The sequence below is a fragment of the Ascaphus truei genome, chromosome 4 (genome assembly GCF_040206685.1).
Source record: "Ascaphus truei isolate aAscTru1 chromosome 4, aAscTru1.hap1, whole genome shotgun sequence".
Lineage (NCBI taxonomy): Eukaryota > Metazoa > Chordata > Amphibia > Anura > Ascaphidae > Ascaphus > Ascaphus truei.
This window is the reverse complement of record NC_134486.1, coordinates 114,147,621-114,291,799: the sequence shown is the minus strand read 5'-3', so window position 1 is coordinate 114,291,799 and position 144,179 is coordinate 114,147,621. Positions and strand designations below refer to the sequence as shown.

Sequence of the window (144,179 nt, the reverse complement as noted above, 5' to 3'; positions counted from 1 at the left end):
TGTGGGGTTTGTTGCTGTGTGTGACGCCGCTTATGTGAGCGCAGTGGCGGAGGATCAGGGTGTCTTAAGACCGCTTATTGTTCCCTTGCAGGGGACACGGCTGCACCGAGTTTCTATTTCCCCCTTACCACACTCTAGCCCCGTTCCGGAGGTGAGTCACAGGTACACAGAACTACTGTTTTCATTTACTCTATGTACCATACATTGGGAGACTGAACGGGAGTGCATTTACTGAACTGCTTTCATGGATCTACTGTAGATTATTTATATGTGCACAATTTTGGCAGCGCCGGTCATATCTTGGAGTTTCTCTGGGACATTTCTCCCTGTTCACATACGCATGCGCCTACCGTCGATGTGATGACACGCATATGCGTTTCAAGAATGTCCAATGCGCATGCACCCAGCTTTTCACCAATTGTGCAGTATCTACTGTAGAAGCCACTCAGCCAATGATATTGCTTACAGGAGAATCGCTTGACTTTTGAATCGCACTGATATTGATATTTTCAAAATAAAAAAAACAGAATAAGATACGGCAACATTACTCACCATAGACTTTCCCAATCAGCTGGCGCCGAGCCACTGCCAGTCCCGTATTCTTGATCATACACGTCGTTGACAGGTGACAGCGGGACTACTACACCTGTAGTCAGCTGATGAGGCTGGAAATTGGTTAGGTACATGCAAGCTTGCTCGAAACTGTACGCGAAATCCGGCTCAGGCTGCAGGTTTCCACGCGGGGACAGACAGCAAGGGTTGTCACTGACGGTCGGACCGTTATTGGAAGCCGGTGCTGGTGCTGGCGCATTGCTTGCCAGCGACTGACGTTTCTTAGTTGGTTTTAACACGACCTTTCGTCTTTTGCCGTCTGCATGATCATAGATACAGGAAAAACCCGGTGATACACACCAATACCCTCCAATAAAATTGGGATCAATACAAAAAAAATGGATCGCTACATAACTTTTTCCTTATTGCTCGCTTCTACACATGAGGATCTTGCAAAAATTTGTAAAAGTCATAGTTTTCGATAAAATACTGATAAATTTGAACAACTGTTGCCATCTTATCATCTGTTGCATTAATCGCGGCCCATATTAAGTAAGCGTACGTTCTGTCGGGTTTTTGGAACACGGACTGCAATTGTGCACTCATGGCGGGACTCTCAGGACAATAACCAGACCGGAAACGGTGCTTGTCTTTTTTTAATATGAAAAGCCTAAATTGATACATTGTTGTAACTTCTTCCTTCAGTCCCAAGGCCAATTTACAATAGACCACTGTGGTATTAAACGAAACACCTGCAAGTCGACACATTACTGAAGCGCATGCGCATTACAATTCATGAATATCTGCCATCTGGCGGATACGCGAAGATTTGCAACCAATTAAATCCGAACCATTATCAATAAACACATCAACCGCCCATCAACCGCGGCTGTGAATGCAACATGAATGCAGTATGAATGCGGTCAGAATGCGTCATGAACGCGGTGAAGTGCGTGGCATTCGGAAAAAAATCCCGGAAAAATGCAGTGATGTTGGAGAATAAAAAGGGCCACGGCTGTATGTCCAGTCCAGTCAGCAATTGTGCAAGGATACTGTAGGAATGTAGAAAAAAGCACACAGCTTTGAGTTTTATACGTTTTCATTATGAAGCGCCTTCATTGATAACATCTTCAAAGTCAAATCACAATGGACCACTGTGGTAGACTTGTTTTTTACATTATCTGGTTTTACACACCTGCAAATTGACACTGTAGCACAGACAGAACTGTACACATTACAATTCATTAATTTCTGCCACCTGGCGGACACGTGAAGAATTGCACCCAAAGAAATCCGAAACCATTAAATTTAACAGATCAACCGCGGGTGCCTGGCGGCGTGAATGCGGCATGAACGGCAGCAGGAATGCGGAGTTAATACCCCGTGGAATACAGCAGAGCACACGACAACGGCTCCGTGATTTATTCGAATAACGGCTGCTGCAGCTGTACCAACAAATAGTCACTGGACTGAACTGTTTTCTGACTTACTATTCACTATTATCAGCCCCATATCCTGTGCCTTTGATTATTCTTGATTATTCTGAATATACATATTATATGGATCCGGCGCTTGAGCTTGTATACCACCATACTTTTTTCTATTTGGACATTCACTGTAGTTGCTGCCCGTGCTGAATATAGATCACGTTACTCTAAACCTTGAGAGTGGGTTCAATTTCTTCTCCTTGGAGATTTATATGATAACAGGAAACCTATTGTGGTATTTTTTGTGTGTCCACATTTAAATGGAAGACATAGGGAGTTCACAGGAACATGACTCTTATTCGTCAACAGCATATGCTTTCAGATGCGGGGATGATACTGTAAGGAAAAAGAAGGCACTTCAAGTATTTGAAAATATCGTAGATGTGGAAGAAAATTATATTTCTGATCTAAAAATTCATTTCCAAATGTTGGAGAAATTACTGATCCTTAAAACAAGAGTATGGTGAGTTGTAGTGACCCTTGAAAATTATGTAACTCCTGTACCCCAGCCCTCTGGGAGATACTGCTTCACCTACATGGTGTTGTGGTGCACATACCTGTGAGTTTCCAGGAGAGCTGAGCTGTCTGCGATCGGATGGACACCAGGTCAGGCTTCTGGATTATCTAATGTTCTTTTCTCTAGGTGTTCGGCGCCTCCAGCTTCAGTGGACTCCAGGGTTTCTGGAGGCAGTCCCCACTAAAGCAAACTCTCATACATCCCTGCCCATAGACTGGAATTCAGACAGGTGTATAAATGAACAAAGGACTTTATTGCATCACTGCAGCAGGTGGTCTTACAGCAGCTTCAGAGGTCTCAGAGAATCCCAGATCTCTGGAAGGTGCACACTCTGCATTGAGGAGCCTCAGATCTTTCCGGTCCAGCCAGCCCATGAGGGGCTGACTGGCTTCTCACTCCCAGCTGGGAGGAGAAGTCACACACTTCCACTCATTAGGAAGGGTGGAAGCTGACTCCTATCTTTTGATACTGCCTCCCTGAGGAACTAGAAGGGTGGGCTCAAGGTCTGTACCCTGATAGGCTGTACACCGACCATGAATCACCACCTCCTGTCACAGAGAGTAGCATGAGGGGGACAATGGCCCACAGAACTGGCTGTCACAGCCTAGACTGCTAAGGACATATGTGACAGGGGGAAAAGAGAGGCAGGGTGGACTAACCATGTTACGCTTATATTGAAAAAAAGTGGATCCCTAGGGGCCTGAGGGTAAAGAAATCGTCAACCTTTGGTTTCCAAAGCAAAGACTTTGAGGATCAATGGACCATTGTTCTTAACAATTGTTCCTTTAGATTAATGAAACTTATTCAAGAAAAAATGGGGGGGGGGGGGGGAGGGAATGGAACCATTGAAGATTAAAATCAAAGACTTTCAAGATCAATTATTCAAATTTAAGGACTTTGAGGGATTTTAGAACTTTGATCAGATTCTATCTAAAACAGTAGAACAAGTAGAAAAAGAGATCATGGCAAAAAAGCAAAGTGTATTTGACAGTAATCTGTTGGACTATGATAAGAAACAGGTTTACTGCTGGCAAAGGGTTAATCAGAATACAGATTGGCCTTATAGAGGCCCAAGAAGTAATTATTCATTTAGATCTACTCTGCAGAAATCCATTCTGAAAGGGGGATCTTCTGCGTGGAGAATCAGAATGATCCGATGTGGAGGTGTCGTCCCATGCATTCTCCTTTGTGGATACAGATGACAGTCAGTATATCTTTCCAGGGATGCATCAAGACAAAGAAGAGGGGAGAATTTCACATCTGGGGGATACCAGTCCAGGTCTGATTCCAAGATGAATAATCCAAAGTCTCTTCAACTCTATTGTAACACGGGAGTTATCCCTGTTCAGGTAATGTGTCTTTTGAGACAGGAAGGGAGACTCCTTAGCTCACACCTGAGCTGAACTTGGAGACAAAGCAGAGATTGTCCCTTACTCTCACAACTTGTGAGACTAACATGGGGACAGACGTCTTGAGTCTACTGTACCAGAAGAGGCTGCTTGCAAGACACAGAGGAAACTTCTAAACCTGAATGCTGACAAATCCTGAAGAAAAGGTAGCAACCAGGAATAGAGAAGATTTTCCCTCCAAACCACAAGGAACAGATAAGACTTTCATTTATAAGACTTTTTTTTATATCTGTTCATTTCATGCTATATGTTTGGGGCTGGGAGACATGCTTATCTAAAGGGAGTGGTGGATTGCATAGTATTTCACTAGAAATACTCCCAAGTGAATAGAAGCTTTGTTTACCCCTTGTTTTAATGGTTTCCTGATGCTAAGGAAACAGGCGAAATAAAAGCCTTATTTAATTTCACTATAAGCAGACTCCCTTGCATACCTCTGTGAGCGTCCGACCTATAAATGGGGACTCCTTTCCCCAATCCCAAGAGGAGAGAGAGACTGCTGAAGCAGGTAAACCTTATTTGCCTATCATAATAATAAAGTGTAATATGGTCATTGAAATAGGGGGTTTTGCCTTCCAGCCATAGTCAGGGTTCAAGAAGTGAGTTAGCCCTTGAAAGGGATAGGCGTTTGTTGTTTTCAAATGTTTAGCTGAAGCAGTGAATACAGATGGTGACCCATGAACGGTACTGATTCTGCAAGTAAAAGCTGCCACACCGCATAGGACAACCAGTTGTGAATGGAGTATATGCAGAAAAATGTGAAAATTGATGCAAAACTGTGCTGAAGAAGGGGAATTTTCAGTAAACAAGTGCTGAGGGTAAAATTGCCTACTAGAAAAAAAGGAATTGCTGAACTGTGTAAAAGGTATCCCAAAGTGTGAAGAGTGAATGTCATAATACCCAAAATTGAGACTGAACTCAAGCAGAAAATCACATTATTTGGCTGAAGCAGAGAGATTGTACCTAGCAAGTAAATGGTGTAAAGCAAACATAAGTTTTTACCTAGCAACAACACAACCAGCATACCTAATGAGATTAAACCTAGCAAGTAAATGGTGTAAAGCAAATAGATGTTTTACCTAGCAACTGCACATCCTGTATACCTGATGAGAGAAAATGCATGCACAGTACTGCTGATATTGTAAAACTTATCCAAGAAAGAAAAAGTCTACAGAGATGCCTGTGAGAGCTACGACCTCTACAAGCAAAATATGCCCACCTGTAGGACTACCACAGTTGGGGGTTCTAGCAAATACAGTGGCAACAGCTGCAATAGCGCCTCCTGAGGTCAGGAAGAAAACTTCACCTGAGAGCCCAAAATGGAGGACAAGATGCAGCGTTCCTGTAATGAACCCTACCCCACGGAAGAGTGGCCCTTCCAGTCCAATAAGGAGGAAGACATCTCTTATGGGGAACCCGAACCGAGTCACACCCACAAAACACCCCAAGAATGGTGGGGGTGCCTGAACTCGGCACGAACAGAAAAGACCGCTCTCTATGATGACGAATATGGTCGACAAGAGAGAGAGCGGGAGCAGCAGATCACCCAATATTTCTGTCAGCTAAAGCTACTGCAAGAAAAGCCTGGTGTATATAATGAAGCTGTTGAAGTATTTAAGAAAGAAGGAGACCCGAGTATTCCTGATGGGACGGAGTCATCCAAAACAAAAAGGCGGAAAAAGAAAAGCGGTTCTTCACTTACCGTGGAAGGAACAGACACGTCCGCAGACCCTGTGGAAAAAAAGGGGGACCGAGATGCCCTGCAGCCTAGAGAAAATGGAGAACTCGTCCCGTGGATAACCGAATATCCAGAGGGCCCAAGGCAGAAGTCGTGTACCCCAAAGAACTGTCTGTCCATGCCAACAGTGAGGAACCCTCAACCAGTCATCCCAGGGAAGCGGAGCCGGAACCAGTGAGTGTCGATCCCTTGACCAGACCTGAGGATGCCCTGAAAAATGCCAGGCCTGACTGTGATGTACTCCGTGAACAATTGAAACAAAAGAAAGATGATAACGCGGAGCTACTGAAAGATAATGCTGAGTTACAGAAGACGGTGCTCGCAATGTACTCTGCAGCCAGGACAGAATTGGACGATATCAAGACTCAGCTAGATACTGCAAATGCTACTATTTCCGCCATGGATGAAAAGCAGAGCCAATCTGATAAAATGATGGCTACGCTAAAGCGGAAGTATGAGGAGGCACTGAAGCAGATGACAGTCTTCCAGCAAGATGTTCACACTCTTCGAATAGAGCTGAATGCCTCACAACAGGAGGTTAACAGTGTCCAGATAGAGGTGGACGTATCTCAGAAAGAGGTTCAGACACTCCGCAGAGCACTGGATGCCTCACATCATGAGACCAACAGCTGCCGCACAGACCTGGAAGTTTCCAGAAAGGAACAACACAGTCTCACTGAGGAGCTGGACATTTCTAAAGCAACGATTGTCAATCTTAATACAGATCTCCAAGTCTCCCATAAGGAGCTTCCGACCCTCAACCTAGAGAAGGAAGTCTCATGCCAGGAGACTGTCATTCTCAAAGCAGATGTGCGTAAATGGAAGGAGGTCTGCAAGGAGGCCCTGAATAGTACAGAGACTGAAAAAGGAGAAAATTTAAGATTACAAAGAAAAAACTTAAAATTCAAAGAAGAAAATTTTAATTTGACAAACGACGTCAAGGAAAAAAATGAAAAGCTGCACGAGCTTAGAGAAATAAATAGACTTTTGGAAGGTGAGAAGTTTGAAGCAGAGCACCGCATGCAGAACCAACTGCAAAGTCTGCGTACGCACCTCGAGAAGGCCAAGGAGAAGCAGCGAACTCTGCAGGAAGACAATCTGCAGGCTGTTAAAGAAATTCAAGTGCTGCAAGAACGACTGATTACCCAGTATGTCCCCGCAAAGCAGCATGAGCATCACCAAAGCATCGCTAAAGGCCAAGCTTAGAACCCAGGTGACGCGGCACAAAAGGGAGCCCAAGAAGGTCCAGAAACTGAAACAAGTAACTGTGGCCCAAGCAAAGAAGTTCATAGTGCTTCACAATGCAATAAAAATGTGGAAGCAAGCTCAGAGAAAGCAAAGCATGCAGATAAATTCCCTGAGAAGAGACTTGCAAGATGCACTCAAAAAACAGGGATCTCTCGCGGATGAGATGAAAGTTCTACAAGGACAAGTATTGACCCTGACTAAGCGTCAGTATCCCACAGCCACAAAAACTCATGAAGACAAGGGTACAGTGAGAGCTGGGAATACGCTCGTCTGAAAGACAAGGTTGCAAAATGTGAACCACCTAAACAAGCACTAGCAAAACCTTCAGCCACCCAACAGGCAATAAAAGAACGTACACGTGCTGAATCAAAACCAGAGGAATCCTTAGCTGATGAAGCTGAAAAGATGGGACATTCTCTGGAAGTGGGGGTGGAATTACAACTTAATCCCAAAAAGGCTGAACAAGCAACCCCATTGAGTGGAAAAAGGGCAGAGAGAGAGCTTCAAGAGCAGAAAACTCAAAGGGCTGTTTTTAAACGCTCTGCAAATACTGCCATACAGTCTGCCTACAATAAGATGAGCACCCGACGTGAGGGAAATCTCATGACCGCGCACATAGCAAAAAGACTATACTTAGAAAAAGTCCTCCTCGAGCGACTGAGGAGTGCTGATCTCAAGCACCTTCGGGAGGAGACGCGAATAAACTGGAAAAAGGGCTCCAATCCCAGCGGGACTGAGGGTTCTCTTCCTCCATCCACTCTCATTCAAGTCACAGAGATATCTAGAATGAGAGTGGAAGGATGGGCTTTGGCCGTGGCAAGTCCGAGCTTCCCACAAACAGGGGAGGTATGTAACAGGGGAGTTAGCCCTGTTCAGGTAATGTGCCTCTAATCCAGCAGTGTGGTGGTTAACTGCTGGTAGTCAATTAACAAACACCACCTGCCTGATTAGATTGCTTAGAAAAGCCTGTCTTTTGAGACAGGAAGGGAGACTCCTTAGCTCACACCTGAGCTGAACTTGGAGACAAAGCAGAGATTGTCCTTTACTCTCACAACTTGTGAGACTAACATGGGGACAGACGTCTTGAGTCTACTGTACCAGAAGAGGCTGCTTGCAAGACACAGAAGAAACTTCTAAACCTGAATGCTGACAAATCCTGAAGAAAAGGTAGCAACCAGGAACAGAGAAGATTTTCCCTCCAAACCACTAGGAACAGATAAGACTTTCATTTATAAGACTTTTTTTTATATCTGTTCATTTCATGCTATATGTTTGGGGCTGGGAGACATGCTTATCTAAAGGGAGTGGTGGATTGCATAGTATTTCACTAGAAATACTCCCAAGTGAATAGAAGCTTTGTTTACCCCTTGTTTGGATGGTTTCCTGATGCTAAGGAAACAGGCGCAATAAAAGCCTTATTTAATTTCACTATAACCAGACTCCCTTGCATACCTCTGTGAGCGTCCGCCTACATCTATCAACAACCGCAAAAAAACTTTGCACTGTTCCAAAAAAACGCAAAGGAACCAGGAGAGGGAAGAGAAACCGACGGAAGGCGGTAACCTTACAAAAGAAAGAAGAATTCCTAAACAAAATTGATAATGTGATTAATTTGTCAGGAACAGAGTTGTCGGCAGCTGAGACAGCACTTCTCAATAAGGGTCATAAATATGCACCAACTAAGGATCTCGACCTGTTTAGTACGGTAGTTGATGTCCATAAATTCATTCATAAACATACTTTTAAAAAACATTTTCATTTTCATTGTAATAACATCCCTGAGAGTGAGTCTACCCTGCAGGATAACTCTGTTTCTATGCCTCAAGAAATGTCTAATTCTGTAATCTCTTTCTCATTCTCCAGGCCTTTACCATTCTCCAGGTCCTCCTGTGCCTCCCACGGTTCGCCTGTAAACCTTCAGGATACTTGTTCTTTGAGGGATATGGACGATCTTTGGGAGGAACAAGGTGGTGTTCGTGACAATTCTACCACTCTAGCATTTGGTGAGTGAAAATCAAAATTTAAAAAAGTTCTATTTTTGATCCTATACAGTATATGCAAAGGGTCCGTATATCACCATGTTTGAAAATTTAGTAATTCGAGATCTGCGCACATTGGCAAAAGGTTTTTCATTTTTCCATTCATATATCGATAACGATAATCTAAATAGAGAGGAAATGTTAGCGCTCAAAAATATACAGGACAAATCACGATTTAGTGATCAAAAGTGCTGATAAGGGAGGGGCTGTGGTGGTCCAGAGTAGGACGGACATTCTCAGGGAGGCTCACCGCCAACTTCGGGATTGTTCCTTCTACTCTGGCCTACCACAAGACTCCACGAATTTATAGCTTAAATCCTTGTTAGATCTCATAGACTTGGGGACACTCACTAATGTCCTTTCCAAAGAAGAGGTGGGATTCATTGTTAATCTCAACCCGGTTACCCCCATTTTCCACCATCTTCCAAAGGTCCGGCCAATAGTCTCAAGTATTGGATCTTTGGGAGATGGGCTTTCACGTTATGTGGATAGATATTTACAGTCGTTTGTCAGACAATTACCTTCCTTTATTCTAGATTCAGGAGATCTACTTAGACAAATTCAGGAAGTTGAGTGGAAACAGGACTACATTTGGGTAAGTCTAGATGTTATTTCTCTTGACTCTATTATTAGACATGACCAGGGGATAGCAGCTGTATGTCATTTTATTGAGGTCCAGAAAACTCACTGTTTAAAACCACTTTTATTATTGAAGCTATTTCTGTCTTAATAACACACTGTAAATGTGCATATAAGGGGGGACTCCATTTTGATTGCTGGATAACCATTTTTCTATAACTATTCTGTACTAACGTTTAAGTCTCAGGAACTAATCACATGCCATATGCCATATGTAATTGTGCTGTGCAGGCAGGTCTGAGAATGTGACTTGACCTGTCACCTACTTATCTTTAGCTGAACTATGTTTGTTCAGACTCATTCAGACTTATTTTGCCCTGTAGAAAACAGGAACTTGTCTTCAGCCGTACTGGGCATAAGTTACACAACAATGCATTTCACAACATACTGCCATTTCCTTAACGGCCTCCTAACTAGGAAATGTGCCCCTTTCTCAGACCATAAACTGTCTAACTGTCATTTTGCTGAGATAGACAGATTGTGAAGTAAAAGGGGAAGTATGTTCTCATATCTGTGTTTTTCTATGCCCAAGTTTGCTATATAAACTGGCTGTAACCCTTCAATAAATGAGAGAGAACAGTTTTCTGACAAAGCTTCCTTGGTGGTTGTCTGACTCAATTACTGCTTTCTCCCGAGCTCGTCCACCATTTTGTTTTCCCAGGTCATCAGCGCTATAAGAGTGGGGTTAAATCCTCCGGAGGTTGGAGTCGTCCTTGAGTTGGCAGACGGTGTATTTTCACGCTAAGACGTTGGAGAATACAAAGGGCACTTATTTTCATGGTGTCGGAAGTTGGGAAAGAAGCCACATTCGGGGTAAGCGTACAAGATATATATTTTATCTGTATATTATCCGTCTGTGTCTTCTTGCCCAAAGAGCCCATAAGGTTTTAAGGTTTAGAAGTTTTTAGAGTTACCGCTGCACCGGATGATCCAAGGTTAAGGAAAACCATAGAAACACTTGAGTAAAGGCTCGAAGTGAAGTCAGGATTATATGAATCCTTGACAGAAGTATATACACAGGGTTATAGTCCCTGTTGAGAGATAGGAACAAGCGATATAGTTGGGTATCTGCTTGAAAAACTCTTATAGTGTCTGTGGGAAAAGTGTATTTTTTTTAAGGGGGGAGGAGGATTGTAAGGGATTTTTAAGGGATTTTTTCTTTTTTCTGTATTATTGTGCATGGGCATGTCGTCATATATATAAGATAAGATATATAAGACATATAAATTGCTAAGTGTATAAGTGCTAAGTATATAAGTGCTAAGTGTATAAGTGCTAAGTATATAAGTGCATGATATTACGCTGTGTTGCCCATACCTTTTTACAGTGCAAACCGACCTTGATTTTTTGTTTTGTAAATCAAGTACGATTTGCATTGCCTGAATGATGGGAATTTCCAACTCCAAACGTGGCCCTAGGGGAAACAATGATTGTAATAATAGCAATGTATCTGTTGACATAGCTTGCACAACTCCCAGCAGGAAGCCGACTGTTACACTTATCATTAACAGAGAATATAACCCTGACATAGAAACTCCTAAAGATTTTGTCAGTGCATGTACGTCAGATTTTTACACTGTTCCTTTTGTGGATAATATGGCTGGGTGGTCTGAAAGAATGCAGTCTTCCAACCCTTTCCCGAGGGAAGGTAGTTTTGCCGCATATCATATGACAATGATAAAAGGATTATGTTTGGGTGGAGATCCTGAATGGCTATGGTTTCAGCCTGATCCCGAGTGGGACATGCATTATATGGCATTATGTGGCCGCATTTGGGTAAAAGTTGCACCTCACATTGATGAGGCGAGACGAAACAAAGCCCCAAAATGTGATGAGCCAATTTGGCCACCACCGCCCGATAATCTCACTACAATGTATTCCCAAGCCCCTAATGCACCCCCACAGGAGTTATTACCTCCTGATGTTTTGCCCCCACCACCGCCGCCTTGTGTGATGTTACAAGTACCCCCGTATAGTCCTATCACACCTGTGCCACTATTTCCAAGTTTTGATCCTAACATGTTGGCAGTGTTATCACACTATGCTGCAAGCCACCACAAACCTCCTACACCCGTACGAAGGGAGGAGAGTAATGACATTTGCCCACAGCCCTCTCAATCCACCTATGTGGAGTTGAGAAACGATGCAGAATCAGAGGTGGTACACCGCTCTGAATATGAGCATCATAAGTCGTCCTCTAAAAAAAGCCCAAAAAGACAGCTTGCCACTGTCGTAAGCCCCACAAGACTTTCTTCTCATGGTTCACCCCCTGTCTCCGGGGAGAGCGAAGGGGAAGATTCTGGTTCGGATTCATCTCATTCCGACATACCATCACCCACTAGCCGATTGCCTTTAAGTAAACTTAAAGAAAACACTGTTTCAGCAGCTTCTGTGACGTCTGAGTCAGCTGCAGGGGTCAGCAGTGATAGAGTTAAGGAATTCTGTGCTTCTGTAAGGGTACTGACTGAGGAATTCAAGGAATTTAAAGACGTGTTCAATGATTCACGTGCTGCAAAATTAACTCCCGCACATAGTAATGCCAAACCTGTCCTAGCTACACCGCAATCATCTGTTTTCACACCGAGAAATGTTTCTAGGAAAGATTTAATTCGCACCGCTCAGAAGCGCGAATACGAATCATTGTTAGCTGACACTTTAGCTGATTCAATTAAACTCGCTGATGAAATCAGAAGGTATAATACTCCGAGACAGGATTCCCCCATATCACATAGAACACGACAGGCATTACAAACGACACAACAAGCTGACAAACAGGATTGTGCTGAAGCAGGGGTTGAGTTAGCATTGCCGTTTATGACTTTAGGAAATGATATCTTGATTCACTCTGTAGACACCACATTAATGGAATCATGGGCTAAAGGCTGCCCGGATCCTTTTAAAAATCCAAGTGGTGCAATTAAATACCTTAAAAAGAAAAGTCAAGGGTATCAATTTACAGGAGGTGACATTAGATTTTGCCTAGATTGTTTGACAGGACACATTGACATTGATTGGTCTAAGGCTGACATATACTTGAGTAAGAAGTTTGATGCACCCGGTAAGAGGGGTAGCTTCAGTTTATTGAGTTCTGCTGACCGTGCACCAGCAGAAGGTGAATTTGTTTGGGATAATCCAGGTGTTATTGCCAAAATGTGGGAACTATTGGAGAAATACTTTTTTGAGCAAGGCAGATCCAGGAAAAATGTAGGTCTGATTATGACTCTTAAGCAGAAAGATGATGAGTCAGTTACTGATTTTTGCCGCAGATTTAAGAACGAATGGGTTAATACTGCAGGTATGCAATACCCTAAGGCAACAGATGACGAGATGAATATTTTGTATGTACAATCTTTACTTAATGGTTTATGCGACACACATAGACAGATTGTTTACATGACTGTGACTGGTTGGCAGACAATGACGCCCGATAAGATAATGGGTGACCTGGCCATTAAGGATGGTGCAGGAGCTTTCCCAGATCGTACACCGTTGCCCCCACCCCCTCCCCCGCCTGAAACTGTTATGCATGCTCACGATGGCTCAGTGCAGAATGCTAGAGGAAATCATTACAGGGGCAGGGGAGGTCACAATAGAGGAAAAGGTAGGGGAGCCCAAGGGAATAATCAGCGCAGACCAGGCACTTGTTTTAACTGTGGCAAACAGGGACACTGGAGACAGGAATGTTGGGCCCCTTCTCAGGGTAACAACCAACAACAAAATTATCAGCAGCAGGACTATCAAAGTCAGGGAAATCACAGGCAGCATCAAGGCTATGGTCAGCAGGGCCAACCACAATACCAGCAGAATAGCAGCAGAAACATACAGCAAAACACTCAGAGGCCCCAACAAAGTCACAATTATCAGGGCCAAAATGTTTCCAGCCCTCAATATAATGTTGCATGGAACCAAGAGATGCCTTATAGCCAATAGGGATGCCCGAGGACGGAAACCCTCGTCTGCCCACAAGCTTCTGTGTCTAATGGATGGTTAGATATACCATTACTATCATTGTATGTCAATGGCAGATTAACTGATTTTCTTGTAGACACAGGTGCAACGCGTTCTTGTCTTAATAAACACTCTTACAAGGGCCCAATGAAGCAAGCAGACGAGTCCTCTATGGGTATTGAGGGTACTCTCACTAAATGTTACAACACTCCCATTTTGTCAGTTCAATTAAATCCTAGGTCTGACAAACACTGGAAACACCCTTTCAGGGTTATTCCACAATGTCCAGTGAATTTATTAGGACGTGATCTCATGGCCAAAATGCAAATTGACATAAGCATTGATGACAAGGGGGGGATTATTGTAAGTTCTCCACATCTCTCCCCCAATGATTATGATCTTTCTCTTTTTCAGCATGATACTGGCAGACTCAAAGTCCGAGGGTTAACAATGCCAGACAGATTAGTTGAACAACTGACCAAATTGTCAGATTTTGCCATCCATGGTGATATGCCTTACACACGCATGACATTTGCTAATCCTGTTTCATGTATTGTCTATGATCCAGAAGCAGAGATGCATGACCCTGAAGCACACTCAGATGTGTCTGCTCGCATTGAAGGTGTATGGATCACACCAACGACTGTCTACATTGCATCAGACAAAGGAGCCTTCATATGGGCTCAAGGACAGCAGCTTGTATTACAGGACAAGTATTTACCTATTGACGAGATATGGGATATAGAATGGAATCTTTTTTCTACTGACATACCTTTATCATTACAGGACATTGACCCACGGGTATGGGCTACTTCTCACACTGACCCAGGTCTCATCTCATGTACACCATATGAGGCCACACTAAAGCCAGGAGTAAGTCCGGTTTACATCAAACAGTACCCATTATCTGCAGAGAAGGAAGCAGGTATCGAACCGATCATTAAGGAGTTACTCACAAAGGGAGTGATAGAACCAACTGTCTCACCATACAACACACCAGTTAACCCAGTACCGAAACCTAACAGTTCGCAGTGGCGTTTTACACAAGATTTGCGCGCAGTTAATCAATTAGTGCAACCATTAGCGCCTATAGTACCAGATGTTACAGCGATCATTACAGCCATACCTGCAACAGCGATCTATTTCACGGTAATAGACCTGAACTCAGCTTACTTTTCCATTCCGGTACACCCTAACACAAGATCTTTGTTTGCGTTTACCTACAAAGGTGAACAATTTAGGTGGTCTCGTTTACCACAGGGATATTGCGATTCCGCCACGGCTTACAGCCTGATAGTGCGCATGACTCTTGCTGACTGGTGTCCGCCCGGTGACTCTGTTTTGCTGCAGTATGTGGATGATTTACTACTCTGCAGTCAAACTGAGGAAGCGTGCACTCTGGATACGCATAGTCTGATGGAGCATCTCGCTGCTACAGGTCATAAGGTCTCACCACACAAGATACAGTTGGTGCAACAAACTGTCAAATATTTAGGCTTCATACTACAGCCAGGACAGAGACTCCTTTCGCCAGACCGAGTCAAGGTAATTGCCACTCTCCCCAAACCCAAGACGAAAGCTGCTATGTTGTCTTTTCTGGGGATGATTACCTATTGCCGCCAATGGATACCGAACTGTTCCCATTGGGATAACATCTTGAGACAATTGACATTGATGCATATGCCAGACCCACTGCAATGGACGCCAGAGAATATCGCTGCATTCACTGAACTTAAGACTGCATTGTGTTCTAGCCCCGCTCTGGGCTTGCCGAACTATAACCTGCCTTTCCATTTGTTTTGCAGCGAGACAGGTACCGCGGTTGTTGGCGTACTAGCACAAGAACATGGCTCAGGCTATAGACCGGTGGCATTCTATTCTAAGAAACTGCAGGAGATTGTGCAAGGGTTCCCAGCGTGTTTAAGACAAGTAGCTGCATGCGCTATTTTGGTAGAAGCAGTACAAACTATTGTGCTGTCACACAAACTAACCTTGCATACATCACACCAGGTCCTACATGTTCTCAAGAACCTCACTACGCAGCACATGACCGCACAGCGTAGAACAGGGTATGAAACTATCCTCACATCTACCTCAAACCTCACTGTCAAATATCACCCACCACACACTGGTCCTGCTCAAATTCTGTCTAAACTGTTACTACACAACTCTGACATAGGCAATGAAGATCATGACTGCCTACAAAACATACACAACACGACATCAGTAAGGAGCGACTTAGAAAGTACGCCCCTTAAGGAGGGAGATGTATTGTTTGTAGATGGGTCATGCTCTAAGCCCTCAGATGGAGTATATCTGACGGGATTTGCAGTAGTTAGGTTACCAGACACAGTAATCTGTTCTGGAGCGTTACCGTTTGTTTCAGCTCAAGCAGCAGAATTAATAGCATTGACCGAAGCATGTAAAGCATCATCTCAGAATACGGTAACCATTTACACAGACTCTCGCTATGCATACGGAGTCGTACACGATTTTGGAGTAATTTGGAAAAATCGTGGTTTTGTAAGTGCTGATGGTAAGGGAATATCACATGCCACATTGGTAGAGCAGTTACTGGAAGCCATGTTGCTACCCGGTAAACTAGCAATTGTTAAATGTAAAGGACATGCTGGTGGAGAGACAGATGAGGCCAAAGGTAATGAGTTGGCCGATTTTCATGCAAAAGAGGCTGCACGATCACAAATTATGTTTCCTGCATACCACACCACTGTTGACACACAGCTCAATATGGTAATGACATGCCATCTCCCAGACTACGATCTTAAAATGTTACAAGAACTTGCAGAAGAAAAAGATGTAGAGCTATGGGAGGGAAAAGGTTTGAGCAAAGATGAGAATGGGATTTGGACTAAGGACACAGTGATAGGTTTTCCTAAAATAGCCAGCCCTATTCTAATCTCACATTTCCATGGAATTGGGCATAAAGGAAAGAAAGCTACAGGTGATCAGATTAAGGAATTGTTCCTAGTTAGAGACATTGATCAGGTAGTTGAGACACAACTAGCTAGATGTCTACCATGCATCAGAAATAACACACAAGGAACACGACCCGCAAAACATGAACATCTACCGCCACCTAGTGGCCCAATGGAGCAAATACAGATTGATTTCACACAGATGCCAACAGCTGCGGGAAAGCTGAAATACCTACTGGTAATGGTAGATCAATTCAGCAAATGGGTTGAGGCATTTCCTACATCGAACGAAAATGCAAAGACTGTTGTAAAAATACTTTGCAAGGAAATCATCCCCCGATGGGGATGTCCTCTTCAAATAAATAGTGATCGAGGAACACATTTCACATCCCAGGTGACTCAAGGAGTTGCTAAGACTCTCGCTATAGATTGGAAGTTTCACATACCTTACCACCCACAGTCTTCAGGTCAGGTAGAAAGGACCAATCGCACGATCAAGGATAAACTGCGTAAGGGAACAAATGGTACCTTTTCAAGATGGCCAGATGTCCTTCCCGCAGTCCTTGCAGAAATTAGGATGACCCCGAATAGTACTACCAAATTGTCACCTTTTGAAATTTTAATGGGGAGACCGTTTCCAACTCCCTGGGCTCATGGTACGTATTGCCCAAAGGAAGTTGGAGACCTAGAGCAAATTCAAGAGAATTATGTTCATCACTTGATACAGAAATTGAATGGCATCTATGGTGATGTTTCTTCTTCTCTTCCGCTCCCTTCAGATAAGCCGACACATCGTTTCCAGCCCGGAGACAAAGTCGTGGTCAAGCGCCTACCCGCCAAAGGAGGGACAACAGAACCGCCCTACGGTCTTCCAACCACGATCCTCGCAGTTACTCGTACAGCTGTGCTGACTGAAGATTCGTCTACATGGATTCACGCATCACGTATCAAGTCAACGAAGGAGTAGAGCCAGAAGTTGAGATTCGTCAAATACCAGAGACACGATTTCAGAAGAATCGGCGCAGATGCATACGCGTTTGTCTACTCTTGAACGTATTGACAATAATAATATGCGCTTTTTGCGCCCTCTACGGTAATAGACTTAGGGTAACGAGTACCACTATAACCTGCCCTAACCACAGTCCACCTGAAAGTTATGTTTTCTCTGGAGAAGGTGAACTCTCTTCTCTCATCTCCAAAGAACAAGATGAAAGCGAAACCCATGTACCACAGGTCCAGTTTAACTCTCACAATTTGCCAGGAAAACATTACACACGCTCCAAACGCATGGCTTCATTTCTAACGGAAGTCAAAACTAACATTTGGAAGCATTTGGCTGTTGAGGTACTGAATATGTCACATTTCTGTTTAACCGACATGACCAGCACAACTGACATACTCACAAGCTGTTTAATAGCAGTACCCACACCAGTAGAGATTTTGTTAAAAGTGTTTAGCATAAGCAATAACGATAGTTTAGCGGAACATCATGATGTGCGACAGCATTTTTCTGTTTATGAATATTGTCGTGACTGTCCCCAGTGTATTGGTGAGAAATGGCTTAACATGACACAAATTAAGACCCAGAATATAACACAGGGTGACATATGTTATCAAATGACATGTAATCCTGAAAAGATAGGTAAATGTAAGCAAGTAAAATTGACGCCCTCAGTTTCCACCAACATGACCAGAATATTGTGTAGTCGAACTGATGACAAATGCACTAGCGTCAATAACACTATGAGTTGCAATCACACAGTAAGCACACCAAGCCATCTTTATCCTGTTAAACTTCCCGTTGGATGGTTGTTCTCTTGTGGTAATACTACCTATACTTACATACCAGGAAACATCACAGGGGGGCCATGTGCTCTCACCAGGTTAGGGTTAATGATGTTTTCTGTAGAACCTGGCTTACATCAAACCAAAGTTAAGCGATCCACTATTTCACTTACTGAAAATTGCGATCCACATGTAAATTTATTATCAACCACTGAAATTGTAAGTCTAGCAGCTTCCCTTGTTGGAGTTCCTGGATTGGCTGTGTATACAGCAAGAACTCTCGCCAAACTGGCATGCACTGTAGCCAAGGGGTTAAATCACACTTCCCAGGCCCTAGAAGAACTAATGATAGATTTACAAGATACACGCAAAGCAATTTTGGAAAATCGCGCCGCAATAGATTATCTTTTGCTTAAACATGAGCACGGATGTCAAGATTTTCAGGGAATGTGTTGTTTCAATCTCTCTGATCACTCCAAATCATTGCAAAGTCATGTCGCTGACATCAAAACTCTTGTCACAGACATTACTGAGAGAATTGATCAGTTTGATTGGACTTTTGGGTTAGGTGCATGGATTGGAGAATTGGGAAGGAAACTTCTTATGGGACTGATAGTAATCACTAGTATAATCGTAGTATTAGTTATTATTTTTTCATGCTGCAAATTTATGTGCTTATCTTTATGTAAAATGATTATGCCTTTTGGTAAGTCCATTGATCACACATATGCATCACTGGACGTTAATGCCCCCATTCACAGCTTCTCAAATATGATACGTAACTCTGGACCTACTGCCACTAGAGTCCAGATACCTTTGATGGATTATGATAACATTCAAATCCAATACGAGACCCCCATATCCTAGAGGTTAATTGTCATTTTATGATGACAAAAGGGGGGATTGTAAATGTGCATATAAGGGGGGACTCCATTTTGATTGCTGGATAACCATTTTTCTATAACTATTCTGTACTAACGTTTAAGTCTCAGGAACTAATCACATGCCATATGCCATATGTAATTGTGCTGTGCAGGCAGGTCTGAGAATGTGACTTGACCTGTCACCTACTTATCTTTAGCTGAACTATGTTTGTTCAGACTCATTCAGACTTATTTTGCCCTGTAGAAAACAGGAACTTGTCTTCAGCCGTACTGGGCATAAGTTACACAACAATGCATTTCACAACATACTGCCATTTCCTTAACGGCCTCCTAACTAGGAAATGTGCCCCTTTCTCAGACCATAAACTGTCTAACTGTCATTTTGCTGAGATAGACAGATTGTGAAGTAAAAGGGGAAGTATGTTCTCATATCTGTGTTTTTCTATGCCCAAGTTTGCTATATAAACTGGCTGTAACCCTTCAATAAATGAGAGAGAACAGTTTTCTGACAAAGCTTCCTTGGTGGTTGTCTGACTCAATTACTGCTTTCTCCCGAGCTCGTCCACCATTTTGTTTTCCCAGGTCATCAGCGCTATAAGAGTGGGGTTAAATCCTCCGGAGGTTGGAGTCGTCCTTGAGTTGGCAGACGGTGTATTTTCACGCTAAGACGTTGGAGAATACAAAGGGCACTTATTTTCACACACAATTATTTTTTGTTTGATCACAATTTTTATTTACAATTAAAAGGCAAAGCAATGGGGACGAGCTTCACCCCCTCTTATGCGAATTTATTTATGGGGTGGTGGGAAACACATTTCTAAATATAGCAGCACTAATCACTTTAGAAATAATATTATATTTTACAAGCGTTTCATTGACAATTTAATTATAATTTGGAAGTGGGATGGTGAAACACTACGTTCCTTTTTTTATTACATCAATGATAACACTTATGATTTACAACACGTGCACTTTCTGGACCTCCATTTGTACATAGACTTGGACTTGTAAATTCAGATTAACACCTTCAGGAAGGAGAACTCCAGGAATTCATTTCTGAGAGCAGACAGCTGCCACCCAGGCCATTGATCTCAGGAATACCCAAAGGTCAGTTCATCAGATTGAGGAGAAATTGTTCCCCTCTACATGGATTTCTCACTCAATCTGAAGAACTAAAAAAACGTTTTCTAGAAAGGGGATACCAACTCGAAGTCTTAGACAAAGCTTTTGAAGATGTGCTCAATCTTGATAGCGATTCCCTTCTAGATTCCTCTGTGAAATCTGACAAGTCAGGAAAAAGGACGTCTCGAGATTAAAAAGATGGGGAAATACTCTAGTAATCTCAGTTCACCATTGTTTAAATCTCAATATAACAAAAAGAGTAACCAGGTTAAGTCAATTTTGTCTAAACATTGGAATTTATTACACATGGATGCTGGTCTATGTGACTATATGAAATCAGGCCCAAGATGTGTATTTCGCAAAGCCAAAACCATAGCTGCTTATGTTTCACTTAGCAAAGTCGCTACAGTCAACAAACGTGTGGATACCTTCATTATAAAGGGCTCCTTTCAATGTGGAGCCTGCAATGTTTGCAGATACATGAAGCCACCCAGCACTTTATTTACTCACAACCCACGAAAAAAATATAGAGTTAACAATTTCAACTGTACGTTTGTTATATATTTAATCCCATGTGGTTGTGAAAAAAGATATGTAGGAAGGACAACGAGAAATTTGAAAACAAGAATACAAGAACACATTAGATTGATTAAGAAAGAAGATTTATTACACCCTGTTTCAAAACATTTCTGTGAATGTAAGAGTGGGGGAATTAAGAACTTTGCGTTAATGGGAATAGATAAGATCATACGTAAAGAACGTGGAGGTGACATTGTAAAACGTCTTGATCGTAGGGAAGCACAGTGGATTTTTCTATTAAAAACCAAAATCACTGAGGGTCTAAATACAGAATGGAACCTAAGCGACTTTCTTAGATGATCTGTTTTCTCTATAACTTTGCATTTCTTTATTTGGATAATCATATTTATGTGGATGTTCATGAGGACAGATGGGACTTTATGGATACTTTGACATTCTCAATGAGATTAGTTTAAGCATTTAAGAGTCCAGTTTGTGCTGTGTAACATCAAGGACTAGATGTAGATCGTTTGTCCTTTTGTTATAGACCATATTCTGATGGATGTCAACTAACACAGCTATATACTTGGATATTTCACCTAATTATTTGAGTTTCCAATACATAATGGAATTTTCACCTAGAGGAAGATTTAATTTCGTTTTCTTAGATGATGACTAGGACCTATTGCATATATGTAGACCTTTAGGGATTTGGATAGATCCATAAGATGTACTGTAACTATATGATTATGTGAATCTTCATTGTAAATCTAGCAAGGAGCTGTGAGAATCTACTTACATTTTGTAGATTATCTCTCTATATACCCTATGGATACATCCATTTAAAATCTTCTATAATGTAGACTTTTTGAAGTGAAACTTCTTTCGTGGCACCTAGTCCTGATAGAGCAAAACTGGATAGATGGGGGGCGAAATGTGAAACGGAAGTGACGTCACGTAATGGACGCCGCTCCGCTCACACGTCCCCTGTCACATGCGGCGGCGGCGGCGATAGCCGCCGGCGCCGCTCCTAATCGCCACCGCACCCCCACACACACCCCCACACACCCAGCTGTTGACATATGCGGCGGCGATAGCCGCCTCTCCTAACGGCCCGCCTAACTGTTCCACGACCGCTGCCATGTCGCGCATGCGCATTTGTGATGGCGCCGCTGACAGACGCCACACATGCGCAGAAGTTGCTGGCAGCTGCGTCGTTCCACCCCCACGCTCCTAACGCCCTTTGGCAGCGGCGCCATTCAGCCCTCCACTGACGCGGGCGTTCGCAGTGGCACACGATGCAAACCCGGGCGCAACCTGCACGGCACAGGGGCTCGGTCACTCATGCCCGTGCCGGGTGGATGTACCCCGCGGGGGTGTGTGTGTGCAGAATTTGCGTGCGGGGTGTGTGTGTGTGCAGAATTTGTGTGCGGGGGGGGGGGTGTATGCAGAATTTGCGTGCGGGGGTGTGTGTGTGCAGAATTTGCATAAGGGGGGGGGAGAGAGGTGGTGCTCAATGTTACACCCTGCCCCTGGCTGCAGCTTGACACATTCACACTAACTGACCCACCCACACCCCCACACACACTGACTGACCCACCCACACCCCCACACACACTGACTGACCCACCCACACCCCCACACACACTGACTGACCCACCCACACCCCCACATACACTGACTGACCCACCCACACCCCCACACACACTGACTGACCCACCCACACCCTCACACACACTGACTGACCCACCTACACACACTGACTGGCCCGCCCACACCCCCACACACACTGACTGACCCACCCACACCCCCACACACACTGACTGACCCACACACACCCCCAAACACACTGACTGACCCACCCACACCCCTACACACACTGACTGTCCCACCCATACCCCCACACACACTGACTGACCCACCCAAACCCCCACACACACTGACTGACCCACCCACACCCTACACACACTGACTGACCCACCCCCACACACACTGACTGACCCACCCACACCCCCACACACACTGACTGACCCACCCACACCCCCACACACACTGACTGACCCACCCACAGCCCACACACACTGACTGACCACCCAAACCCCCACACACACTGACTGACCCACCCACACCCCCACACACTCTGACTGACCCCCCCACACACACTGACTGACCCACCCACACCCCCACACACATTGACTGACCCACCCACACCCCCACACACACTGACTGACCCACCCACAACCCCACACACACTGACTGACCCACCCACACACACACCCCCACCACAACCCCCCCACACACTCCCCCACACACACCACCCCACACCCCCACACACCCCCTACACCCCCCCCACATCCCCACACCCCCCCACACACCCCCACACACCACCCTCCCCACACACACACCCCCACACACAACCCCCCCCACACACACACTGACTCACATACACACACTGACTGACCCACACTGACTGACCCACATACACACACTGACTGACACACATACACACACTGACTGACACACATACACACACACTGACTGACACACATACACACACACACTGACTGACACACACACACACACACACACACACACTGACTGACACACATACACACACACTGACTGACTGACTGACACACACACTGACTGACATACATACATACATACTCACACACACTGACTGACACACATACACACACACACACACACACACTGACTGACACACATATACACACACACATACACACACACTGACTGACACACATACACACACACCGACACACATACACACACTGACTGACACACATACACACAAGGAATTCACACTTAGTGCAAATAGCTAATACAGGGGATGTGTGCCGAGCGTTTTGTCAATGAAATTGTATTTTGATTTTTAATTAAAACATCACCAATACAAATACAATTTCTGTGACAAAAGTCAAAGAAGTTTCACTTACTATGCGCGTGCACAGCACACACAGCTTTTTTTTCCATTATGAATTTGTAGTCACATTATAGTTTGCATTACATAACAATCATCATTAGGTTCTTAGTTGTGAGATCATAAATTCTAACCTACAGTATAAAAACTAATTTTATAACATCTATTAGGTATTTATCTTTCTTAATTTTTGGAAATAGAATATGGATATGGTTTTTCAAATGGTCTCACAACACCCCTTAGGACCAATGAGATTTTTAATGTTCCATTGGAAATTCTATTACCTATGACTATGGATCTGAATATAATAGAGTCTAATTTATTTATGTGGACATTTATTGTCTATGTGACATTATTTATATACAGCTCAACCCCGTTATAACGCGATCCGTTACAATGCGAATCAGCTTATAACGCGATGCAAGCGGTGGCTCCCAATTTTTGTAATTATAAATACTTTACAACACGATTATTGGTGTCTTAAATACTTTATTGTACAATGCATACAATTGTACATTATTTCTAACGTGATCCGCTTATAACGCAATGGGATTCTTTGGACCCAAAGCACAGCGTTATAAGGGGATTGAGCTGTACTTATATACTTTCTGATATCTAAATTCTCATTTATAAAATGGTCCACAAGAACTTGAATTGATTTCCTATATTAATCTCACATTGATCCTGGTGGGGATGAATTTTGATTGTTACAGCTGCTGTATGGTTATGTGTTTGTGTTCTTATAGTAATATAGTTTATATTCATTTAGTATTATTGTCCTTTATGAATTTGGTCATTCCTGTGTCCAGTGCCTATGTTTTAGGAGGTATAACTTAACTTATAACATTTGTTTTTAAGTAGACAGCACTCAATGAAATAAACAAGGAAAAACATAGCTACACAGGTGGTGCAACGGGAACAAGGGAGGGCCCTCCACCTTCCAAACACCAATAATAAACAAAATAATTCCCAGCACACCAGAACAAAAAAAACAGATATCTGCAATGAATATTTAATGTGAAAGCATATAATATAAAAATGTACAAAATGAAAGATGTGAGAAAAAACCGTACGCCAACTGCTGAATAGCATCTAAGGGAAAGGGGTGTAAAATGGAGGATGTGGCTAGGGGTAGGCGGGGGAGTGAAAACAATGGTAGAGAAATGTAACGCTGTGCTCACCACAAACAAGGCTGGACCCCGGTACTGAGGTGGGAATGGGTATAAATGCCACCCACAGCCACAGGGGCACATCTGGAGAGTGGATGGTCGAGGTAACCGGGTCGGGATTGGAGATGTAAGAATAGTCTTGATACTTGCCGAGGTCAGATGTTGGAGCCAGTGGGATCGTAGTAGTCTGGGTGCCATGGTCAGGGTTGGAGAGATGTGGAAGGTCAGAGGTAAGCCAGGGTCAGTAAGCCAGAGGTGCGGAGTCCAAGGGTCAAGCCGGGTCAGTACACAGAAAGGCAACAAGACAAGACAAGATGAGGCAAGGCAAGACAAGGAACAGGATGTGATGAACACATGGGTACCAGGAACTGTGCTCAGCCAAAGTGTCAGTGGCACAGCTGAGCATATATGGGGAAGAGCGACCAATGAAGCAGGGGGGAGGAACGGAGGTGCGGCCTCTGCGGAGGCAGGGATAGGCAGAAGATGCAGGAGACAGGTGGGTGTGATGAGATGAGTAGGAGGCTTGACACGTAGCTGGGGAACGGTGCACAGGCATCATGTGTGCACATCGCGCAACGCCAACACGCGATGCATCAGGGGGTGGGGCCAGTCCCTGTGACGTCAGATGACGTCCTTTGTGTGCGCACGCATGCTGTGTGATCCGCGGTGCTGCGTGAGCCTGAAGGTAAGGAGGGAGCATGGCGCGAGGGACGCTCTCCCCGATTCCTTACAGGAAATAGGTGAGAAGGGGGGGGAAGAGAGGTAAACAGAAACACTGAGGAGAATAAAACAATAGGTAAGTAGAGGGGGGCGACGTATCGGGCTCACGATATGACAGGAACACTGGAAAACTGCTGTCTGCTGTGTTGAGACTCAACTATCATACTCATTTGAGCTTTACTTCTTATCTAGCAGCTCTGTGATTTGACCGCATGTTGATTGACGCTTTTTTGGGGCTTATCCCTTTATTCAGCTAGTTGAAGTCATTTTCTTGGTGGCTAAGATATAGGGAGAGGGAAGTACCTGTGGTCCTCTAGACTGTAGGGAACGGGCCAGAAGAAGAGGTTCATCCCCGATACGTTGCCCCTCTCTACTTATCTATTGTTTTATTCTCCTCAGTTTTTCTCTTGCAATCGTGTTACATCAAGCAACCTGACTTGTTGATGAAGTATGTGAATCCTTCACTTTTTTGGTGCGGTGTGAGGTCACCTTTAAAGGGAAAGAATTACATAGTACATCACCCAATCAGGCTTCTTCTTGACAATGTGATTGCTAAATTTTTGCCTGAGATGTAAATTTCAGTCAAAAATGTAGGGATCACATGTGACTTCCCAAGATACATATCTCCAATATTTTGGAATCAGATCCCGGATTTTTAACAATTCGCTCTTTTTTTTTTAGCGCCCAATCCATGGTTTTTGGTGGGGTCACGAATTTGACCTAAAATATCCGGGAAATGGATTTGGATTTTTCCACCCATCTCTAGTGACACTATTATTTATTTGATGCCAAGTCAACTTAAATACTTTGTTCCTTGTTTTAAAACGTTTACACAAGGAGAGACAGATATACGGGTTTAATATACACACTTTGCGAACTTTGCATTTTGTTCAGATGTTCTGAAACAAATTTCTGTCTTTAAAAAAAAAACTGGGCTCACTTTTTGGTTTGTAAACAAAAAACTTGCAAGCTTTTGCAAAAAAAAAAAGACATAAAAAATGAAAACATATTTTGGGCTTATTTTGAGGTTTTGTTAATCATTATTTAGAAATGCAAAAATGAAAAACGCTTAGAATCCATACATCAGTGAAAGTGCCCACTCTTAAGCTCAAAAATGCATTTCTATGTATGCTCCTTAATTTTGTCCAACTCCTTTACTACTTTGTCTTCCGTGACACCTGGCTTTTGTTTGTGACATATTAACATGACAACACCCGGATTGAGAATCACTGAGTTACAATATACGCCAAAGATCCTTCGATAGCTAAAAACACACAAAGAAAGGAATGTGACAGATTACTATTGAATCAAAGTCCATTGATTCACCTGACACTTATTTTTGTTAAACTGAAATACTTTTCAGTAAATAATCACAATACTGCTTGAAATGCAAACCTGCAGAAGATTCTGTAATGCAGTTGATCATAATTTTTCTGACATAACAATTTTGGATATCGTAGAGTCCACTGTATATATGTATTATACTTGGAAAGATCAAAGTTAGTAGTGTACCCACTGACTTATATACCTCCCAAAAAAGCTAATCTATATAACACGTGAAGAAGTATTGTACCGGTTAACACAACTGAGACACCTATGGAAATAATCTAATTTGAATAAGCAAAATATTCACTCCTCCTCTCCAGGAAAAAAAACCTTCTTTCGGGGTCTCGAATTCTGAGAAATTTCAATGAAACTAAATAATTTTGCTGACATTTTCACACAAAAAAATAGCAGTTTTGCACGATTTGCGTGGTCAAAATGTTGCACTTCTAGTGCTAAAAATCCCCATAGGTTAAATAAAAGCTGTAATTCAAACCTGACCCTGGCTACCTACAACTGCCAGACTCTCACCAGTGAAGCAGCACTGCAAGAATTGTAAGACAAGCTTAAAAATAAGAAATGGGATATAGTGGAGTATGGAAGTTCATCAAAAAGAGCAGCCACAATTATCAAATCAGTTGACAAAGACATACACGCTTCAAATTGTATCCAAGCACATAGACAATGAAGAGAAAGACTTAAGACAACTAAACAACAAAGGAAATAGCCAACTCGAGATCATTATGGGAGATTTAATTGAAAAAATCGGTACCCAAAAAGAAGTACGAAGCATGAGTTGGTAAGAGTGGTTATAGCAGACAGATTGGTAACATTTTCAGAATATTACAACTTTTACATCCAGAATTAATTCTGCAAGAAAAAATAAACATGGAATGGACCCAGTGGAATCAAGAAAGAAATTGACTATACTGTATCCTTGCTAACAAGAAACATGTCATTGAAGATTGCCCAGTCCTTAGCCGGTTTGCCAAGAGATTATCAGCAATTGGCTCGCTGCAAATTTCATCTTGAAGTGAAGATGGAAAGAAGCAAAAACTGGTACTTGGTCCCTTTGATATCATGCTCAGCAGTTCTTAACTTTTTATTTGTTCTGTTTCCCTATTTACATTAATATATATGAGGTATATGAAACTTAATACAATAGGTTTAAAACAAGGGTTATACAGAAGGTGGTGGCAATGCTTTGGAAGGATACAGTGTAAATCGGTGTAAATCAGTAGATTTTCACAAAAATTAAGGATCATTCAAATCATTGAGCATTACAACTGAGTCAGTACTGGTGCATATTTATGATAGAAAATAAATCCTACTAATACTAGAAGACTGATGAAGTAATTTATTGTGGCACTGTGATTCACTATGTGGGTGTTATTACTGTATAATCTATCAAAAGAAAGCCCAGAACACAAACAGTAGCAAGTTCCAGATATTGTAGAAAAGAAAAATCAAAATGTCACAGTTTGCCATGTACATTTATTAGTCAGAGATCATGGATATATGATTTTACCAAGGCTCAGATCCTTCTTAACTCTGGCATGTCACGAAAGCACAGAATGTCAGCCTGCCTGGCTACTGACCGGTCCAAGCTCCAGAGTACAGGTGTGCACATTTTTTTGCCCAAGACTGAATTCACTGTGAAAACATTTTTTCTCCACATTCTCGAATAGGAGTACCACTTATGTACTACATTTGCTGTGTTGCATCTATAAAAAAAAAGCCTACTTATATATTAAAATAGACTCCCAATCAAAATTGGGCAATTTAATAAAAGGTTTTGGTATAAAAGTTCAATCAAACTTTTTTAGAACATAGAAAAAAAAATACGAAGTAACATCTGTGTTTTCTCATTTCTGCTTTGAACAATGTAAGGCCATGCAGAAAACCCACAGACATTATTAGTTCTTCCATTTGAGGTATTTGTTGTCCAACAGTGCAAAGCATTGCTGCATATATTTGGTTGTATTACTGTGTATAAAAGTAATTTTTAATAGACGGTTCCTGGAATAAACAATATCATATAATTACAATTTATCAACCTTTTAATTGCATAAATATGCTTGTGACATCTAAGACTTAAAGCAGCAAAACATGTAGCACTGCGCAATAAAAAATAATAATATATGTATTACAGGATTGAAGCAGGGGTCTTCAGAGCTGCGTTATTGTCAGTAGTGAGCCAGCAACCATGAAATCATTTGGACACGATCCCAGAAGTCCCTCCTTTGCCGCCAGAGTTTTGACCTCCCGTTTCTGTGTATTGAAAAAAAAATGTTGTTTGTTCTAGCATTTCTCCTTCTCTAAGAATGCATTAATCCGATATCTTATCAATAACCTTGATAAATGCCAGTTTCACCACCTTTCTTCTAGTGTTTAGAAACACCCTGAGTTACATACTGTATGTCACTGCTATTATTTGTGTAATAATTATTATTTTGTACTGTTTTTTCTTTTAAATAACATACTGTGAACACCGATTCCATATCTGATATCACAGGCATTAATTAACTCTATAATTATGTTAATCTATTTAATAACAGATCTGTGCACAAGCAGTGCACTTGAACCTGACTGGACATGAATGAACCCAAGAGATACACACCAGGAAGACAAAAGCCTTGCTGATTTACAACTTTACAGAACAGTGACCTCCACTGGCCATCAGGAGGAGATATTAATTAGCTAACTCCACCAGTTCTACTGTAGCTCTTAAATGGTTTATTGCAATGACAAATAAATATCATTCTCATTAAAATGCAACATTGATTTTTAGAATCTGCCCATGCCAGCATTAATTAAAAAAAAAAAAAGGATCATGAAAGAGAGCAATGTCCATTTCATAATCATCACCTCAATGTTATTTGCCAGCCGCATTTATAATAAGGAATCGCGTGCAAGTGTTACTATAACCCAAGGCTTTACATAAACTAAATGTTCAGGTCATTGGGAAATAACAGGTATTTCCAGTTTTGCCTGTGTACCATTCTGCACGCACGCTAAGGTAACAATAATCTGAACCAGCCTAGAAGGGAGAGGTGAAACTTCCTAAACACTAGTTATAACACACTAGACATGTTCTTAATTAAGCTATTCACACAAATGTGATGGCTATGTGGGTGTTTAGTTGCGTGGATACTGATTAAATTGCTCAGCAAGTGCTGGTCTTCACATACACAAAATCAGTCAAATAGATTTCTACATTTTTTTTTATCAACATCACAGAAATGCTAAGTCCTTTTGTATCATAGACATCTACATCTATATTTGATGGCTCTTTGATGTTCACTTAGTAGGATCAGAGTACGAGACCTACAGCAATGGGCACAAAGAGGGCATAATGTAACAACTCAGCTGTGAAAAGTTTATCATATCGACCGACAGTTCCTACAATAAATAAATATATATATATGAAAAAAGAAGGAAAAAAACAGGCGCACACCTAGTGCATTAACGTAATAAAATATGTATTAAAGGAACATTAAATCAAACAAATGCCCACTCACAAGAGTACTGCAAATTTAAGCATTTATGAGATTGGCTCTCATAAGCCAGCAACACGGTCCTCTCGGTCCGACTCGAGGTAGCAGCGTCCTCCCGTGACCCTCCTTTGTGTATCCGGAAGTGGAAACCCTCCTATTGGGTGCTCGGTAAAAAGTGTCCCTCTGGGAACCAGTGATTGGAAATTCTCTATGCCGGTAGCAGGATCGTAGGAGACTCAGGAACTCACGTATCTCTTCCAGCAGCAGCAATGTTCATAGGCAAATGACGGCCACAATCAGACAACGCACTACGCATTTCGTCATCGATGATTCCCTGATGAAGTCATCCAATCACTGGTTCCCGGAGGGACACCTTTTGCCGAGCACCCAATAGGAGGGTTTACACTTCCGGGTACACGAAGGAGGGTCACGGGAGGACGCTGCTACCTCGAGTCGGACCGAGAGGACCGCGTTACTGGCTTATGAGAGCCAATCTCATAAATGCTTATATTTGCAGTACTCTTGTGAGTGGGTATTTGTTTGATTTAATGTTCCTTTAATACATATTTTATTACGCTAATGCACTAGGTGTGCGCCTGTTTTTTTCCTTCTTTTTTCACAGATTTGTTCAGGGATTGGTGATCCCATTGAAACGGGCTGCAACCACCTGGGAGCATTACATATTGGAACAGGACTCTGTTTTTTCAAAGGTTTTATTCATTTTTTCTGATATTTCATTTTTTATATTTTTTATATTTTTAATTAAAATGTTTTTATATTTTATATTCTTTTGATATATTAATAATTTTTCTTTTTTGAGAATACTAGTTCATATCATAATGTATTAGCTACCATCTTACCGCCCCACTAGGCATATCCACTTATATAGTTTACCTTTGAGTATGGCAACCCTCAGATCGTTCATCTTATGGCCAGAGTAAGAGAAATGTTCGCCAACATGACTGTCTCTTGTTCCGCGTGTGATGCTGTGGCGGTGCAGGGTGTTACTCAAAGGTAATCTTAAAACACCGAAAGAGAGACGGTTGCATGAATACAAATTTATGCAACTGTTCGGGACACTTAGCAGTGGCCTAAACAGAGATTGAAATTTTATGAGTCATTACTGACACAAGTGAACTCTCTTCCCATGAGCGCTATAGGCCATGTCTGTACATACTGTGCTACAGTATATGTATGCACACACAGCTGTCTCTCACACATACTTATACTCCTTGTTTTTCCATCCCTATACACCAATAGGGACCACATAGTATCCACACACACTTTTAGTTATGCTACTAACTCTCACATTTCCACACCCACCCACACCATTTATATCCGCTCCCACTCCACACACACCTTTTGTAAAGCACTGTATATACTGTGGGCTCTCCATTCATGTTAATTCACATTGATACACATACACACTCTTTCATCACTTGCTTTCAGGAACCTTTTGACACCTCCAGCCATAAAACACATCCACACCGGGGGAAGGACCAGCACAGATAACATTCCAATAGACACTGTTTATAGTATAGCTTTTTCTTGCTTCATTCATTGTAACTTTGCCGGTAGAAGAGATCAGTGTATCTCGAAAGCTCGCACAAATAAAAGCATTTCGTTAGCCACAGAACGGTATCATCTATTTATTTTTTGATTATATATATATATATATATATATATATATATATATATATATATATATATATGTATATGTATATGTAGAGGTATCAGTACCGTGTTAGCCGAGCTTCAATAATCAAAAAATGAATAGATGATACCGTTCTGTGGCTAACGAAATGCTTTTATTTGTGCGAGCTTTCGCGATACACTGATCTCTTCTTCCGGCGATGTTACAATGAATGAAGCAAGCAAAAGGTATACTTAAAAACAGTGTCTCTTGGAATGTTATCTGTGCTTGTCCTTCCCCCGAAGAAGAGATCAGTGTATCTCGAAAGCTCGCGCAAATAAAAGCATTTCGTTAGCCACAGAATGGTATCATCTATTTATTTTTTGATTATATATTTATATATACATACAATAAAACAATAGAAAATGTCCACAGCACTCCTAGGTTAGAAAAATATAAAGATACTTTCATTACATTGTAAGATACAAACAATAAATAATAAAGCGACGTTTCAAGTCAAGCAGCCCTTTCTCGAGCTTGACATATTTATTGTACCTTTTGGTGTGCCTACTTTTTTGACACACACACACATATATACATATACAGTTGTGTGAAAAAGAAAGTACACCCTCATTGAATTCTATGGTTTTACATATCAGGACATAATAACAATCATCTGTTCCTTAGCAGGTCTTAAAATTAGGCAAATATAACCTCAGATAAACAACAACACATGACATATTACACCGCGCCATTATTTATTAACAAAAATAAAGCCAACATGGAGAAGCTATGTGTGAAAAACAAAGAACATCCTTACTGCTTCCATAGGAATTAAAATGCTAAATAGCAGACAGGGGCTGCTAATCAAATGCCCTTGAATAATTGATCATCAGCAAGTGTGACCAGCTCTATAAAGCCACAGTTTTAGCAGTTGGGTGTCTGGAGCATTCAGGTATGTGTTAACACAATGCCAAAGAGGAAAGACATCAGCAACGAGCTTAGAGAAGCAATTGTTGCTGCCCATTAATCTGGGAAGGGTTATAAGGCCATATCCATACAATTTATAGTACATCATTCTACAGTGAGAAAGATTATTCAAAAGTGGAAAACATTCAAGACAATTACCAATCTTCCCAGGAGTAGACGTCCCAGCAAATTCACCCCAATGTCAGACCGTGCAATGCTCAGAGAAATTGCAAAAAAAAAAAACAAGATTTACATCTCAGACTCTACAGGCCTCAGTTAGCATGTTAAATGTTAAAGTTCATGACAGTACAATTAGAAAAAGACTGAACAAGTATGGTTTGTTTGGAAGGGTTGCAAGGAGAAAGCCTCTTCTCTCTAAAAAGAACATTGCAGCACAGGTTTGCAAAGTTGCATCTGAACAAACCAAAAGACTTCTGGAACAATGTCCTTTGGACAGACAAGACCAAAATGAGATGTTTGGCCATAATGCACAGCGACATGTTTGGTGAAAACCAAACCCAGCATATCAGCACAAACACCTCATACAGTACCAACTGTCAAGCACGTTGGTGGAGAGGTGATGATTTGGGCTTGTTTTTCAGCCACAGAACCTGGGAAACTTGCAGTCATTGAGTCGACCATGAACTCCTCTGTAAACCAAAGTATTCTAGAGTCAAATGTGAGGCCATCTGTCCGACAGCTAAAGCTTGGCCGAAATTGGGTCATGCAACAGGACAATGATCCCAAGCACAGCAGCAAATCTACACCAGAATGGCTGAAAAAGAAAAGAATCAAGGTGTTGCAATGGCCCAGTGTAACGATGCGCGGAACACGCCCCCTGCGGCGTGTTCCTTCCTTACCTGTTTACTTCTGATCGCCGCTCTCTAGCTGCGAGTCAAGATCCTGTGTCTTTAAGGATTCTGAAGCAAGCAACGCCATCTTGCTTTCTGGAAAACCCTGCCCTCTTCCTCCTGACAGGAAGTAAGCCTCTCTTTGACTTTCTCTCTGCTATTAGTCTTTTGCTACCAGCCCTGGTGCCTGCTAGTACTCATCGCATACTGCTCCTGCCTGGACCTCCTTGGGACCCTTACTTATCTCCTGTGGATTCCGGAAGACTGGGACAGTCACTCTTATACTACTGAGGTTAGTTTACCGTCGGGTAGTGTAGGTACCTGCTTAGTAGGGTTCACCTTGACGTGGTAGCAGGCTTATAATTCCTTGGCCAATGGATTAGACTAAGAACCCTTATGTTATGTTTAGTTTCGCTGCACCTTGCTGTTTCTGTCACTATGCCTTTAAGAAGTCTGGACGTTCTCCAAGAAGCAATCCTTCTCTGGATGTTACCTTGTGCTCTGGACTCCATGCCCATGTTCCATGTTCCATGTTCCTGGTTTCTGTTTCCAGACTCTTGTGCTGAAGCGTTGGCTTCCCGCAACCCCCGCGTTGGTGCCTGAGAACGCGCGCACTCCCGCTCTGCTGTCAGAGCATGCGCGCACATGCAGCTGGATCACTCGTGCCTCTGAGTAGGCATCGCACCTCCGGACGTGTCATGCATTCTCATGCGCGCGGCGTGGTCACGTGACTACGTGCACCGATCCCCAGCTGCGCGACAACTTACTCCCTTCGTATCCCCTGCGGCCTCCCCACCTCGCTAGCGGGTCCTTCCCCTTTTCCCTGCGCTTGTGAGGAGAGCACAAGCGTGACATTATGCTCAGCCCAAACAAACGGACCCACAGAGGTGGCCCCGCCTATCTCCATGTTCCATGCCATGTTCGTGTCCATGTTCCTAGTTCCTGAGGCCTGCTGCTAGCTCCATGCAGAGGCCCGTTCCTGTACCCCTGTAACGTTGGGAGATCCTATAGTCCCCCCAGTCTAGTAAGGATCGTTCGGAATACGATCCTGAAGGGGGGGATACTGTAAGGAATCGGGGAACACGCCCCCTGCGGCGTGCTCCCTCCTTACCTGCCGCATCTCAGTTCCCGCTCTCATTATAGAGCATGCATGCACCCGCGGTTCCCTACTCGTACCACGGAGCCCGGCCACCCCGGTTGCATCACGCATTCTCTCACGCGTGGCGCGTACACGTGATGGCGTGCGCCGCCCTCCAGCTGCGAGTCAACTTCATTCCCCCTTGTGGCGTATTGTCTACCCATGCCTAGTTTCTCTGATGTCTCTCTGTATGGCATGCGCCGTCCTCTAGCTGCGAGTCAAGATTCCCTGTTGATTCTCTGTGTGGCGGGCGCTGCCCTCTTGCCTAGTTTCCCTGATGTCTCCCTGTATGGCGTGCGCCGCCCTCTAGCTGCGAGTCAAGATTCCCTGTTGATTCTCTGTGTGGCGGGCGCTGCCCTCTAGCTGCGAGACTACCTTGCTATGCATCGCTGCCCCTAAGGCTCTTGGATCTCTCGGAGTTCGATCCTTAAGAGGAGGGGTACTGTAACGATGCACGGAACATGCCCCCTGCGGCGTGTTCCTTCCTTACCTGTTTACTTCTGATCGCCGCTCTCTAGCTGCGAGTCAAGATCTTGTGTCTTTAAGGATTCTGAAGCAAGCAACGCCATCTTGCTTTCTGGCAAACCCTGCCCTCTTCCTCCTGACAGGAAGTAAGCCTCTCTTTGACTTTCTCTCTGCTATTAGTCTTTTGCTACCAGCCCTGGTGCCTGCTAGTACTCATCGCATACTGCTCCTAACCTGGACCTCCTTGGGACCTTTACTTATCTCCTGTGGATTCCGGAAGACTGGGACAGTCACTCTTATACTACTGAGGTAAGTTTACTGTCGGGTAGTGTAGGTACCTGCTTAGTAGGGTTCACCTTGACGTGGTAGCAGGCTTATAATTCATTGGCCAATGGATTAGACTAAGAACCCTTATGTTATGTTTAGTTTCGCTGCACCTTGCTGTTTCTGTCACTATGCCTTTAAGAAGTCTGGACGTTCTCCAAGAAGCAATCCTTCTCTGGATGTTACCTTGTGCTCTGGACTCCATGCCCATGTTCCATGTTCCTGGTTTCCGTTTCCAGACTCTTGTGCTGAAGCGTTGGCTTCCCGCAACCCCCGCGTTGGTGCCTGAGAACACGCGCACTCCCGCTCTGCTGTCAGAGCATGCGCGCACATGCAGCTGGATCACTCGTGCCTCTGAGTAGGCATCGCACCTCCGGACGTGTCATGCATTCTCATGCGCGCGGCGCGGTCACGTGACTACGTGCACCAATCCCCAGCTGCGCGGCAACTTACTCCCTTCGTATCCCCTGCGGCCTCCCCACCTCGCTAGCGGGTCCTTCCCCCTTTCCCTGCGCTTGTGAGGAGAGCACAAGCGTGACACCCAGTCAAAGTCCAGACCTCAACCCGATTGAAATGCTGTGTCGGGACCTTAAGAGAGCTGTGCATAAACAAATGCCCACAAACTTTAATGAACTGAAGAAACGTTGTAAAGAAGAGTGGGCCAAAATTCCTCCACAACGATGTGAGAGACTGATAAAGTCATACAGAAAACGATTTCTTCAAGTTATTGCTGCTAAAGGTGGTTCCACAAGCTATTGTATCATAAGGTGTACTTAGTTTTTCACATGTCTTCTCCATTTTGGCTTTATTTTTGTTAAATAAATCATGACACGGTGTAATATGTCATGTGTCGTTGTTCATCTGAAGTTGTATTTACCTAATTTTTAGACCTGCTAAGGAACAGATGATTGTTATTATGTCCTGATATGTAAAACCATAGAATTCAAAGAGGGTGTACTTTCTTTTTCACACAACCTTATATAATGAAGGTTTACTGTACACACATACTATTACAGAAAACATATAATAACTGTACTCGCAGTATGAACCTAGTGCCCCAACACATGGTGGTCCCCCCAAGGTACTGAGGGTGCTGTGGCACCAATACCCCATGTGTCCTGTCCCAGCAATTCCCATCCAAATGTGAGGTAGCTCTATCCCCTGTGGAGGTAGGTGCCCATTGGGTACCTGCCTGGGTACTCCAGTACCCAGGTGTTGCTTAGCGTAGTGAGTTGGAGCGAGTCCCATGCAGCGGGGCCTCCAACACAAACCCCCTCTCTCCTAACAGATCAGACCTCCTCGTGAGGTGAGCTTCAGCCAGAGGGTTTCATCTGAATGTTCTGGGGTTCTGCAGCCTGATCCCAGGTCACAGAGCACAGTGTGGTCGTCTGTTCACCGATGCAGAAATATCAGTAGGGGGAAGAGTCCCTACCTGGGTCCTTCCCAACCAACACTCCTCTATTATGGCTCAGGGCCTAGGGGGGCAAGATCTAGGCCTAGGCCAGGAAGCTTTTCTCCCTGGACACTACTTTCTCTTTTGCCTTCTCCGTCCAGACTTGCGCACATGCTCCCTGCATGCGGAGGATATCCTGTTTTCCCCCTTGCTACAATCCTATTGGCTGGGCAGCCCCATGTGGTACAGTCCCTCCCTCTATGAATTCTGGGACTTGTAGTTCCGCGGCTGCATATGCAGAGCCATCCTAAAATGGCCGCCGCGCTATTCCCGCAAAGCATTCTGAGGATTGTAGTCTCTATGGGCTTTTGAAGCCATTTTAAGATAACCACCGCTCCGGTCGCAACTGCGCATGGGCGGCAGTCTGAAGCGGCCGCCGCCACCTCTCCCCACTCGCGCAGAGCTCCGGCGGGCAACCAAGCAGTTCCCCCTCACCAGAGGTTATTCACACACGATGTACCTACCATTTATTCCTTGTGTCACAACTCTCATTTTTACATTTGTATTAATCTTATACCAATTAATAGCATACTTAATCAATACCACTGAATATAATAACTTGCCGGTTCAGAGTAGAGTTATATGGTAATACCTAAGTTAGTTTTACTGAAAGGAAAAAGCCCCGACACACCTCCAATGAGTCTACAGCGAGATGATGGTAACATTGAGAAATACAGGAGTTTGCTATTCTTTGAAGGAGTGGTTAACAATAGCAAACATATATTTGTATTTTGTATTGTTTTTTTGCTAAATGAAATGAGTGTCTCATATAAAATGTGGTCCATTGTACATATGATGCCACAACTCAGAACATAACAATGTATGTCAGAACAGCCAATGACCCATACATTGTCTTCATACCAACGTGTCTCTATTGTTTTATGCATTGAGTATCGGTGCAAATAGTTTCATGTACTTTAGTTTAGTGTGCATCTGAACTGAATTTGTTTAGATCAGGCAAGATGCAAGCAGTCAATAGATTGTTATCACTGCTGAGATTTACACTGGGGTGATGGCTGATGGCGTCCAGAAGGTTGTTAGTGGCCGTTGGTGTACAAAAGACTGTTGTCTCTATCAAATTGTCCATCCCTCTTGATATTTGCAAATCCAAGAAGCAAATGGAGTTTAGGTTGTATTCCAAAGTGAGACGCAGGTTCAGTTGGTTATGGTTCAGGATCTCAATGAATTCTTTAAGTAGTGTTGGGGTTCCTTGCCACAGCATGAACACGTCATCTATGAAGCGTGTCCATAGTATCATGTGTGACGTGTAGTGTTCCAGTTCTTCTGCAAAAACATATACTCAATTTACTGTGGCACTACATAGAAGGTTACCACTCTCATTCCCTCACCACACTATTCCCTAGATAATTACTTCACACAAGGATTACTAGGGCTAGTGAATTCACAAACACTGGGCATTAATACATACTATATACCCCCACTCCTCTGGAGTATACCTACCCCAAGAGTCTATACAGCGCTTGGTACCTATTTAATTATTGTTTTAAACCCCATTGTTTTAACGAAGTTTTGAATAAATCATGTTTTAATATTTTCATCATCTCACTTAGTAACAGAGTGCTACATAGGGGTTCTGTCCATCTTCGGTTCTATATCAATCTAGCCCCTCAAAGCACCACTACTTATACTACTTAGCTGAAGCGGGGGTATCTGAAAAGTGTAAACATTTACTAGAGTAGTAGAAAAAGAGTGCTCAAAATAAATGAAAGAAAACAGTAAAACCATCTAATAAACAACAGAATGTGACATTAACAGAGAGGGAAACAATTACTAACTTAAATAATAGGGATACAATAATATATATTTTTTAAACTTATAAAGGAGGAACCCTGGTAGTACATAATGTTTTAGATTATGAGAAGGAAGTTTATCCTCACCTAAATTAAGATAAATATTATAAGAAAAGGAATAACAGTTCAACTGAAAGTATAAAGAGATGACTAAAAAAACAATTGCTAATGCTTCTAAAACTAACTTGATTGATAAAAAGACCAGCGACTATCTATTCAATATCAATCCAGTAATTCACACTATCATTGGCTATACCAAATGTGCATAAAAACAGAGAACTCCATGGCCTCGCGATAGTCAGTGGCATTGGGTGGGTCACAGAAAATGTATTCAATTCTGCAACTTATTTCCTTAAACCACATTCTGATACTTCCCTCCCATTTAAAGGATTGCAATGCCATTGTTGGAGTTATAAAAACTAATACTTTGAATGTGTATGTTGACTGCTACAATAGATAAAGTAAATGTATATACTGTACAGTCCACTATATATATTTTTAAAGATACTTTAGGTAAGCTTCCACCTTTCAAATCATTTACTGTTATTGAGATTATCTTTGATTATACTCTTTTCAAATGTAATGTAGAACTGTATATGCAGAGGACGTATAGGGCTATTGAAGCTACTTTTGCATTTTAAATATACATATTTACCTGTTGGTCTGTGGGAAGAAATGTACAGTATATCATTTCTGATTCTAATAATTGTTTTATCTTCCATCAAACTTTACAAAAGGTCCATTGATGATATTTTGATTTTATGGCATAGTGCTGTAGAAAGTGTCCATGTTTTTCAATTATATACTGTACATTGATCACTAATGATCACTTAAAATGTTAACTCATTTTATCCATTGTATCCACCCAAGTTGACTTTCTGGATATTACCACTTAACTACAAAAATTATCATTTACATATGATGTTTAGAAAGGATACACACTGTGACACTATTTTACATTAAGCTATCATGCAAAACAGTTGCTTTTATACCTAAAGAACAATTTACAGTACAAGGGTTGGTTGGGCTTTGTTCGAATATGGCAGATATACAACAAGGGTCAGTAAAGATACGGGACAGATATAGGCTGCTTTAAGACAGACAAATTCTGGAAGATTCTGAAAAACAATACACAAAAACAAGACAACTAAGTGAATTCAACATACAATCCCGCTTATTTCTAAATATACTCCAAATACATTTAACATTTAAAACATTTTGGAGGAGTACTGTCACACACTTACCTCAGGTGACAAAAATGTCTTCCGTTTTGGAACCTCACCCTGTACATTGTACTTTAAGAGAGCTTAGAATGTAACAAATATACTTTTAAATAGTTCCTACAGTATGTAGAAGAATAAAAGGGAAAAAGATAGATTTGGTAATAAGGACAATACTTTTATAGAATATTTTAAAGGCAGCTAAAAATGCCTGCAATGAAAGAACATGGTGACAACAACATGTTTGTTATCCCATAAATGGGAAAGAATATTATATTATTAATTTGATAAATTATAGTACAATGGGGAGTTATCTATGCTTTGTTGTGTCCTTGTGACAAAGGGAAATTCCTAAAGGGAGACCCAAAAATAGATTATATTAACATAAATGGCCTTTGGAAAGTAATGTGTGTATGTTTGTAAATGATAACAAGGCAAAAGGAGACCTCTCCTCAAAAGATTTTACAATCCAATTGGTACTGTATATTGGGAGCTTATACTAGGAGTGAAAGTGCATTATTAGCAGTGCAGTCAGGGGAGGTCAGGTGCATCAGGAATTCGTAATAGAGGAGTTGAAAATTTAATGAGATGCTTCTTTTAGGAGGTGGATTTTCAACTGGGCTTTAAGTGTAAAGTAAAGGTACTTGGCAAATATTGAGTGGAAGAGCGTTCCATGGGTAGGGAAAAATGTGTAGAAAAGGTTTAAGATGTGAGAGAGCTATAAAGGTGAAGGTGAGACAACCTTGAGTTGAGTGTCAGAGATGAGTAGGGGTGTAATGAGAGATGTAATGTTAGGTGTTTTATGACTACATTTTTTTTTTTTTTTTTAAATCATGGAGATGATAATAATTTGAGAGTAATAGCCTTAGATAAAGTAGTTGCCACATACAGAAATTCAATGGATATTAGAATTAGATGTTTTCGAACCAAATGGGATTAATTCAAATATTAATTTTAAAATGTTTCTAATATTACATATTGTTTAGGGTCTTTTAGTTCCTGTTTGCTTTTATTTTCTAGTTGTCTCTCTTCTGACCATTCTTTACACATATTTTTAGCAAAGTTCCCAATGGCACTCCCTCAGCCCAAAATAGTATTCTTCCATAGACTTATCCTGGTGCTACTGTATCTATCCCATCACAACCTCTATGTTCTAAATAAAGGTATACGTATTATCCAAACACCCAAAAAATGGAGGCACACACGAATGGAAGTGCAATTATTTGCTCTTGTATTTAGTACATGATTTAAGCAGATAAAGTAATGTTTTGGGGACGCAGCCCCTTCCTTAGACAAACCACCCATTTGGGAACAGCACTTTGGAAATGGAGATTTTAAAAAAATAGGCTTTCAAATTGCATTGTAATTATTTTCTTAATTCAACAGGTACTATGTTTAATTGTTAAATGGAAATTGTACACTGTTGTTTTAAGCTGCTAGGACTTAATGTTGACATGATTGTGTACATGTGTAAGCCCTGATAAAGAGCGCTAAATGCTAAGAGAGTAGGCAACATCAGTTGGTTTCAGTCTGCTAATAACTGTGGGATTCCTATATTTTTACTATATATTTATTTAATACATTTTAAAGGACATATTTAACTTTTTTTTACTGGTAAGTACGGGAGCTTTTCACACAGAGGTTTGGTTTTTGGTGACACATCTCTTCTCACAGTGAGCAGGCAAATACTGGAAACCATATCCCCAAGGAGAAAAAGGTAGGTACCCCAATGCTATTATCTGTGGAGGTATTGTGACAGTATTGCTGCTTTAGGAAACCGCTGCATTACACACACAGATGACCACAGCACAGGGCCTCTGCAAGTGTAGGAACAGGTTACATATTTCACAGCATAGTGTGGGCATCAGACGGAGCTTCAGAGGGATGAGGAAAGCTTTAGCATCTTTCTTGGTAAGTGCGCTCTCCTGGAATTGGTGATCTTGCAAGAGTTCCCTCTTCTATATTTACTCCCATTATCCACCCATACCTAAAAGATATGAACACGTTTATCGTTTAACATAACATTGTTCCCCTAAGTAAAACAACATATCTTGCAGTATATTACAGAGCTTCTTTAGGAGTAAAGGGCGGTGTTGGTGCAGAATATCCCAACATACCCCACATAAACCGCCAGAGGGAAAAATGCAGTCTGTTACATCTCTAAATGGTATATACACCGGTGTGTAGATATTGCCTCCTCAAACTTAAACAGGTGAGAAACCAGCTGGCATCAATTAAGGAACTCCAACATGGATGCCCTCTGACTTCACTACCTCTACCACCATCACCTGGATTTCTCAGGAAGGGCATAGAGGTTACCCTTGGCATGGTGGCGGAGACAAAGAAGAGATGCGCGGATGAACACAGAAAGCCTTCCCCTGAATATCAAATCATGTATGAGGTCTGGCTGTCAACACATAATATCCCTCTACGTCAGCCCTCCACAAAATTGGGAGCGTGCTTTATCAGTTCTTACAGGATTTCCCGTAAGGTGAATGAAGTGGCATTCCAGCTTGAACTTCCCCCATTGCTCAAGATTCTATTCATCTTCCATGTCTCTTTGCTGAAACCGGCCACCCGGAACCATTTTTTCAGGACACTACCCCCTCCTGCACCAATTTCCCTGGATGGTCAACCAGAGTATTTTGTCCAGGGGATCATGGAATCCTGAATCTCTAGAGGGTCCCTCCAGTACCAGGTTGACTGGAATGGGTACGGCCCTGAATACAGGAGTTGGGTCAAGGCATCTAATGCCCACGCTCCTACCTTGGTCAAGATCTTCAATTACATTTTTCCTACCAAGCATGCCCATAGGCATTTGGAGTCTTCCCCTAAAAGGGGTGATACTGTAAGTATCTCCAACATCGATGCACCGTGACTTCACTGCCTCTATCAACATGGCCACCGAGGCAGGACGTCAGCCTCTGTTTGAGCTGGTTTGCTCACACCTATCATCTCCCGTTATAAGGCTTCAATTTCCCTCTCTCCTTGAGCAAGGTAATCCCAACCTTGTCTCCTGGTGGAATCTTTGGTTGCTGATTCTCTTGTCTAAGACCCCTGCCTGCCTCTGGACTATTCTGCCTCTCTACAGCCCGGACCTTGGAACTGTAACTATGACCAATCTGCATCTCTCCTGCTTGGAAAAGAAAAAGGGGAAAAAAGCACAACTCATGGTGTAGTATTTAAAATATTATATTGATAAAAATAAGGGTGAGTATCACACATACACAAATTTAGTTATTTTAGTCATGTAATGCAATAACCAGCATAATGATACCGCCAATGATGGGAGACTCTTGTAGGTGGGCTACGTGGTCATCGCTCAATTAAGTAGGTAAGATTCGTCTTTAATCAATGATGAAAGGATACCGTCCGTCTGGAGGATTGAAGACACTCCTTTCGGAATTCAATCCCAATGTCCAGGGGAGTAACAGTCCATATATACACCAGATATTGGTAATAGTAATGAGATCAGCATTAAATAACCACAATTAATGCTATGTACTTTAGGGAATTGCAAATGTACAGTAGTATGCTGTGAGACTGACACACTGCCACAACGCTGTAAGTATTGCCTGGCAGTGAAGCTTACCACAGATGTACTGTATCCCTGCACAGGAAAAACTACTAGAAGCAGGCAAGGACAGGACTAATACGGTATAACAAAAGGCACACGGGGACACTTATTTGTGGCTAAACAGACTAAGGCAGACTCACCTCTGGAGCGGAGAGCAACAGAAATGCAGCATACCCGCTAAGCTGCAAGACAAGGACAAGGGGTGTGAAACCGTACTCACCGCTACCAGCTCAGGTGTTGAGTACTGCCGCTGAGTGCCGCAAATGGAGAGGGTATACACACAGTCCTGTTTAAAATGCCAGCAAAAAGAAAAGCAATGTGCTCGATTATAGGTATATAGTGGGCTCAAAATCAGATAGATCACAAATATAAATCCAACGCGTTTCGTAAGAGCACTCTTCATCAGGGTTTAAGTTACTAGTAGGCAGTCACAGTATTTAAATGAACTGCAAAAACTCAATTGGTTACTGAGTAACAATGGGTGTTAACATGAAGGACCAATGCAGATACAATCTACTAATTGGAACAGTCTGTAATCACTTAACAACCAAAACGTTTAATACATACAGATATAAATGTATATACAATACACATAATAAAACAACAATAATACAGATGCAGCGGCCATTATTCGATCATTTCTCGGCGCCGTTTTCGTAAAGTCTGCTGTATTCTGTGTGGCATTTACTGATTAATCTTGCGTGAAGGCTGTCAATCACACACCTGTTTACCGTTGTTGATTTCCGTGATTACTGTGATTGTGATTTTTTTCGGGTGCAGTTCTGCGTGTTTCCGCCAGAAGGCAAAAGTGAATCCCTTTGCACAGGGCAACCAGTGAATTGTGTGTAGTCAATTTGCAGTTGTTTAAAAACTAGATAAAAAGTGTGGCCACTAGAGACATCCATTGTAAATTGACCTTGGTCGCAGATGACGTTATCAAATGTAGGCGTTTCATAATTAAAATCTCCACAGTATACACTATGCTTGTTCCGTTATTCTACATTGCTATCCCTGCACTTGTTGAATGGACATCAGGTCAAGTCAAGTACTTATACCAAACCACAATATAGTTACGCATGTCTCATATTTGTGGCAATTAATGCTGGAACAAATAAGAAGGCGACTTCAGCAGAGATATACGACTATATAATTAAAAATATGAATTCTTAAAATTTTCACCGAACCAACGTGGCTGAAGGCATTTGATAAGACAAACTTTGACTAATGAGGATGGCTTTTTTCGCACAGCCCCTCCTCCGGGAGATACCTGTACAAAAGGATATTGGTCTGTGCCACCAGCTTTTGCCGGTATGTTTGATCATGGCGACTTCAGAAGAAGAAAGGTTGGGTTTCATCCATTTAAGATTCATACAGCACCTATATGTACTTCTTGACTCTGCAGTGTACAGGTTTCAACACCGGCTTCCCAATACTATTGCAATAACGGGCCGACCGTGACTGAAAACTTGGCGAGCAGCAATCCTTGCTACCTGGCCCCGCCTGATTACCTGCTTCAGCAGGCAACTGTCAACTATAATGCTGATTACATGAGTGATCCCAGCTGTTACGCACAATGCTGTACACCCCTGACATTGGATCATCTCTACCCGGTTGGCAACGTGTGCAATGAAGATAAATATACTGTAATGCAGACTACATGAGTGACCCCAGCTTGTACACACAATACACTTCTGACATTGGCTCATATCCACCCAGTTGGCAAAGTTTATAATGAAGGTAAATGTAATGTACTATACTGTATTAACTTTAATTCCCCTGGGGGGGTGGGGGTCGCTAGATTTTCAGTGGGGGGCGCTGCAGTTATAGAGGTCCCATGCTCTCCCCCCAGGCATTTAAATTAAATGCCGGGATCACACAAAGCCTCCATAATAGACTTACAGTATCTTCCCTTCCAGCAACGCATCATCATGTTAACCCGGCGTCAAATTACCATGGCAATGTGACATCACATGACCCTGCGGCCGATCGGGGGGGGTGGTGTGAGGCGCAGAGGAGAGCAGCCTGATATTTCATACTGTATGCCTGGAATAGCCCGTCAATGCTTGTACACATGCACACTAGAGCATTACCTGACGCATGCGCACTACTGGAATTTATAGCATATTTTTTTTCCAGAGAAGAAACTTTGAAATTGAGCGTCAAAAGATAAGGATGAAGTTCAATGGAACTCTAATATCACTTTTTTAAAACATTGCCTTTTTTTACTTTTATACAATCAGTATTACCAGCTTCACGCTTTTAAAACTTTGCCACACTACAGTATTATTTTGGACAACACACTATGCACTGTGATTCAATTACATGTCATATCCTGTAATAAAATTTCACACTGAGATGTTTATTGATTTTATTCCACTTCATGGTTAATGGAAAACATTAAGTGATGAATTTTTTCATATTTAATCAATTTTAAGATTTAGAAAATAACTACATTTGCCAACAGTTCAAACAGTTGTTTTCGAATCCTTCACGATCATCAGTGCAGTACTGTAAGACAGACCAATTGAGTTGCATCTCACCTCTCTCCACCCCCACAAAGCAAAGGCATGGGCCTCATGCAGTAAAGATCGTTAGAAAAAATCGCCAGGATTTTTAAATCGCCATTTTTTGCAGTGTTGCTATCACAGTATGCAGAAAGGCCCGAATACCAGTGATAACATTTGCAGAAATGGTGAATACCCGCCGGTGATAGGATCTGCCTTCCGAAAAGGCCTTAACTGGCGACTTCTATCTGCTGCAGAGAGAGAGAGAGACGTTTCCCTGCGCAAATCGCGGCGGGAATTTTTTATTTTTTCATTTCAATTTTAATAATAGTGTAGATGAGCAGGGGGTCTCAGGAGCAGAACCGTCTTGGTTTCAGTACCGGGGACCCCCTGGTTCCCGAGATACAGGCCCCGTTATGGGGAGCTGGTATCTCCTATGCTTTGTATTCCCACGGTCACGTGACGCGGGACATTTAAATGCATAGGAGATACCGGCACCCCATAATGGGGTCTGTATCTCTGGAAGCAGGGGATCAAATCAATGCAGTTCTGCTCTGGAAAAAAACATGCTCATCTACACTAGTATTACAACACAAATTTAAACAATTAAAAAATTAGTTATAATAGCGGCTATCTGCTATTGTAATGAAGCTGCTCTAATGTCGTTTTTCTTAATAGTGTGTGGGAGCAGGGGGTCTTCTGAGCTGAACCGCTTTGATTTCAGCCTCGGGGACCCCCTGCTCCCGAGTTACAGGCCCTGGTATTTAAATCCCCTGGTTATTTCCCACGGATGCTTTAAAAATGGCGGTGGCGGCACCGGCACCCGATGCCCCATACCATGGCCTGTAACTTGGGAATCAGGGGGTCCCTGAGGCTGAAATCAAAGCGGTTCAGCTCAGGAACCCCCTGCTTCCCTAGTTACAGGCCCTGGTATGGGGCATTGGGTGCCGGTACCACCACCATTTTTAAAGGGTCCACATGATGAAACCGGGTGATTAAAATACCAGGGACCTTAACTCGGAAAGCAGGGGTCCCTGAGGCTGAAATCAAAGCAGTTCAGCACAGGAGACCCCCTGCTCCCACACTATTAATAAAATTACATTAAAGCAGCTTCATTACCTTAGCGCAGTGGTTCCCAAACTGTGCGCCGCGGCACCCTGGTGCACCGTGGCTTGGCTAGAGGGGCGCCGCGATTTCAACCGGACAGGCCGATAATTCTGATGCCTGTCCGGTTGAAAATTTGCGGGCGGCCGTGGCAAGCCAAGCAGCGGCTGTGGCCCGTTCTATAGTGTGGTGTGCAGGCGAGCGCGTGTGGGCGGGGGGCGAACCCATGTGGGTTGGGGGCGAGCCCGTGTGGGCAGGGGCAAGTGCGTGTGGAGGGGGCGAGCGCGGCGGATGCATGCTGGTCTGAGCCAGCAGGTACTAATGAGCACAGAGACAGTCATCCTGTACTCGTGCTGCCAGCAGCTACTAACAAGGACACAGACAGGAGTGAACAGTGGGGGCAGAGTCAGAGGTAAGCTAAGGACAATTTTTTTCTGTGGTGGCGGGGGGTTGGGGCATGGGGCCAGCCCGGGGGAATAAAAATGATGGTGGGGGGGAAATAAGATGGGGCAGTGATGGGGGGCAAGGATGAGCTGAGATGATGGGGGCGAGGATGAGCTGAGATGATGATGGGGGGGGGGGCAGGATGAGCTGTGGTGATGATGGGGGGGAGGTGGGCAAATATTTAGTATTGGGAGGGGGGGATTTATAATGTATTTTGGGGGCGTGGGGGTATTTTTTATATGTATTCGGGGGTGCGGGAGTATTTTTTATATGTATTCGGGGGGTGTGGGGGTCTAGTATTGTGTCCAGTATTTTTGGACAAGCAACCTGGCAACCCTAGGCACGTTCTATAGTGCCAGGTGCGTGCTATGACGTGCGCGCACGCAGAATTTTAGTTGGCTGACGTCAGTCAGCCTTTCTATAATGGCGCAGCGCGCGCGCGCACGGCAGGGAGCGGGAAGCCGCAGACAGCGGCAAAGACGGGGAAAAGATTATTTCGCGCCGCTACCGGCGCTTAAATGTATGAATGTGTGTGTGTGTGTGTGTGTGTGTGTGTGTGTCTCAATGATTGCAGAAATAAAATAAAAAAATATTTATTAAACTTTTTTTTTTCTTTAAAAAAATCTTATTTAGGGCTTTCTTCACTCACACAACCCATGCACACACATATACTCACACAACCCATGCACACACATATACTCACACACACATACACACACATACACAGTACCTGCAGCTCCCGGCTCTATAACAGGGAAAAGCATGCGGCACATGCACGCGTGTTCGCATAGGCACACACGGCCGCCTGCAGTATAGAACGGGCCCTAAATGCAGCGCTTGCTCCGCGGGAAACCAAAATAGCGAAGGGCAGCAACCGAACCGGACCGTTTGCGCGTTCCATGTAAGGTTTTGGAGCCACCTCTCGCCCTCTCGCCGGCTGCGGGCAGCGGCAGCAAGAGGAGTTCCCGGTGCTGTCTCCTGGGGGGGGGCGGTTAATTTGTTTTATGAGGCGTTCCGCACCACTGCAGTGACCGAATGAGGTGAGCGCGATGCTGCCTGTGCCAGGGAGATATTGCCGGGGCTTCCCTGCGGCTCGTGTTTCATATCTCTACCACCCGTCACTTGTCTGCCTGTGTGTACATAGGGGGGAGGGGTGCGGGCTGTGTGAGAGTGTGAGTGTGAGAGTCTGTGTGAGTGGTGAGAGTCTGTGTGAGAGTGTGAGAGTCTGTGTGAGTGTGAGTCTGTGTGAGAGTGTGAGAGTCTGTGTGAGAGTGTGTGAGAGTCTGTGTGAGAGTGTGAGAGTTTGTGTGAGAGTGTGTGAGTCTGTGTGAGTGTGAGAGTCTGTGTGTGAGAGTGAGAGTCTGTGTGAGAGAGACACCAACTGCGCACTGCAACTGTAAGGTATGTATATACAACTTTGTTTACACTTTGGGCGCCGTGGAAAAATCCTGATCGCCTTGGGGAGCCTTGAACCAAAAAAGTTTGGGAACCACTGCCTTAGCGGATATCAGCTAAGGCAATGAAGGGGTTAAACACCAGTGCCAGGCTTATTGTGGGTAGAGGGTGTGAGTGAAGGTGGTATTTGGCACTTGATGGGTGTTTAGGCCTTGCCGGGGGGGGGGGGAGTTTGCAGGTGGACTTAACTCCTTCATTACCTTAGCGGTTAATACTTGATACTTAATATATGGTTGGTAGATAAAATATTCATGCATAATCAATAATCGTTCTACAAATTATTATTTTTTTTTGCGTATTTAATGTACAAAATATTTTGAATCCACAAACAAATGAAAACGTTACGAACATGCATTAGTCTAGTCTTTCAATAGAAAAACCTGTATGATGTATGTTTGTATGCATTTGAAATGTTTTAATAAAGGTGTACATTTATAACTAACATGACATATCTATTTTTTTTTTTTACAGATGTTGACATCTCCATTCCAGACAGAAGATCATGTGAATGGAAGTATCCAAACACAGAAAAAGTTACACCTTTGACATACTCTTTACACATGCTGTAAACATTGTCATGGAACAGAAATACCCATTTCTGCCTTCTCTGTTTAACCCCCCCCCCCCCCCCTTTCCTTGGCAGTTCGGCCTGCTAGCTGTATTTGGATGTTACTTTCCTTGCAGTTTCACTCCCAGTGCAGATGGAATGGATACATTATGTTGCCCTTTTTCCTTCCAGTCTGTCACACCCCTGGTTGCCCTAGCAACATCTCCAGTCCTCCAAGTTAATGGGCTTTCCCATTCCCCCCTGTCCCTGCTGACAGTTAGTTTGACCTGACCCCTATCCCTGTGTCACAAGCAGTACCCACTGTCTTTACTTCCTGACATTGGCAGAGTGAGTACATTTATGTTACACCCCTATGGCAAGGCCAATTCTTTTCACCTGCCCTTAACTACAAAGCATCCACAGAGATACACCTTTCCAACACAAACATCTTATCCACAAGTGCCTGTTTTTATTGCTGCTTTCCTAAATAAAGTGAAGAAAATATACAGGACTTGTTGTGCTTTGGAAAGAGGGCTGAGTTGAAGCTAGCTGGGTTCATTCATACCCTAGACATGACCCTGGATCCAGAATAAACATGATTTATACAATTGACTATATAGCGCTGGGACTAGTGCTATGAGACACAGTATACTGTCAGTATACTGCACATGATAAGTGTAGGTCAGATGTCTAAGCAATAGTAATTTTGACACAAATGTCGACATGTTTTCTATATAAAAATGTACACTCCTGTTGAATTAATGAGAACTTGAAAGAATACTGTTGTGAACATGACAATAACATTTGCAGTAATGTAATTATATTGATTGTCTTGGTGTGCAATTGTTAGATAGCTCATGATCCTGACCCTTTACATTAGCCATAGCAATACTCCAAATAATATTTTATCTGTAACATGGTATGTCCCATAATACCTCTCTTTCTCACATAGTATACCTGTGAGATCAGTTAGATCCAGGCAGTAACAGGTTAATCTATGGGCCAGTGACCCCAAACCCCTTATGCTCCACTTGTAAGTGAAGGAAGTATGGTGGTCTCATGGCCTGTGTACAGCCTATCAGAGATAGGTACAGTCCATGAGCCCGTCCCTTCCAGAGACTTCCGAGTGAGAGTAGCAAAGTTAGTTTAGTCTTGCTATGACTGCAAATGAGAGAGCATGGGCTGTCAGACTCTCCCATGGCATGGATGAGCTGGCCCACCCCAGGCCAAAAGGCCTGGGACCATCAAGACTCAAGGCCCCATACTATCGTGTACGCATCATCCAGAAGTCCGGGGACTCTGAATATCAACATCATGCTGTAAGAACAACTGCTGCAGTATATCCAATAAATATATCTGTTCACTATACCTCTGCCTGGCTGTCAGTTCCTGGGCAGGAGGGGAAATGAGTGTTGTGGTGGGAACTGATGTCCTGCACCCCAGGAGCCCATCACCGCTGGAAGTGCTGAAGCACTGATGATATAGAACCAGAGAACCCCAAAAGTCTGTTCTGTTGCCCCTTACCATTGCGGCTTCTCAGCTCTCCTGAACCAGCAGGTATGCCTCAGCACCAAAGTAACATAGTAATGCAGTGTATCTCCCAGAGGGGGGGGGGGGCATGTGTTACATAACGTTGTGTACAAATACACTAGGAACGGAGTGTGTTATATAGTAGAACTTTTATCTATTCTTCAATGGTAAACACCACTTTCATTGTATGAAGCATAGACATGAAACATGACAAGATTGCAGTGTGTAAAGTAGCCATAGAACAAATGTAAATGTGCTTAGGTACACATACCAGGTTACTGATACAAGATATTCCCATGTCAGCAGCTCATTCTGTACTCCTGTAAGCATACTACATTAATGTATTTTGCCTTTGTCAATTAAGGGTAAATTATACAATTAAGTAAGGAATGTGAATAATAACAAATATAAAATAATTTTGTTTCACAAGTCCTCGTTAATAATTGTAGTGAAATATATAATGGTTACAATTAAGTGTAAATGTTAAAACAAAAATATGTTTTAATGTACAGTATATCAATATATAAAATGATCAGCATATTTATCAGAAGAACAGCAGTATCTCTTAGCTTAATGCAGAACATTCTGCATTGTATGATGCATACATTGTAGGTTTTTCCTGTGCAGGGATTCATCTGCGGTAAACTTCACTGCCGGGTAACACTTACAGCATTGTGGCAGTCTCGGGCATGCTGTGTGTTCGGTGCTCTCCGCTCCAGAGGTGAGAATGCCCGGCAGTGAAGCTTTCCGCAGATTTTATTGCTATACTTTTGCAGTGGTGCATTTAGTGACATCACATAAAAAAATACTGTCTTATAATAGTGCATAAATCACAGGCAGACAGAGCCGACAGGTGGGGGAGAGTAGGGACAACTGTCCTGGGTCTGGCGGCTCAGGGCGTGGACCCAAATTCCATGACTGGCTGCTGGAGCATCTGTGTGCTACAGGCCCCAGCATGCCTCAGCAGTGGGGGCCTCACACCAATTCTCCTTGCCGCAGGTGTACCTGGTCGGCACCGGAAGTTGACCACGCTCTGAAGATGGGCCCAACTTGCACATCTGCCAATTGGGCCCTAGCTCCCCTCTGCTGCTGGACCAGGTGGGGAAGGGGGAGTTTGTGTGAAGGATTAGGTGGAGTGTGAGAGGAGGGGGAGTTGAATGAGAAAGGGTTTAGTGATGGTGGGAGAGCAGTAATTGTGTGAGAGGGGTTCAGTGAAGGAGGGAGGGTGGGTGCTGAGTGAAGTGGTGGTTGTATATGAGAGGAGGGGGGATTGAATGAGAGAGGAGGGGTGAGTGGGAGGAGGAGGGGAGAATAAGACATAGGAGAGAGGAGCTGGAGAGAGAGAGGAAGGGGGAGATAGAGAAAAGGGGGAGAAGTGAATGAGAGAGGACAGGGGGATTGATGAGTGATGGGTGAGAGAGGGGGGTTGGGTGAGCAAGGGAGAGGAAGGAAATGAGTGAGAGAGGCAGTGGAGAGAGGGAGGAAGAGTGAGAGGGGAGTCAGAGGAAGGAAGAGTCAGAGAGAGGAGGAAGGGTGAGTAAGGAGGGGGAATAGAGAGATGAGAGAGAAGGGAGGAGCAAGAGTGCAGGGGAGAGATAAGCGGGAGAGACACGAGGGAGAGAAAGAGGAGCGAGATGGGGAAGGGGGAGAAGGGAAAGGAGAGAGAAAAGGAAGTAAGAGAGAGGAGGAGGGGGAGAAAAAGGAGGAGAGGTTGGAGGGGGAATAGGGGTTGAGAGGGGAGGGAGCGAGCAAGATGGGGAGACAGAGGGGGGTACAGTGAGTGGGAAGGTGAAAGGAGGAGTGGGGGGAGAGATAGAGAGAGAGGGAATAGGTAGTGATCATTGTGGGCACAGTTATATGTTAACTTACAGGTGCTGTTTCCCTTAAGAAAATGTTAATAAATCCCAGTTACAAGTATTTAATGGGTTAAATCTTGTTCATTTAAGCCATATGCTTTGGTCCCGCTGCGGCCGGCGGCCGCGGACCACCAGCTGCTTGCCTCTGTTCTTGATGTCCCCGCTGACTCCTTCCGGCGTGTCTGACTGCGTGCTGTGACGCGTCAGCCAGCCGGAGCTACAAGGAGCTTGTGGTTTCGGCAAGTTCCGCGTCACATGACACGCAAGGCAGCCAATCTGATTTCCCCCTCTGCTCCGATTCCCCCCTCTGCTCCGATTCCCCCCTCTGCTCCGATCACCCCCCCTGCTCAGATTTCCCCCCTCTGCTCCGATCCCCCTTCCGATTCACCCCCCCCTCCTGTGTGTATTTGTGTGTGTGTGTGTGCGAGTGCCTGTGTGTTTGAGGGGCTGAAGGGCTGCGGAGCTGAAGGGCTGCGGGGCTGTGTGATGGTCCTGCCCCCTCACGTCATGGCCACGCCCCTCCACTCGTTTTGGCCACGCCCCCCTGCGCCGGAAAAAAATCACTGCAGACCGCAGATCGCGGTGCAGTGAATTGCACGCGCCGCCGGCAAGCAAGGCGGCCGTGCGGGCGCGTGCAGCGGGGCCTTAGCCTTAGAAAAATCAGAGCCAAAAAAAATTCAGAATTACATTTGTCAATTATTTTTTATTATTTTGATTTACAGACATTACAGACAAACATTCTTGTTTCCTTTGCCCCAGTGATACCTTCATTTATAATTTATATTATCCCTGTCAGAGAACTAATTAGTAAGACAAGCACACACACAAAAAAATCAAATTTTAATACAGACATAGATTTCAAAACCACCATGACAAAATTATTTAAGAATTTCCGGTGCCTTATTTTGATAAAGCTAACTACCCAAGATTAGTCAGCTGCAACTTCCCACAAGCTTTCTACGCCTCTGCACCATTTAAAAAGTGAGGAGTGGCAATAATAATCCATAGACATTTCCCTTTTGGTGATGATCAAATGATTAAAGATAGAGAAGGCAGATCTATAATAATAGGCCTGGCAGGATTTGAACCTGCGACCTCTGGCAATGAGCCAAATCAGCATCTGGATAGTTCCCGGCCTTTGAGCTTCTGGTGCTACTGCTGTGTCACTCAGCTGATCCAGATCAGCCCACACTGACATACCCTCTTGCTTCCTATTTAAGGTCAGCCTCGTCCTCCTTTTCTTTGCTGGTTCAACTACTTTGCTTAGCTACTGTTTGTGACGGTAGGGGTAGGAGGCACCACAAAATAAAGGTGAAGCCAAGCTAGCTATCCCTAAAACTGTGTATCCTAGCTGGCTGAGTAATGTGTATTCAGCCAAATGCAGTTAATGTCTGGGAGGGAATGTAAGAACACTTATGTACCAAGATATTGTATTCAAAGAACTTTATTCTCTGTGAATGCATTTCCCCCCAGTTTAGTGAATCAGCATTGTTCTGTAAATGTGATTTGGGTGTCAGCCATGTAAATATAAATGGTGCTGTAAGAGATGTGTGCAGAGGTACATATAATGGAGACCGATTTGGGTGCAATTATATCTTGGCTTTATTGAGCCTGTTCCTTTATCCAGGCAAAACATACAAAAACAACAAAATAACAAACCCCTATCCCTTTGTAAGGTCTAACTTACTTCCCCAGGCGCTATCTGCAGGGATATTCCCATTACCAGCCTTTCACCCCAAAGTCTCAGGAGGTACCTTAAGCAGGTGGCCCTCCATGTCAGTCTCCCAGCAGGTTCCTTGGTCCTCTGTGTCCAAGAAATATAGGTCTCTGGGTGTCTAGATGTCTTGATCTCAGCACAGCCTTTGTGCTCAAGACAGTGTCTGTGTGCAGGCTGCTCTGCTCTCCTTCTGTCAGCCCAAATGTGAGCTAAGGAATCGCTTTCCTGTTTACAACAGGAGGCTTTTCTTAGAGCTCTAATGTGGAGAGGTGGATTAGTTAATCGCCTGTCTGCAATTAACCAGCTCCCTGCTGGATTTAGAGGCAGTTTCTCTCAAACAGTGATAACTTCCTGTTGCATACCTTCCCTGTTTGAGGGAAGCTGTATGGCAACAGTCACAGAGAGTTTACACAAATAGCTTTCTCTCGCCATCTTTTCCATGGACTGCATTTTAGCACTAAATGTCCATTCCTTGTAACCCTTGCTCACGTCTTGCAAAGCCTCTGCCAGCTTACTTTTGAATTCTGTCTGATGTTCGGAATCTATTTCTACTACCCTAGACTCGAGCCATTTCATGGTATCACTTAAAGAGCATTCAAGAATAGCTATTTGAGTTTTCAACTCTTGAAGCTGTCCTTCTGCACTTCTTTTTCCACTCAATGCAGTTGCCAGTTCAGCTTCTTTGGAATTGAGTTGTGATTCCCCATCTCCCATTTGACTCAGAGCAAGGCTTAAATCTGTTTCATTTTCTCTATTTCTGCAGACGGGCCCTTTCATTGTCCAGCAATTTGCAGTCAGTGGACATCTTGGCCTCATAGCGTAGTGTCAGGCTGGCTACTTGACGAACAGACACCTTTTCACTATCTACCTTTTTGGTGAGCTGTATCTTGAGCTCAACTTGAGGACAAAGAAAAAGCAGGCACCGTTGCTCAGGAAAAAGCAAAAAACTAAAGATGAGTCAAGGAGAGCACCTTGATAAAGAGCTCACGCTCGAAACGCGTTGGTGGGGGTCCCTTGTACCCCGTAATGCAGCTGTATGTGTTTGCTGGGTCCATTAAATAACTGTTTTTAGGGCAAATGCTCTCCTTGACTCATCTTTAGTTTTTTGCTTTTTCCTGAGCAATGGTGCCTGCTTTTTCTTTGTCCTCAAGTTCATCCTTATTAGAAAAATCGGACACACACCCCCATTTGGCGGAAGAAGATTCTGGGACAACTCCTTCTCCTAAAAGTGAGTCATTTATACCTTTGGCACATACTCCACTCTGATATTTTATGTTGGGACACTTTCAACAATAGTGTGGCACAAACTGCAGTGTTTGTGGGGGCCTTAGCCCACTAGTCAGATTGTATGGAGAAGTGATTTATGCTGGACTGTTTCCCATTCATTTTATCATCGGGGGTCATCATCTCAAGAACAATATATGTTATTATATTGAATATTAAGTCTTTTGACATTCATATTCTGAAGGTTTTTCTTAGAAGCACCACACATTTCCGTTTTTCTGTATCTTGAGCTCAGAAATCTGCATCTGCAGAGCTGTAAGTTGCTGGGATGTGTGTTTAGCTGTCAGCTTTATCTCTTCCAATTCTAGGCTTTGCTGCAAATTCAACTCATCAGCAAGAGTTTCCTGTTTCTTGAGTGCATCCTGCAAGTCTTCTCTGAGGGCCTTCATCACTTCGCTGTGATCACTTTGAGTTTGCTTCCACACATCCTTCATATTTTGGAGCTCTGCAGATTTCACCGCCAGGGTTGCCGCTGCTTGCGATTTCCACGCCTCTTTCTCCTGGGCGTACTAACTTTTGGGGATGGAGCAGTCACTCTGCTTCTCCATCTCTTGCTCTAGTTTCTGGACCTTCTCGTGCAACCTCTCATACAGAGTCACCTGCCCTCTAAGCTTGGCCTACAGCGATGCTCTGGTGATGCTCAGGGTAGCCTTCAGTTCCTCCTGCTGTTCTGCAATGACATACTTGGTTCTTAGACATTCCTGCAATACTTGTACTTGTTTAGCAGTCTGCAGATTTTCTTCCTGCAGAGTTCGCTGCTTCTCCTTGGCATTCTGGAGGTGCATACGCATACCTTGCAGTTGGTTCGGCAGTAGGTGCTATGCTTGTGTCCATTGCTCCAATGCTTCCACCTTTTCATCTTCCGATAGTCTATTCCTTTTTTCTAGCTCATAAAGCTTGCTATTCATTTCCCTGACGTGGTCAGGCTGGTATTTACTCTTTTTACTGTCTCTCTAATATTTAGGATAGGTTGTCCAGCTGTCGTGCGCTCCGGTGAGTGTCTGCTTGGCTTTATAAATAAGTAAACCCATTTGAAGAGGGGGGAGGGGGGATTGTCATTTACAGAATATGACGGGGAGCATTGACGTGTCCTGGAGTAACAACCGGTATAGCAACCGGACTCCTAACTGACACCGGAGTGGCTCTCGTAGTACCAGACATATAGGGACACCCTCAGTGGGCTATGTACAGGATCGTGGAGGTAAGGAAAAGCCTTCTTATCTCCCAATGAGTACTCCTGGTCCCGCTGGCTTAGGCAATATAGAGACCGCACATCCGCGGTACACGATGTGCAAAAACCTCTTCCTCCCCCCTGAGTGGTGCCTCCGGAATGAGAAGAGCAGATTCAGGGCACTCAGGTAGTGAACGGGCAGTCCATAAGCAGGAACAGTAAAAGAAATAGGGTACCCAGATATGGAAAAATAAAAAAGGCTTTATTGAGGCGTTAGTGAGTGGCAAAAGAATGACAAAATAGCCCTCCCACGCGTTTCACGCAAGTGTTTGCGCTTTTTCAAGGAGTATCTATTTCTTTTACTCTTTCTGCTTAAGGCCTGCCCGTTCTCTAATATTCAGGGCCTCTTCATAGTCCTCCTTCAGCTTACGCACTTCTGATTTTAGACTCCTGGTCTCCTGGTGTGAGACTTCTATCTCTAGGTTGAGGGCATGAAGCTCCTTTTTAGAGACTTTAAGATCCGTACTAAGACTGTAGACAACTTTTTGAGTGATCTCTAGCTCCTCTGCGAGACTGTGATGTTCCTTTGTAGAGATTTCCAGTTCTGTGCGGCAACTGCTGATCTCTTGGTGTGAGGCATCCAGTTCTATGCGGAGGTATGAACCTCATTCTGAGATGTCCACCTCGGTCCAGATACTGTTGACCTGCTGGTGTGAGGCATTTAGTTCTATGCTGAGAGTATGAACCTCATTCTGAGAGACTTCCAACTCTCTATTGCAATTGCGAACCTCTTGCTCAGACACTGTAATCCCTTTCAGTGCCTCCTCATACTTCTTTTTCAGATTAGCAATCATTCAGTCAGACTTGCTCTGCTTTTCATCCATGCCGGTAATAGTAGTGTACGCAGTATTTAGATCCGTCCTTAGATTCTCAAATTTGGTCTTGGCCGCAGAGTAAATTGCAAGCACAGTCTTCTGTAATCAGCATTATTTTCTCTCTCCCTTTTCAATTCTTCAAGGAGCAGATCACAGTTATGCCTGGCAGCGTGCAGTGCATCTTCAGGGCTGATCAAGGGATCAATACTCACTGGTTCCGGCTCCGCTTTCCTAGTATTGTTGAACCAGACAAACACTTCTTTGGGTTACACGACTTCTGCCTTTGGCCCTCTGGATATTCTGTCATCAGCGTGATAAATCATCCATTCTGTCACCATACCCAAAAGATCCAGCTGGAGACTGAATTAGTCCCTCCTTATGATCACAGAAATTGGTAAAACTCTAGAACAGGAACAAACAAACTATTTGGTGATTAATGACATGAACGATATTGTACTCCCATCAATTTGAGAGGTAGATAAAGCTGTGCAAGGGGGTTGAATTATAAATGTACAACACACGGGTAAGGGCTCCAAAAAGCCAAAATTTGTGAACAACGTACTGTAGTGCCCACGGTTATTTTAACAAAAACCAGTGACAATCGCAAAAAAGATCCAGGTACACCTAGGTACATGCTGGATACATGCCTTAAACTTGCCTTAAACTAGACCCAGCATTTCTGCATTGATTAATGGCCCATCAGATTAACAGCGGGGGACCCTGTCAGTCCCATTCAAACTGAATGGGACTGCCAGGGACCTGCTGTGTTATTCCTATGGGTCATTAGTCAATGCAGAAATGCCTTAAACTTGCCTTAAACAAGCCCAGCACAACCCCAGCACAACCCCAGCATATACCCAGAATGTAACCGGGCTAGTTTAAGGCAAGCTTTAGAATACTCGTGGTCTCGTCTGTAATTGAAAAACTTAAACCCCAAAATATACAAAAATTTATTGCAACACAAGGGGAGCGTAACATCCTGTTGTCTTAAAATGCAGAGGGCAAGATGCGCTATCTAAACCCACACTTTTATCCCAAAGGAAACAAACCTGATAGGCTGCTAGTCAATAATTTCAGAGACAAAAAACCTTCCCATAACATTGCCTCTCCTATTTAAACCCTCAAAAAATAAACAAAATAATTTTAAACTATTATCACTCTCGCTACAACCTCCACGGGTCACAAACAGTAACTAGTGATGATTTGAAAAATATTTAGAAATACCTCAAAGAATGCACCCTACCCAAACTGGACAATAATGAGCTGGAAATTCTGAACGCTGATATATCAGAGGTGGTAGCTCTGGCCATAAAATCATTGAAGGAAGCGAAGACCCTGGTCCAGATGACTTGACAAATAAATATTATAAATGCTTCTCCAGTATTCTAGTCCTATATTTAACAAGAATCTATAAAAATATCCAAAATAGATCACACTTTCACAACCCCACTGCTAGAGCAAATATCATAGTAATACACAGAGAGGGAAAAACCTCAAATTGCTATGAAAGTTACAGGCCAATAACCCTCGGCAATTCAGACCTAAAAATACATGCTAACATTTTATCAACTATACTGAATTTGTTTCTGGAAAAATGGATCCATCCAGAACAGGTAGAATTCATACTCCATAGGTAGGCCCTCAATAATATATGATGTACAATATGCATCAATCAGTATATTAATCATATTGTGTTCAATAGTTCAACTGGCCCTTTATTCGCCAGACGCTTGAAAGCTATGGTTTTAGAGGGAATTTCTCGGAGGCTGTCAAGGCACTGTACTGCAATCCATCAGCACAGTCCTGATGAATGACTTATTGTCCAATCCTTTCTCTATCTGCAATAGTACCAGACAAGGTTGCCCATTACTGCCACTCATATTTACTCTAGTTATTGAGCACCATGCTGCCAAGATTAACATGAATTAAAGTGTGAAGGGCATTGAATTCAGATCTCAGGAATGCAAAATGTCCTTATTTGCAGACATGTCTTGCTGACACTGGCCAGACTCTTGACATCTATCCCTAATATAATTAGAGAACTGTCAATATATGGCTCCCTCTTGGTCTATAAAAACAATAACAAGATGAAGGCTCTTGATTTCCATTAGTTGGGACCAGATCTGAAACTGTACCAAATGAACTTTAACTTTAAGTTGCAACCAAAAAGCCTAAAATATCTAGTCATTAACATCACTTAAACATATCACCAATTGTACAAATTGTACAAAATTAAAGTCCCAGAGTCGGTTCTAAAAGCTATCCAGTGCTCATCATCCAGCTTTATATGGGCGGGAAAAAGCAGAGGATTAAACTATCCACCCTTTATAGATCAACCCAGGAGAAGGACTGGGCTTACCCAACTTCAAAAAAATACTGTCTCGCCTCCCACCTGAGTCAATGTGTGGCCTGACACTACCCAAATGGTTCCAAAATGTGGACGAGTATTGAGGCGGTTTACCTTGGACTTGGACTAGGAGATATGTTGAGCCCAATCTGGTTTCAAAACCAACATAGGACACCGTTTGTTTCCCAGTGATCAAGTACTTCTGCTCTATATGTGACCAGTGTAATAAAGTGTTTGAGGTGGCACCATTCACCTCTCCTGATTCCACTATGGGATAACCAACTCTTCACTCCTGCATGCACCCCAGGGGCTTTTACAAGATTGGCGTTATTAACAGCATTATATGGGTAACTCCTCTACTAAAAAAATCAAAATCGCCATTTTCTGTGAGTTGGGAAGTAGATACTCCTTACCTCCCTGTATATTCTTACAATATTCCCAGATAGCTCATTTCGTGGGATAATTAGACAAATAAAATCACGAGAAGAAACACTCTCAAGAGTGTTTGTCTTAAAAGGCCTGATCTTAATGCTTTATCAAGCACTATATGCCACAGAGTCTGAATCACTGGACTGGGAACAAATATGGGAACGTACTGCCAAAGCCTCAATATGTGTCCTTATAAAAGGAAAGGTATGTGGGAATGTAGCACACCAAAATAGTGCAAATAAATGCAAACAATGCGATACTTGCGCACAATGCCGGAGCTCCTGGTTCAAGGATGGCCTATCTGTAGCAATCCAAGTATACAGCAACAGGAAAGATGATCCAGGGCTCCACGGATTTTTAGCAAACGAATTTATTCATAATACACAACGTTTCGGGCTCACTTAGGCCTTTGTCAAGTGACTGGTAATGACTCATTACCAGTCACTTGACAAAGGCCTAAGTGAGGCCGAAACGTTGTGTATTATGAATAAATTATTTTGCTAAAAATCCTTATAAAGGAAAACACATATACAGGTGGTACCTGGTCTCGACTAAGCTTAATGAAATCTGCCCTGGATCCCCAAATGTGCTGGAGAGAATGTTGCAAAATAGGCACATACATTCGCATTTGGTGGTCCTCTCCCAGAATTGCAACATCTTGGAAAAGGATACAAAAACTCATAGAAGACATAAAAAAATGTTACCCTCCTCCTGAAAGGCATACAGGAAATAGACAGATACTTTATGGAGCTAATTACTAACATACTAAATGTGGCAAAATGTCCAAATGCTAGAAACTAAAAAAAAACAGTCCCACCCTCCTTAAATGGAATATTAACTAAGATATGATAGGCAATATAACACGTTTCATTAGAGGCACCAAGAAAAAGTATTATAATGTGGGGGAACCCTTATGCTTATATCATATCTCTATTTTCAGAGAACCCTGCCCAAGGGGATATAAACGTTTCGGACACTCTTAGGTTCCCCTATCTTTTTCCAACACGAGTATTCATTGGTAATAATGATCTGCAATGATCAAGACAACATGGGAAAATTCCACGCTGACCCATCAGGGGCTTTCAGACAGAGACTTACAACACTTTTCTCTGCTTATTGCAAAACCCTCCTGCAATGTGGTTGGTTTAAGCCCTCAATGGGGTTTTATGAGCTTATCTGCTCCCTGTGAATTATAATGATTCTGCAGAGGAATAATTTCATGTTCAATCTTCTACTTAATCTACTTACTTGTAACAAATACATCAAATGAATAAAATAAACACAGTTAGAGAACATAGAAGGCTTTAGGCTACACTGTACTTCTTGTTTCAACTTTATACAGGATTTCATAATCAATTCGACACTTATGAAATCAGCAAAAATGAATGATAATTCGACATTCAACATTGCTGTAACTCATTGTGTTTCTGCTGACTTTAAATGATTGAAGAGAATGTATTTGTAACTATTAACTTATACCAGCATCATATTTGTATAGACTGCAATTAAAGTTAATTAACAGAGTCGTTGCTAGCCTTAGTCGTGTAATAAATTAATGATAGTACATTTTATGATCCATCCTATCTATCTACAGCTCCATGAAAGCTTTGTTTTTACAAAGGCAAATTGTAGCAGCTGCTAATTATTTTAGCAAAAACATGTACAATCACAGAAAAATTACCAAAAAATTGTGACACAGGTGGAATAAATATCGGATGTAATCAAACATTATTTATTGTCTATGTTTTGTACATCAAAATGGTAAACGGCTGTTTATTAACATTGAAACTCAAAATAAAATGGAACTGCAAAAATGAAATTCATATTCATTAACAAAGTAAGACAAATTACTGTATATCAATGTATTGTTGCCAAAGCTAAGACTCTGTGAGTTCACCTACTAAAAAGGGGATATGAGAAACAAAGAAATACATCTTCAACACATGATTTGAAGAGACACATATTTTACCATGTGTTATGTGTTGACAACTTGGACACCATTTTCAAAAGGTGATTTCAGAAAAAAAGATACACAAATATAAAAATGTGTTAGTTATGTCCTTACTAATAATCCTATATAAAAATAATGTTATATAAAAATCCTTACTACTGTATTCCAAGAAAAACCTTGTGATTAAAACAGGTAATATCCATACTGTACATTAACAACCATAGACTACACAAGACCTGCTAAGAAGCATCTTGCCTTTTTAATTTATTGTCCTTACCAGTTTCCCCCCAGTTATTTGTAGTCTTCTTTAAACACCATCCATTGTGACAGTAGGGACAGATTTCGCTGCTTTGAATAAAGGTTAAACCCGCCATTGCCTACCTGTCAGTAATACATCTGCATTATGTATATACATCTGTGTTGTGTAGCCTGGTTCCAGAACTTCAGAAACCAGGGGTAAACTCTGTACTCGGGAGAAATGTTGCAAGTTGCCTGTGAACTTTCCCATGTTACTCTTTTTATGTAACTTTCTGCATGTTGCATTTTTATCCACCAATTAGGGGCTGGGTCATATAGAAGGCTCCTGGCCTTAACCCTCTCTTTATGTATCCATGTTGTGGCATGAGGTATAAAAGGTGGGGAGGGAGGCCCCTAGTCAGTTCTATGTCTTTAGTTATTGCGGAGTTAGAGTTCCAGTGTCGGTTCCATGCCTGACGACCAGTTCCTGGAGGCACAGCATGGGAGAACAGGGAAAATATCATTACGGAGGTCCTTGCACCTAGAACTGCAGGATGTTCCCCAGTTACGAGTGTGTGTTTTATGTATGTGAACAGTTGTGGTTATTATTTATACAACAACAGAATGAGAAGCCCAAAGCTACATCCAATACGACAAAAATACACAGTGAAATACCTATATATAGGTATTTCACTGTGTATTTTTGTCATATTGGATGTAGCTTTGGGCTTCTCTGTTTTTTGGTTGTATACATTTTCACGGTAGCTTATGACAAGATATAATGAACATCAAATATCTGGGTTGAACTGAACGAGGCTTAGATATAATAATATACATTTATTCCTTAAAAAGGTGAACACAGCAATATAGTACAATTAACAGACAAGAAGGTAACACTTACTTAGGGTTGGGGGATGGAGAAGTATCAACTAGCAATTCTCCAGCAATCCAGTGACATTCCAGGTGGAATCAGAAGCACAACTAAAAACTGTAGGGTGGACACAGTTTATATACCTGTGTAACCCTATTCTTAACATTGAATACAGCATATTGGTGAACAATTATCTGTATCCAATCCCTAACGTGGAGACACAGATTAACCCATGCTCCCCAGCTAATTAGCCCATGTGTACTGGGACTCTATGGGTAGCCCCATAACTAAATCAGGGGCGAAAACCAGTCTATCAAATGAAGTATCTGCATTGTTTGTAGGTGTAGACATAACACTTACAAACCACTCCAGTTTGATGATTCTCCACCCTCAGGTAACAATTAGAGTGGCAGAGTCTGTTGATTAGTATTTGGTGTAAATAATCAGGCAGTTAACTTTTGATCACAGTGCTTAGGCTCAATCAGCCGGCTGCCCTTCATGACCTATTAGCATAGCAGATGGAGTCTGCATTTTCAGGGCAGATCCAAAATACCATACATATACACTTTAATATCTACACATATTTAATATCTACACATAAGTTCCATTCTGGTGGGCTCAGTGGGTCGAAATTTGCCAGTTCTTAATGCCTACAGTGACTCCACACATTGGCCAAATATCAACTATCTGCGACCTCCAGAACTGGAGATACAGAAATGCACTTTAAAACATCTTTAAAATACAGGATTATAATGGAACATGGGAACAAGGGAACATACATTTTCATGACAAGGTGTAAACCACCTTCCTGGACTGCAGTCCAGTTAACCCCTTGCCTCCCTGGTGAGGTCAGGGGGTGGCCATATGGGGTGCAACCCCTTTAATACCGGACCAACCCCTCTCCCTCTACACCTCTCCCTCTACATACATTTAGCCACGCCCAGTTGCACTCCAATAGACACTTATATACATATATATTATGTGGTCATTTTGGGGGTTTATCAGAGCTTCCTGTGAATCTGTGTGTTTATTAACTTTGTCCGGCTAGTCTCAGATGTTTTGGAGGTTAGTGGCCCCTCCCTCCCAGGGTTTGAGCTCGCCCCTCCCCACTTTCCAAGTAAGCAGGGTTTTGTTTTATGCAGCTGGTTGGGACAGATCCAATGTGATCATTCTTCCTCTAATTATAGAGGTAAATAAGAATTTTAATCAGTTAGAGTTAGGACCTGCAAATTTGGTCATGCCTTAATGCGGCTTGCAGGCTTAAAATGCTTTGGCCAAATGGTTTAACTAAATTACCCTTTTTCAAGAGATATATAGGTATTTCACTGTGTATTTTTGTCATATTGGATGTAGCTTTAAGCTTCCCTGTTTTTTGTTGTATACATTTAGCCACGCCCAGTAGCATTCCTATTGACCATTATATATATATATATATATATATATATATATATATATATATATATATATATATATATATATATATATATATATATATATATATATATATATATATATATATATATATATATATATATTAGCACACACAAACCCAGCAAGCTCAAATGCCCACATCCACCTAAATCTTGACTATACAGTATGTAATGTCACATATGAGTGCCACTGGGCTGTGGCAAGTGAATATAACAAACAACAGGGGGTGCCCAGTGCTACATCCAAATGACAAAACATACATGGTATTAATTACAAGAAATAATGCTTCAGTACTAATAATAATGCTAATACTAACAAAATATGTTTTTTTAGTTAGATATTTTGGCCAAAGCATCATAAGCCTGCATACCAAATCGTCAAGGTAAACCATATTAACTGCAAGTACTACACTACACTGCATTTTGTTCCCTATACCTCTGTATGAGGGGGAAGAACCATAATAGATTCCTTACCTGCAGCAAGATGAGAAGATACACCATTAAAAAGGGGGAGGTGACGAGAGCTCTAGGGGAGGTGCCACAACCTCCATACAACGATTTGGTGTGCAGGCTTATGATGCTTTGGCCAAAATATCTAACTAAAAAACATATTTTATTAGTATTCGCATTATTATTAGTACTGAAGCATTATTTCTTGTAATTATTACCATGTATGTTTTGTCATTTGGATGTAGCACTGGGCACCCCCTTTTGTTATATATATATATATATATATATATATATATATATATATATAATGTGGTAATTTTGGGGTTTATCAGAGCTTGCTGGGAATCTGTGTGGTTATTATTTACCAATAAATTCACTTTTATTAACTCTGGAGTTCTATCTAGCAAGTTGATCCCTCGTTCGTTAGTCCTGATCTTTCATGACGATCATTTCATCTGTTCTTTCTTGTGAACTCTTCTATTTCATGTTTGTTTATTCAATCCTGAAGAAGGTGGGGCACTAAAACATTGTTAGGTACAGTGTAAGCCTTTGATCTTTATCACTTGAGAACACCCAGAATAGTGTGGAAAATGTATGAAATAATGCAATCTTGGAATCAAATATTACAAAATAGAAATTTATAAAAACTACAAATGTATAACAGAATCACAACCTTAGATGTGTTAGGTTTCCATAGATTGTGTCTGGAAGACTTAAATATAATAATGCCTTAATAATGAAATCATATGTACTGTATAAACTACCTTTTTTCTGATTTGTTGCATAACACTGTCCCTGGTGTACATATCACTCAATCTGAGTACACTTATATCATGATAATAAAATTAAAGTGAAACATTGATAACATTAAGGACATTCATTTTACAGTATTAGCTCATCTACTTAAACAGTATGGACAGAATGCTGTATGTTATTAATATTACAAATGTTGCACATTATCCACTGCACAAGAAACTATATAAAATAAACTACCCCATAATCATGTTTATTGCAAATGATCTATCAACTGGATTGCATGTAAACATGTACAGTACAAATAGATTATTTTGCTGCCACATATGCCCATTGATTTATGGTATTAAGAAATTTAAACATTGTAACTATGTTTTTTTAACACCTAATGGTGACCGTAACATCATACACATATACATATACATTTCAAGCCCAATATAAATAATACAGGTCACATTTTCCCTGAAGGAGAAAATATACAGTGTCATCATACAGTATGTGTTCAAGAATTGTCTTTAATGCAGCCTTTTTATCTTTGATAAATGTGATGCTCTTTTGCCCCAGTTTTGCAGATTGGGGGGTTTGATACAAAGTATCGCACTGTGCTCATGTGTATGTCATTACCCAGAATCCCTGGCAGCAGTGGTAGCATTGTATGCTAATAGATAATGGGGAAAGACAGTTGCAGACTTGTCTGAGACATGCAAATGCACAAGTGGTATTTTTTATTTACTGTATACTGTACGTGGGAGAGTTTGTCACTTACTTTTTTAATATCTTGTGATACATAGTATGAAAGACACTTAGGCCAGTAATATAGTGGGCGCGCGCGTGCCTGTGCGAACGCTCGTGCACGTGATGTCACTGTGTGTGTGTGTGTGTGTGTGTGTGTGTCACTGGGGAAGCTGTGTGTGTGTGTGTATATTAAAAAAATAAAAAAGACATGCTGTGAGAATAAATTATTTATTAATATTGTGGACACAAACACATAAACACACATACATACACACACACACACACACATACATACATACATACATACATACTGTGGTAGCGGCGCAAATACTTACTTTTCGGAGTCTTCTCCCCTATCGCCCAGCTCCATGCTCACTGCCGTGCGCGTGCGCGGCCCTAGTATACAAAAGCTGGCTAACCACAGCCAACTATAACTGACGCGCGCGCGCCCACTATATTACGGGCCTAGGATTCGGCACCAGCCTCTCCCAACAAAAAGCACAGTATTTCAAAGCACAGAAGGGCCAATACAGCCCAGAATACAATCTGAGATAAGCATTGTCAACACCAGCTCTCAATTTCCACAAGAACAAGGCACTGAAAAACAGATTACATAAATGTTACAAGAACTATAAACAAATTGTCAAAATTGGCAGCCTTTACTATATGCAACCTCCTTGTTAGTGCAAGTCAGGATTTAAGTACTTTGGCATGTTATTATGAGGATGTAGTTACATGCCAGACTCTTGTCACGGATAAAATAGCTGTAAACTGTACCCTCCGTATTGCAAAAGGCATATGTAGGGGGGTAAAGTAGCTGCCAAATGTGGTTTGGGGGTGACCAATGGAGTAAATAATAGCCAGAGAAAAAAGCAGAACAAAAACAGAATGAGGAGATTTTAATCTACAGGTCAATAGGATTTTTGTTATTGGTATGAGAGCTGATAAATAGTCAATTACCAGCAGAATTTCTAAACTAGATAGATACAGGGATACAAAGAAGATATAGACATATTGTTATATAAAGGAAGACATATCATACAATAATAGAAAGCTGAAAAGATTGAGAGCAGGTACACCAGGACTATAGAAACATTTTAAAAGTTTATTACAAAACAATCAAATATTTCTGCTCACCACAGGATTTTTTTTTTCAGAGACTGTGGTGAGCCTAAACATTGATTGTTTTGTAATAAACTAAAATTGTTTTTTCTTAGTCCTGCTGTGCCTGCTCTCAATCTTTTCCTGCTCTATTGCAGCACTTTGAGGTTTGCACACAGTGAGGATGCCATTTTTAGTGGATATAATATATATATATATATATATATATATATATATATATATATATATATATATATATATATATATATATGATAAACACAATCTTGAGTTGATTAAGTGTATTTTCAAAACATGGCACAAATCAACCAACGTTTAGGTCCCTGGAGCGGAACCTTCCTCAGGGTGGTGTATATATATATGTGATAAAAAATCACTGGCACTCCAATAGAAATTCAATAATGAATAGGTGCATGTCCCATATTAATAATAAATGAATAAAATCTGAATAAGATTTTGGAGTGCTGCGAATATATATATATATATATATATATATATATATATATATATATATATATATATATATATATATATAATATTAAGAAACAGGGCACACACAAAACAAAATAAAAAGTAAGGGTAAAGGAAGGGGTGCATACTTTGCAAAAAGATACAGAAAAGGGGACAGACACTCCTATATGCGAAAAGCATATGCAAAGAGCTCTTAAGAAAGGTCTGTGGGGACCGAAACGTTGAGTCAATAATTTCACTTTTTTGCATATAGGGGTGCCTGCTTTTGTTTCACATATACACTGGCGACACACTTTATTCGAGCTCGGCTAGTCCCACGAATTCGGGTATACCCGGGTGTATTGAGGTTTGTGACTGTTTTCTGCCCGAGTGCATTGAGTTATTTTCCAGCAGGGATTGAAGCATTATATTCCCGCTGGCTGCAATACTGCACAGTATATATATATATACTGCATTACAATTCATAAATTTATGCCATCTGGTAGACACGCGAAGCATTGCAGCCTATTAAATCCTAATCATTATCATTTAACAGATCAGCCGCCCATCAGCCAGGCATGAACCCAGGCTGGGAAGGCAAATGCAACGGGGCTTGTCAGAGGTGAGGAGCGGCGCATTCCAGGTATCTGCCAGGTACATACCGGGTATTTGCTCGAATAAAGTGTGTTGGTGCAGTATATAGAATCCAATGCACAGCCGGCACACCATATGCAAGTAAATAAGTTTTGGTGCTTATCCCATAAAGCAATAACAGACCATACGATACCGGTTGCAACACGACATCAAGGGACAGCACGCAGGTAAGTAAATCATAAATTTTCTACATTTGATAGAAGACACAAAAACCGACGTTTCGGTCCCCCAGTGGGACCTTTCTCAAGGTGCAGCAAAAAGGAGACAGCACTCAGGTGAATGAAAATTAATGTATTAAGTACAGCACATAACTCCAACGTTTCGATCCCACAGGGTGATCTTCCTCTCTCTCTCTCTCTCTCTCTCTCTCTCTCTCTCTCTATATATATATATATATATATATATATCCCACTTATGCACAGCCGTAGCTAGACTGTATGGTGATGTGTTATGTCCGCTGGGACCATTCTCAAGAGCTCTTTGCATATGCTTTTTTCATATAGGAGTGCCTGTCCCTTTTAGGACAGTATGCACCCCTTCGTTTACCCTTATTTTTTTTTATTTTGTGATATATATATATATATATCCCACTTATGCACAGCCGTATCAATACTGTATGATGATGTGTTATGCACTTTTGGTTGTTTCATAACTGACAGTACAAAGTGAGATACTGTCGAGGTGACTGCTGAGATATCTTTGTAGCAGCCGAAGTTTCCCATTACAATGTTTGTGCTTTAGGCATAACTGACTGCTAATAAATCCAAGCATGGAATTGGAGTCTCAAGAGTAAGACTCTTTTTTTTTTTTAATCAGGGTTTGTCTATTTGTGGGTTTGTCTATTTTGAACTACTACATTTAATAACAACGAGTACCCCATCTTGCAAGTAACTACAAAGTTGTGAGGGGATAGAGAGAGTTACAGATATAACTGTTCACAGCTATAAGTGCCACACAACGCTTCTTTTTACATTCAATAGAAACGCATCTGAAATGTCTACAAGAAAACACTTTTGTGGCAGGGTGTTCTATGAAGAACAATAGTGAAACCCAACTGACAAATGATTAAGATTGCGAGACCCATCTAAAGAAGGAAACACTGAGATGCTTCCTTTACTGCATCCAAGTCACCATAATATACACAGCTACATCACTTTAAGTGTGGTCGAAATTGGATTCTAACAATATAGGAAACTTGCACATAGATGCAAATATAATAAGGCAGTAGAGGAGTAAGGCTACTTATTCAAACGCCATTTAGCATCGGATGTAGATCACGACAAAGGCACATTCAAACAACAATAATTTAATTGAAACCCCTTCAAACCTTTGTACACCTGAAGTTAAATATTCCACAACTTGTATACTAAATGAGTGCGCTGGTACTCAGATAACTTAACATCTGTTTGCTTTTTCATGGTCTATGTCGTTTTCTTTTCTTCAGTATATCTTTAGTATTTCTTCGGGTTCTGGTAATTAGTTGATCTATTTCTCTCCTTATTTATAGTCTTTTTCACCCCACACGTGTTTCTGTAAATGCCTTCCTTTCTGTTGGAATAAACTTTATCCTTTATTAAGTTTCCATGTTTTGCTTCTTATTAACATTTACCTCCAACTTTCTAATTTCTTCTACTTCTAACACAATCTTTTTCAATCTCCCATTTAGTGCTTTTTCATTTCCCTCCTTAGCCATCTCCTTCTTTAATCATTCCCACTTATTATTTGACTCTCCTTACTGTTTTACCTCTTCAGTCTCACCCTCTCCTAAACGCACACCCTGTGCAGAAGTCTCCCCCTCACCCAGTTCTCTGCAGCGCACCACGTCCCCAGCCAACAGACAATGTTGCTGTAGGTAGAAGACTGTTCAGGAAGAAATTAGCAGAGGCACGGAGATTACTGGATTTCCAGTCTCAGCAGCAGCTCACGCTATGCAAGATCTGCACGCACATCCATGTAACCCCTTCACCGCCAAAGGGGTTGTGTAAAACAGTGCAGTTGACTGCTTCCCTTGAACCAACAAGGGTTAATAGTCCTGGATTGCATCTACTGTAGTTCTCTCGAGTTCCCCACAGAGCAGTTCATGCAGCCAACAATACATAAGGTAGATTTCCGGATGATCTCAGCTAACAACTTCACACACAAGGAGGCACAGAAGAACATTTCAACAAGCACAGATCACTAAGAGCTGACACGAGAAATACTGTGTGAACTAGTAGTAGTCTGCTTTTCAATGTATGTGGCATGTGCCAGATAGCGGGGTCCAATAGTGAAGAACTGGGCGGTGACCACTAGACAGTGTATGTGGCTGCTGGGGAGGAACTACTAGCACTGTTTGATAACTGGGGTACTTTATATAAAGGGCAATACTGAGCAAGTGGGGAGACATTCAAAGGGTGACCTTCAAGTTGGACCTCACTGAGAAACTCCAATATACCAGACCTTAAAACAATTGGAGACTGGAGGACGATGCTACAAATTCATTGCAAAGCAGTTATACTGTGCCAAACTCAACAAGAATAAGCTCAAAAGCACCACTCACCTGACAGCAATCTGAACACACTAGAAATAACTTCTATCCGCTGAAGCCGCTTAGGTGTGCAGACTGAAAGCTATCTGGTGCATACCTTTTATTTCAATATGATCAACTTACGTGTACAAAGCATCATCCAGCTGGGAAGAGATCAGCAGGCTCTGTAGATCAAGTTAATTTACAATTGTATTGTCTGGGACAATGTCTGATGAAAAGAGGTCTTGATTGTCCCAGCACTTGATTTGATCAGCTTCTCGCATCACACCTTAAACCAATACAACTTAACAGGTCAGTCCTGCAGGAGTGCCTGCTGCAACATTAATATATACTTGCACTTTACCGAGAAATCCCTAGGTGGTAGGAGTGTGTATGTGTGTGTATTACAGGAGTTTTCATTGCGCTATGATTTAATTATCTATTACATACCGTTATTGCAATAAGATATTTACTATTAAGCTCCACTTCCAGCTGCGTAATCGAAGCATTTAAAAAAAATTGCATTTACCAGAAACCCTCTTATTTCTGCGTGTGACTGAATGTTATTATAGTGTGACACCTGGTATCAAATGACCAGGGACATAGTAATTACAGGTGTTATAAATACATGTGGAATAGGCGTATACAGATAGTGCTATGTGATCCAGTACGTTGTGCTCTACAGGCAGGTGTGAAACTTTTGTGAAATGGCATTGTTTTCAGCACTTTCCTAACCTATTACCCTCTTTGTGTGTGTGGCTTCAGGTCCTTATCATGATCTTCAAGATGTATGAGGAGTTGTCCCAGTCATCTCTTCACAAGCTTCTGTTGTCTTTCCTCTGTGCCCTGGCAGCTGCCCACCTCTGGAAGTGGCTACACCTCTGGGTCATCCCCAGGTGGTCGAAAGCCTCCCACCCGCCAGGTCCCTTCCCCTGGCCACTGATCGGCAACGTTATGCAAATAAGCAGCTCTCCTCACCTGTCCTTCGTTGACTTGGCAAAGAGGTACGGGGACATCTTCCAGATCAAGCTGGGCAGCCAAAAGGTGGTGGTGCTGAACGGGGAAAAAGTCATTCGCCAGGCTCTACTGTGCAACGGAGCAGACTTCGCTGGGCGCCCTGGCTTCCCTTCCTTCCAGTTTGTATCCGGGGGTCGCAGCCTGGCTTTCGGTGCCTATAGCGAGAAGTGGAAAGCCCACCGTAAGGTGGCACACTCCACAGTGAGAGCTTTCTCCACCGGCAACCCCCAGACCAAGAGCAGGCTAGGGCAGCATGTGCTAAGCGAAGCTCGGGAGCTCATCGGCCTCTTCGCTGACCTGGGAGAGAGGGGGAGACACTTTCCCCCGGGGAGACATCTGGGGGTGGCTGTGGCTAATGTGATGTGCGCCGTTTGCTTTGGCCAGCGCTACAGCCACGGGGACCTGGAGTTCCAGGCTCTGCTCAGTAATAATGACCAGTTCAGCAAGACTGTGGGGGCCGGCAGCCTGGTGGATGTCATGCCCTGGCTCCAGCGCTTCCCCAACCCAGTCAGAACTGTTTTCAGCAACTTCAAGCAGGTTAACAAGGACTTCTACAACTTCGTGCACAACAAGTTCCTACAGCACCGCAGCACAGTGACCTGGGGGGTGACCAGGGACATGATGGACGCTTTCATCCACATCCTAATCGGGGGAGATGGGAAAGACATGGTGACCCAAGATGGGAAAGTAGAAAGAGGAGATGGGGTGAAGAATGGTCAGCAACGGGTCCACCTACTGGAGACTGAACACGTCCCTGCCACTGTCACTGATATTTTTGGAGCCAGCCAGGATACTCTGTCCACGGCCCTTCAGTGGCTCATCTTTTACCTCATCAGGTAAGAGATCTGGGCATGCAACTAGCCCCAGGGCTATACACGGTCACCCAAATGTACAGAGACACAGTTCACTCCCAACTCACCATCCCTTTTTTACAGAAATAATAGGGACACACTAATTCCCTTCTGCCAAAGTGATATCACAAGTAGATACAAGCTCTCAAAACTACCAATGAGACATGGTGTACAGATGCTCACAATGGCATTATGGAAAACATCATCCAGTCAAATGCAGACACATGCCTAAAACATCCAGTTACATCCATATACATTATAATCCGAGTCATACATTGTATCTACACATTTTCCCCCAAACAATAAGGATCTTGGTATGACTCTAAACTGATTACATGTATTTGCACCTAAAACACAATCCACTCAGGACTTGATGCAGTGTGTGTGTATGTTTAGAGATAGATATTTATACTTGCACATATACAGTACACATAGAAGCATAGTCCTGTGGAAGCAACTTCAGTACTATGGGTGATATTGAAGTACACCTGTTGAGTGACTAGTGAAAAGGCATTTTGTTTATTTGTAGGTTTGACCCCTTTAATGCTTTTACTTATCTTGACTTATCTGTGCAAAAGAAACAAATACAGCTGCCAGTTTTGCAAATAAAATAAACATACTTTGGGCTACTTCTTGGGAAGACCCAAGGTACTGTACATTTTATACACAGAGTGGTGAGGCAACCATTACAAACTTTGACACAGACACAACAAATCCTCCCGAGACGGTCCCGGTCCCCCCTCGCGGCACAGCTCACTACACGCTGTGACGCGGCAGCCGCTAGGGGATTCAAGAGAATTGTAATTCCAAGCGTCGACGCGTCACGTGGTGTGGCTGTGAGCCAATGAGGAGGGGAGGCTTCGGGAGGAGGGGAGGCTTCGGAAGGAGGGGAGGCTTTAGGGAGCGGGGAGGAGAGTGTGGAGGGAAAGCAGCGTGAGTGCCTGTCTGTGCCTGTGTGTGTGTGTATGTGTGTCTGTCTGTGTTTGTGTGTGTGCCTGCCTGTGTGTGTGTGTGTGTGTGTGTGTGTGAGTGCATGAGTGTCAGCGTGTGAGTAAGGCCTGGGACCCGCTGCGCTCGTTGGCGCGGGCGGCAATGTAGCGAGTTCCCCACCAGCAGGGGAATCCTCGCGAGTCGGTCCCGGTCCCCACTGGCTGCACAGCTGATCACACGCTGTGGCGCGTCAGCCGCTAGGAGACACCACAGAATGGTGTTTCCTAGCTTCGACGCGTCACGTGGTGTGGCTGTGAGCCAACGGGGAGGGGAGGCTGCGGGAGGAGGAGAGGCTTCGGGGAGCGGGGAGGAGTGTGGAGTGAAAGCAGGTGAGTGCCTATCTGTATATGTGTGTGCCTGAGTGCCTGTGTGTGTGTGTGTGTGTGTGTGTGTGTGTGTGTGTGTGTGTGTGTGTGTGTGTGTGTGTGTGTGTGTGTGTGTGTGTGTGTGTGTGTGTATGAGTGTGTGTATGTGCGTGCCTGTCTCTGTCTGTGTGTGTGTGTGTGTGTGTATGAGTGCGTGAGTGCCTGCCTGTGTGTGTGTGTGTGTGTATGTATGTATGTATGAGTGCCTGCGTGTGTGTGTTTTTTTTACTTACCTGCAGCCCGTGGCAGCCCGTGGAGGGAGGGGGGGGAAGAGTAGCGGGTCCCTCCGCTCAAGCCACGCCCCCCCTCCCTGTCAATCCTCCCAGTCAATCCTCCCACCTCCCGCCCCTCACGTCATGGCCGCGCCCCCTCACGTCATGGCCGCGCCCCCCCCCCGACCCGTTTGGCCACGCCCCCCCTCTCCGAGAAAAGCATCCTGTAGACCGCAGATCGCAGTACAGCGAGTTGCACGCGCCGCAGGCAAGCAAGCCAGCCGTGCGGACGCGTGCAACGGGACCTTAGCCTTAGTCTCCTGCTGCAGCCAGATACAGTGTCCCTCTCCCAGTGCTGTCTGTACAAGCCCAGCCGATCACACACCTAGGGCAGCCCGCAGCAGCTCCCTTCTGCAGCCCAAGCCCGTGGAGGGAGGGAGGGGGGGAGGTAGCGGGTCCCTCCGCTTAAACCATGCCCCCCTCCCTCCCACTCCAGCCCCGGCTCCCGCTCCCTACAGACTGCATATCGCGGTCTGTGTCTCTCAGCGCCCCGCCTGTCTGCAGTGCTGGCGCGCTGACGGAGGGAGCGGGGCCTTAGCCTTAGGATGTATAGGTCTGGAAGCTTGTGGTGTATGTAGAATGTATAGATACTCAAAATATCTCCCAAGAATATGAAGAGAGAAGAGAGAGAGCGCACAATAGTATGGTACGGTTTAAAAATTTGTATTGCACAACAATAGTGATAAGAATATAGCACTCACATTTTACACAAATGGCAAATTCATTGGAGAGAACAGCTGAAGTTCGGTTGGTGCCGGTATCTCCAAACAACGGGGTACTTCCGCGTGCGTCACGTGTGCCCGCGTCACATCCTGTGACGTCTCAGGTAAGGGCGGAAGAGGCTGTCTCGCGTGTCAGTCCCGTGGTATTGCCAGCACCTTTCTCCGGTATTCTCTCCTGCTCTGTTCCCTCCAGCACTCAAACGATTCAACGCATTTCGCTACTGCTTCTTCAGGAATCGGATTCCGCACGTGGAAGTACCCCGTTGTTTGGAGATACCGGCACCAACCGAACTTCAGCTGTTCCCTCCAATGAATTTGCCATTTGTGTAAATTGTGAGTGCTATATTCTTATCACTATTGTTGTGCAATACAAATTTTTAGACCGTACCATACCATTGTGCGCTCTCTCTCGTCTCTCTTCATATCCTTGGGAGATATTTTGAGTATCTATACGTTCTACATACACCACAAGCTTCCAGACCTATACATCCTAAGAGGGCATCTATGACAAGGGCTCTTATCAGAGAGAGATGGGTCTCTGATATGTCTATTTTATCTCTCCATTTGTGAGTACAACTATTGCAGAGACTTTTTGACCACATATATATTTTTATACCATCTGCACTATTATATTGTTTTTTTCTTCATATTCACGTGAGCATCACAGCGCTCCTCCCAATGGGAAAACTACGCAAGATCTATTTTGACCTGGACAGTCCTTATAAAGGGTGTAGAGCTGCTTTATTTTATTTAGGTGTATTTCACACTAGATTATATATTTCACGTTTTGTTGGTGAAGGTCACATATCACATTGTGATACCATTTTGCACTGTATATCTTTTACTTATATAATATATATTATTTCACTTAAATATTGTAGTTTAGAAGCGCCCGGTTTTCACTTTGTGTGTTTCTGTGTATGAAGCATCTGAATACAATTTTTAGTTGTACAGCAAACTTTTTTTTAGTTTTTATTTGCATCAACTATAAGAAATTTCTGTTAACATAGACATTCATGCAAATTCAGACCCCACAGGCTTTTTTTGTGTGCTATAGATGAACTGGTTAACATGACTGTCTAAGGCCTGGGACCCGCTGCGCTCGTTGGCGCGGGCGGCAATGTAGCGAGTTCCCCACCAGCAGGGGAATCCTCGCGAGCCGGTCCCGGTCCCCCCTGGCGGCACAGCTCACTACACGCTGTGGCGCGTCAGCCGCTAGGAGACACCACAGAATGGTGTTTCCTAGCGTTGACGCGTCACGTGGTGTGGCTGTGAGCCAATGGGGAGGGGAGGCTGCGGGAGGAGGAGAGGCTTCGGGGAGCGGGGAGGAGTGTGGAGTGAAAGCAGCGTGAGTGCCTCTCTGTGTGTGTGTGTGTGTGTGTATGAGTGCGTGAGTGCCTGCCTGTGTGTCTGTGTGTGTGTGTGTGTGTGTGTATGTATGTATGTATGAGTGCCTGCGTGTGTGTGTTTTTTTTACTTACCTGCAGCCCGTGGCGGGAGGGGGGGGGAGAGTAGCGGGTCCCTCCGCTCAAGCCACGCCCCCCCTCTCTGTCAATCCTCCCACTCCCGCCCACCTCCCGCTCCGGCCCCCCACGTCATGGCCGCGCCCCCTCACGTCATGGCCGCGCCCCCCCTGACCCGTTTGGCCACGCCCCCCCGCTCCGAGAAAAGTATCCTGTAGACCGCAGATCGCGGTACAGCGAGTTGCACGCGCCGCCGGCAAGCAAGCCAGCCGTGCGGACGCGTGCAACGGGACCTTAGCCTAAGGCCGAGCTCATGGTTGTGGTGTGGGCTCCCATGCGCCCCCTGTAGCCCCAGCAATGTGTGGACTAGCTGCAGGAGATCGGTCGCGGCGATTGGGGGTGTGGCGGGGGGCATGGCGAACGCATCACGGATGCGTCATTGTGCTGGTTCGCCCTCATTGGCTGAACCAGCTCACATGACGCTGACATAACGCTACTGCTGCCCCAAATCACAATTTGAATTGTGGCGGAATAATGTAGCAGCATCGACGCGGGCAGCGCTGCAGGCACTTGAAGAACTCCAAAAGGCAATAAGGTAAGAGTCCTGGAAGTGCACGCGGACGCAAGTGCGTGCACGTAGCGACGCCGCCACCAAGAGCTTGGCCTAAGGCAGAGAACTTGATACATGCCATTTAATATTTGCTCAATATAAATCCGTTCTTCTTCTTGATAGCATTCTTCATAGCCACTTCCCAAAATACCAGCTGATGCTATTAGAGTGAAATAGGGATACAATGGGTACAAATAACCGCACAATTGAATGCAATAGTATTTATTTCTTTACAAAATTTGGTACTGCTTTCCACGCCAGTATTGTAGAGTTTTACAGCAGGTGGCTTTTAGAAATCCTTGAACAAAGTCTCTCAGATACAAAACCACCAGATTTAACAGAGAATAAAACCATATTTAAAGCAAACACTATTTCATCAGTATCAACTTAGGTTTCTGATTGTAGTCTTTCATAAATGACCCGATTAAATACATGAATTTGTTTGGGGGAGGGAGGAACAAATCCAATGTACAAAATTATTAGGATGACATCAAAATTATTGATTCAAATGTTTTCAAGTTTTCAATATTTTTCCTAACTACAGTTTAGCAATCCCAACCAACAGATGCTGTGAGTAAAATATTCCAATAATCTGCCTGAACAGTTTAATTTATTTCAGAATGTGATCAAATACATTTTGTGGTTACAAACAAGACCTTAGGTGATTAATGAAAAACTGGCCTCCAAATAAATAATCAGTTCAAAATAACTCTAGATATAACCCAAGTCTATAAATGGGAAAATAGGATAAATGCCTACACAATATTATCATCCAAATTATAATAGCCACATATGTAGGAAAAAAACAAATAAGAATTAACATAAATAATTGATTGTGTTTTTTTATATTGCTGAAAGATATCAATTAGGCACACAAATATATAAGATATACAAATACACAATAAAACATGGATATGCACATCTTAAGTATGTATATCTTTATTTATATAGCGCCATCTAAGTACATAGGGCTTTACAAGATCTTACAATTAAATCCAAATATAACAGTCCAGAGGATGCAGCTCGCTTCAGAAAGAAGATAAACCTCAAACCCTCCGAAAGTGCTAAAAAAAAAAAATAGAAAAAGTGCACACACCTCAGTGTAATATTTCATTTAAAAAATAGCAAAAATAGAAGATTCACACTCGGATGTCTGGGAATTACTGCTTAAAATACAGGGGCTTGTGGGCTGCATTGTTAGCGTTGTTGAGCGTCACCAGAGTCTCCATCAATGTGGGAATCCCCAGTTCTTCTGCACCACGTGTTGTGCGTCTTGATGTCACTACGATCAGACGGACCAAGTTCCAGGGATTTCTTCCATTTGCTTGCACACTCACTTTCTCGCTCAATTGCTCTCACCCCACCAATTGCCCTCTACAACAATGGTCAAAAGAGAACTACCGCTACAGATTTCAAGGAAACTTCTGTTCCTCTTCGTCAGGGGTTGCAGTTCTCCATGGCCTTCCGAATATTTAAAAACCACTTGGTAACTCATGGCAACTATGACGTACCATTGCCATGGTTATCTGAAGCCTGGCTGCTCCCAACAAAGTACATAGAGGACTCACAAACCTCAATATTACAAAAGAAAATTACATTGAAAAAAATATGTTTTGGGGATAAAAACTGTAAAAAAGCACATTATTATTATTATTTACTTCTATTTCAAACAAAAAAACACACATATTCAATTTGAGTTTTAAATATATAAACTAATAATTAACCAATTAGTCTTCTGTCAAATGTGTATGGGCTGCAAAAACTGATCCAGTAAAAACAAATGGTTAAATTTGCATAAAAAATAATATACATAGACATACACACACACCTATCCCGACAAAAAAAAAAAAGAAGATGAACATGTCCATTAAAAATGTGTACATATATACATATATATATATATATATATATATATATATATATATATATACACACCTACCTAAATGACCTAATCAATTAACGTATTGTTCAGAGCAGCCAAACTTCACATATACTGTAATAAAGAAACCTAAAAACTCACATACTGTAGCATTATTTTTTTTTCCAAATACAGTAAAACGAAGAATTTGCATAAAAAAAACAGTGTAGGTTACTGTAGGGACCATTAGCAGCAGACTAAAAAAGGATTCACATCTGAACCTAAATATTAACAAAACCAGTAAAATTGGTGGTCAAATAAAAATTAGAATGAAAAAAGGGTTCCGTTCCACGTTCATGTGTCAGGGACTTACCAATTAATATTTTTTAATCTTCACTTCTGTATCTCTACAGTTCATTACGATATACAGTATATTGGAGTATTTTTGTGGTAGGCGAGTGCAAGCAAAAGGGGCTCTCCTTCTGCGCCTACTCCTCTCTCTCAAGGGGTAAGGCACAGATTATCTGATAATATATCTTATATATATATTGTTTCCCTAGTGCACCAACCACTTATTATGCACGGAGGCTGAGCGGGTTTCGTTCTCTTTACATTACAGTTATATTGAACACAACAAAATAGCAAGTAATTCATTTGACTCCATATTTATAGCTGCCTCTTAAGGTTGTCTTGATAAACCCAGCAAAACATAGAGTAACTGTGCTCAACGAAGCTAATTTCTGGAAATAATAAAAGCATATACAGCGTGCTCAATCTATAAGGGCCTGGGTGAAAAAGGTCCAATGTCCAGCGCTCCCCTGGAAGGGGAAGTACCTTCAAAGTAGAAATGAAAAGAATAGACAAGCACAGCTTGTATAAGAATAACTGTATTACAAACATTAAAAAAAAATCACTCACATGTGAGAAAACACCGGCGGGTATGGGGTCACTCGAGTGCAGCAATCATAGAGAACGCCTTCAGCTGGTCCCAGCTGAGATCCACGCGATGGTTCCTCCGGTATCAGCGTCCAACACTGGGTCCCGGAAGTGACGTTGCACACTCTCGCGAGTGTTTGCCTCCGATATCACGTCTCGCGTTTCAGGCTCTCAAGCAGTGGAAGAAAATGATATTTCTCCTCCCATCTATATCGGTCTGGCATCCACCAAACTTGGGGAACAGTAGTAAGCTGTCAACTGTAGCTCTAAGCAACCACCAATGTGCCTCAGTCCTGGACACTGTTACTGGAGGAACCATCACATGGATCTCAGCTGGGACCAGCTGAAGGCGTTCTCTACGATTGCTGCGCTCGAGTGACCACATACCCGCTGGTGTTTTCTCACATGTGAGTGATGTTATCTTGTTTACGTTTGTAATACAGTTATTCTTATATAAGCTGTGCTTGTCTATTCTTTTTGTTTCTTGATAAAACCACAGTTTTCTTTGGCATTTTCTGATGTTCTTAATATTGTAGGTGTAAATCCTGCTAGATACATAAACTAGGTACCCTGTCACCAGGTGGTCTAAATGAGGAGATTGATCTAGAATCATTTCTATAAGTACCCCTATCTGTTTATTCTAATATTGATTTGGCCACCAATTTCTCTGGTTTTGTTAATATTTCGGTTCAGATGTGAATGCTTTTGTCTGCTGCTAATGGTCCCTACTGTCCCCTCTACTGTTTTTTTTTTTATTCATTGGACTGTAATTGGAAAATTTGTAATGCTATGTGGGCTTTTAGGTTTCTTTAGTATATGTGAAGTTTGGCTGCTCGGAACAATACTTGAATTCATTTGGACTGTCATTTATGCATGTGTGTGTATACAAGTACAAATTTATAATGGACGCGTGTGTTTTATCCAAATTTAACTATGTTTTTTTGTGAATCAGTTTTTGCAGCCCATACACTTTTCACAGAAGCCTAATTGGTTAAATAATAGTTTGTATATTTAAAACTCAAATTAAACGTGTGATGTTTTTTCTAATGCAATAACGAAATAATAATTAATAATAATGAGATTTTAGTTTTTTCAATGTTAATGCCAACCCCATATATTTTTCAATTGAATTGTCTTTTGTAATATTGAAACTTGTCAGTCCTCTATGATGTACTTTATTGGTAGCAACCAGGTTTCAGATAACCATGGCAACGTTACATCACGGTTACCAAGTGGTATTGAAACATTCAGAAGGCCATGGAGAACTCTACTCCCTGATGAAGAGAATTTCCTCGAAATGTATCGGGATAGTTCTCTTTTGGTCATTGTTAGTGAGGGCAATTGGTGTGGTGACAGCAAGCGAGTGAGGAAGTGAGTGTGCAAGAAAACGGAATAAATCCCTGGAACTTGATCTGTCTGGTCTTTATGACGCTAAGACGCACAACACGTGGTGTGGAAGAACAGTGGTTTCCCACATTGATGGATGACTCCAAGGACGTTCAGTAACGCTAACAACGCAGCCCACTAGCCCCTGTATTTTAAGCTGTTTGATTCACAGATGTCTGTGAGTGTGATTCTTATATTTTTCCTATTTATTTAAATACTACACTACAAGATTTGCGCTCTTCTATACTTTTTTTTTTCTATAAGACCCTATATGACATACATTTTATTCTCATTGTCGAGGGCTAAAATCCTTGGACAATGGAATTACACACATTATACAGTAGTTCTACACATTTTCATTCTGCACCTGCAGAATCATGTACAGTATGCACATGATTATGATGACAATGTTGAGGGAACAATTGAAAATATGGCCATTGTTATTTTATGGGCTTTACAGCTGTCATTTTCTTGAAGAGTAGCGTTGTGTGAACCGTTTGCTCACATTCACAAATGGGGTGAAAATTTGACCTTCACAATCAATTTACAAATGTATTTTTTTTTTTTTTACATTTTCATGATGTGAAAATCTCCAGCAGTTGTGCAAATGTATAGTTATTTGCACATCTGTAGTTGTCACTTACTAACGAAGACCATGTTTAGACACTGTAGAGGTAGCAAATGGGAACGGTCATGTTGTGTTCTTCTACATGTTGTTGACATAAACTTTGCTCTGCTTGGTAAGTGATTCGGAGAATGGTTATTGGAGAAATTAGAGAAGTTGTTGTGTGCAACATTATAATGGGATTATTGAGTAGAAAATTGCAAAACATTCGCATGGGGTCGCGAGCCATGCAAAATATGAACTTTTTGAGTCATGAAAAAAGCCACAGGCACTTGGCGTTGGCAAGTGATTCACCAAGCAATGTCAATGAACACTGCAACTTCCTTTTAATATGCTGATTCTCTAAAATCATAATATTTGCTTGTGAAATTTTCTAAAATCCCTACATAAGTTTAATGCCTTGATTGTGTATATAGGGCACACTCACTGTCTGACTATATTTAGCTGGAAGCATACTCATTTGGCAACATTATTAGCCCAATGAGATTTGACAAAAAGTTTCGCACGGAATCGAATCAGGGAAAATAAGCTTAATATTTTGTGACTGCATATTGGACAGTTTTGCACAAACATTTGCATCTATTACTACTGTTTTTCCTTCTCTTAGCTTCAATTAATTCCACCATGTCAGTGTACTTTTTTTAAACACATCTAATAACTTCAAATATAAATGAAAATACAGTGAAAGCAGTTCAGATTGGGAAGATTTCTTCCATATACAACGCAATGTAGTTCCCACCAACACAATTGTGGTCAGATTTTTAATACAATGATGAGTCCCCCTGGAAGCAATGGTGTTAAACAGATGGTAGCTTGGGCAAATTGGTCACCCTACCTAGGAGAAAGTCTGCCTCTTAAAAGTGGATCACAAGGTATGAACACTGATCCCTCCACTTCCCAAGGAGAACGCACGCAAGCTACTATAGTGATATTGTGCTTGTGGCATGCTGAAAGAAGTTGGATTTACAGTAGTTTAAGATTAAGTAACACCAAACCCTGGGAAAGGTGCCAGCAGCTGTATCTTAGGATAAAAAGTTCACCGCAAATTGGGTAAGCACAGAATGTTTTCCTCCTGGGAAGAGGGGAGTAAAAGAAACATGAAGTATCACTTTGCCAAGACCAAAATCAAAACAATGCACATTCCACATTGTATTTCGACCAAAAAAAATTATAGTAAAGTGTTTAAATAAAGCAAAAGTTTTTTTACAGACCCCAACAAATCCTCCTTGAACTGGTAAATCTTGACAATTTTAATTATTTCTGTGTGTATGGGTTGTCAGAAATACATATCTTGCATTTCCTTTTAACATTATTGCATTGTCCAGGATCTTAATTCATAGGGCCTTTTATGCATGTAAGTAAAGCCCCCTTCTAATTTTTGGCACAAGGCAATAAAAGATCATGTTAAAAGTTTAGGTGATCATAAAAAGACAACTAATTTTGTATTATTCTGTATGGCTCACAATACACTACCAGTGCTATGTAAAAAATAAATTGCCATTCTGCAATATTATTAGATCTTAAAGGCGTTACATCCTTTTTAATATAGCAGAGCTATGCAACATGAAATGTAAAATAAAAGGGTCGGGATATGCTTTATTTGGATTCATTTACTGTTATGCAATATAACACAGAAGTTGCAAGGACAAGAACAGATGGCTTGTATAGTAAGAGACATCAAGGAAGAGTGTTTTTTATTTTATTTTTTTAATAATTTGAGCTTTGGAGATAGCGGGTGTGCCAGATGTACAGGCAGGTAGGGTTAGAGGTAGCTTGCTGCAAGGCAGAATGTGGATGTTATAGTGGCAGATTATAGTTGAGATGTAGAGGTGTGGTGTAAAGCCTCGAAGAACAGGAGATGAATCTTGAAGCAATTGACAGGATTTAATAGGGAACCAGCAAAGGAATTTGAGGAGGGGGTGGTTGAGGTGAATTAGTGCTAGAGAGATTAATCTAGCTGCAGCAACAATCATCAGATTATAGTTCCTCTACTTCTGAATGACAAATGTACTGAAAGTTTGTGGCTGTGTTCCTATTTGAGGTTGCGTGAGAAGTTGCAGAGGATGGGTGGACCTAGCGTGCAGTCTGTGTATGTTTCACACCCTCCCAGGAAGCATATTCTGATATCAGCACATGTACTCAACATAATGTTTACTTTAGAGTGGAACGTGCATAGTATTTTTTGGTCTGCCTAGGCAAGCCTTTATTTACATCTCTCAGCTCAAAGAAAGCCAGTCACACACCTTGAGGAAAAGATACCTTATTTATAAAACCATACACACGTCCCCTAGATTTGGAGCATGGCTTCCTACAAGAGAGCAAATGTCTGGTATTTACTGCTATAGAATTTATACTGTTCTAAATTAAAAGACCCACTAGGCTTGACAGAAACAGGTTAGGGTTAACTGAGGGGATTGCAATGTTATGTCAACCCCATATGTTATAATATGTTGTAGAAAACCTTCCTTAATTCTCCCTGGTGGCTTGGAATATGATATATATATATATATATATATATATATATATATATATATATATTCCAATGCACAGCCGGCACACCATTTGCAAGTAAATAAGTTTTGGTGCTTATCCCATAAAGCAATAACAGACCATACGATACCGGTTGCAACACGACATCAAGGGACACAACGCAGGTAAGTAAATCATAAATATCAAATATAGAAAATGTATGATTTACTTACCTGCGTGCTGTCCCTTGATATATATTTATATACCCCCCTTGAGAAAGGTTCAACTCCGGAACCGATACGTCGGATTGGGCGTCCTGTTCATTTTGTATTGATGCCTAATACAGACTTTTTTTTGCCTATACTGATCTGAGTGTGGTCTTCCTTTACCGGACTTGAGAATGGTAATGTTTTTATATATATATATATATATATATATATATATATATATATATATATATATATATATATATATATATAGGCAATACGATACCGCACGTGGACGAATATCAGAGGCAGCACTCCAAATGAATATCAAAAATCCTGTATTATTCAACAAAACATCATATACAACGTTTCGGTCCTCAAATGGGACCTTTGTCAAGGTGATGACCTTGACAAAGGTCCCGTTTGAGGACCGAAACGTTGGATATGATGTTTTCTTGAATAATACAGGATTTTTGATATTCATTTGGAGTGCTGCCTCTGATATTCGTCCACGTGCGGTATCGTATTGCCTATTTATTTGTACAGGATTTGCACCCGTTTTTTCTATTCAGACGGAGTGCCTATGGTTCTTTATTACCTGATATATATATATATATATATATATCTATCAAACACAAAAAGGAATGTTGCTCACACTATATATAGGTGGATAAACCAGACCCTAAATAACACTGACTAATTAGGTATAAAAAATAAACCCAAAGAGTCAGAAATAAAATAATAAGGGTAAACTGCTGGTGCTGGGGGATAAATACTAATATAAAACACACAAAAAAAGACTAAGACAATCCCCTAAAGTAGCACTCTAAAATATACCACAAAAATAATTAAATAGAATACAGCAAAAAGACCCGGATGCTCTGTCAAAGCAGAAAACGAACAAGATTTTATTAATTGAGCAGCAAGAAACACTAACTTAAAAACATAAACACACTAATGGCAGCTAAAAATATACAGGCAGTCACTCTCTAAAAATAAATGCTGATAAATGAACCAATAACTAGAATGTGTCTAAATAATAATAAATATAATATAAATTGACACAAAAAAGCTACGTGGGACAAAGAAAAAACCCTTAAAGAAAAAACCCCGCTACAAAATATAAAGTGTAACTAAAGGCATAAGGAAAAGTATGACATTAATAACCCTATATACTCAAAAGTGTATATAAGCAAAAATATAACTTTAACCAAGGGAAAAACACAGGGGAGAAAAAAGTAATAACCAAACTCATACCCTGGTCAGCAAATACAAAAAATGATTAATAATCAAGCAGCATGAATGCATAAAGTATCTATGGTCATAGCACATAAGCAAACAAAAACATGGCTTTACAAAATTGCAAAGTGCCAGTGCTAGAGGATAGTTCAAACACATCCTCTAGCACTGGCACTTTGCAATTTTGTAAAGCCAACATATATATATATTTATTCGACAATCCTATACATTTACACGCCCGGGGCGGGTGGATTTAACCTCTGGGCGAGTAAATATTGGCGCAAGCAGCACACGTGTTTGATTTCTCAAATTTCCCTGCTCACGCTGAAAAAAAAAAAAAAAAACTCCCCCTGCCTGACAGCTGATTGGCGCGCGCTCCCAAGCTTTGTGGGCGCGTGGCCAGGCTCTATATGAGCCCGCCCCCAACGAGCAGCCATTCTTTTCCCCTGGAGGACACAGTAAGTATTATCTGTGCCTTCCCCCTGTCCCCGGCGCTCCCTCTGCCCGAAGTTATGGAGGTGGTAGCGGGGGTGTTTTCCTGTCCCAGCTTCCCCCCGTGTCAGCCCGCGGGGCCGGGAGATTGGAGCGGAGATGTCCCCTCAGGTCCCCGCTTCACCCCGATCCCCGTGTCAGCCCGCGGGGCCGGGAGATTGGAGCGGGAGGGGGGTGGGGGGGGGGGGGGGGCGAGCGGGGTGGTGGTGCTGGTCACGGCCTTTCCTCTCTTCCGACCCACCCCCGTGTATGTAGAGTGAGAGTGTGTGTGTGTGTGTGTGTGTGTATGTGTGTGTATATATGGGAGTGTGTGTGTATGGGGGAGTGTGTGTGTATATAGGGGAGTGTGTGTGTGTATATGTGTGTGTGTGTGTGTAGGACACCAGAGGTACCCCCCAATCAGTCACCCCCCCCACCTAGTCCGTCCTAGTCACCCAGTCACCCTAGTAGTCCTTGTCACCCAGTCCGTCACCATCTCCCCACCCAGTTCCCCCCCATCAGTCAGTCCCCCCCCATCTCCTCCCTGTCTCTCCCCCCTCCCTGTCTCTCTCCCCTCCCTGTCTCTCTCCCCTCCCTGTCTCTCTCCCCTCCGTCTCTCTCCCCTCCCTGTCTCTCCCTCCTCCATGTCTCTCTCCCCTCCGTCTCTCTCCCCTCCCTATCTCACCCCCCTTCCTGTCTCTCTCCCCCCTCCCTGTCTCTCTCCCCCCTCCCTGTCTCTCTCCCCCCTCCCTGTCTCTCTCCCCCCTCCCTGTCTCTCTCCCCCCTCCCTGTCTCTCTCCCGCGCTCCCTGTCTCTCTCCCCGCTCCCTGTCTCTCCCCGCCCTGTCTCTCACCCACACTCTTTCTGTCTCTCACCCACACTCTCTCTGTCTCTCACCCACACTCTCTCTGTCTCTCACCCACACTCTCTCTGTCTCTGTCTCACACTCTCTCTCTGTCTCACACTCTCTCTCTCAGTCTCACACTCTCTCTCTGTCTCACACTCTCTCTCTCTGTCTCACACTCTCTCTCTCTGTCTCACACTCTCTCTCTCTGTCTCACACTCTCTCTCTCTGTCTCACACTCTCTCTCTCTGTCTCACACTCTCTCTCTCTGTCTCACACTCTCTCTCTGTCTCACACTCTCTCTCTGTCTCACACTCTCTCTCTGTGTCTCACACTCTCTCTCTGTGTCTCACACTCTCTCTCTGTGTCTCACACTCTCTCTCTGTGTCTCACACTCTCTCTCTGTGTCTCACACTCTCTCTCTGTGTCTCACACTCTCTCTCTTTGTCTCACACTCTCTCTCTCTGTCTCACACTCTCGATCTGGATATCTTATTTACCCTGTATATCTTAACTGCCCTATACTACACCGACATAATTTATACTGCTTTCTTCCAGATCTGACTCAAGCTTCACATGGAAGACATCGGAACCCCCCCTAACCCAGAAGACTGGTAGGGAACACCTCCCCTCCAATGTATAACATTGCGGGAATGCGGGTACCTGGACATTGAGGGACTGCGGATCAGGTAAGATCCCAGGCGGGATTGCTGCTTTAGATATTGTGAAGCAGGGACGTCCAGACACTGGTTAAGTGGTTCAGGAAACTAGTCACGCACATCTGGCTTTTATTTCTAGATCCAACATTTACTTACACACACACACGTAACAAGGACTAATTGTAGTATAATGTAATACAATAAATACATTTGTAAAAAACGAATGTTCTGACTAGGAATTTATTAAATGTATTTTATTTATATATTTTATTTTAAAGCGAGTTGGGGGCGGAACTATGCTTGGGGGGTGGGACTAGGGGTGGGGTTGGGGGTGGGACTAGGTGGCGAGTAGATTTTTTGGTTGGGCGAGTAGATTTTTGGGTGATTTGTCAAACACTGTATGTATATATATATATATATATATATATATATATATATATATATATATATATATATATATATATATTTATATGTACAGTATGTAGCCCTGCTTCCCCTTAAACCAGAAGGCTACTGGTGCTGCCGCTACCTGTTGGTTCACAAAGGACCTAAGCCTCAACCACTGGGAGCCTGTGGTATACTTATCAACTCGGTGCAGCGCCTCCACCGGCGAAGGATCCCGGCGTAGTGGGAGGAATCCCTCACCGGAACCAATATACACAATAATTACACACAGGTATATTATAACAAGGTTTACTAAACACATATGAAAATATAGCATCCAACATAACACGGCCCTGCAAGGCCTTCCCCAACCAATAACACAACCTGGGTGGAAACCCCAAAATCCTTGGGTGCCTGGGCACTTAACCCCATAGTGTCCACAAACCAGTCTCTCCCCCAAAGAGTATGTGTGGGATAGCGCGCTTCCCTTTGTGTGTTGCGGCCCGTTGGTGCATGTGAATAATACCTCCCTGGTCTCAGTCCAGACCAGGTCAACTAGTAGGAGACTGTGGATCCGCGACATGGTTCTGACGTGGCTGATACAACCCAGGTGAGCACTGGTAGCCCTCTGATTACACCCGTGCGATGTACGGGGGCGGAGCCTCATAGCAGGAGTGGAAGTAGAAGAGTGAATGCTGGGCGTGCGCTCTGTAAGCTGCGTGTGCACGCGACCAGCATTGGAGGAGGACACACGTGTACGTGCGAGACGGAGGACCCGCGCCTGCCATTGCGAAGGAGGAGGAGCGGTGGGGCCGCCGAGGGGAGGAGCCCTGCGGTGACGGAGGAGCTGACGGGCCGTGGAGGCAGGTAATCGGAGGTTGCGCTGCGCACACTGAGTCTCCATGAGGGTAGTCTGTGTGTTGCGCGGACGGCGCTGAGAAATCAGATTCGTAGGCGGATGCCTCTGGAGGGGCTTCCAGCTGGAGTGTACCCCTTTAAAATAGTCTCTGTTGGAGTGTCCTTGCTTTGTTCACAGAGAGCAGGCCGCACTTCACCTTCATAGATAATGTCCTGCAGCTGATACCTCTCACTGACACACTACTGGGGAAAGATCCCTACCTAAGGTCTTTCCCTGAAGCATACACCAGCTACAGTGACTCAGCGGATCTACCTTAGACCTGGGAGGGAATCTGGCATAGTCCAGGGGAGCACTGGTCCCTGGACATTACCTTCACCCTCTCTGTCCGGATCACGACTGCTGCGTGCGCCCAAAATGTATCTATCTCTTTCCTCCGTGTTTCCAGGAGCCCTATTGGTCCTCCCACAACACGTGCAGCCGCCCCATAGGATGCTGGGGCTTGTAGTCCCCTTCCTTAGCCTTGTCATATTGGCCACCGTACTCCTCTTGTACTGCACATGCTTGGGCTTGCAAGGATCGCCGGGTGCTTGCTGCACATGCGTTTTACCGCGGGTCTCCAGCGACCCACTCACCTGCAGTACTTGTGCCAGGTCCGCCTGCCATTCCCGCGGTACCCGACACCTGCCTGAGTCCCCATGGAGCCGTCCCCCTCTCGCGCAGCCCGGAGGTAGGAGGGGGACCTGGCTACATCCTCACCCTAGTGGTAACTCCAACGACCCCGCTTGGGAACAACGTAACACAGAGAAGTTATATGAAAAAATGCTGTACATGTTATATAACTTAACGAATACAGACTAAACAATGTTGTACATTTCAATGAACATGTTTATCACTGAGGCTAGTTTAGCTTTAGCTGGCTTCTGAGACTCATAATGAGGTGCCCATGGCGAATCATATGTAACTCTAGTGGGAGGGCGTCTTACTCGCTGGCTCCTGTAAGTCTCTGTCTCTATCTCTTCATCTTGGGAGAGGCTGCCATAGGCTTGAGGCCTTGACTCTCTCGTAGGTGGTGGACTAGTGTGAACAAAGTCTCTGCTTGAGTGAACATTCTCTACTTGGTACAAAACTTGGACTTCTGGGATCGAGCTGTTGACTTGGTGAGGGTACTTGAGGTGCAGGCCCATTCCCCCAAGCTCCTTCGGGAGGTGCCAACCAGTCTCCGGTGGAAGTGGTGGATGTTCCTTCCAAAAGATCTTGAGTAGTCTCAGTTACTGAAGCTGGAGTCTTTTTAGACTCTTCAGGCTCATTGTCAATCACTACAGTCTTTGGTTCTAGGTCACTCTCTCCAACTTGTTGGATGGGCAACAATTGGTTTAGGTGCCAGACCTTTACACTGCCTTTTACGTCTCATATGCAGTAGACAGGGAGGCCCGGCATCTGGGAATCTACTTCGAAGGGTCTCCCCTCCAGCGATCGGCCAGCTTGTGTTTGCCAGGGATCCCTAAATTGTGTAGGAGAACGGCGTCTCCGTGCCGAAGCTCCCAATAGCGGACTTTGTGATCATACCTTCTCTTGTTATTGGCATTTAACTGAGCCGTCGCGCTTTCCACTAGCTGATAAGCATGGTGCAGGCTGTCCTGAAGTCGCTTCACATAGCGGTAATGAGCCACATTGAGTACCCTTAGACGGATGTCTACGCGCAGTCGTGCCTCTCGCCCGAACATCATGAAGTATGGTGTGTACCCCGTAGATTCATGTCGGGTGCAATTGAATGCGTACACCAGTGCTTCAACGTGCTTGCTCCATTTGCCCATTTTAGAGCCCTTTAAGGTGCCTAGCATGTCTAACAACGTCCGGTTGAATCTTTCGGGGAGAGCGTCTCCCTCTGAGTGATACGGAGCATTCCTAGACTTCTGACTATTTAACATCTTGAGCAGCTCCTTGATAAGCTTGCTCTAGAAGTCCCTTCTTCCAAAGAGACCAGGGGAGCGCAGCTTGCAGCCATGAAAAATAAATGGACATCACATAGTATAATAATGTCATACAAAGTGAATAAACAATATCTCATAAGAGGCTCACAAATGCTACTCACAATAGAGCAGATAAAAAGAAGCAGTCATCCAACTCAAGGGGTAGAGGTTCCCATAGATGAAATGCAGAAAATATCTGCAGCCAATCTCCAAAATAAAAAAGAGACCAAATAGTGTAGATTGCAAGTATAATAGTACAGTAAAAATACAAATGGAGGCTTACACTTAGGATGAAAAACAATGCGTGGTCAGTAGCGGGCAGATCAGCAAGCGAGGGAGGTGGAGACTCTATGGGGGATGGGGGGTAAGAGCAGGGTTCCAGCCACACCGCAAGTGACGTGAGACCCTCGGCGCGGATGCGGAAGTGTTCCGGAGGAGCAGAGAACAGCGTGGTACACAAGGAGATCGCGACCCACTGTGCACCTGCTACCCGCAATCCTCTAGCTAAACCTTGAGTAGACTATTAAGAACCTTGGCTTTACTGGAGTATCCATCAATGAAGCGGCGGTAGTAACCCCAGAACCCTAAGAAGGATCTCAACTCCATTACATTGTCTGGTCTCGACCAGTTCACCACGGCGTCGACCTTGGCAGGATCGGTGGCCATTCCATCTGCGGACACTATGTGACCAACGTAGGCGACGGATGTTCAGCAAAACCGGCACTTATCCAGGGATAATTTCTGGCCTTCTTTGCCTAATCTACCTTCATGAGACGTTACTCGTGCTCTTTGAGGGTCTTCCCAAACACGATTATGTAATTGAGGTAGACAGACACTCGCGAGGGTTCATATCCCCAATCGTCTTTTTCATCAGCCTCTGGAAAGTTGCTGGAGCACCACAAATACTTTGAGGCATTCGAGTAAATTGATAGGACCCGAGGGGCAGACGAATGCCGTCTTCTCCTGGTCTTCAGAGCTCATGGGAACCTGGTAGTACCCAGATCTCAGGTCCGCATGCTGAACCACTGGCTTCCCGTCAGCGCGTTGAGGTTCTCCTCTATCCGTGGCAGAGTATACTGATCAGGTATGGTACATCTGTTCAGAGTTCGATAGTCCACACACAGACGAACGGAACCATTCTTCTTCCTTACCACCACTATCGGAGAGGCATTGGGACTTCGGGATTCGGTCACTATGCCGGCTGTCTCCATCTTGTTGAGGACATTTCTCACATCTTCCACATCTCTGGGAGCAATATGCCTGGAGCGCTCCCGGAATTGCGTGGTGTCGTACAGACGAATCATGTGCTGGGCATTCTTGCTACAGCCTAAGTCCATCTCACGAGTGGAGAACACTTCTCGGCGTTCCTCCAGCTGAGCACTTAGCTGCCTCTTCCAGTCTTCAGACAGGGTCGATTTCCCGAAATCAAACTGTAGCCCATCAGGCTCTTCTCATGTGGTACTGCACCGACACACTTTATTCGAGCAAATACCCAGTATGTACCTGGCAGATACCTGGAATGCGCCGCTCCTCACCTCTGACAAGCCCCGTTGCATTTGCCTTCCCAGCCTGGGTTCATGCCTGGCTGATGGGCGGCTGATCTGTTAAATGATAATGATTAGGATTTAATAGGCTGCAATGCTTCGCGTGTCTACTAGATGGCATAAATTCATGAATTGTAATGCAGTATATATATATATATTGTGCAGTATTGCAGCCAGCGGGAATAAAATGCTTCAATCCCTGCCTGGAAAATACCTCAATGCACTCGGGCAGAAAACAGTCACAAACCTCAATACACCCGGGTATACCCGAATTCGTGGGACTAGCCGAGCTCGAATAAAGTGTGTCGCCAGTGTAGCAGCCTTCACTTCCGCTATAGTATCCACAATGGCGACTATGTATATCCTGACCAGTCTCTGCCCGACTCCATTGGGTGAGTCCGATCTGTGTTCAATTGCACTATATTTATCCGAACTGCCACCACACCGTCGATGGGGTAATCTTCGGGCCCGAACTGTCTGGTGACCTGGGAGCAGACTCAGGCCCCTCTGAGGTGGAAGTGTCTTTTCCACTTTTGACCCCCTTGGCTTTCTGCACCGTTCCCTCTTTGGTCGCTTCCTTGCGGGAGTCTTTGGGGAAGTACAGTATGTAAACGTGTATATGCTTCATGCCCCTATACTAATCCCAAGATGTCCTTGAAGGTAGGGGGAGGTCCTTGTAGTAGGGAGCACCTGATCATAATTACTATGTGATGAGTGGGAATTGCCCCTCGAAGTTATTGCTTGCGCCGATATTCGTCCACGGTTGAGGCGGGGATGATATTGTGAGTTCACAGTGGAAAAGTTGGATCCGTTGAAGGAAATCTAACAGATCTTCTCCGTCCTTTTTTTTGAGACCATAATATTTGAACCACAGTTCGCTTTCCTCTTCATCCTTTCCATAGATCTGTACTAGCAGATCCACCATCTGGTGAGCTGAGAGATCGGCGTCTTGGTCGCGCTGCGCACTGACCATGGGGGAGGCCGGAGGTCGGAGGCTCTCCATTATCCTGTTGCCTTGGAGCAGGGCCATTATCTATCACCTTGAGGGTGTGCTCCCTCCAGGAATCGATTCCTTCTTCGCCCACGGGGATAGTACTCATCCCAGAGAAAGCCTTCAGCTTTCTGAAGTTTTGCGCTTGGGATGACATGGTCAAGGCTTCCACTAGCTGCGGTAGGGTCACGCCCAGAATGGAGCCGCCAGTTGATAAGTGGCTATCACAGGTAGGCCTTGGACTAGGCCCTGAGATGGTGGTAGGTGTAGGTGGTTGACTTCTGGCCCAGTTGGTGACATCTTGCAGAGCACGCGGGGTGAAGGTTTCTCTATGGTTGCGTCTTCTCGGTTAGGAGTACTTGAAACGGGAGCAGTAGTCTGCCAGTCACCGGTGGGATGGGCAATGGGGGACAGCCTGGGGAGGGACCACTGAGGTAAACATTTCTCGGATTTCTGGTAATTCCGAGTATATTAGTGGGTTGCCTTCTAGTGGAGCCCCTGGGGCTTGTAAAGTCTGAGGGGAATCTTCACGGCATATGTTCTGACACCCGTCAGTAGTATTGTATTGTATTGTATGTCTTTATTTATATAGCGCCATTAATGTACATAGCGCTTCACAGTAGTAGTATACGTGGTAATCAAATAAATAACAGATAATACAAATAACAGATCATGGGAATAAGTGCTTTAGACATAAAAGTAACATTAAGGAAGAGGAGTCCCTGCCCCGAGGAGCTTACAATCTAATTGGTAGGTAGGGAGAACGTACAGAGACAGTAGGAGGGAGTTATGGTAAGTGCGTCTGCAGGGGGCCAAGCTTTATGTACAGTATCATGTGTTCAGAATATCCACAGTGCTATTCATATGCTTCTTTAAGCAAGTGTGTCTTAAGTTGGGTCTTAAAGGTGGATAGAGAGGGTGCTAGTCGGGTACTGAGGGGAAGAGCATTCCAGAGGTGTGGGGCAGTCAGTAAAAAAGGTTTAAGGCGGGAGAGGGCTTTAGATACAACGGGGGTTGAAAGAAGACATCCTTGAGAAGAACACAAGCGTCTGGATGGTGCATAACGAGAAATTAGGACTGAGATGTAAGGAGGGGCAGAAGAGTGTAAAGCTTTAAAAGTGAGGAGAAGAATGGAGTGTGAGATGCGGGATTTGATCGGAAGCCAGGAAAGGGATTTCATGAGGGGAGATGCTGAGACAGATCTAGGAAAGAGTAGAGTGATTCTGGCAGCAGCGTTTAGGATAGATTGTAGGGGAGACAGGTGAGAGGCAGGAAGGCCAGACAGCAGGAGGTTACAGTAATCAAGACGGGAGAGAATGAGGGCCTGAGTCAGAGTTTTAGCAGTCGAGCAACAGAGGAAAGGGCGTATCTTAGTTATATTGCGGAGGAAAAAGCGACAGGTTTTAGAAATGTTTTGAATGTGAGGGGCGAATATGAGAGAGGAGTCGAGTGTGACCCCTAGGCAGCGTGCTTGGGCTACTGGGTGAATGATAGTAGTTCCAACAGTAATGTGGAAGGAGGTAGTAGGGCCAGGTTTCGGAGGAAGTATGAGGAGCTCTGTTTTAGCCATGTTGAGTTTAGTCTCTGTATCACAGGGGAATGATCGGGTCCCAGATCACCCTGACTCAGGATGATGCCGCGTCTTGGTTTTGTCCCTATGCTCTGGTTCTACAGTATGTCACGCCTGTATGCCCGCAGACCTGGCAAGACCCCAGTACTGAGGTGGGAACGGTATTACACCACACACCCACAGCAGTGGGAGCAAGCCCGGAGTGTGGTATAGCGTTGCTGGGCCTGTAGAAAGAGTTGTTAGATATACTTGCAATGTCTGATGGTGCAAGCGTAAGAATGGTCGTGTCCGTGTGCCAATGTCCAGGGGTCCAGAGGGTAGAGTCGTCAGGGTACAAGCCGGGTCCACGGAGGCCAGAGGTAAGCGAGGTAGAGTTCGTAGCGAGGTTCAAAGGGGTACCAGAGAGCAGAGTAGTCCAGGACAAGCAGGGGTCAAAAGCCAGGGAAATCCAAGATAAACACAGGAGCAGGATACCACAGGGACACAGAGGGAGCACAGCATAGGTCAGCACACACAGGGAAACAGGAACTATGCAGAGCGAGGAAGAAGTGGACAGACAGGGATTATAAAGGGAGACACACCAATAGGAGAGAGGGGAGGAGCAGAGAGAGAAGTGGGGGACAATAGAGATAGGTCAGTGAGAGAAGAGGAGGGGTAGTCAGGGGAATGGCCTGAAGGGATTTGGAGGAGGAGTCAGAAACGTGACCGGCCAAACAAGCAGTGCGTGTGCGCGCGCCCTCTGTAAATTGAGGATGCGCGCGCACAGGCTGTGACAGGGAGATGGCCCGCAGACAATGAGAGGAGGGAGCAGAAGGGCGACAGGGCCTAGAGGAGGAGTGTATGCGCACGAGCTGACGGAGCGCACGCACAGGCCGCGTCCCCAGGCGCGCGGAGCGCCGCACCGCAGGCACCCCGCTGGAGGAAGGCAGAGGAGCGGACAGAGGTACCAGGGAAGGTGAGGTACTAGACGTGGGCACAGCGGGTGTCCGGGAGCAGGGAGCGTCACTGCAAGGGCTCGGCGACCGCACAGGCGCGCGAGACCTGCGGGGCATGCGCTGAGGTAGTGGGGGAGAGGTAGACGGAACGGGACAGGATTGGGAAAGGGGAGAGGGAAAAGAAGGGAAAGGAATCCCCTGAATCGTCACACAGTGGCAGTGTCCCTCTCTATGGGCATGTCCCTGCAGCAACCACAAGCTACACAGGGAGTCGGGACCTAGCTGGGGCTTAGGAAGGTCTCTGGCACAGACCCCTGCATATACGCAACCTACCCTATCTGCATCCCAGTTCCGACTGGTGTGATAGCAAATGCGCAAAATGTATCTATTCCCTGCTGCAGGGAATACTGGTGCCCTATTGGCTGTGAGGCATCGCATGTTCTTCAGCCCTATGGCCTTCTGGGGGCTGTAGTCCCCACAGAGCGTCTCCCCTTCTTGCCTGCGCTTGCTCTCTGTGCATGCGCGACTGCACTGCACCTGCGCAAACGTACCCTTGCGAGCGCACAAACATGGTGTCTCCCTGCAGATTGAGCCGCCGGAGCCTACGGCGAGCCGATCGCCGCTCCATACTCCCTCGCAGTGCCGCCCGCACCTGTCCCTGCCTCCGTTGTCAGGCGCGACCGCGCCGGGAGGTATGGGGACACAGGGCACCAGGGAGACCTTGATATATATATATATATAATTTATAATTATATTATATATTAGAATGCACAGATGGCCAAAAATCTTACAAATATAGCATACATGGGAGGGCTATTACCAGGGCCGGATTTCCCTATAAACCAAATATGGGAGCGTCACATTTTCCGTTTTTCTTTTTAAATTCACCCTGTGCTGGAAAGACCTTGCAAATTGTGCTTGTCAGTGGCATCTCTTCCTACAGCATCCCGCTATCATGGCTGCATGGCGCCGCGTTGCAATAACTATGTGACGTTGCATGGCGCCGTTACGTCATGATGCTGAGTCGGCTGAGCAAATGCCGAGTGTAAGGACGGCAAAAAGGTAAGTGCCTATGGGCAGCAACATTTTTATGACCGGCCCCTGGCTATTACACTACTGTTATATACAGATGTAGCCAATATTATTGCAAACATTTAGTCCACCTTATAAAAAATTAAGAATCCACGATATAAGGCACTATGCCTTTTTTTCATAAGCTGCATGGTCTGACTTCTGAAGACACCTGCAGCTTTTCCCTATCAGTAAAGTGTGCAGTTAGCCAATATTATTCTATTGTAATCAACCCCTACACTATTACTCTGTTTTTAACAATTACCAGCTAGTCTATTATGAATGTGCACTGCAGCTATAGTTCTGCATTCCATTCCCCAATGAATGCAAACAGGGCCCAAATGAAAAAATAAAAAACTGTGTGTATGTAACCCCTCTAATTTACCTCTTACTAACACCTACTGCAGAGGCGGGGGCCCGAGTCCTCTGTCTATATACCTTACCCCCACACGTGGCCACAGGACAGACAAAGGGAGGTAGGCTACAGTAATGTTTATAACAAAAGGGTATTTATAATGTAATTATCGCTAGGCGCCAATATAACAATATGATATTCAAAGGTGAGGATCATTCAGTACATACACAATGTAATTAGATATAAACACTTCACACAAGTCGCTGCGTAGGTGTGTGCGGTGATAAGCCGACCCTGCATGTAAGGGCCTGTACACACCGTTGGAGCTCTTAGATTGTGTATGAGTGTAGCAGGTCTGTACTTCGTAAATACTTCAGTACCCATTTACTTGGCTTGTGATGAGGATCCCCTCTGTCACTACGCGTGCCTCCTGCTGCTGTCAGATGGATGCTCTATTCCATTTAGCTAACTCATGTAGATTGCTGGCGGGGCTCCTGGTGGACCCTAAGATCTTTCAGGGTGCTGCAGCTTTTCACCTGTATGCTCTGCCAGAGCCTCCTTGGGATTTCCTCCCTTACCCCCGCCTCTCCAGAGTACAACCTCATGCCCGAGGCCCTGTTCATAACAAGTCACATCCTCCTGCACCAGAAGTGGCTCCCTCATGTAGCAAAGCAAGCTGGGAGTTGTAGTTTCCTATTGCAGCACACACAAGAGTGGAGGCAGTCAAGGGGCAGTGTATGTGTGTCAGCGGCAAACACTACAAGGGGAGGGGGGTTATTTATACTGTATTTCATCGATTCTAAGGCGCCATGGATTGAATTACAATTTTCAGGGCGGAAGAAAACTACAATATAATTAATACACTGATTAAGTACCACATATGCTCCTGCAGGGATATTTAAAAAAAATGAAATTAGAGGTCCTTACAGAAGGGAGTTTGGAATCAATCCTTTACTTATATAGCCATGGCTGGTCAGACTATCTTCTCTCCTGTCACATAAGTCCTAGTAGCTATAGGCAGTGACAGGCTATCCTGTGGGGTTTACCCAGTGGTGGGATTCAATTTTTTTAGCAACAGGTTCTCTCTCACGGAGGGGGGGGGGGGAAGAAGAGGGGGGGAAGAGAGACGGGGGCAGAGAGAGACGGGGGGAGAGAGAGACGGGGGGAAAGAGAGACGGGGGGAGAGAGAGACGGGGGAGAGAGACGGGGGGGAGAGAGACGGGGGGGGAGAGAGAGAGAGACGGGGAGAGAGAGAGAGACAGGGGAAAGAGAGAGAGACGGGGGAGAGAAAGAGAGAGATGGGGGGAGAGAGAGATGGGGAGAGAGAGAGATGGGGAGAGAGAGAGATGGGGAGAGAGAGAGAGACGGGGGAGAGAGAGAGACGGGGGAGAGAAAGAGACAGGGAAGAGAGAGAGAGAGATGGGGGAGAGAGAGGCGGGGAGACACAGAGAGACGGGGGAGAGAGAGAGAGACGAGGGAGAGAGAGAGAGACGGGGGAGAGAGAGACGGGGGAGAGAGAGAGACGGGGGAGAGAGAGACGGGGGAGAGAGAGATGGGGGAGAGAGAGAGACCAGGGGGAAAGAGACACAGGGGGGGAGGGGGTGTTAGAGAGACCAGGGGGAACCAGTGCAAATACGTGCAGCCTGCAACAAGTGCAAATACAAATGGACACATGCAAACTACACAAGCAGGCAAACAACACAGGACACAGACACAGGCAGGACACACACAGAACCCAGCCCCCCTCACATCTCTCCAAGCCCCCCCCTCACATCTCTCCCAGCCCCCCCCCTCACATCTCTCCCAGCCCCCCCCCCTCACATCTCTTCCAGCCCCCCCTCACATCTCTTCCAGCCCCCCCTCACATCTCTCCCAGCCCCCCCCCTCACATCTCTCCCAGCCCCCCCCCTCACATCTCTCCCTGCCCCCCCTCACATCTCTCCCTGCCCACCCCTCACATCTCTCTCAGCCACCCCCTCCCATCTCTCCCAGCCCCCCCCCTCACATCTCTCCCTGACCCCCCTCCCCTCACATCTCTCCCTGACCCCCCTCCCCTCACATCTCTCCCTGACCCCCCTCACATCTCACAATGGTGAGAGATAGGGGGGGGGGGGGAGCAGAGAGACCAGGGTGGGGGGGGGGGGAAGCAGAGAGACCAGGGGGAATCACTTCAAATAAGTGCAGTCTGCAACCAGTGCAAACAGGACACAGACAGGAGACACACAGCACACAGACACACAGCACACAGACACACAGCACACCGGCAGGAGACACACAGCACACAGACACACAACACACAGGCAGGAGACACAGACACACAGCACACAGGCAGGAGACACACAGCAAACAGACACAGGCAGGAGACACAGGCAGGAGACACAGGCAGGAGACACAGGCAGGAGACACAGGCAGGAGACACAGGCAGGAGACACACGCGGACACAGGCAGGAGACATGCAGCACACAGCCTTACCTCTCTCAACTGCACGCTTTTCCCCTGCTCTTTGGCCCCACCCCCAGGCTCCTGCCACCTCCTCCTGATTGGCTGCATTACACAGCAGCAGCCAATCAGGATGGAGCAAGCTGCCAATTCCCTTAGCAGAAGCTCTGCTGCTCTCTCCCTTCTCGCACCGGTTCTGCGAACGGAGGAAATTTTAGGTACAGGTTCGCAAGAACCGGTGCGAACCAGCTGAATCCCACTGCTGGGTTTACCCCCCTCATGCAGCCTCCTTGAGTGGCAAGTGAGGAGGTGACACTTGGTCTGTGTTGCAGCCAATCATGGTGCAGACCCTGTGCCCTCCCTATTGCATCCCAAATTATAGAGTCTGTGCCTTCCCACCCGGGCAAGGGAGAGGAGCTCAGCCCCTCCTGGGGCTGATTGAACCAAGATCTGTGCATTGCACAAGGCCTCAACATTATCTGCTGGCCAGCACCATTCCAAGGGCATGAAACCCATTCTCCACAATATGCAAACGCTGTTATACCATCTGCAGTGGCTGCATCAAATAAAGACCCCTTGTATATACTTCTGGCTAAGACGCAGTCTATCGGACAGATGTATAGGAGAAAATAACTTTCATGGTACGGACTGCCTGCAGCTCTACTGTAGCCTGCTAAGACTGTAGGCACTGTCACCACATGAAAAGAAACCAATGATCACCTAAAGGAGGGGGGGGGGGGTTTAGAAACAGTGCTACACTTACAAGGTCTATGTTTGTCTTTAAAGTCACATGTCAGTGTACTGGATGCTATAGCTCAAACTGTGATAGATGAATCCAGTGTAGTTGGTGCTGTGTACTGTATGTGCTACAGGAAAAGGAAACTCTACCAAGCCAGGTGAAAACAGAATATACAAAGAGGAAAAACTATAAAAAAAAAACATATCATGTAATTATGGGTCACAAATCCTTGTGATGGGGCAAAAGATGAGTGTAATGAATTGAGATGTGCAAAACTGTCCATAGTTCCTTCGCAAAATGTTAAGCGTTTTACCCCAAAATTTGATTACATGTGAAATGTTTAGCCAAGTCTCAAAGGGATAATAAGGTTGCCAAATAAGTAAGTATTCATCTAAATACTGTATCACTAAATATTGATAAAACATGGTGTTTGGCTTTAGGGGAAGGGCTGCTGAACAAAGAATTATATATACAGATCTAGCTAGACTTACTGTCCCTGCTGATGAATAACGCTATAAAAAGGCCCCCTTGCAGCCTCGTTTTTTTCAAAGACACCGATTCTAAGACGCATCCCGATTTCAGACATGTTAAAATGTGAAAAAAGGGGTGTCAGAATCGAAGAAATAAGATATATATATATATATATATATATATATATATATCACTCCAATGCATACACTTGGAATAAACTTGTAGATTGAACAGTGCACTGCACAGGACTTCTTGCAGATAATAACCTGATTATTTTATTCACAAATTATCTATGTTTTACTCTAAAACATAGATGTGTGTGTATGAAAGCTAGGTTTTATATTTTACTTGACCTCTTTCCTGCTATAGAGGCCAGCAACATATTGCAATGCATTACTGGCTCCTCTGTCAGTGCAGGGGTTAATGAATGGCTTTTTTCTCAGTGTTTCTTGTCTGAATGAAATGGAAAATGCGAGTGTATTATTTAAATGTTCCCCATGCATATTCTTATTTTGTAGAAATGTAAATACCGAATGAACATTTTTAATTCAGGATTTTTCTGCTAGTCTGCTTGATAGTGATTTGAATACAAAATAATTTCACTACTATGCATTAGATTCCTGCATCAAGCAAAGATAACATATTGTTTAGCACAGTATCATGAATATGGGACAGACTGTTCTTGGAAGAATGTGATCAGATGAATGGTATTTTTGAAGTGGTTAAAAAATAAATCAATATTTTTTCACTTGCAAGAGTTCCTGAGTAGTGCCCTATTCATTCTACAATTGTATTCACTGTAAATCATTCCAGCATTGGCATCCTCCCATTTATTTGCTTCTTCTTCTTTTCTTGTTACTCATGATTGGAAGTGGGAAAACGGGCAGTATTTGTGGTCATATAGAACTAGTTTGATTATGTGGAGGTTTGAGCAGAACCTGCATTTCGTGCCAACTGAGCTTGTGGATGTGGACTTTCTTAACAAATAACGCCAGTGCGGAGTCGGAATAAAATAAATTATTTTTAGGAAATCTTTTTCGGGCAAAGCATGCAGTATGAATGAGTTTAAATAGTTACATTTTTTTCACCCTCTAACAGATACCCAAAGGTTCAGAGCAAGATGCAAGAAGAGGTGGATAAGGTCATCGGCAGAGATCGGTTGCCCTGTGTGGATGATCAGCCATATTTACCTTACATTATGGCTTTCCTTCATGAATTAATGCGTTTCAGCAGCTTTGTTCCTGTCACCATCCCCCATGCCACCACAAAAGATACCAATTTAATGGGCTACGACATTCCCAAAGACACTGTGGTGTTTGTCAATCAGTGGTCAGTAAATCACGATCCAGTGAAATGGTCCAACCCAGAAGAGTTTAACCCATCTAGATTCCTGGACAATAATGGGTTCCTTAATAAAGACACCGTGAGCAGTGTGATGATCTTCTCTGTTGGCAAGCGCAGGTGCATTGGTGAAGAGTTATCCAAGATGCAGCTCTTCCTCTTCGCTTCAATCTTGGCACATCAGTGCAAATTCACTGCTAATCCATTTGAGAAACTTAATCTGAAATGTGACTACGGTCTGAGCATCAAGCCCAAGCCATTTATGGTCAGTATGACTCTTCGGGATGGTAATATGGACTTACTGGACAATACTGTGCTGAGGATGAAAACAGAGGCAAATGAGGAATAATATACTAAAAATTCTCTCTTCCAAACACTGGACATTTGAGCATTGGGGACATAAATAGTGAATTTAGATCCATAATTCTTGCCTTTAAATAATCCAAAGTATTTACCAGGTGAACTCAGAAACCAGACTTTTTTTAAACAAATGTACAGTAACTTTATGACTCCTATTTCCTGATTTATGTGAACTGCTGGCATGCACTGATATATATTTTTCCTATTTGATTCCTACTTTGAAAGCAGAAGTTGAAGACTGTGCGTACCTCTAAACAATGAACATTCTGCAGGTCAAAGCAATACCTATAATGCTGCAGTATATATTTGGTTACCATTAACAATACAATTTAAAATAGAGCATCACAAAATAAATCTGGAAGGGACACATAATGCTAGCACCTCCTACATCATTATATAAAAAAATAGAATGGACTAGCACTCACCCTGTCTATTATAATTCAGATAAGAGGTGCTATGATCCTGCATCTGTACTGCAAGATGCATATAACTATACAAAAACGAAATTGGATCCGCACTCAAAAAATTAAATCAAAGAAATTAAGGACTTCTGTTTTGATTTTGATCTCACCAAGTTTCTTTAATGTATCAAAAAAAAGCAGCCATACAGAAAATATCTCAGCACACACAGGGAAAGGATACCTTACCAGACACACACTGTTATATGTGCACACTAGAGCAACGTTTCAAGATCTCATGGCCCCTTCGTCAGTCCTTCATTTTCTTTGATTGAATTATTGAGTTCTGATCCAGTTTGATTTTTGTATACCTCCAACATGATTACCTTAAACCATACCTATTAACCAATAAATAGCTGCTTCTGCAGAACACCTTTTCCAAGTCTTAATGGCTGCTTTATGTGGGTTGGAGCCTAGAGGCCAGTAGAAAGGTTCGAAAACCTACAGTACCAAATAAATTAACCTTGCCTCTTTCAGTGGTGCATCTCAAAGCAAAATTTTGCTGGACCAAAGCAGCATTGGGGTTCAGCTTTGTGGAAATGGAGGTATATAGCTAATACGTATTACTTTAGATTGTTTTTCCTGCAATAATAATACATGCAATAATTATTGTGAATCTCTCCAAAAGTGAGGCGTAATGTGTTGAAATATATTTCTGCCAGATGTAACCTCCAAGAAGTAGGTTTTATGAGAACCCCCTTGGGTATAGTAACTAAGTTGTTGTTGTTGTTTTGTATTTTTGTTATGTTAGACACACAAATCTGCATTACCAATGGCAACATAACTTTCTAGACCTCTTGTAAGATCTGTTATTTGAAAAAGGAAAACTGCATCTGTAAAAAAGATCACAAAAATTAAACCTGTGGAAAATGTATTCATACCAGGAATTTGGCATTTTGTTTGCTGCTTGTTGGCGTAAAGCACTGATAAGCACATATTAAGATACGCCACTTATATCGTAATCTACAGTGGTGTAGTGTTTCAAAACTTTATCCTGCAGTGATTAAACACACACACAAGCATTACACCTGCCTATCAGGAAGTACATATACAGAACAAGTGGATCAAATTGAAAAGTTGTATACAATGACAAGTGTATTTTAAAAACTAATCGTTCAAAAAACCATGATAAATAATAGTAGTACACCATTCATTTGTGAGAATTCTAAAAATGTTGACACTAGTGGTCATGCCTCTTCAAAGCCTTAAGTAGGATAATTCTTGATTTAGCAAAGAATACAATACCAGTCTGAAACGGCATCAGATTGGGTTGTAGAGGAGAGAAGGACTATATGAAATAAACTGGGTTCCCAGTTGCTTAGTGTGCTTGTGCCCTACTTCCACCTCTGCTTGCCAAAAAGATCTAATAGAGGCATCTTTATGACCTACCTCATATGTTGACTGGATATGCTACTTTGTGAGCATTTATCTACACATGTTACATGTGAATATGTTTCTGGTAGAGAAATGTAGAGGCATTCATCTTTAAGGGGCAGTCCTGCTTAAGGCTAATGTGAACTAAGGACAGTGGTATGTTTAATAAGTTAAATGTTGTTGATATATAGCTTTCCAAAAATACAAAATCAGACAAGTACTTTTAAACACACTCTTTTACTTTTAACTATTTCATGGTCCATAAATAAATGCTTTAGATCAAGCATGTCAAACTGAAAGGCTCACGGGCCAAATAAACAAGGTTTAAGTTTATGTGGGCCGCAAAAACTTCAATTTTCATAGAAACGTAGGTTTATTTTGAAAAGTACAGTGTGTGTGTGTGTGTGTGTGTCACTAACTGAACAAAAAAAAAGCCAGATGTGAATGACTTCTGAACCCTTTAACCAGTGTCAGGATGCCCTCTCTTAACAATTTCTAAAGCAGCAATCCCGCCTGGGATCTTACCTGATCCGCAGTCCCTCAAGGTATTATATTGGAGGGGAGGTGTTCCCTACCTGTCTTCCGAGGTCTTCCGTGTGAAATTTGAGTCAGATCTGGAAGAAAGCAGAATAGGTTATTTCGGTGTAGGTATAGGGCAGTTATGATAAAACAGAGAGAGTGGGTGAGGGTGACAGAGAGGGAGACAGAGACAGAGAGGGAGACAGAGAGGGAGACAGAGAGAGAGAGGGGGGAGAGAGAGGGGAGGGGGGAGAGAGAGGGGAGGGGGGAGAGAGAAAGGGGGAGAGAGTGGTTGACTGACGGGCACGTGGGTGGGTGACTGACTCACCGGGCCCAGGACGCCAACCCCCGGCAGACCCCCCTGTTGGCGGCCCTGTCCCTCATTCTCTCTCTACTTCCCCCCCATTTTCTCTCACCCTCCCCATTCTCTCTCCCCCCCACCCCCATTCTCTCAATCCCCTCTTCTCTCTCTCCCCACCCATCTCCCTCTCCCCCCCTCCATTCTCTCTCCCCACCCATTCACTCTCTGACCTGCACAGACGCACACAGCCACTGATCTATAGACACTCACAGACAGACCACGCACAGACACTGACCACGCACAGACACACACACAGACACTGCTGGCCTGCACACACACACACACACAGCCACTGATATACACACGCAGCCACTGATACACACACACCCACCCACTGATACACAGCCACTGATACACACACACACAGCTACTGATACACACACACATAGCCACTGATACACACACACACAGCCACTGATACACACACACAGCCATTGATACACAAACACACTCTCCCCCCACACACACTCTCCCCCCCAAACACACACTCTCCCTCCCCCCACACACACACACACACTCTCCCCCCCCCACACACACTCTCCCCCCACACACACTCTCCCCCCCCCCACACACACACTCTCCCCCCCCACACACACACACACTCTCCCCCCACATACACACTCCCCCCCACACAAAGACACTCTCCCCCCCCCCCACACACACACACTCTCCCCCCCCCCCACAAACACACACAAAGTGGAGTACAAAGGCAGCGACGGATGTGAGTGACTGGAGGGGGGGGGGGGTCGGGGAGAGGGGAAAGGCCTGCGATCTGAACAGGCAGCTCCCCACCTCCCCCTGCACCCACCGCCCACCAGCGATCGTGCACCACCACTCCCCGCCCCCATGCCCATCTCCCGCACAAGGGGACCGGGGCAAAGGGAGCAACAGGAGGGGCAAAGGGAGTGCCAGGGGGGGGGGCAAAGGGGGGAGCGCAAAGGGGCCAACCCCCCCTGGGTCCCTGTGGCTGCCCGCCCGGCAGCAGACAGAGGAGCCAGGAGCGGGAAGACAGACACACACTCACCGTGTGCTCTGCACAAAGCGAAAGCCCCGCCCCTGGCTTCCTCTGACCTGCCTGCGACCAATCCCCTGCGGCCCGGCCGGCATTCTAAGCCCCGCCTCCTTCATTTAATCCCATGCGGCCCTTCATCCAATCCTCCCGGCAGCATTCACTCATTCTACTGTACAGTACATAAAGAATACTTACCAGCTGCCGCATCCTCCTCACCGCCGCCGTAACCGGGACATATTGGCTGGGCCGCAAAGATATTCGTTGTGGGCCGCATGCGGCCCGCGAGCCGCGAGTTTGACATGCTTCCTTTAGATAGTTTTTTTTTAATTTAATTACATAACGTGTTTGTCGGTGCTTTTAACCAAGATGGGCTCAACTCCAGCCCCCCAACAGGTCAGGTTTTCAGGATGTCCCAGCTTCAGCACAGGTTGCTCAATTAGTCCAAGCTTTAACACAGGTGGCATAATCAGAGGCTCAATCTTTGACTGAACCTCTGATTGAGCCACCTGTGTTAAAGCTGGGATATCCTGAAAACCTGACCTGTTGGGGGGACTTGAGCACAGCTGCTTTAAGCCCTGTTCTTTGTTTGCATCGTAATTATGATGCCATCAATGTCAAACAAATGAACACAACAAGCCAATATGCTCTGGTGTACCTGGGGAACAGCAATACATATTTTATTCACAAAATACAAATGACTAAACATTTTACCAAGAAAGACAGTTACACTATGTAGGTTTTTTTTAATTTGTGCCTGCTACATTGGACTATTCTTTCTACATTTCACTGTAGGTACTTTCTCATGTCTTCACTTCAGTACTTTTCCCTAACACCTTTTATTGCGAGTGGGGCCAGCTATGCCATCATATGGTGTTCCAAGTGCAAATACTTCACTTTTGCAGCAAAATGGTTATTTGGAATATTTATTTGAAAGCTCTTTTTATGATGGGACAGGGGATGCATTTTTAGAGCTGTGAAAAAAGAAAAGAACGAGAATAGTAGTCGTTTACTAGAATAGATTTTACTGTAAGGGAAGCTGCCAGAACAATTTGACTGCCCCACTCCTTCCTTACTGCAAGTTGAAATAAAGGGGGGGCTACATCTAATGAGAGGAAGAATGTTGGGGCGATCTGAAACCCAGAGAGATTGTGACGATGGTTTTAGAAGAATGGAAAGGGATGGACATATTTCAGCTTCATCTAGGAAAGAGCTTCTCATACAAAGAGTCAAGAGATTATCTTTTACGTTACATGCTTGTGATCTGTCATTGTTGGATGTGGCTTGCATAATTGTGATTGGCAATAAGGCTGTCTCCGGTAAAGTCTACACTTTCATGGTATAATTCACATGAGGTCTGTGGGTAAAAGCTGCTTTCCTAATATTTTAGGATCTGAAATGTCACATATAATTAAAGCAGCACTCTGTGCTACTCGAAATTGTTTTTAAAAACAAAACAAAAAATGTTTTACTTACCTGAACCGGGCAGACGCACGAAACTGATCTGTGGTCCCCTCAATTCCTGTACATCAAGATATTTTTTGTTCAGAGCGTAACAATACTTGCCTGCTGGAAACAAAATGGCTATGGGTCTTCAGCCTGGCCTGTGGCAGCAAATAGAAAACTGGAGAGGACATCACAGATTTCTATTGGTGACCATGGCAGCCTTGTTCTCAAATAACCCGAAAAGGCCCAGATATACTAAACTCTGTTAGGCTATTTAAAGTGACATTAACCTAAATTCATGTTATGTTAATTGTAACGATTATCCACTAAAGTTAATAACGGAACAGTAACCCAGTTTTACTCGTTTAAATAGCATACAGTTTGTACGGACGTTAGTGATAATAAGATGTAAAAGACCACTAAAAATCCACTAAGGTCCGTTAAGGTTAACGCAGGGAATTAGCATTGAGATATGTGGAGCGATGCTTGTGAACAAACCGGAGATTTCCTAGGTACTTTTCCACGTATTGTGTAGATATTGTATACCATTGTTTTTGCATATAACATTACCTTTGTGGTTCCTGTTTTAGGAAACGTCACTTTTTATAAGCCCTAATTTAAAGGGGCTTGGTGCATCTGACCCAGAGAATTAAACATCTTGTAGCTTGGGAATAGGAGGTGTCCTTGTTCAGGGCACCCATAGATCAGCTCTAAGGTACCCCCGGTACAGTAAAAGTAGAATTAATAAAAAAAATCATTTTGGGGGGATTGCTGCTTTTAAATGAAGGCGAAAGTTGTACAGCCAGACATTAAATCCCCTTTGTAGATTAATAATAGGCTGTGGTTTTATAAACTCCTTTTCTTAACGCTGAGTTTAGAACAGATGTTATTGGTATTGTTGACAAAACTCAGGTTCCTGAACTTAGCCCAGGTCTGTGAAAATTGTTAATTTTTAATATTTAGATCTACATTAGATCAGAGTTTTGTATAAGATGTATACCTTTTATGTATTTTATATGTCGTGTTAGAATATCGCAATGCTCTTGGTAAAATATCTTGGTGTTTCGCATAAAATAAGAACATGGTACAACCCATGCCAAAGTTGTCTTCCATACCATAGGACTTGTGTTACAGCTATAAATTGCTGATCATCCATTCATGTTTTTCTCTGTCACTGTTCTAGTTTCATTAGGCATATTTAGAAATTCTTAAGGTACAAGCAAATTATATCTCTATAACTCCATTTATATTCTGCTATTGACAATATAGAATGTATACAGGCAATAAAGCAATCAAACATCTGTACTACTGCTACATCAAATAAATTGTATTTACAAATTTCATTAAACAATATACCTGCAATTCGTAGTGGTTGCTTGTTTTTACTTGTTGTCGTGCATGCATGATCCTGTATCCCAGGATATATATGATTTCAGAATCAATGAGAGAAATTGAAGCAGCACCCAGCCATAGGAGCCAGGGTAAAGGTGAGTATAGAAAACTCTTTATTCTTTAAACATGAATAAAAAGGAGACAAAAACCTTCCTATGCGTTTCGCACTGGATGGTGCTTTATCAAGGAGTATGGTAAGTAATATGGTTTCAAATATTGACCTTAAATACACTCGGTGATCCTGGTGTCACGCATGCCCGCCCGCCCGCCATGAGGTCACGAGCACAATGAGAACCCCAGCCCCTGTATACACCTGGGTTGTCTTGGCAACCCGAAAAAACAAGTTGATGAAGTATAAAGAGATTATCAGACCATTCATGTACTTTACGATAAGAGTAAAGATATCATGAAATATACTAAATTAAAATAAAATATATTGTATGTAGATTATACCATACAGCAGGCCAGCACAACATACGGCCTGCGGGCCGCATGCGGCCCGCCTGGCCTCTCTGTGCGGCCCGCGATGACTCTGGTACCAGTCGGGCGCCAGTTAATTAATTAAATAATAATAAAATAAAGTTTCAAAAATAGCGGTGATTCCCCTCCCGGCACGCATGCGCAGGGCCCGCTCCCCCCCCTCTGCTCCCTCCCTCCCACCAGAGGATTGGATGACTGTGGTGGAGCGTGCTGTGCGCACGCACGAGCGCTCTCAAGTGCCCCCAACTCGCAAGTCAAGTCACTACTGCAGCCAGGTACATGTCACTGCCTCACCTGGTGCTGCCCTGTCCTCCATTGCGGTGCCACGCTACTCACTGAGTCTCAGTGTGTGTGTGTGTGTGTGTGTGTGTGTGTCCTAGGAATTATACATTCTTTTGATTTGAGGTGCAAGGGGGGGTGATTTGAGGTGCAAGGGGGGGTCATTGGAGGTGCAGGGGGGTGATTGGAGGTGCAGGAGGGGGTGATTGGAGGTGCAGGGGAGGGTGATTGGAGGTGCAGGGGAGGGTGATTGGAGGTGCAGGGGAGGGTGATTTGAGGTGCAGGGGAGGGTGATTGGAGGTGCAGGGGGGGGTGATTGGAGGTGCAGGGGGAGGGTGATTTGAGGTGCAAGGAGGGAGAATGATGTGAGGTGCAGGGGGGAGAGTGATGTGAGGTGCAGGGGGGGAGAGTGATGTGAGGTGCAGGGGGGGGAGAGTGATGTGAGGTGCAGGGGGGGAGAGTGATGTGCGGTGCAGGTGGGGGAGAGTGATGTGATGTGCAGGGGGGGAAAGGATGTGAGGTGCAGGGGGGGTGGGATGTGTGTGGTGTGCAGGGGGTTATTATGTGTTTGATGAGGAGGGGAGTATTATGTGTGTGGGTGAGGGGAGAGATGGGGGTATGAGAGCTGATGGGGAGTATCGCAAAGGTTGATAGTGATGGGTTCTGGGGGAGATATATGAGGATGATGATGATGAGAGGTGCTGGAGGAGAGATGATGATGATGATGATGATGATGATGATTTTATCCTTGCGGCCCAAATTTTTTTCCTTGGAGCAGTTCGGCCCTTCTCGCTTTTCGAGTTGTGCAGCCTGCCATACAGTATAAACCAATAACATACAAAAACAAAAAAAGGACAAAACATTATTTAGAACCAAGTACCCCCTTCTCATATAACACAGGACATCATTGAATTACATTTTTATCAACATTCTATACAAAATACAGTTCATATAAAAAATGTAAATATAGTAAAACTATACATAACTTCAAGTTGTGTAAATATATATCATACTGTTAATAGATGAATAAAGACATTGACGATGTAATTAATTAAAGTGTATATTAATATTTTGATCCCTACATTGTCACTATTTCATTTAGGGGTATGGTATCAAGAAATCCTATATAGGTGCATATATAGGCGCATATATAGAAACCAATGATGAACACTGTGTTCATCTCTAATTGTCTACACATTCCTGGAGTAAATAATATACCAAGTACTAAATCCTCATATTTTATATAAAGTTCAAAATAGATAATGAAACATGAGGTCCTTTTAATACTATTCTTTATCAAGTATCACATAATGTCTCTAATCCTCAGGGTCTAGGAAATGCCCCCAACAAATTGGATTTATTTCTGATTGTCATTTCCTCATTGTAAAAAATTACCCAGGTTCCAATCAATGTTAAGACCCAAAGGGAAGCGTGATTTTAGGATAACAATCGAGAATGCTTCTCTACAGTCTAAAACAGGCCCTTCAATCACAGAATAGCTTGGGGGCTGATTCTTAAGTCCAAAAAAAAGAACGACTGCAAGACACGGGCAACACCAGATTTTTTTTTTTTTATAAACCGTCACTATGACTTACGCGTACATTTTTTTCTTGTGTTCTCCTTATTAAGAATATGTAAATGTCGTTGTTACTATATCTCTCTCCCCTCCATACTGCTACCTACCTCTTTCTCTTCCCCATCCCTTCTGTCCCCCTCCCTTCCCCCCAAACCTTATCTCCCCCCCAAACTTTCTCTCTACCCCCCAACCCTTCTTCTCTCCCATCCAAACTCTTCTCTCTCATTCCCCAAACCTATCTCTCTCTCCTCAACCCATATCTCTTCCCAACCCTAATCTCTCCCCCCAACCCTTCTCTCTCCCCACAACCTTTCTCTGTCTCTCCCTCTGAACCCTTCTCTCTCTCCCCCCAACCCTTCTCTCTCTCCTCCCAAACCTCCCCCCAACCCTTCTCCCCCAACCCTTCTCTCTCTCCCCCCAACCTTCTCTCTGCCCAAACCCTTCTCTCTCCTCCCCAACACTACTCTCTCCCCCCAACCCTTCTCTCTCCCTCCTCCAATCCATCTCTCCCCCTATCCTTCTCTGTCTTCCCCAACCCTTCTCTCTTCTTCCCCAATACATTTCTCTCCCCCATCCTTCTCTTTCCTCCACCCTTCTCTCTCTTTCCCCAACCCTTCTCTCTCTCCCCCAATCCCTAATCTATATCCCCCAATCACATATCTCTTCCCAATCTTTCGCTCTCCAACCCATCCTTCTCTCTCCCCCATCTTTCTCTCTCTCCCCCCATTATTCTTTCTCTCCCCCCCATCTTTTCTATCTCCTATCCTTCTCTTTCTCCCCCATCCTTCTCTCACGCCTCATGCTTCTCCATCCCCCATCCTTCTCTCTCTCGCAATCCCTTCTCGCTCTCCAAATCCCTTCTTGCTCTTCCTCTCTCAAAATCCCTTCTCTGTCTTTCACCCAATCCCTTCTCTCTCTTGCTCCCCCCAACCTTTCCCTCTCTCCCCAACCCTTTCTCTCCCCCAACCCTTCCTCTCTCCCTCCCCAACCCTTCTATCACTCCAACCCTTATCTCTCCATCCACCCAATCAATCTCTCTCCCCCATCCTTCTCTCTCATTCCTCCCAATCCATCTCTCCCCCCCATCCTTTACTCTCTCCCCTATCCTTTTTCTCTCCCTCCCCAATCCATCTCTCTCCACACCATACTCTCTCCCTCTCCCTCCCCCTCCCATTCTTCTCTCCCCCCATCCTTTTCTCTTTCCCCCCATCCTTCTCTCTGTCCCCCCATCCTTCTCTCTCTCCCCTCATGCTTCTCCCTCCCCGTCCTTCTCTCTCTCTCTCGCTCTCTCTCTCTCCCAAATCACTCTCTCTTCTTGAATCCCTTCTCTCCCTCTCTAAAAATCACTTCTCTTTCTCTCATTCCCTTCTCTCTCCCCCCATTCTTTTCTCTCTCCCCCTCATTCTCCTCTCTCTACCTGTGACGGTTCAGGGGATTCCTTCCTCTTCTTGTATCCCTGATGTCACCCTCTCTGTCCCTTCCCCTGCTAGTCTCCCTTCTTTTAACCACTACTGTCCCTCCCCGGCAGCCTCTGACGCCATTTCTTTACCACGGCGAGCAACCCGCAAGACTCGCACACCCGTTCACCACTCTCAGGCCCCCTCGGTATCCGCTCCCATTCCCTTACCTCCGGTGGCTGTTCCCTCCGTTCCTCCATTCCCCTCCGCAGGTGTTCCCGCGGTGCCCCGCGTGCCTCGTGACGCAGCCTGTGCGCACGCACTCTCAGATTACAGAGGGTGCGCGGACACGCTCCTCTTCTAGGGGTTTTCAGTCTTCTGACTCCTCCCATGCTCTCCAGGCGATCTCTCGGACTGGTTCCCCTGTCTCCTCCTCTTCTCCTCCTCACCTATCCCTGCTATCTCCCACTTCACCCTCTGCTCCTCTTCTCTCTCATATTGGTGTTCCCTCCTTTATAACCCCTGTCTGTCCTTTCTATCATTGCTCTGCATAGCTCCTGTTATCCCTGTTTGTGCAGTCCTATACTTTGCTCTCTCTGTGTTCCAACCTGTTCCTGCTCCTGCTTATCTCTAGATTTCCCTGGTTTGACCCCTGCTCGTCCTGGACTACTCTGCTCTCTGTTGCCCTTGAACCCTGCTTACGAACTCTACCTTGCTGATCTCTGTAACTCCTGGACTTGGCTTACGAACTTGACTACTCTGATTTCTGGATCCCTGGACTCTGGCGCATGGACACCACTATTCTTACGCTATACCACCAAGGCGTTGCAAGTATTACTAACTATCTTCCAACAGGCCCAGCAACACAATACCACACTCCGGGCTCGCCCTCACTGCTGTGGGTGTGTGGTAATACCATTGCCACCTCAGTATTGGGGTCTTGCCAGGTCTGCGGGCATACTGGCGTGACATTATGCAGAGCCCAACAAATGCAGACCCCCCTGAGGTGGGTACAGGTCTTTCACTTGAGGCCTTACAATTTGTGAGCAATCAGCTGTCCACATTCTCCCAGCAATTGGCTAAACTATCCCTTCAGGAGACTTCCATGGCTCCAGCACCCCCGGTTGCCACAACCTATGCCAGCACTGGACCCCGTATTCAATCACATAATCGCTATGATGGGGACCCCCTCGCCTGCTGCGGTTTCCTAAACCAATGCGAGGTGCAATTTGAGATGTCTCCTTCCTGTTTCCCACTGGTCGTTCTAAGGTGGCTTACATCTACGCATTGCTTACCGGAGATGCCCTCGCTTGGGCCTCCCGCCTCTGGGAACATAAAAGCGAACTAACACAAGATTATCCTCTGTTCAGGTGCGAATTTCAGCAAGTATTTGATACTCCTGCACGGCGCGAGACAGCCGCATTCTCTCTCTTCCATATTTCACAGGCCCAAAGATTTGCTGCCAAGTACGCAATCGAGATCCGTACCCTTGCCGCGGAGACCCAATGGAATGATGAGGCACTCGCCGCCGCATACTGGTACGGACTCTCAGACACCTTGAAGGATGATCTTGCTACTCATGCCTGGCCTTCTTTCCTGGAGGAGTTGATTACCCTGAGCGTACGCATGGATCAGCGTACCCAGGACCGACGGCACGAGAGACACTGTTCTCGCTCTCTTCCTTCCTCTGTTGTCTCTCACAGGTCATCCACAACACCTCTCCTGGCACTAGAGGCTCCGGAGCCGATGCAAATTGGTAGCCAGCAACTTCGGGCCGCGGAGAGAATGCGATGCCATCTGAATAAACTCTGCTTCTGCTGTGCTTCTTCGGAACATCGTCTCCAGAATTGTCCCCTGAAGCCGGGAAACGGGAACACCCAGTAATGGTAGAGGGGCTTCTACTGGGTACTGTCTCTCCTTGCCCCTCTCTCCCCGAAAATCTCCCAAAGAAGTTTTTACTTCCTGCCACTCTGGAGGGTCCTGACCTTTTCCTGCAGGTAAAAGCTTTAATTGATTCTGGATCTGGTGGTAACTTCCTGGACCAAACCTTCGCCTCTGAGAATAAAATCCCTATGGTCAGGAGAAAAGCTCCTATTTGTCTCGAGGCCATCGACGGCCGACCACTCCAGCCAGCATTTATCATTTGGGAGTGTATCCCTCTCACACTGACCTTGGCCGACGGTCATAAAGAGGTAATAATTTTCGATATTTTTCAATCTCCTACTGTTCAACTTATTTTAGGATAGCCTTGGCTTCAACTCCACAATCTGTGCATTGATTGGACCGGTACCATGCCCATCCAGTGGCCTTCCTCCACGGATTCTGCTCCTGCGGCTTCTCCTGTTGCGGTACTTGCCGGTCTGGATTCCGTTTTTTCCAATCTATCGATTCTACCAACCATATATCATGAGTACTTGGATGTGTTCAACAAGGTACAAGCTGAGGTTTTACCTCCCCATCGTCCGTACGATTGTCCTATCGATATGATTCTTGGGACCATCCTTCCAAAGTCGAAATCGTATCCTTTGTCCGTTCCGGAAACTGAGGCCATGACGTCCTACATTCAAGAAAATTTGGAAAAAGGATTCATCCGCATCTCTACCTCCCCTGCCGGGGCAGGCTTCTTCTTCGTGAAGAAGAAGGATGGATCACTTAGGCCTAGCATTGACTTTCGTGGACTCAATAAGATCACGGTAAAAAATCGGTATCCCCTTCCTTTAATCTCTGAACTGTTTCGACTGTCTCCAGGGGGCCTCTATCTTCTTCAAGCTCGACTTAAGAGGGGCCTATAATCTCATTTGCATAAGGGAGGGGGACGAGTGGAAAACAGCATTTAATACACGATTAGGACATTATGAGTATCTAGTTATGCCCTTTGGTTTATGCAATGCTCCTGCTGTCTTTCAAGAGTTCATGAACAACATCTTCCGAGATGTGTAGGAAACATTTGTCATAGTATATCTGGATGACATTCTCATTTTTTCTAAAGACCTGCAGGAACACATTCTATATACCAAACTGGTGCTATCAAGGCTCCGTTCTAACCGCCTATACGCCAAGATGGAGAAATGGTTGTTCCACCAGACCTCTACTGCCTTCCTAGGCTACATTATCTCCAGCCAAGGTTTCTCTATGGATCCAGAAAAACTAAAAGCTGTTCTCGACTGGCCGCTGCCTAATTCACTCAAGGCTGTGCAGCGTTTTCTCGGCTTTGCCAACTATTACAGGAAATTCATTAAAAAAAATTCTTCTATAGCTCTTCCCATCCCCGCTTTGACCAAGAAGGGCGCCGATACCACCTCCTGGTCTCCGGAGGCTATTCTTGCTTTTGAGGTGCTTAAGAAAGCTTTTGTGTCCGCACCCATCCTACATCATCCGGATACCTCTCTCCCCTTCACTTTGGAAGTCGACGCTTCAGACGTGGGAGCTGGTGCAGTTCTCTCCCAGAGGTCTTCTCCCCAAGAGAAACTCCATCCCTGTGGTTTTTTTTCGCAGAAATTTTCATCTGCCGAAAGGAATTATGATGTTAGTAATCGTGAACTTTTGGCCATTAAACTGGCTCTCCAAGAATGGAGGCATCTTTTAGAAGGTACCAAGGAACCTGTTGCTATCCTCATGACCACAAAAATTTGCTGTATATCGAGGGAGCCCGACGCCTGGGATCCCACGAAGCTCGGTGGTCTCTCTTCTTCTCCCGCTTTAACTATACCATTTCATACATTCCTGGTACCAAAAATGTCAAAGCAGACGCTCTCTCTCGCCAGTTCGCCACAGAAACCGAAGCTAATGAAATTATGGAACCTATCCTTCCTGCCAAATGTATAATCTACGCTAACAATTTTGATGTGTTGGACAAAATCAACAAAGCTCAGGCTCACATTCCCAGCAGGTTCAGGGTACCAGAAGGGCGCTTATACGCAGCTCCACGCTTTCGCCACAAGATTCTACTTTGGGGTCATTCCTCTAGATCTTCCGGTCATCCAGGCTTCAAAAGGACAGCGGATCTCATTAAACGGACATTTTGGTGGCCGAAGATGAACAAAGACATTCTCGACTTTACTAATGCCTGTCCTGTAAGTGCCCAGAGTAAGACGCTCCACCACAAACCTTCTGGCCTCCTCTTGCCTCTTCCCATTCCGGAACAACTCTGGGAAAACATCTCGATGGATTTCATTGTCGAACTGCCCAATTCCAAAGGAATGAACACCATTCTGGTCGTAGTAGACAGATTCTCTAAACATTCACACTTTATTCCCCTCAAGGGCCTTCCTTATTCTGCTACTCTGGCCGATGTTTTTTCCAAGGAAATTTTCAGATTACATGGCGTTCCCATTTCTATTGTCTCTGGCAGAGGATCTCAATTCATGTCTACTGTCGCGGACCCTTTTATTCTAAAACATCACCGCATTTTTCCTGGATTGTTTTTCGAATGCTACGCACTTCACTGGGTGCATGCCGCATTCATGTTGCGTTCTCAGCCGTGGTTCATGCGCGGTTCATGTGTGGTTGATGCGTTTATTGAGAATGGTTCGGATTTAATAGGTTGCAATTCTTCGCGTGTCCGCCAGATGGCAGATATTCATGAATTGTAATGCGCATGCGCTTCAGTAATGTGTCGACTTGCAGGTGTTTCGTTTAAAAAAGATACCACAGTGGGCTATTGTAAATTGGCCTTGGGACTGAAGGAAGAGGTTACAATAATGTATCAATTTAGGCTTTTCATATTAAAGAAAGACATGCACCAGTTTCTGGTTATTGTCCAGAGAGTCCCGCAATGAGTGCACAAATGCAGCCCGTGTTCCAAAAACCCGACAGAACGTACGCTATTTAATATGGGCCGCGATTAATGCAACAGATGATAAGATGGCAACAGTTGTTCAAATTTATCAGTATTTTATCGAAAACTATGACTTTTACAAATTTTCGCCAGCTCCTCATGTGTGGAAGCGTGCAATAAGGAAAAAGTTATGTAGTGATCCATGTTTTTTTCGTATTGATCCCGAATTTATTGGAGGGTATTGGTGTGTATCACCGGGTTTTTCCTGTATCTATGATCTTTCAGATGGCAAAAGGCGAAAGGTCGTGTTAAAACCAAGTAAGAAACGTCAGTCGCTGGCAAGCAATGCGCCAGCACCAGCACCAGCTTCCAATAACGGTCCTACCGTCAGTGACAACCCTTGCTGTCTGTCCACGGACGGAAACCTGCAGCATGAGCCGGATTTCGCGTGCAGTTTCGAGGAAGCTTGCATGTACCTAAGCGATTTCCAGCCTCATCAGCTGACTACAGGTGTAGTAGTCCCGCTGCCAACTGTCAACGTGTATGATCAAGAATACTGGACTGGCAGTGGCCCAGCGCCGGCGCCAGCTGAATGGGAAATTCTATGGTGAGTAATGTTGCCGTATTTTTTTCTGTTTTTTTTTTATTTAGCAAATATCAATATCGGTGCGATTCAAAAGTCAAGCGATTCTTCTGTAAGCAATATCATTGACTGAGCGGCTTCTACAGTACTGCAGATACAGAATAATTGGTGGAACGCTAGGCGCATGCGCATTGGAACCTTCTTGAAACGCATATGCGTGCCATCACATCGACGGTAGGCGCATGCGCATGTGAACAGGAGATGCCCCCCGATAAAATTATTGGTGGGACTGACTGGGAATTTCTTTAGGGAACTGACCATTACAGTAAAACTTTTCTTTTTGTTTTTCCTCAGAAAAGAAAACAGCAAATGGAGGGATTTCGATGGATAATATCTCTTTGTGTAACAATGCCTGCACATTGCTGAATTGGATTTAAAAAACCACGTATCGGAGTCTACAGTTTAGTGGCCATTGTTTATTGATTAGGATAGAATACCTGAAACAGTATGCTGATGTTTTCCGACCGTACAGTATTCAATACTTTTTTTATATATACTGTATAATAAACCCGAAAAAATAAAAAGTATGCATTTATTCTATTGTATTACAGTACATACAGTATGTATCTTCTATACCAGTACATACTGTGCAGTACACAGTGGGCCTCATGCAGAGAGCAGCGCTAGATTTAATTGGAGAGTTCAAAATTTTTTAGCTTTATTGGAGAGTTTTTTTCTCCATATGCAGAAAGGGCATAAAACTGCCTTTCTGCATATGGAGAGTTTCAACCAGCGCTATGAGCGCTGTTGAAACTGTTGGGGAAAAAATCGCGTTTTTTTTTTTTCTTCTCCCTCTGGCCAGCCTCCTGCCAACTTTTTTTGGCGGAGGTAAATTGAGAATTTCTCTCCATGTTATTGGCGCGATCAGCCACTAGATGGCGATCGCGCCTTTCTGAATAGGGATATTTTTAGAACTGGAGAGATTTACCTTCTCGCCGGTCGTGCAGCGAGTTTGAAAGAAAAAAAAAAAAATGGCGCTTTTTTAAAAACTTGCCAGTACCTGCCTTTCTAAAGGCAGATTTTGCCAAAAAAATGGCGCTTTCCACGATAACGCTGCTCTCTGCATGAGGCCCTATGTGTCCTGTATTTTTTTTAATACTCTTGTGATGTGCAGTACTGAGCATGCCTACAGTATACAGTACAGTATGCCTGGACAGTAGTGTACATTCTAGAAACACTGTATTTTGTTACAGTTTCAAAGGAGACAATAGAACAATTTAAAACAAATCAACATTTTCTTTTATTGGTGGAGTAAGTACAAAAACATTTATTTACAAATACTGTACAATGTAAAAACATTTTAATTGCACAGCAATTCAAAACATCAACAGGTTTACTGCTAGTTAAAACATTTATGTACAGAAAGTAAAAACATTTACAGTCAGTCAGTATGGTTTACAGTCACATGTTGTTATTAAATTTTTTATTTATTCATAAAATATACAAAACGCAACATCTCCTTTATTAAAGTTCAGCAAGTCAAAACATTTACAGTAGGATGGTGTGCAGAGCGGTCAGTCAGGCCTGCACAACTCCAGTCCTCGAGGGCCGCAAACAGGCCCGGTTTTCAAAGGTTACCCTGAAAACCGGGCCTGTTTGTTGCCCTCGGGGACTGGAAATGTGCAGGTCTTGTGTACAGTAAACACAAACATTTATTTATTAATACAAGTTAAAACACACAACATCTCCTATTTAAGTACAGCAGGTCAAAACATGTACAGTACAGCACAACAGTATGGTCGTACCTGTTTTATAAAAAATTCTTTATTCATACAGTAAAATATACAAAACGCAAAATCTCCTTTATTAAAGTACAGCAAGTCAAAACATTTACAGTAGGATGGTGTGCAGAGCGGTCAGTCAGGCCTGCACAACTCCAGTCCTCGAGGGCCGCAAACAGGCCCGGTTTTCAGGGTAACCTTTGAAAACCGGGCCTGTTTGTTCACCTCGGGGACTGGAATTGTGCAGGTCTTGTGTGCACAGTAAGTTAAAACATTTCTGTATAAATACAAGTTAAAACACACAACAACATCTCCTCTATTTAAGTACAGCAGGTTAAAAGATGTACAGTACAGTACAGCACAACAGTATGGTCTTACATGTTATTAAAAAAAATTCTTTATTCATAAAATATACAAAACGCAACATCTCCTTTATTAAAGAACGGCAAGTCAAAACATTTACAGTGGGATGGTGTGCAGAACAGTCAGTGAGGCCTGCACAACTCCAGTCCTCGAGGGCCGCAAACAGGCCCAGTTTTCAGGACAACCTTGAAAACCGTGCCTGTTTCCGGCCCTCGGGGACTGGAACAAAACATTTACCAAAAATTTACAACAGTTGAACACTCACGCAAATGCGTACCCCACCAGATTGTCCTTCCATGGCCGATGCCTTGCATGGCGCAAAATGCCATTAATGCAGTCTCGAACGCCTTTCATTACAGGATCTGTAATTGAAAAAAAGCGCCGCAATTCATCCGGAATGGTCTTTCTTAAATTGTCAGGAAGCGCCTTTTTTTCGCGATTTCCTTCGTAGTTCACTTTGAAGGCCCACTCAAGTAGGACACATGGTGCTTAAAAATTAACAAGGCATACTTGTGGGGTACACCAGCACTCAACAGCCTATACTTCTCCCTGAGTGCCTGTGGCATATCGCGCAGGACGATGTCAGGCACCGTATCGATGCAAGCGAATGAAGGTTGGGTTCTGGAAAATAAAAAAATGAGAAAATGTTTTTTTTTGGTCACTTACTCAAGCAAGCAGTGGTGGGTGATGTACATTCTGTATGCAAATTTACAATTACTGCGCTCTCACACGCAGACTGTCTACTGATGTAGGTTGAACTGCTAAGGTATTAGACTTCCAAGACAACAGCTCGTGAACGCCCCACCTGAGTTTTTAGACGGTATTGCAGTATTGCAGACAGCGAGAATAAAATGCAAATAAAATGCTAATATAACGCAATTCACTCCGGACCAAAAAAAACCCACATCTGACTGAGATTATCAGAGCGCCGTGGATACAGCCGATTTAGGTTAAAGGCGGCCGCCACTGTAAGTTCTGGCGGGCGTTTTCCCAGAAACTCGGAATTTCCTTCCTTTTCTCCTCTGGATACCATCCTCAGACTAATGGTCAGACCGAAAGGATGAATCAAACCCTAGAGCAATATCTAAGATGTTTCGTATCTGACTCACAGGAAAACTGGGTGGATGTATTGCCATGGGCCGAATTTGCAATCAACTCTCTCAAAAATGAGTCTACCCAGGAGTCTCCCTTTTTCATTAATTTCGGCTTCCACCCCATTAGTCTTCCTCTCTCGTCTCCCCCTTCTGGCGTTCCTGCAGCCGATTCTCATGTTACGACCCTACAGAACTCTTGAAAAAGGATCCTCAAATCCCTACAATCTGCTGTTGCCAAACAAAAGACCAAGGCGGATCGTCATCGCCAATCTGGGCCTCCTTTCAAGCCTGGTGACAGAGTGTGGTTGTCCTCGAGGAATATCAGGCTCAAAACTCCATCGCCTAAACTATCACCAAGATTTCTGGGCCCATTCAAAAGCATAGAAAAAATCAACCCAGTCGCTTATCGTCTTGACCTACCCCCCACCATGAGGATTCCTTCTGTGTTTCATGTCTCCCTGCTTAAACCCTTTGTACACAGCTCGCACTTTCCAGATCCTTCTTGTAAACCCAACCCAGTGTCCACCCTAGGACAACAAGAGTACGAGGTCCAATCCCTCATTGATTCACGCTGGTCTAAAAACAAGCTCCAGTTCCTTGTCCACCGGAGGAGCGTTCGTGGGTACCAGCACGTCATATCCATGCCCCGAAACTACTCCAAAAATTTCATCAAAAATTTCCTCAAAAAACGTGGCTGGATCGCTCGGAGATCAATCCTCAAGGGGGGGATACCATGACGGTTCAGGGGATTACTTCCCCTTCTTGTATCCCTGATGTCACCCTCGCTGTCCCTTCCCCTGCCAGTCTCCCTTCTTTTAACCACTCCTGTCCCTCCCCGGCAGCCTCTGATGCCATTCCTTTACCACGGCGCGCGCCCCGCAAGACTCGCACACCTGCGCGGTCCCCAAGCCCCTGCGGCGATGTTCCCCACTCTCAGGCCCCCTCGGTATCCGCTCCCATTCCCTTACCTCCGGTTGCTGTTCCCTCCATTCCTCCATTCCCCTCCGTAGGTGCTCCCGCGGCGTGGCGCGCCGCGCACCTCGTGACGCAGCCTGTGCACACGCACTCTCAGATTACAAAGGGCGCGCGCACACGCTCCTCTTCTAGGGGTTTTCAGTCTCCTGACACCTCCTCCCATGCCCTGCAGGCGATCTCTCTGACTGGTTCCCCTGTCTCCTCCTCTTCTCCTCCTCACCTATCCCTGCTGTCTCCCACTTCACCCTCTGCTCCTCCTCTCTCTCCTATTGGTGTTCCCTCCTTTATAACCCCTGTCTGTCCTTTCTATCATTGCTCTGCATAGCTACTGTTATCCCTGTGTGTGCAGTCCTATGCTTTGCTCTCTCTGTGTTCCAGCCTGTTCATGCTCCTGCTTATCTGTGGATTTCCCTGGTTTGACCCCTGCTCATCCTGGACTACTCTGCTCTCTGTTGCCCTTGAACCCTGCTTACGCACTCTACCTTGCTGATCTCTGTAACTCCTGGACTTGGCTTACGAACTTGACTACTCTGATTTCTGGATCCCTGGACTCTGGTGCACGGACACCACTATTCTTACGCTATAACACCAAGGCATTGCAAGTATTACTAGCTATCTTCCAACAGGCCCAGCAACGCCATACCACACTCCGGGCTCGCCCTCACTGCTGTGGGTGTGTGGTAATACAGTTCCCACCTCAGTATTGGGGTCTTGCCAGGTCTGTGAGCATACAGGCCTGACACTACCCCCAATCCCTTCTCTCTGCCCCAATCCCTTCTCTCTTTCCCCATAATACTTCTCTCTCCCTCCTCCTCCCACCCTTCTCTCTCTCCCCCATCCTTTTCTCTTTCCACCCATCCTTTTCTCTGTCCCCCAATCCTTCTCTCTCTCTCCCAATCGCTCTCTTCTCCAATCCCTTCTCTCCCTCTCTCAAAATAACTTCTCTCTTTCTCCCAATCCATTCTCTCGCCCCCCAATCTCTTCTCTCTCTATCCCAATCCATTCTCTCCCTCTCCCTTCTCTCTTTCCCCCTAATCCCTTCTCACTCTCCTTCTCCCTCCCCCTCCCAATCCCTTCTCTCTCTCCCCCGCAATATCTTCTCTATTTAAAAATCCCTTCATCACTCTCACTCTCCCCACAATACACACACACAAAATAGTCTCCATCCCCTACAATACACACACAAACATAAATACCAATAGCAGCAAAACAAGAAAAAACACAAAAGCGCACCAAGATGAGAGATAGATATTGTATTAGCAACAAATAATAAAAGCTCAAAATTAGAGTGATGGAGCACCTCAGAAATATCACTAATTTTCCCAAGCTACTGGCATCTAATAAACCATTGACACATCTGTTGTCACACTTTAAGGATGTCCATCAGTGTAGCACTATAGGGGTTAAATATATGGGCATCGAACATATAACAACTAATGTACGGGCTGGTAACATAGATCTTCAGATTGCAAAAAGGGAGCAATTCTGGATATTTACCCTCCAATCCAAGTACCCGGGGGGCTTGAACGACTGTGTGGAATTAACCCCTTTTTTGAGGTGAAACCATGCATACTGCAATTTGATACAAACATTGGTCTAATACCTTTTTTATCTGTTTTTTATCTGATTTTTTTAGCTACTTTATCATTACAGTGGTTTTTATTCATTTTATAAGCCCTTTTTCCCCCCACTTTTTCTTCAATTCTTCCCCTCCCCCCACCCACCTTTCCATTTGTTCTATTTCCCATATTTTAAAAGTTATTTATATGTCATTTAATGTTATTAATGTTGTTATCCAGTATGCACATATACTTTGTTTTTTATGCTACTACTATGCATATTTTATTGCACTTGACTATTTGGGACACATAATTTTGGCTCCCCTTTAAGGTCTGTTTACCTTTCTATTTACACTTATATATATATACTTAATTAGTGTAATTCATTACTGGATCAAATGCACTAACAGGGAGGTCTTCCTATTGTGGCCCGCCCCTATCAGTATATGAGCCTGATTGGCCATGCAGCCATTAGGTATTAACCAATGACGCACAGAATTAGACCTATAAAGGACCCCTAAACAGGTGTCCCAGATATTGCCTGAAGAAGTTTACTTTGTTAAACGAAACGCGTCGCGACTGTTGTGGCTGGCGGTTTTACTACCCACCACCAGTACACACTCAAGTGTACCGTTCCTGCTTATTTCCGATCGTTTCTATGCTATCAAAAACGGACAGGCATCCTAAGGACACCTATTGAAGGCCCCGGTTCCTGCACATGCGCGCTACACTCCGCACCACGCTACCACACGTGGAGGACAGGAGAGTGAACAGAGACAGCCCCAGCGCGCGGGTCTGATCTCTCAGAACTGAGATTACCCTTCATACTTCCTATGTGATGCCCTACTCCTGTGATAGACACCAGAATCGGGGATTATTAAAGAAATTTTATATGTAAGTTACTAATTTTATTATTTGTTGCTAATACAATATCTATCTCTCATCTTGGTGCGCTTTTGTGTTTTTTCTTGTTTTGCTGATATTGGTATCACCATCGGGGTTCCGGTGGAGACCACATTTGGAGGTGGGGGAGACACCTCATAAACACAGAAGCAGCAAGAGAACTGAGAGGGACCAACACTCCAAGTTTAAAGAGCCAGAGCGCGGACTGAACTTTTCATAAATACCAATAGCCCTATAATACACCCCCTTCCCCAAAATATCACCCCCTCCCCACAATAGCACCACCACCCCACAATACCCCCTGCCCCACAGCAGCCCCCCCTCCACAATAGCCCCTCACCTGAGCCCCAAAATAGCACCACCTCACCATAATAACCCCATGCTTCACAATTCCCACCTCCCCCAAACCTGCCCCCTCCTCCACAATTATGCGTGACGTGTCACCCTACTCTACAGTAGCCCCCCCATCTGCCCCCTTCCCCACAATAGCCCCCCTTCAAATCTTACCTTGAGGGTGCAACGTGGTCTTCTTCTGGTGCGCACCGACTGAGGAGCATGCAGTGGAGGAGCAGGCAGAGGAGAGCAGGCCCACACATCAGCGGGAGAGGAGGCGGCACAGCAGCAAATTCTAGAGCTCACCACGGCCCCGCCCCCACAGTTCTATGCACGGGATTTCTGTCCCAGCACTATCCCTGTTGCTCGTGGGCCGCAGGGCAACACCTTTAGGGTAGCATGCAGGCCCACAAGTTTGACAGACCTGGTCTAAAAGATTCAGTCTATCTCCTCCCCGTTCCTTAGTTACAATTTTTTCTATCCCTGCCCAAACTATATTTTCAAAATTGCCTGGATACTGGGTGTGGCAGGTCTCTCTTTTTGATAAATATAAGGTGCTCCATGATTCTTATCTTAATTGCTCTAGTGAAGGGGTGCGCAAACAGGGGTGCACGGCGGTTAGAGGCCTCGCGTGCTTCCCCAATGCATTTAATTTTAATTGCCGGGGGAGGCGTGAGGCCTCTGTAATGTCCTTTACCTGCTGCCAGCCAGGTCTACAGCGACGCGTCGCCATGGCAATGCATCATCAAATGACGCAGTGAGGTCATGTGACGTGACGCATCGCCATGACAACGCACATCAAATGACGCCCGGGTCATGTGATTTGATGTCACATGACCCACAACGTCATTTGACGTCGGGTTGAAACCGAGGGGGGGCGCGAACGTTGGGGCTCCCAGGCTAGAGGGCGCACACCAAAAACTTTGCACACCCCTGCTATAGTGGTTCTGCCCACATAACGTTTCACACAACCAAATGATAAGCGATACATAACATATTGGGTGATGCAAGGAATAAACATGTTTATCTTGAAACTTCTGTGGAAAGAATCAGAGAGAAAATTGGAGATAGAAAAATAATTGTTACTAAGGAACGAGGAGGAGATAGACAATCTTTCAGACCATAGGAAAGCATTTTGGATTGATTCCCTAAAATCACGCTTCCCTCTGGGTCTTAATATTGATTGGAACCTGGGTCATTTTTTACAATGAGGAAACGACAATCAGAAATAAAACCAATTTGTTGGAGGCATTTCCTAGACTGTGTGCATTAGAGACATTATGTAATGCTTGATAATGAAATATGAGTCCCTACAGTGTTCATCATTGGTTTCTATGTATGGCCTATATATGCACCAGGATGTAATTACTCTTCAGAAGGACTTGGAGAGACTGGAAACGTGGGCAGGTAAATGGCAGATGAGGTTTAATACAGAAAAATGTAAGGTTATGCATTTGGGATGCAAGAATAAACTGGCGACTTACAAATTAAATGGGGATAAATTGGGGGAATCCTTGATGGAGAAGGATTTAGGAGTGCTTGTAGACAGCTGGCTTAGCAATAGTGCCCAATAGTGCCCAATGTCATGCAGTAGCTGCAAACAAGATCTTATCTTGCATCAAACGGGCAATGGATGGAAGGTAAGTAAACATAATTATGATTATGCCCCTTTACAAAGCCTTAGTAAGACCACACCTTGATTATGGAGTACAATTTTGGGCACCACTCCTTAGAAAAGACATTCTGGAACTACAGAGAGTGCAGAGAAGAGCCACCAAATTAATAAAGGGGATGGGCAATCTAACTTATGAGGAGAGGCTAGCTAAATTAGATTTATTTACATTAGAAAAGAGGCGTCTAAGAGGGGATATGATAACTATATACAAATATATTCGGGGACAGTTCAAGGAGCTTTCAAATGAATATTTCATCCCAAGGGCAGTGCAAAGGGCTCGGGGGCATCCTTTAGGTTGGAGGAAAGGAGATTTCTCCAGCAACAAAGGAAAGGGTTCTTTACAGTAAGGGCAGTTAAAATGTGGAATTCATTACCCATGGAGACTGTGATGGCAGATTCAATAAATGTGTTCATAAAAAGGTTGGACATCTTTTTAGAAAGGAAAGTTATACAGGGATATACCAAATAAGTATACATGGGAAGGATGTTGATCCAGGGATTAATCCGATTACCAATTCTTGTAGTCAGGAAGGAATTTATTTTTCCCTTATGAGATATCATTGGATGATATGACACTGGGGTTTTTGTTTGCCTTTCTCTGGATCAATAAGTCATGTGACAGAGTCACTGACTCAGTAGGCTGGAACAGTGAAGTAAGTGTGCTTTCCAGTACACAGAGCATTAATCTCCTCAGAGAAATAGCAGCAGCTGAAATCTGATTAATCAGGGGTGGGCTCCTCAGTGAAACAAGGAAGTGTTTAAGACAAACACAGAGAGACAATGTTGAGTCACAGAGTGAGAGACTGTTTTCTCCAGAGAAGGGGGGAGATAAAAGTGCTCCCCAGCTGCGGAAGCTGGTACAGAGGAGGTCTCTGGGCTCAAGGTGGGGCTGAATTCCCCTAGGAAGAAAGGCTGCAAGGCCGCGCTGAAGCAGTGACGTCTACTCCAAATTACTGCCAGAAAAGCACAAACACTTTATTGTTGTATCCTGTCAGGATGTTAGAGCATTTAAGACTCATAAGATTGAAAGATACAAATCATCCTGTCTCCAAGCACATCTCAGAATGTGGTCAGGGAGGTACTAGGAATTTTTCCTTCCTGGGCATCGAATTAATCAATTGTAGGCCTAGAGGAGGTTATCGTATCAATCTTCTGAACCGTAGGGAAGCGTATTGGATTTTTATTCTCCAAACACGCTTCCCTATGGGTTTGAATATTGATTGGCAATTAGCCCATTTTCTGTAATATAATATCAATATATTTTTTTATTATGTTTGTTCAGAATTTGGTTTAGCAATTTATTGATATTTGATCATAAACCTGATTTCCCTTTATACAGCATACTTTGTTGTGTTTTGTTTGTGTTTACTTCATATGTATTCATACAAATTTATTGACGTTTTTTCTTGTATTAAATTATTATTTTTTCCCCTGTTAATTCTATACTATTCTATATTACTTCTGTTCTTTATGTCAATTATTCGTTTTTAATTATTTTACTTTCAGCTTTTTATATAGTGTGGTTATATGCATTTTTTAATTATATTCTCTTTAAGATTAGCTAAGGAATTCAGCAATCTGTTTACTGTTTATGTACCTTTTCCCCTTATGGGTTTAGTATTTTCGTCTTTATTTGTTTTGATTTATTCATTTTGGTGACTATTGTGTCCATTGACGTCGCTGTGCCGTTTTGCGCATGCGCAATGATACGCATTGCTCTTTGACGTCACGGCGATCTGTTCTGAATCATTAGTTTGTTAGAATAGTAGCATTGTCTGTTCGTCCTATGCATTGCCCACATCAATCATGTCCACACTGCCTGCATGACAGTTTTTGCCCTTAGAATGGTGCCGGATCGTTCTGCGCATGCGCAATGTCTTTTGTCCCATTAAAGTGCCCTTTTAATTTATTTTTGATTCTGAGTCCTTCCTGCTCCGTTTTTGCTTGTGCGCTTTGCCCTCCATTTACTCTTGTTGTATGCAGAGACTGTGTTACCTTGTTCCATATGCCAGGGCATGTTTTGGCTTGGGAACCAGCTTAGCTGGCCATGTAGTTAGTGAGGGCGAAACCTATGGTGTAGTTAGCTTTCCCTAAAGGGAGTAGGTGTTTATTTCCTATGTTTTATTATGATTTAAAGGGACATTACCCTTTATGTTTATTTGTTTGTGGCTAATAAACCACTACAGTTAAAGCTTTACACTTTGTCTAGCGCAGGCCTGCACAACTCGTAAAGGGAGAAGGGCCGAACTGCTCCAAGGAAAAAAGATTTGGGCCGCACGGGTAAAATCATCATCATCATCATCATCATCATCATCATCATCATCATCATCATCATCATCATCATCATCATCTCTCCTCCAGCACCTCTCATCATCATCATATATCTCCCCCAGCACCCCTCATCATCATCCTCATATCTCCCCCAGCACCCTTCATCATCCTCATATCTCCCCCAGAACCCCTCACTATCAACCTTTGCAATACTCCCCATCTATCTCTCATACCCCCATCTCTCCCTCTCACTCACACACATAATACTCAACCACCACATCAAACACACAACACCCCCCTGCACACTACACACATCCAACCCCCCCTGCACATCACATCCATCTCCCCCCTGCACCTCACATCCCTCTCCCCCCTGTACCTCACATCATTCTCCCCCCCTGCACCTCCCATCACTCTCCCCCCTGCACCTCACATCATTCTCCCCCTGCACCTCACATCACTTTCCCCCCCCTGCACCTCACATCCCTCTCCCCCCCTGCACCTTCCATCACTCTCCCCCCTGCACCTCACATAATTCTCCCCCTGCACCTCACATCACTCTCCCCCCCTTCACCTCACATCACTCTCCCCCCCTGCACCTCCCATCATTCTCCCCCCTGCACCTCCCATCACTCTCCCCCCCTGCACCTCACATCCCTCTCCCCCCTGCACCTCCCATCACTCTCCCCCCTGCACCTCCCATCACTCTCCCCCCCTGCACCTCACATCATTCTCCCCCCTGCTCCTCCCATCACTCTCCCCCCCTGCACCTCCCATCCCTCTCCCCCCTGCACCTCCCATCACTCTCCCCCCTGCACCTCCAAACACCCCCTGCACCTCCATGACCCCCCTGCACCTGCAATGAACCCCCCTGCACCTCCAATGACCCCCCCTCCAATGACCCCCCCGACCCCCCTGCACCTCCAATGACCCCCTGTGCACCTCCAATAACCCCCCCTGCAACTCCAATGACCCCCCTCTAATGACCCCCCTTCCAAAGACCCCCCTGCACCTCCAATGACTCCCCCTGACCTCCAATGACCCCCCCTGCACCTCCAATGACCCCCCCCTGCCCCTCCAATAACCCCCCTGTAACAGGGGAGTTATCCCTGTTCAAGTAATGTGCCTCTAATCCAGCAGTGTGGTGGTTAACTGCTGGTAGTCAATTAACAAACACCACCTGCCTGATTAGATTGCTTAGAAAAGCCTGCCTTTTGAGACAGAAAGTGAGACTCCTTAGCTCACACCTGAGCTGAACTTGGAGACAGTTGTCTTGAGCCCTGCCAGAAGAAACAGCAGAGCTGCTTTCAAGACACAGGGAAAATTCTAAACCTGAATGCTGACAAACCCTGAAGAAAAGGTAGCAACCAGGGACAGAGAAGATTTTCCCTCCAAACCAGAAGGAACAGATAAGACTTTTATTTACAAGACTTTTTATATCTATTCATTTCATGCTATATGTTTGGGGCTGGGTGACATGCTTATCTAAGGGAGTTGTGAACTGCATAGTATTTCACTAGAAATTCTCCCAAGTGAATAGAAGCTTTGTTTACCCCTTGTTTGGATGGTTTCCTGATGTTAAGGAAAAGGCGCAATAAAAGGCTTATTTAATTTCACTATAATCAGTCTCCCTTGCATAACTCTGTGAGCGTCTGCCTACACCCCCCCTGCACCTCCAATGACCCCCCCACACCTCCAATGCCCCCCTCTACCTCCAATGACCCCCCCTCTACCTCCAATGACCCCCCCTCTACCTCGGTTTGCTTCGTAGGAGGCGGCAGAGAAGGCAGGACTGCATGCACGCGCGCGCTCTAGCAGGCAGCAGGCACGGAAGTGCCTCAATGCTAGAGCATGCTGCTGCCCTGCAGTCCTCTGAGTGGGCTCGTCAGAGAGGGGGGAGAGCGGGCTCATCGGGGAGGGAGGTCTCGTGGAGGAATGGGAGGGGGGTCTCGTGGGGGAACAGCAGAAGGGTCTCATGGGGGAACCGGAGAGCGGACTCGGGAGGAAGGGGGAGAGCGGACTCGGGAGGGAGGGGGAGAGTGGAAAGCCGCCGCAGGCCACACAGTGAGTGCAGACGGGCCGCATGCGACCCCCGGGCCGCGTGTTGTGCAGGTCTGGTCTAGCGTCTTATTGACCCAGCCACGAGGCCGGCCTGCAACAGTAAGTATAGATATAGGATAAAGTATCTGTTGTCTAAATTTAGCGTAGGTTGAACTTGATGGACGTACGTCTTTTTTCAACCTCATCTACTATATAACTATGTAACCATGTAACTATGTAACTATTTTGGATTTCTTGATACCATACCCCTAAATTAAGTAGGGACAATGTAGTGATCAATATATTAATATACACTTTAATTAATTACATTGTCAATGTCTTTATTAATCTATTAACTGTATGATATATATTTATACAACTTGTAGGCTTACATAGTTTTACTGTACTTACATTTTTTATATGTATTTTGTATATAATGTTGATAAAAATTTAATTCAAGAATGTCCTGTGTTTTATAAGAAGGAGGTACTTGGTTGTACAGTATATAATGTTTTGTACTTTATTTTCTTTTTGTATGTTATTGGTTTATATGGTGTTATCTACATACAATATATTTTATTTTAATTTACTATATTTCATGATGTCTTTGCCCCTATAGTAAAGTACATTAACGGTCTGATATTCTCTTTATACTTCAGGAACTTGCTTTTTCAGGTTGCAAGACAACCCAGGTTAATTCAGGGGCCGGTGTTCTCGCGCAGTGCATCTGACGACAGGCATTCTCATGCTTTGTTGTGCTTGTTACATCATGGCGGGTGGGCGCACGTGACACCGGGATCACTTTAGAGTAGTTAAGAGCAAGATTTCAGACTATATTATACAGTACTTCTTGATAAAGCACCATCTGGTGCGAAATGCATAGGGGAGGTTGTGTCTCCTTTTTATTCATGTTTTAAAAATAAAGCTTTTTCTACACTCACCTTGACACTGGTCCCTATGACTGTGCCTGCGTCAAATTCTCTCGTTAATCCTTGACTTCTACTACTGGCGGCTGTTTTTGTTTTTAAATAACTTTTTTTCAGTGAAAGTAAGGGAAATTGGGACTTTATATGGATTTCCATGCTTTCACATGGATTTGTAAGCAAACGCAGAGAGGAACTTTCACAGGGTTTGAGAAGATTGACAAAAGATTGCATGAATGTTCGAGGAATGAACTTCAATGTGTTCACCCATCTCTATTGATAAGCTGGACAATATCATACGTATAGGCATATGCTTCTCATAATACAGTATTAGTGATCTATGCTTTCTGCAAGCAACACAATGATTTTCTTTTAACCAAACAATGTTTTTAATTTTAAAAAAAACCCATCTAAAAACAGATCAAAACCATTACCATTAAAAAATTCGTTATGAGAATCAATAAATATGGAGAAAAAAAAAGTTGTGTGTACCGAGCACACGCATTTTAAAGGAAACTTCTTTGCCTTTTATGACTTTTTTGTCACAGAAATTGTATTTGTGATGATGTTTTTAATTAAGAATCAAAACACAATTTCAGTGACAAAACACAAAGAAGTTTGACTTAGAACACGCATGCTCGGCCCTCCCCCCCCTGTTTTAGCTAGTTGCAGTTCTATATGTGTACTAACTGTGAATTTCTCGTGTGAGTATGTCTGTGTGTGCTGTGTGTGAGTGTGTCTGTGTGTGTCTGTGTGTGTGTGTATGCGGGGGGGAGAGTGTGCCTGTGTGTCTATGTGTGTGTCTGTCTGTCTGTCTCTCTGTATGTGAGTGTGAGTGTGTGTGTCTGTGTCTCTGTGTGTGAGTGAGTGTGTATGAGTGAGTTACTGTGTGTGTCTCTGTGACTGTATGTGTGTGCCTGTGACTGTGTCTGTGTGCCTATAAGTCTGTGTGTCTGTGTGTGTGACTGTGTGGTCTATGTCTCCCAGTCTCCCAAGTGTTGTTGCTGCGGCACCGGAGGTCTCTGCGCATGCGCAGCAGAGGTCTCTGTACATGCGCACCAGAGCACGCCGGAGGACTCTGCGCATGAGCGCCAGAGACATAAACTCATCTCAGCTCCTTAGGTTATCTTGGATATTGCAGTACAGGTGTATAATAAAGATGCTCGTCTTCAATAGGAAACGGACCCGCATAGCTGAGAAAGGAGAATATGATCTCAAACCAGAGCCAGGAGATAGGAGAGTCCTGTTAGAGTAAATTGTAGTCGGGATGCAGGAAGAGGTCAAAGCAGGTGGCAATGATGCAAGGTCAGGATAACAGGCTGGGATTAAGGCAGGTGGCACCAGGAGCAAGGTCATGTCACAGGCTGGAGTCGGCAACAGGGAATACACAAAAATGGAATGCACAGGAACAGGGCTAGTATACAGGAAGAAGAACTCAAGCGGGCCAGGAACACATGGGATAGAAAACCATGTTCAGGCAGGGGCTGGGAGTAACTGACTGCTATTTAAAGCCCTGGAACAGGTGCAGCCAATTACCAAGTCCAGGAAGAGGTTTGCTAGGAACAAAGATGGCTGTAACACCCACGTAAGGGTAAGTTCCAGCAAAAGCCAGGACTAGAAGCCTTACAAGATGTACAGTAGCAGGTGTTACCATTAATTATATTGTTTCCTATTGGAAATGGTCTATCTAATGTGGACCCATTGTTTGTTTAAATGTTTTTTTTTATCAGTATAACTTCTAATTAGAATATCTTCCATAGTTATTGCTCCCTTGTATATGTTTCAAGGTTGAGCATCTTCCTATTGTAATATCAGTGAACAAATGCCAGCTTTTCTCCAATATTTTCTTCACTTGACCTTTATATGGAGTGTATATGATATAAATTGAAATTAGTATTATCAAACTGCTTGTTTTGACTCATTTCTGTAGGTCTATTTATTTCTTTATATCCTCTTTGTTTAAATCTATTAGTCCCCTAAAATCTTCCTCTTTTGAATATAACTGGTTTTCTCTCATGAATTGGCTTGTCTGAATTTTTTTAAACTACAGTACGTTGTGGATAAAAACTTTCAACAATTAGGATACTCTTACAATCTGAAGGTTGCAGTCATCCAAAAGAAAAACAGGAAAACTTGTAAGATATCTATGTCTAGACTATTAAAAGCGATTGGGTTAATAAACTTTTGGAATATATTTCATTGTTCGTCCTGTTGAAAAGCATAATGTCATGATGCGCTGGCGTCATTTTGCTACGTCATGACGTTATTATACATGTAACAGGGTATGTCCAGCTGTACCTGTTTCTCCCCACATAGTGTCTCTGCTATGTAAGCCCTGTTAAGATCTAGGCATTAGCAGGTTAATCTGTGGGCCCTTGACCCCCCTTCCTGCTTCCCCAGAAAGTGAAGGAAGGTCTGTGGTGACTCATGGCCTATGTACATCCCCTTGTAGATGGGTACAGTCCATGAGCCCGCCCCTTCTGGAAGTTTGTAAGGAGGAGTAGGCTAAAGTTAGTGGCAGACTTCCCCTCAGCCTTGAGGGGGTGAGGTTGTGTTCCTCTCAGCTCCTCATGGAGTGAGGAGGTAGGGGCAGTCCTTCCCAGCTCCTCAAGGAGTGAGGAGTCTTTCTCTCCCCCTGGGAGAGAGAGGATAGAGGAGTGTGTCTCTGCCTGATCCCTGGCTAGGGTGAAGGAGGGAGAAGAGATAGTGGGAGATTGTGGGAACTATGAGTCTTCCCCATTGCGGGGTAAGCATGTTCACTTGGATGGCTAGTCAAGACCACCTGGAGCAGTGGAAGTAAAGCACCGTCCAGAAGTCCTGGAGCGTATGCAGAAAGAGTATGCTGCTAAGCTGTGTGATGCTGAATAAAGATCCTGCAATTATACTTCAGTCTAAGGTGTCAGTCCCTGGGCTGAGAGAAGGTATGTGTGTACTGGTGGGTGCTGACGCCTACACTTGTGGGAGCCATCACTACTGGAGGCGCTGAAACACTGAGATGAACTAGAATCCTGTAAGAGCCAGTCCTGTCTAAGTCTCATAACATCTGCAGACCACTCAGACCTCCTGCGAACCAACAGGTGAACCACCAAACAGCGAGGTAATGTGTTCCTTTCCCACACACTGGCATCTAAGTGAGTTAAGGGGAGGGGGGCGGGAACACGGGTTACACACATATATTTTTAGGTTTGTGAGAGGCACTGGCAGGAGATTGTTTGTTGTCCTCACCAGCTGTTACAAAGATACAGCATAATAGAAGAGCCAGAAATTGGATGATGTCACTTCCGGTTACTGTATAACCAAGGACGCTACCAGCATGTATTTAAGATGCACCTCTCTGTTATATTGTGACAAGGCAATTTGGGGCCTGAAATGTAAAACATTTCTTTATATATTGCTTGATTTTTTTAATTTAAAGTCAATTGATTTCCACTACAAGTGATTTCCAAACTGTTATGCTAGAAGACCATGTGTCTAACTATTGAGTGTGCCGTCTCTCTTTCTCTTTTTAGTGATCCAAAAGATTCACAGCAACATCATATATAACATGTGTAAACTTCAAGTGTTTATTGGTGAAATGCAGAAAACATAACAAATAAAACAAAAATCTTCCTGTGATGCTTTTTTACTAACCAACACAAGTCATGATAAGTCTCCCAGGAGGGTTTTTGGAGACTTACAGTATGAACTTTAGGGACTATATAAAATAATGAAATTACTGGACAATCATTTTATTTTTAAATGACTTGTATTTCCATTTACTGTGAAGCACCTTATCAATATATTCATCAATGCGGTATTTGATTGTGTTGACTGGATCTTTTGTTCCTTTACCATAGCAATTGTTATTTGTTAAATGTTTATGAGTGTCAACCATATAATCCCTCAGGTCCATCACAACCATGGCTCCACCTTTAGCCACTTTTTAAAATGTTATTATGTCTATGTTTTTATTTAGATTGTTAAGTGACATGTTTCCTTTTCTATAGAACAAAGAAAGGAGCGTAGAGAAGGCAGGATGTCAAAGAAATAGTTCACATTTATTATACATATAGCAAATGGAAAATTTACAGTGAAGTTCAGCCACTTGGTCAATCCGATTCCCCTCACACTGCCGACATCAACACCACGAGATCCGCACAGTCCCCCTTGCTCCAACTATCCTGGATCAACACATGGTTGTCAAAGCGGAAGGGAACCAGAAGCTGACTGCCAGGAAGAGCTGTTCCTCTCGTTAGAGCTGCATGCCTAGCTATAGCAGCGCTCACCGTTGTTTGTCTTAGTGGAGGTTCAATTGCCAAACTTATTCCATAAACTCATAAAATGGAGCAGTGGCTGTGTGGGACATGTTGACTGTTTCCTCTTTCATTAGAAATATTAGCTTATCAAAAACATTTTCAAATGTAATGATCTTTAGAATTTGAGTAAGTTTGTTCTCTCTTCTAGAAAGTTCGTTTCTGGAGGAGTAAATGAAAGCCCTCTTTCTATTACTTGTGTTTGATCTGTAGAAAGAGGATATTGAGATAATTCATTACTATCAATTTTCTTTTCCTCTTTCCCGTCCTTGAACTCATCCTTGCCTTTGTTTGTTACATTTGCCACTTCTGGTGAGCTGTTTTCTAGTCTTTGTTTCCTTTTCCATGTGTGGCCCTTTTGTTCCATTCTCTTCTTCGGTTGGTCTTTCCTCTGTTCTCTGTTTTCTTTTTTACGTGCGTGTCTCAAAAAAACAAAAATCTGTCATATTGGTCGGTGATGAAATATTAGATGTAGAAGGTGATACAATATGTGAAATTCAATGTGTTCTCAAATGTTACATTTCTCCATAATGAATGTTTCTTTTGAATGTGTGCCCCCCCTTTTTTTTTTATATTAGCACTACCTGCATTATGAAAACTTTTTTTCATATTCCATTGAATATATTTTCCTGCTTAAAAGCATATTCTTTCTTATCTCTTTGTAGTTTCTTACGTTATAAAAGTTCCAGTTTAACAGATTACATTTTACATTTAAAAGCCATACAATCTTTTTTTAATATTTTACAAAAATGTCAGTATAATCTAACATTTCTTTCAAAACATTTCTTTTTCTAGCTTTTCTTTATCATTCTTGGTTTGCTCTATAATTAACTAATTAGCTCAAACTGTAGCCACATTCATTGAGGATTGCTTCCCATTTATTCATAAATACTACATTATTGAGTACAAAATATGACTTTATTTGTATTTTCTTACCTTTTGGTATGATTTTGTCTTTAATAGGTAGATAATGCCACCATGTGTTGAAACCTGTTCTCATTCCTTATTTAAAAAATTTCCAAATTAAATATATGAGTTTTAAAAAAATATATATAATTAAGTTTATTTTCTCTTTTAGACTCACTAAATTCTAATGGCATTAAAATGTTTTGGAGATTCCCATCTGTATAATAAATAGAGTCTACAAACTCTATTGTATTCTTATCAGACATGCATGTTCCTATTGAGTTGTATGTGCCTTCAACTCAAAAAAATAAATATGTTTAAAAAGTGTGTTAAGGTAAAACAAATATGCCAAACATTCTATGTTCCTTTCAATTTGATTGCAAGCAGTCTATTCACGAACATCGTTAAATGCCATAATCATTAATGTCTACCAGTATCTGACTTTATAAATAAACCTAAGATTAGGGCACATCTAAAGTTAATGCCTTTCCGCTCTATTGCCACCTAATTAGAGCCCAAGCCTTTTTAGGGGTGATGGCATATAAAGCATCTATTTTAGCTATGATGAAGTGGTTTGTGACCTTTTGCAAATCATAATTTTCTCACAAAATATTATTTACACACATCCTAATAGTATAAATTACAAACCATTGTTTGTCTAGAGCTATTCACATAGCTATAGAATCACAATGGCATATACCTACAGTGTCCCAGTATCTGATTTTGCAAATATTACATTTTCTTTAGCTACAGGTATGTCACTACTTTCTGTCTTTACAATTATATTCCCATATTGTGCTTTCTGCAACTACACCTAAAATCTCTCTGCTCATCTCTACACACTCTTCTCTTACACCTGACCCTTTAATTTTCTTCTAATTTCCTGAGACAAAGAAACTGTGCAGTGCAGCACACCTAAGGTAGTTGTTAACAACAAACAGGGGGGAAAAAGGAAGATTATACAAACATGGAATTCACGATTGGGTGCTATGATGATAGCAGGTCCATCCCTTGGATAGGAGAAAGTTAACAGAGCACATACTGTAATGTAGTATCTTATATAATATATCTATTCTGTTATTCTTTAGTATTGTAGTGATTGTTTTATCTTGGTATTAGTTATTGCTAGTTGCAAAAGAGCTTACACTCTAATTAGTGTTCTAACATTTTCAGAGGCCCCCTGACTTAATCTGTAGCATTACAGTATATTTCATTAGAACCTTGGAAAGCAAAACAAAGAAGAGAAGGATAAATCAGAGGGTGTAAGCTGTAAAGCAAGGTCAAGATGGGTAATATATTTTGCTCGGTCCAAACAATAAGGAGACATGGAAGAAACACAGGCAATCATATTAGAACAAAAAAAATCTAGTTTGATTGGAATAAACTCAAGTAAACTATTTAAATTATAATATTGATTAGGGTGTGTGACATATACTGTATGCTTGACTAATATGATGCAAATCATGTAGTTGAAAACAAATTATAATAGCCACAACCAGTCGAATTCACCATACCTCTTGTTGCTCAAGTCAGCATATTTTTATTACCCTTTAGTCGAGTGCAGAACAGGAAGTGACTACATTTCAGGGGACCATGCCTCCCTTCGTCAATTGGAGAAACTCTTCCTGTGGTGTGCGAGAGGTAAAACGAAAGCAACTTGTGCTAATAGGGTTTAAGTACTGTATGGCTTTTCATACATTTCCTTGTAACACTTTTTTCAACCCCTGTGAAAACCTATTTCAATTTTTTTGCCATCGAGCGTTTGTTTATATTACATTTGACTGACTGGTAACTATTTCTACAAACCCCTAGTACACTGGGTGTGGAGGCATTCAGATTGGCAATTGATTGATTATTGTTTATAATAGAAAAAGGTATCCATCTCTGACATATCGGAGGATCCTACCAGTGGCTATTCCTGGTACTGTAATTTGTTTTAAGTTTTAAAAACAATTGCTTGATTAGGAGACAGTTAACGCAACGGCCAGCTTCTTAGGAAGAGAGCGTCAAAACAGCTGCTAGCTTCCAGTCTCCTGTGGATTTATATGTAGCCATGCATAACAATGTCTACAGTCATCTCTCCTGCTGGCAGCAAAACCTGGTAAGTTACAGGAATGCCAGCAGTAATCATGGAGGTTTGCCCTCACACCCTGGTGAGGTGCCCTATGTATGGATGGGAGTGGCCACATGCTCTGAGTCCATGGTTAGTGACCTCAGGGATGTGCCTGCCTCCTGAGGTATATAAGGCACTGCACTGCCTAAAGTTAGGTTGGTTGCTGCAGGTTGATGTTGCAAGGTGAAGGCGTAGCAGCAAGTTCTAAAGGTGCCCACTAGTGCAGTAACTAGTGGCACCATTCTATATCTAGCCATAGAAGGCCAACTGTGTCCAGGGACCTGGCACAGGGGTGATCTCCCTGCGGGTAGAGGGAATCACACTCCATTGGGAGCGCGTACCTTTTAAAGTGGATCACGGAGCAATGTGCGGCTGAGAAAATGACTGTGAGGGGAAGCTGGCCCTTATCACCACGCACAATAAAGATGGCTTGTTCAACGAGAACCCCATGGTGTGAGTCTGCAATTACTCTCCAGGGGCCCTCACCACCAAGAAGGAGTACCTCATCAGGACCATCTACCTGCGGATGCATAGATCCTGATGAGGTGGAGGCGCTGCACATGATATAGGTAGGACTCGCACCCACTACCTCAGCTGCTTGTCTGGCTTGACATCCCCCAATACCATCATGCGGGAGACTCAGGAGTCCTGTTGCCTACAGGTGCACCACAGACACGAACATGTAATGGGGGCTGGATAGACCACAGGGGCCAATGTGAGATAGGGTGGGTTAGACCAGAGGGAATACCCGTTACAGGTGGAGGCGCTGCTGAGATACCTGTCAAAAGGACAAGCTTTTGTAGGCACACTGGGAAACAGGGAGAGTGTCTGCTGCCACTTTGTGCTGCATGGAAGGGAGCCAGGGGTAGTCAGGGGAGCTGCACGAGACGCAGACCGCACGGACGCCCTGGGATTCTGCAAGGAGTTTTGTTGGGTCTGGAGCCGGGCTATAGCTGTCACCGAAACCTTGAGGTAGTGCTAGTGGTATGACGCCTAAAGGGATAAACTGGTAACTTAGAGCAGGAATCCTGGAGAGGGTCTGCGCTAGACTGACCAACAGTAGGTAGACCCCAAAGTATTGCATGGACGAACCAGAGTACTCTAGTCCATTCCAGACCACTCACCGCAGGGAGCACAGACTGGGAGGAAGGAGATACAGCAGACACAGAAAGAGTGAGCTTAGCCTGAGGTAGTGCAAACACGAGTCAGATCTACATTAGGTACACAAGGTCGTGCACAAGGCATTTTTATTGTATCGGTGTGGCAGCTGCCCCGGCATAGTGGAGCTCCATGTACAATAATTCAAGGAACAGTAGCCGGATGGTGACCGCCAGAATGGAGGATCCGCGCGGTGCGGAGGCTCAAATATGGCGGACGGAGGCCGAAGGAGAGAACGAATATGTTATGATGTTTGAGGAAGAAGAGCAAGCTACAGAGGAGACTTTTGTGAGTCTGCTGTGGAATGGCATGAAAACAGTGATTGTGCTGTGGATGTCCTGCTTAGGACCTTGGGGTACTGACCCTGAGGATAGTGGAGAGGACATTATTATGCGATGGGAGGAACGTAATGGACTTGCTTGTCATTCAACATGCAAACCGTCAAACGCTACCTCAACAGTGAACCAGAGTGACAGTGTAGACCAAAATGGCGGTTCCCGCTTCCCTGGGAAACCGCGTGGGCCAGTTGCAAAGAATATTGCAATTGCTCAATTTGCAGAAAGTTGGCCAGGAGTGGCGCCAACGGAGAGACCCCGCCCTGTTGGGGGGTATGGCGCGAAAGCTGGAGCCGCGCCCACATGGACTGTGACTAATTCCGCCCCTGTGCTGGGTCAGCCTACAAGTATACGGGACCTCCCCCAAGTTTCAACCAGGGGGAGTGGTTTCCTGTCTTGGCGGATGCGGATGGAGAAAGCTGGAGGTTGGCAACCCAGCCCATGCCCTTCAGTTGCGATGAACCAGCAAGCAGTACAGACCACTAGTGCGAGTTCCTCCATTAGTGACTATGACTTGCAAACAAGAACAAGGGCCTCTGATAACCACTCATCCCTACTCGGCTCCAGGAGGCTTCCTGATCCTCCAGGTAGCGGGTGTAGAGAAAGTGGCATGCTTGTGCCTGCAGTGCCGACTGCCGGGCGGAGCGGTGAGCTCTACTGCACGATGTGCTCAGTGTGGTCTAAAATACTTATGGCCCATGCCAACATTCGTGCCGGTTCAGGCAGTAGAGGCTGCGGAAGATGTTGCTATGTTAACCGCGGAACTTCCCGGTGCGCTCTGGAGGGAGATTACGGGTCCCGGAGAACAGGGATCCGCTCCGGTCATCAAGACAGAGCTGGTAGAGAAACCCGGTCACCAACGCGGTGATAAAAGGGAGGCGCACCGCAGATCACCAAGCGGAATGCCCCGGCCTAACGCAAAGTTGGAGTCCTCGGACGAGGAGTCCCTCAGCCTTATTGTAGTGATGGCCCGACCGCCGGCGTACCACTATTAAAAAAGTGCCACTTACCGGTGTCGGCGAAGAACGGAACCGAGTGTCGCCCATACCGCAGCGAAGTCCCACGGCCGTGGTGACCAGCGGATCCGATGGCAGCCGGTCCACTCCAACGCCTTGGAGTGGTAAGCAGAGTCCATGCTTGTCCCAGGCTCCCAAGGTCGCGGTGGTGGAGGAAGGACAGAGCCAGGCCCAGGCGGCGCCATGACGGAAAAAGGCGTTGCCGGATATCGTGGGGGAGGAAGAGGTCCCGCTTGGGGACCCAACCCAAGATGGAGGCGAGACACGTGCGGGTCCGGACATCGCTTCCGGTGGGCCGAGCGAAGCAGAGTGGGAGATGATCGCGCCCCTTCGCTCGAGCAGTGGAGGTCGGATGCCTAAGACCAAGAGGAGCGGGCGATCTACGCAGAGATCGAGGAGTCGTGAGACCGGAGAAAAGGAGAGTCCCTGCGGCAGAACCGGACCTTGTAG

The 144,179-nt window shown here is 43.9% G+C and overlaps 1 protein-coding gene and 1 long non-coding RNA gene across 2 annotated transcripts; one reads left to right on the top strand and one right to left on the bottom strand.

Moving 5' to 3' along the window:
* Positions 1 to 28,921: 28,921 nt before the first annotated feature.
* Positions 28,922 to 72,683, bottom strand: LOC142493047 (uncharacterized). The gene is made up of 3 exons (XR_012800967.1): positions 72,475 to 72,683; positions 31,365 to 31,489; positions 28,922 to 29,244 (listed from the first exon to the last, which is right to left on the bottom strand). It is a non-coding gene; the product is annotated as an uncharacterized LOC142493047 (long non-coding RNA).
* Positions 71,837 to 106,521, top strand: CYP1B1 (cytochrome P450 family 1 subfamily B member 1). The gene is made up of 3 exons (XM_075596480.1): positions 71,837 to 72,642; positions 73,096 to 74,183; positions 103,739 to 106,521. The coding sequence occupies exons 2-3, from the start codon at positions 73,105 to 73,107 to the stop codon at positions 104,328 to 104,330; spliced, it is 1,671 nt and encodes a 556-aa protein (XP_075452595.1). The 5' UTR covers positions 71,837 to 72,642; positions 73,096 to 73,104; the 3' UTR covers positions 104,331 to 106,521.
* Positions 106,522 to 144,179: the final 37,658 nt, after the last annotated feature.

Excerpts from the sequence above, each read along its gene's own strand:
- CYP1B1 (XM_075596480.1), top strand. The coding sequence starts at position 73,105 with ATGATCTTCAAGATGTATGAGGAGTTGTCCCAGTCATCTCTTCACAAG. Across the intron at positions 74,184-103,738 it reads CTCATCTTTTACCTCATCAG|ATACCCAAAGGTTCAGAGCA; the intron begins GTAAGAGATCTG and ends ACCCTCTAACAG.